This window comes from Monodon monoceros, unplaced genomic scaffold, assembly GCF_005190385.1.
Source record: "Monodon monoceros isolate NGI ecotype Baffin Bay Population unplaced genomic scaffold, NGI_Narwhal_1 Super_Scaffold_18, whole genome shotgun sequence".
Lineage (NCBI taxonomy): Eukaryota > Metazoa > Chordata > Mammalia > Artiodactyla > Monodontidae > Monodon > Monodon monoceros.
Window position 1 is genome coordinate 80,543,131 of NW_021703774.1, and position 144,179 is coordinate 80,687,309.

At 38.8% G+C, this 144,179-nt stretch overlaps 4 protein-coding genes and 1 non-coding gene across 11 annotated transcripts; 4 read left to right on the top strand and 1 right to left on the bottom strand.

Moving 5' to 3' along the window:
* The first annotated feature begins 19,461 nt into the window (after nt 1-19,461).
* On the top strand, nt 19,462-25,183 carry SIKE1 (suppressor of IKBKE 1). 2 transcript variants are annotated; one of them, XM_029230532.1, is made up of 5 exons: nt 19,462-19,712; nt 19,946-20,051; nt 20,986-21,128; nt 22,328-22,441; nt 24,324-25,183. In XM_029230532.1, the coding sequence occupies exons 1-5, from the start codon at nt 19,554-19,556 to the stop codon at nt 24,423-24,425; spliced, it is 624 nt and encodes a 207-aa protein (XP_029086365.1). In that variant the 5' UTR covers nt 19,462-19,553; the 3' UTR covers nt 24,426-25,183. The 2 variants fall into 2 exon arrangements, with proteins under 2 accessions (XP_029086365.1, XP_029086366.1); XM_029230533.1 differs by lacking the exon at nt 24,324-25,183 and adding an exon at nt 23,967-24,161 and having other exon boundaries at nt 19,486-19,712.
* Nucleotides 25,184-37,075: 11,892 nt separating this feature from the next.
* CSDE1 (cold shock domain containing E1) lies at nt 37,076-73,877 on the top strand. Of its 4 annotated transcripts, XM_029227386.1 has the most exons (20): nt 37,132-37,198; nt 43,917-44,332; nt 54,196-54,394; nt 55,406-55,515; nt 55,917-56,009; nt 56,631-56,728; nt 59,183-59,264; nt 59,597-59,725; nt 59,851-59,976; nt 60,603-60,815; nt 62,792-62,932; nt 63,018-63,182; nt 64,468-64,575; nt 65,186-65,361; nt 66,212-66,324; nt 67,327-67,446; nt 70,309-70,487; nt 71,337-71,500; nt 72,065-72,197; nt 72,567-73,877. In XM_029227386.1, the coding sequence occupies exons 3-20, from the start codon at nt 54,196-54,198 to the stop codon at nt 72,612-72,614; spliced, it is 2,397 nt and encodes a 798-aa protein (XP_029083219.1). In that variant the 5' UTR covers nt 37,132-37,198; nt 43,917-44,332; the 3' UTR covers nt 72,615-73,877. The 4 variants fall into 4 exon arrangements, with proteins under 4 accessions (XP_029083220.1, XP_029083219.1, XP_029083221.1 ...); XM_029227387.1 differs by lacking the exon at nt 55,917-56,009 and having other exon boundaries at nt 37,076-37,198; XM_029227388.1 differs by lacking the exons at nt 37,132-37,198; nt 43,917-44,332 and adding an exon at nt 52,231-52,445.
* Nucleotides 46,630-46,715, bottom strand: LOC114900133. Its single transcript, XR_003794752.1, has one exon. It is a non-coding gene; the product is annotated as a small nucleolar RNA SNORD35 (small nucleolar RNA).
* Nucleotides 73,409-84,100, top strand: NRAS (NRAS proto-oncogene, GTPase). Of its 2 annotated transcripts, XM_029227390.1 has the most exons (7): nt 73,409-74,131; nt 74,631-74,758; nt 76,797-76,975; nt 79,281-79,440; nt 80,006-80,129; nt 80,439-80,480; nt 80,588-84,100. In XM_029227390.1, exons 2-5 carry the CDS (start codon nt 74,648-74,650, stop codon nt 80,123-80,125), a joined length of 570 nt encoding a protein of 189 aa, XP_029083223.1. In that variant the 5' UTR covers nt 73,409-74,131; nt 74,631-74,647; the 3' UTR covers nt 80,126-80,129; nt 80,439-80,480; nt 80,588-84,100. The 2 variants fall into 2 exon arrangements, with proteins under 2 accessions (XP_029083223.1, XP_029083224.1); XM_029227391.1 differs by lacking the exon at nt 80,439-80,480 and having other exon boundaries at nt 74,023-74,131; nt 80,588-84,095.
* Nucleotides 84,101-97,309: 13,209 nt separating this feature from the next.
* Nucleotides 97,310-117,482, top strand: AMPD1 (adenosine monophosphate deaminase 1). 2 transcript variants are annotated; one of them, XM_029228982.1, is made up of 16 exons: nt 97,310-97,469; nt 98,749-98,760; nt 102,100-102,280; nt 103,603-103,768; nt 106,773-106,938; nt 109,481-109,700; nt 110,162-110,291; nt 111,322-111,516; nt 112,102-112,233; nt 113,001-113,164; nt 114,532-114,658; nt 114,842-115,005; nt 115,687-115,807; nt 116,469-116,642; nt 116,833-116,943; nt 117,303-117,482. In XM_029228982.1, the coding sequence occupies exons 1-16, from the start codon at nt 97,349-97,351 to the stop codon at nt 117,459-117,461; spliced, it is 2,343 nt and encodes a 780-aa protein (XP_029084815.1). In that variant the 5' UTR covers nt 97,310-97,348; the 3' UTR covers nt 117,462-117,482. The 2 variants fall into 2 exon arrangements, with proteins under 2 accessions (XP_029084815.1, XP_029084816.1); XM_029228983.1 differs by lacking the exon at nt 98,749-98,760 and having other exon boundaries at nt 117,303-117,476.
* Nucleotides 117,483-144,179: the final 26,697 nt, after the last annotated feature.

The window sequence follows — 144,179 nt, forward strand, 5'->3', positions numbered from 1 at the left end:
GGGTATTTTTAAAATTATCTATGGAGGAGGACAGTTGCTCTTCCTTGCTTTTTTTTAACTAAATCAAGTAATTCTTTGTTAGCAGCTCTTCTGAGTCCTGCCAGAATGAATTTGTATCATTTTGACAAGATGCAGAAGTGGTGCTAATAGTTATTAAAAGCATTAAAACATTAACCTTTAGCAACCTCATTTTTCACTTGCTAGCCTCGTTTAAGAATTTTATCAAACTGAAGTTAAACACTAAAAATTAGAGAGAACAACTAATCTATACTTTTCAGCCTAGAAAGAATAAATGTGACAGAAAGTAAAAGCATTAGAAGGAAGAGATAGCGTAAATTGTTGTTTTAGTGTTAATTAATATAATTTTAGTTATCTACGACTGGTGAAACTGAAGTGTCAGAGAGGGAATTGTTCAAGAAACAATTATCATTATAATTATCATTTACTCTTCAGAATTTCAAGATTACAGATTTGATAGTATCAGGACTCGGTTTATTAAACATTACATGAGAGACTTCCCTGGTGGCACAGTGGTTAAGAATCCGCCTGCCAATGCAGGAGACACGGGTTCAAGCCCTGGTCCGGGAAGATCCCACATGCCGCAGGGCAACTAAGCCCGTGCACCACAACTACTGAGCCCATGTGCCACAACTACTGAAGTCTGCGCCCCTGGAGACCGTGCTCCGCAACAAGAGAAGCCACTGCAATGAGAAGCCCATGCACCACAACGAAGAGCAGCCCCCACTGGCCGCAACTAGAGAAAGCCTGCGCGCAGCAACGAAGACGCAACACAGCCAAAAATAAATAAATACATTTATTAAAAAAATTTTTTAATTTAAAAATAATCATTACATGAGCACTCTAGATTAAAGAATTTTCAGGGAATTCCCTGATGGTCCAGTAGTTAGGACTCTGAGCTCTCACTGCTGAGGACACGGGTTCAATCCCTGCTCAGGGAACTAAGGTCCCACAAGCCGTGCAGCCAAAAAATAATAATAATAAAATAAAATAAAGAATTTTCAGATCAGAATATTTTAGCTCCTCTAATCACAAATTTAATTGAATTCAATTTACAGCACACCTCAATAGGAAGTTCTTAACAAATATTAACGACTGCCCCAAATCTCTTGTCACCTGACTATAAACTAAGCACTTCACTGGCTCCTAAGGCAGAGCAAAGATAAATAAAACATAATTCCTTTATAGGTAGGGAGTAGGACATGTATATAAGTAACTACTACACAGGGTAGAACATGATAAGTGCTAAGCAGACAAAGAACTGTGAGGACACAGCAGAGGAAGAAATAATTAGCATAGCCCACAATAAGCATTTGTAGATGAAATTTATCATTCTTTCTAGCCACCTGGTACCTGAAACTTTTCACTGTTTGAAAAAGTTCCTCTCCTTATGATTCTTGGTAAGGCAGAGCCCAGATTTCACTATGGAAGCTAAAAATGTGGCATCCTCCCTTGCAGCTAGAACATGACTTAGGCTCAATTGACCAGATATCACTGTCCCCCACACCAACTATTCCCAATAGCAAAGACTGCAAAGAACTCTCTGTGGGGGGCTTTCCTGGTGGCACAGTGGTTAAGAATCTGTCTGCCAATGTAGGGGGCACGGGTTTGAGCCCTGGGCCGGGAAGATCCCATATACCGCGGAGCAGCTAAGCCCGTGCGCCACAACTACTGAGCCTGCTCTCTAGAGCCCGCGAGCCACAACTACTGAGCCCGTGAGCCTAGAGCCTGTGCTCCACAACAAGAGAAGCCACCTCAATGAGAAACCCGCGCACCGCCACGAAGAGTAGCCCCTGCTCACCGCAACTAGAGAAAGCATGCGAGCAGCAACAAAGACCCCGCACAACCAGAGAGAAAGAGAGAGAAAGACAGAAAGAAAGAGAAAGAAAGAAAAGTACCTGGAGCAACTACAGTAGAGATATTTGAGAACTCTCTGCAGAGCAAACTGAAGCATCTAGTGATAAAGATGGTAGTTGTAATGTTCTCACTACACAAGTTCTTCAGCATGATTTTGAACATTGTTCCTGGTTGCACAACGGTGAACCTGATTTTCCAGTCTTCCTAGTGGATGTTTAGGCAACACAATATCCTTAAAATAAATGATTCTCCATTCAGATCGACCAGAATTTTATTCTATAGCTAGCATGTAAGAATGTTGGTGGACACAGCACTTAATAAATGGTAGCGTGCTTTTCTTGTGTCATATTTCTATCTGCTGACCCAGTCCAGGATGTTAAACAGGACCTTCTAGTATATGTAATGCAATGGTCCTCAAGTCCGCCTAACCATCAGAATCAAACTGAGGAGCTTTCAAATTCAAGCTAATGGAACTTGATCAGGAGAACCTGATGGCATCATTCATTCGTTCCACAATATTTATTGAATACTTACTATTTTTCAGGCACTCTGCAGGTGCTAGGGATCAATGATAGCAAGAACAAACATTATCTCAACTCTAGTGGAAATTACTGTCTTGTGGGGAAACAAAGTAATCTCATATGATGAGATTTCATCAGATGTTTCTCACTGATGAAACATCACTATAAATAAAATAAATGTGTGAAAGAACATAATTTTATGACAGTATATAATAAAAGAACCTAACCAAAACTGAGAGATTTCAGAAAGCTTCCCAGATGAAAGATTGAGTTGACATCTGGAGAATTAAAGGCATTTGATTTAGGCCTTGAAGGATCTCAGGCAAATATGCAAGAATGAAAGTGTCAGATCAGTGATTAGATTAGATGCCATATATCCTGGAACTTTGAGAGAGTTGGAGAACAAGAGACCTCTTTTTATTTTTTATTTTTTGATGGTCCTTTTTTGTTGTTATTATTGAGAAATATTGACATACAACATTTTCAGTTTTAGGTGTACAACATAATGATTTGATACATGTATATATTGTGAAATGATCACCAAACTAAGTCCAGTCAACACCCATTACCACACATAATTACAATTTTTTCCCTTGTGATTAGATCCCTCAAGATCTACTCTCCTAGCAACCTTCAAATATACAATAGAGTACTATTAACTACAGTTATCATGCTGTCATTACACCTGCAAGACTCATTTATTTTATTTGCTGGAAGTTTACCCTTTATCCACATTTACCCATTTCACTCATACCCCAGCAGTGTCTAAACTAGGATTCCAGGATCCCTAGAAATGCATGAAAACATCCTTACATCACTGAAGGATTTTTTGAGAAGTCAATTTCAAGAATCTCAAGAAGCCTTTTTCACGATTGATCTGTGTAAGAATGAGCTTATGTTCATAATAATAATTATCCTACTTTACAAAAGAAGTACATATTCCTAATCCAACCCAAATATTAGCACGATACTTTCCACTGGGTTATATTTCCAGAGCATCAAACAAGAGCATAAATGAAAATGCTAGTTTGGGAGAAATCTCCTTTAACAATAAATCAGCCCCACAGGGCTTCCTATCTTGCTTAGTAAGACTTAGCATTAGATATTGGATATTTTGGCCCGCATTAGGATATTCTGAATTCAGAACAGATGAATCAGTATAAATTAGTGAGGATTTTTCTTTTCAATATAAATAGAATACATATTTAATATATGTTATATATTTATGTATAGTATATATAAATGGAATATTTGGGAGACTCCCAAATTTTTTGAGATACAGTGACTGAAACCTATAGATAAATGATGTGCTTTATTCAATTAAGTATTAAAACCAAATTTGTCAAATCATATAATTAAATATTCCTGTTAGTTAATTCTCATCTTATAAATGTTTACTAGTTCCTACCTAATTTTATTAAAAAATAAGTGTATTCAGATATAGAGAACAAACTAGTGGTTACCAGTGGGGAGAGGGGGGAGGGGCAAGGTAGGTAGGGGTGAGAGAGTGGTAGGTAAACACTCCTGGGTGTAAGGTAGGCTACAAGGATGTATCGTTCAACACAGGGAATATAGCCAATATTTTGTAATAACTGTAAATGGAGTATAACCTTTAAACATTTTATAAAAAATTAAAAATTCATAAAAGTCATAAAAAAGTGTATTTATATTTATGGTGAAAAATCACAAACAGCCACTTCAGTTTTAGTGGGTGAGGTAGAATCCAGGGCCTAAGCATTTTAAAGCCTAGTTATTCAGAAGAGGGGGGCTTCCGGGAAGATGGAGGAAGAGTAAGATGCGAAGATCACCTTCCTCCCCACAGATACACCAGAAATACATCTACACGTGGAACAACTCCTACAGAACACCTACTGAATGCTGGCAGAAGACCTCAGACCTCCCAAAAGGCAAGAAACCCCCCACGTACCTGGATAGGGCAAAAGAAAAAAGAATAAAGAGAGACAAAAGGATAGGGACCTGCACCAGTGGGAGGGAGCTGTGAAGGAGGAAAGGTTTCCACACACTAGGAAGCTCCTTCGTGGGCGGAGACTGCGGGTGGTGCAGGGGGAAAGCTTCGGAGCCGCGGAGGAGAGCACAGCAACAGGGGTGTGGAGGGCAAAGCGGAGAGATTCCCGCACAGAGGATCAGGGCTACCTGAACTCACCAGGCCAAGAGGCTTGTCTGCTCACCCGCCGGGACGGGCGGGGCTGGGAGTTGAGGCTTGGGCTTCGGTCGGAGCGCTGGGGTTGGCGGCATGAGCACAGCCTGCAGGGGGTTAGTGCGCCACAGCTAGCCGGGAGGGAGTCAGGGGAAAAGTATGGACCTCGCAAAGAGGCAAGAGACTTTTTCTTCCCTCTTTGTTTCCTGGTGCGCGAGGAGAGGGGATTTAGAGCGCTGCTTAAAGGAGCTCCAGAGAAGGGCGCGAGCCGCGGCTAGAACCACAGACCCCAGAGACGGGCATGAGACGCTAAGGCTGCTGCTGCCGCCACCAAGAAGCCTGTGTCTGAGCACAGGTTACTATCCACACCCCCCTTCCGGGGAGCCTGTGCAGCCCACCACTGCCACGGTCCCGGGATCCAGGGACAACTCCCCTGGGAGAACGCGCAGCGCGCCTCAGGCTGGTGCAACGTCACGCCGGCCTCTGCCACCGCAGGCTCACCCCGCGCTCCGTGCCCCTCCCTCCCCCAACCTGAGTGAGCCAGAGCCTCCGCTCCGAATCAGCGGCTCCTTTCACCCCGTCCTGTCTGAGCGAAGAACAGAGACCCTCCGGCGACCTACACGCAGAGGCGGGGCCATATCCGAAGCTGAGCCCCTGGGAGCTGTGAAAACAAAGAAGAGAAAAGGAAATCTCTCCCAGCAGCCTCAGAAGCAGCAGATTAAAGCTCCACAATCAACTTGATGTACCCTGCGTCTGTGGAATACATGAATAGACAACGAATCATCCCAAATTGAGGAGGTGGACTTTTAGAGCAAGATTTATGATTTTTTCCCCTTTTCCTCTTTTTGTGAGTGTGTATGTGTATGCTTCTGTGTGAGATTTTGTTTGTATAGCTTTGCTTCCACCATTTGTCCTAGGATTCTATCCTTCCTTTCTTTAATTTTTTTCTTAATAATTATTTTTGATTTTAATAACTTTATTTTATTTTACTTTATCTTCTCTCTTCCTTTCTTCCTTTCTTTCTTTCTTTCTTGCCTTCCTTCCCTCCTTTAGACAACAAATCATCCCAAATTGAGGAGGTGGACGTTGAGAGCAAGATTTATGATTTTTTCCCCTTTTCCTCTTTTTGTGAGGGTGTATGTGTATGCTTCTGTGTGACATTTTGTTTGTATAGCTTTGCTTCCACCATTTGCCCTAGGGTTCTATCTGTCCTTTTTTTTTTCCTTAATAATTATTTATTTATTTTAATAACTTTATTATATTTTCTTAGTTTATTTTACTTTATCTTCTTTCTTTCTTTCTTTTTCTCCTTCCTTCCCTCCTTCCTTCCCTCCTCCCTCCCTCGCTCCCTCCCTCCTTTGTTTGTTTGTTTCTTTCTTTTTTCTACTTCGACTAATTCTTTCTTTCTACTTTTTCTCACTTTTATTCTGAGCCGTGTGGATGAAAGGCTCTTGGTGCTGCAGTCAGGAGTCAGTGCTGTGCCTCTGAGGTGGGAGAGCCAACTTCAGGACACTGGTCCACAAGAGACCTCCCAGCTCCACATAATATCAAACGGCGAAAATCTCCCAGACATCTCCATCTCAACACCAGCACCCAGCATTACTCAATGACCAGCAAGCTACAGTGCTGTACATCCTATGCCAAACAACTAGCAAGAGAGGAACACAGCCCCACCCATTAGCAGAGAGGCTGCCTAAAATCATAATAAGTCCACAGACACCTCAAAACACACCATGAGACGTGGACCTGCCCACCAGAAAGACAAGACCCAGCCTCATCCACCAGAACACAGGCACTAGTTCCCTCCACCAGGAAGCCTACACAACCCACTGAACCAACTTTAGCCACTGGGGACAGACACCAAAAACAACGGGAACTACGAACCTGCAGCCGGCAAAAAGGAGACCCCCAAACACAGTAAGATAAGCAAAATGAGAAGACAGAAAAACACACAGCAGATGAAGGAGAAAGATAAAAACCCACCACACCTAACAAATTAAGAGAAAATAGGCAGTCTACCTGAAAAAAAATTCAGAATAATGATAGTAAAGGGGATCCAAAATCTTGGAAATAGAATGGACAAAATGCAAGAAACATTTAACAAGGACCTAGAAGAACTAAAGATGAAATAAACAACGATGAACAACACAATAAATGAAATTAAAAATACTCTAGATGGGATCAGTAGCAGAAAAACTGAGACAGAAGAACGGATAAGTGACCTGGAAGATAAAATAGTGGAAATAACTACTGCAGAGCAGAATAAAGAAAAAAGAATGAAAAGAACTGAGGACAGTCTCAGAGACCTCTGGGACAACATTAAACGGACCAACATTCAAATTATAGGGGTTCCAGAAGAAGAAGAGAAAAAGAAAGGGACTGAGAAAATATTTGAAGAGATTATAGTTGAAAACTTACCTAATATGGGAAAGGAAATAGTTAATCAAGTCCAGGAAGCACAGAGAGTCCTACACAGGATAAATCCAAGGAGAAACACGCCAAGACACATATTAATCAAACTGTCAAAAATTAAATACAAAGAAAACATACTAAAAGCAGCAAGGGAAAAACAACAAATAACACACAAGGGAATCCCCATAAGGTTAACAGCTGATCTTTCAGCAGAAACTCTGCAAGCCAGAAGGGAGTGGCAGGACATATTTAAAGTGATGAAGTAGAAAAACCTGCAATCAAGATTTCTCTACCCAGCAAAGATCTCATTCAGATTTGATGGAGAAATTAAAACCTTTACAGACAAGCAAAGGCTGAGAGAGTTCAGCACCACCAAACCAGCTTTACCACAACTGCTAAAGGAACTTCTCTAGGCAAGAAACACAAGAGAAGGAAAAGACCTACAATAACGAACCCAAAACAATTAAGAAAATGGGAATAGGAACATACATATTGATAATTACCTTATATGTAAATGGACTAAATGCTCCCACCGAAAGACACAGATTGGCTGAATGGATACAAAAACAAGACCCATATATATGCTGTCTACAAGAGACCCACTTCAGACCTAGAGACACATACACACTGAAGGTAAGGGGATGGAGAAAGATATTTCATGCAAATGGAAACCAAAAGAAAGCTGGAGTAGCAATTCTCATATCAGACAAAATAGACTTTAAAATAAAGACTATTAGAAGAGACAAAGAAGGACACTACATAATGATCAAGGGATCGATCCAAGAAGAAGATATAACAATTGTAAATATTTATGCACCCAACATAGGAGGACCTCAATACATAAGGCAAATACTAACAGCCATAAAAGGGGAAATCGACAGTAACACATTCATAGTAGGGGACTTTAACACCCCACTTTAACCAATGGACAGATCATCCAAAATGAAAATAAATAAGGAAACACAAGCTTTAAATGATACATTAAACAAGATGGACTTAGTTGATATTTATAGGACATTCCATCCAAAACCAACAGAATACACATTTTTCTCAATTGCTAATGGAACATTCTCCAGGATAGATCATATCTTGGATCACAAGTCAAGCCTTGGTAAATTTAAGAAAATTGAAATTGTTTCAAGTATCTTTTCCAACCACAACGCCATGAGACTAGATATCAATTATAGGAAAAGATCTCTAAAAAATACAAACACATGGAGGCTAAACAATACAATACTTAATAATGACGTGATCACTGAAGAAATCAAAGAGGAAATAAAAAAATACCTAGAAACAAATGACAATGGAGACACAATGACTCAAAATCTATGGGATGCAGCAAAAACAGTTCTAAGAGGGAAGTTTACAGCAATACAATCCTACCTTAAGAAGCAGGAAACATCTCGAATAAACAACCTAACCTTGCACCTAAAGCAATTAGAGAAAGAAGAACAAAAAACCTCCAAAGTTAACAGAAGGAAATAAATCAGAAATATCAGATCAGAAATAAATGAAAAAGAAATGAAGGAAACAATAGCAAAGATCAATAAAACTAAAAGCTGGTTCTTTGAGAAGATAAACAAAATAGATAAACCATTAACCAGACTCATCAAGAAAAAAAGGGAGAAGACTCAAATCAATAGAATTAGAAATGAAAAAGGAGAAGTAACAACTGACACTGCAGAAATACAAAAGATCATGAGAGATTACTACAAGCAACTCTATGCCAATAAAATGGAAGAAATGGACAAATTCTTAGAAATGCACAACCTGCCAAGACTGAATCAGGAGAAATAGAAAATATGAACAGACCAATCACAAGCACTGAAATTGAAAGTGTGATTAAAAATCCCAGGACCAGATGGCTTCACAGGCGAATTCTATCAAACATTTAGAGAAGAGCTAACACCTATCCTTCTCAAACTCTTCCAAAATATAGCAGAGGGAGAAACACTCCCAAACTCATTCTACAAGGCCACCATCACCTTAATACCAAAACCAGACAAGGATGTCACAAAGAAAGAAAACTACAGGCCAATATCACTGATGAACATAGATGCAAAAATCCTCAACAAAATAGTAGCAAACAGAATCCAACAGCACATTAAAAGGATCATACACCATGATCAAGTGGGGTTTATTCCAGGAATGCAAGAATTCTTCAATATATGCAAATCAATCAATGTGATAAACCATATTAACAAATTGAAGGAGAAAAACCATATGATCAACTAAATAGATGCAGAGAAAGCTTTCGACAAAATTCAACATCCATTTATAATAAAAACCCTGCAGAAAGTAGGCATAGAGGGAACTTTCCTCAACATAATAAAGGCCACATATGACAAACCCACAGCCAACATCATCCTCAATGGTGAAAAAGAGAAAGCATTTCCACTAAGATCAGGAACAAGACAAGGTTGCCCACTCTCACCACTCTTATTCAACATAGCTTTGGAAGTGTTAGCCACAGCAATCAGAGAAGAAAAGGAAATAAAAGGAATCCAAATTGGAAAAGAAGTAAAGCTGTCACTGTTTGCAGATGACATGATACTATACATAGAGAATCCTAAAGATGCAACCAGAAAACTACTAGAGCTAATCAATGAATTTGGTAAGGTAGCAGGATACAAAATTAATGCACAGAAATCTCTGGTATTCCTATACACTAATGATGAAAAATCTGAAAGTGAAATCAAGAAAACACTCCCATTTACCATTGCAACAAAAAGAATAAAATATGTAGAAATAATCCTACCTAAGGAGACAAAAGACCTGTATGCAGAAAATTATAAGACACTGATGAAAGAAATTAAAGATGATACAAATAGATGGAGATATATAACATGTTCTTGGATTGGAAGAATCAACATTGTGAAAATGACTCTACTACCCAAAGCAATCTACAGATTCAATGCAATCGCTATTAAACTACCACTGGTATTTTTCACAGAACTAGAACAAAAAATTTCACAATTTGTATGGAAACACAAAAGACCCCAAATAGCCAAAGCAATCTTGAGAACGAAAAACAGAGCTGGAGGAATCAGGCTCCCTGACTTCAGACTATACTACAAAGCTACTGTAATCAAGACAGTATGGTACTGGCACAAAAACAGAAAGATAGATAGTGGAACAGGATAGAAAGCCCAGAGATAAACCCACGCACATATGGTCACCTTATCTTTGATAAAGGAGGCAGGAATGTACAGTGGAGAAAGGACAGCCTCTTCAATAAGTGGTGCTGGGAAAACTGGACAGCTACATGTAAAAGTATGAGATTAGATCACTCCCTAACACCATACACAAAAATAAGCTCAAAATGGATTAAAGACCTAAATGTAAGGCCAGCAACTATCAAACTCTTAGAGGAAAGCATAGGCAGAACACTCTATGACATAAATCACAGAAAGATCCTTTCTGACGCACCTCCCAGAGAAATGGAAATAAAAACAAAAATAAACAAATGGGACCTAATGAAACTGCAAAGCTTTTGCACAGCAAAGGAAACCATAAACAAGACCAAAAGACACCCTCAGAATGGGAGAAAATATTTGCAAATGAAGCAACTGACAAAGGATTAATTTCCAAAATTTATAAGCAGCTCACGCAGCTCAATAACAAAAAACCAAAAACCCAATCCAAAAATGGGCAGAAGACCTAAATAGACATTTCTCCAAAGAAGATATACAGACTGCCAACAAACACATGAAAGAATGCTCAACTTCATTAATCATTAGAGAAATGCAAATCAAAACTACCATGAGATATCATCTCACACCAGTCAGAATGGCCATCATCAAAAAATCTAGAAACAATAAATGCTGGAGAGGGTGTCGAGAAAAGGAAACACTCTTGCACTGCTGGTGGGAATGTGAATTGGTACAGCCACTATGGAGAACAGTATGGAGGTTCCTTAAAAAACTACAAATAGAACGACCATATGACCCAGCAATCCCACTACTGGGCATATACCCTGAGAAAACCATAATTCAAAAAGAGTCATGTACCAAAATGTTCGTTGCAGCTCTATTTACAATAGCCAGGAGATGGACACAACCTAAGTGCCCATCTTCGGATGAATGGATAAAGAAGATGTGGCACATATATACAATGGAATATTACTCAGCCTTAAAAAGAAATGAAATTGAGCTATTTTTAATGAGGTGGATAGAACTAGAGTCTGTCATACAGAGTGAAGTAAGTCAGAAAGAGAAAGACAAATACTGTATGCTAACACATATATATGGAATTTAAAGGGGAAAAAATGTCATGAAGAACCTATGGGTAAGACAGGAATAAAGCCACAGACCTACTAGAGAACGGACTTGAGGATATGGGGAGGGGGAAAGGTAAGCTGTGACAAAGCGAGAGAGAGGCATGGACATATATACACTACCAAACGTAAGGTAGATAGCTAGTGGGAAGCAGCCGCATAGCACAGGGAGATCAGCTGGGTGCTTTGTGACCACCTAGAGGGGTGGGATAGGGAGGGTGGGAGGGAGGGAGACGCAAGAGGGAAGAGATATGGGAACATATGTATATGTATAACTGATTCACTTTGTTATAAAGCAGAAACTAACACACCATTGTAAAGCAATTATACCCCAATAAAGATGTTAAAAAAAAATCTAGAAACAATAGATGCTGGAGAGGGTGTGGAGAAAAGGGAACCCTCTTGCACTGCTGGTGGGAATGTAAATTGATACAGCCACTGTGGAGAACAGTATGGAGGTTCCTTAAAAAACTACAAATAGAACGACCATATGACCCAGCAATCCCACTACTGGGCATATACCCTGAGAAAGCCATAATTCAAAAAGAGTCATGTACCAAAATGTTCATTGCAGCTCTATTTACAATAGCCAGGAGGTGGAAACAACCTAAGTGCCCATCTTCGGATGAATGGATAAAGAAGATGTGGCACATGTATACAATGGAATATTACTCAGCTATAGAAAGAAACGAAATTGAGCTATTTGTAATGAGGTGGATAGACCTAGAGTCTGTCATACAGAGTGAAGTAAGTCAGAAAGAGAAAGACAAATACCGTATGCTAACACATATATATGGAATTTAAGAAAAAAAAATGTCATGAAGAACCTAGGGGTAAGACAGGAATAAAGACACAGACCTACTAGAGAATGGACTTGAGGATATGGGGAGGGGGAAGGGTAAGCTGTGACAATGCGAGAGAGAGGCATGGACATATATACACTACCAAACGTAAGGTAGATAGCTAGTGGGAAGCAGCCGCATGGCACAGGGAGATCAGCTTGGTGCTTTGTGACCACCCGGAAGGGTGGGATAGGGAGGGAGGGACGGAGGGAGACTCAAGAGGGAGGAGATATGGGGATATATGTATATGTATAACTGATTCACTTTGTTATGAAGCAGAAACTAACACACCATTGTAAAGCAATTATACTCCAATAAAGATGTAAAAAAAATAAAAATTCACAAACAACTTAAAAACGGTAAGTAGGTTGATATTTTTTTCAAAATTCTTGTAGAGAATATACTAACACAAATGTATAAGGAAAGGGTTGTGCTCATCTTTAAGTGAGTGTGAGCAGTGACCATAGTTTTATTTGGCAAGCACTCTATTTAAACATTTTTTTAATCTGAATGATTTAGGTAGGGTTGTGGGGGAGGCATACCTCTCTTGAATTCTTCACCACAGAGCCTTCCAGTCCCTATTATTAGCACTTAGCTCAGTTAACTCATTTACTATTCCTGTATGGCCTCTCTTGGGCTTTGAGTTTACAACTCCTATAAAGGTATAGGAATAAGCCTAGGAAGTAATTGTTGAGAGTCAATTCTCCAAGGGTCTCTAACATGCACATCTTGCAACTAATGTACTTTTCCCCTTTATTCATAGTATCTTTTCAAAGGTGTTTGACTAGAAAACAATCTTTAAGGATAAGGTAGTGTCTCCCTCCAGACCAAAAGGGAGGCATTCTTACTATCCTTTGTAAAAGATTCATGTTCCCTAAGCTCCAGTTTCTCCTATATCAACCCACTACATGTGCAGGTGTCACCCTTCCCCCTTTACATCACTTTGTGGGAAGTGAAGATAGGGGAACCAACATGAAAGTCCTGATGCTCTGGCTACTGTTATCGCAGATAGTAATAAACTGCCCTTCACCTCTGATCCAGGAATTTTGAGCATGGTTCCCTCTATCTAGTCTTTTAGGTGGTTCTTTCCCCAGCCACGGGCAGTCTCCTAATATTCTTGTGCTAATCAGTACTTGGCTGAAGAATTTAGGATGACACTTTGCAGATCCAGGCCTGGGACTAGGGTAAGGCAAGAGAGGTGCCCAGGAACAAAATTTAAGGAGGCCTTCACTCTCAGCCTCAAGCAAAAACCTAAGAATAAGTACCTCCTTGATGTCTGTGGTCTGGACTTCTCTCTTGCCTCACCCTAGTCCCAGTCATGTCCACATCTCTAGAGTACTCTTTCATTTCTCTCTCTCTCTCTGCCCCTCTCTCAGGCTTTTTTTTTTTCTCTCCACTATTCTACCCTCAGAACTCTGGGATGTTGTGAAGAGTAAATGTTCTAATAACTAAATGTTTATTACATGCTTAAAACATAAAATGTGCTCAATAAATGTTTATTATTGTTGTGACTATTATTACAAAGATATTTTTTGTGCTTTTTGGTGGATATATTTGGGTTTTGTTGCTACTTACTTTCTAACAAAGATGTTCCATTAAATCAAATTCACCAAAGAATTCCTATAACACTTTTTAAAGGGAAAAGAAGATGTCTAACGATATCTGAAAAATGTTCACATTGTTTAGAAATTCAGCATTTATTAAAAGCATATACAAACTTATAAGTGGAAAAGCTGAAACTTTGGCATCAGTCCAGTGGAGGAAGTCAACTACATAATCACTACTACCTCATTTGGGAGTAACAAAGCTAAAGTTACAACCTGCCAGTACTCCCCACACATACACATACCACTCACAAGTAGAAAAAAAGAAAAGAAAAATAAAGCAAGCATGCCTACTTAATCCAACTTTCCAATATATCAAAAATTAAAGCCACTATCTTCTTTGGAATTGTGGTTTATATTGTGTATGAAATTTAAAAACCTAATGTATCACCAGCTTTGCTCCACTTGCTCTTTTAAGACACCTGTCTTCTAGCAAAATTCATTCATATTTATGGGTATCCTAAAGAATGTATTACATATGATAACAGACAGGACCAGTCAAAGACTATCTGGAATCCATGTTGTTTTGCCCCTCCTATCCCACTAAAAGCAGTAATCTCTACTAGGTTCTCTCTACTGCATGGTTCTGCCTCTATCAAGCACCACTGCCCCCTCAGTTGCATATCAGTCCATCCACCAAGTACCATCCCACATGCCCACTGCCTTCTTCTTCAGCTGGGCCTCATTACAGATTCCCAAAGACCTCACTCTCTTCCACTGCTAGTACTACAATTTGTCTCTAAGAAGTTGAACCACGCCACAGAAAATTGTAAAATCATGGAGACTGTGCCACCACAAACGTATAATTTCTAATTTTAGTCAGACCCCTAACACCACTCATTTATCTTTAAACATTGGTACCTCTCCTTCTATGAGAGATCGCAAATCTCCTATGATAGATTGCAAAAATGACACACATTCTTTCCCTTCCAGAAAGAAGTAGAGTCTGTTTCTCCATCCCTTGAATGTGGGCTGGCCACATGATTTGCTTTGACCAGTGAGACACTGTAGTATACATGAATAAGCAGAGGTGAAAAAAAAACTTGCACATTTGGGCTTGTAATGATCTTGCTATCCCATAACCACATGAACAAGCCATGGCTAGCCTACTAAAGGATGAGACACATGACCAATCACTCCAGCTGACAGCTGGCCTACCACCAGACATGTGAGTGAACATATCCAGGACCAGCTAGCCTCCTGCCAACCAACCAATCACAAACCAGAATCAGCCAAGCCTGACCCAGACCAGAAGGACTACCCAGAAGACTCATGAACAAAATAAATGATTATTGTTTTAAGCCACTAAGTTCTGGGGTAGTTTTTTATGCAGCAAGAAATAAATGATATACCCTCTGATTCACTTCAGTAATTACTTTATTCCAAACCCTTGCACCATTTAATAACCACCCCTACTACCATTCTCATCACCTGATTTTACCTCCTTCTTTAATGAGAAAAACGAACATACTTAACTCCCACCCTGCCCTAACACCACACTACAGTGTAGTGGTAAAGAGTACTGATTTTGAAGTCAGACTCCCAACTCTTACCTTGGCTCTGGAACACATAAGCAGTATGACCTAGAGAAAATTACATGTTCCTTCTCTGTTAAAGTAGGGGTAATGATAATACCTACCTCATAAGGTTGTTGTGAGAATTATGAATAAAGCCTTAAGATCATTTCACTGCACATAGTGAATGTTCTAGAAATATAAGTTACTATTATTTTTATTGTGATTAGCCAGTGATCCAGAACTTGATTGTTAACAGCTTTATTCACATATTTATTTATTCATATGCCATAAAATTCATGTATTTACAGTGTACATTTCAATGGTTTTTAGTATATTCACAGAGTACTGCAACCATCACCACAATCTAATTTTAGAGCACTCTCATCACCCCAAAACAAAGCTTGATTTTTGAGGCCTGAAAAACTAAGGTGGCTCTAATCCAAATCCTTAAGGAAGGGCCAAGAGTCCAACAGGGAAGACCAAATACTGATGACAGTCCAATGAGTAGGAGCAGAACTGTAAACAAGAAGTGAAGCCAAGAATCAGAGTCAGATAGAAATAGGGTTGGAGAGGAAACGAGGTTTAATACTTAGACACAAACAGCACCAGACTGTCTCCAGCTAACATTATCACGTATGCCAGACTGACTTAAAGGTGTAGCGTTAGGTGAAGCTTCTCACGCCCCACAGTCAGACCTACCCTGTGAAGGCTGACAAAGCCAGGATTGCCCCAGATTTCTGCCCTCTAAAAAGGTCTTAACATATCCTGGTAAGCTTTAGTCAAGGTTCCTTGGGTTACAAGTATAACCTTCAAATTCTCCCCAAGTTCTCCAGAATTGAGGTGATCACCTTTATCTTTAATGTCCAGCTAACATAGCCTAAGCCCCCATCCTATGTGACCTCAGGGAGTTCTGTCCACTCCCTAAGTATTTCTAAGATTCCTTGGGAAATGCTTACATGTTCCACAAATATATTATTGTTTCTTGCCATCTCTTACTTCAGTCTACTGCCCTGTGTTTCTCACAAGATCTCTTCATACTATCTCAAAATCATTTCAACATCCTACCAGGATTATCTCCCTAAAGCTTTGCCCCAAGTGTAGACTTAAGCACCTACCTAAAATCCCTAAGTACAGCTAACCTGAGGCTTTAGTATTTATAAATTTAACTGCTGGCTTAAATATAAAAGGGACTACAACACGGGAAAAGATGATCATTTAAAACAAAATTTTAATTATCATTGCCCTAGAATCTGCTGGCAATACTTTATCCCTGAGGGTTCTCTATCAGTGAGCTCTCTCCTTATCTTCCAGTTGGTCATGGTGTTGTAGAATGGCAGCTCTCCTCCCAAAATCAGGAGTCACTTTAGCATTATCTTTTCCTTTCCAAGCCATGGGCTTTCGCTCTTTTTCTCAGGCCCAGCCAGAGAAAAGGCTGGCCTCTAGGTAGGGGCCACATTTTCTCCTCAAGGATGACTGATAGTGGGAACAAGCACTGAATTCAGGAAAGATCTCCTATTTCCCACCATGCAAAGTATGATATGGACCCTGGCTCCAGGAAGCCAATCCATAATAGTTGACAGTGCAGTTTCCAAAGTCTGACTCACTCAGCCTTAACTAGGCGCATGTGTGGTTCACTATCCTATTTTGACACTGCCATGTATGATCCAGTCCAGTTCCTTTTCACACACTTTCCTCCAGGTTATAGTGAAAAGAATTTCAGACCTTCATGCTCCTCTTGTGGACTATCCTCCCAAGCTATTATAAGCAAATATTTATACCAAAAACATGCACACTCCTAAAGAAAAATAGTAATTATATTCTGTCACAGAGCAGCCTAAGACTGGAAATATGAAGAATACTATTAACTGTGGGCAGTCAGTTTTATTAAAAATGCAATATATATGCAAAAGATGCACATAATTCATTCAGACCCTGCCAGGAGTATATATAATATACAGTATATGGATCTTATTACCTTTCTAAAGTATTACATTTTCTGAATCTCAGAACACATCATGTCCCAAGGTTTTGAATAAGGAATGATGGACCTGTGTAATCAAAAGCTGACTTAGGGAAAGTGGTCAATATCTGGAAAGAAAAGTTTGAGCTAGATAGATAATACTAAAGGTCTCTGATGCATAAGACATTGTTTGCAGGAAATCTAACCTATATGGTAATTGTGAGGATTAAATAACTTTACTATAAAGTCGTTAGAACAGTGACAGACACAGAGTAAGCACTTAACATCAGTATTGCTGTCAATACTGATAGCAATTCTGGATACAATCCTTTCCGTAGACCAGGTGTTAGAGACGGTTATGGTACCATAGAACTAGTATACCTTCTAATGTAAACGTTGGCTTCCCAGGTTAGGAAAAAGGGGGGAGGACAGGATCTAGGCCTCCTGAGGCACAGCATAGAATGGTAATCGGAAAAAAATTCCACAGGATAGCATAATAAGAAGTAGAATTCAATAGAGTCGATTACATACCTTTGTGGCTTTCTAATGGACCTAAAATGTTGTCTTCCAGATTTCACTAGGAACAGATTGCATGAGTGTAACAAAAAGAGAATTAGAGAATTCCACTAGATTGTCTCTCCTATGGGCCACTGCCTGTTGTGTATACTTAGCACCTCTCCTTTGCATAATGTAAATGTTCTGTGGGACTGTGGTTCAAATCGTGTGGGAAAGTGGAGGAGAGCACTAATTGCTTGGAATTGTGGTTTTAGTAAAAGAATATGTTAAAACATTGTTTGCAAACTCTGCAATTGTGGGATAGGTGGGCCAGCAGTATTATCTATAGGAGGTGTGGTAGGCAGATTTTCTTCCAGAATCTGCTGGGAATACAAAGGTAAAAAGCCCAATTCTCCTCCTGCACCCCCTTCTCTGACCTCTCACTACTGCTGTGACACTCTAGCCCCTTTCACCATGTTCCTAATCATATCGTTACCTTCAATTACTTATAAGAGTATGAACTCTTTCTCCCATTAGAATGTAAACTCCCTATTCACTTTGTTATACAGCAAAAACTAACACTTCATTGTAAAGCAATTATACTCCAATAAAGATGTTTAAAAAAAAAAGAATATAAACTCCCTAAGGGCCAAGACCTGTGTCATCCTCTGCTGTATTCCCAGACACTAAACACTGCCTGAAACAAGACTCTCCAAAAGTATTTACAGTATTAAAGTAATTAATGAAAAAGAACAAAGTTTGACACACAAGCTTGACAAGGTAAACGCATAAACCAATATAACAGCACAAGTCATTGCTGTTCTGGTTAAATTTATTTTCAATTAATAATTGAATTAAAACAGAAAAAAAAAAAGTAAGCAGAAAATAATGACTCCATCTCACACGTATTAAGATGGCTATTAAAAAAACAACCAGAAAATAGCAAGTGTCTACAAGGATGTGAAGAAATCGGGACCCTTGTGCACTGTTGGTGAAAATGTAAAATGGCACAGCCACTGTGGAAAACAGTATGGTCATTCCTCAAAAATTTTAAAATAGAATTACCACATGCCCCAGCAATTCCACTTCTGGGTATACACTCGAAAAAATTGAAAAGAGGGATTCAAACAGATATTTATACATGTGTTCATAACAGCATTATTCACATCAGCCTAAAGGTGGAAGCAACCCAAGGGTCCATCAATAGATGAATGGATGAACAGAACGTTGTGTGAAACTTGAGGACATTATGCCAAGTGAAATAAGCCATCACATTATATGATTCCACTTGTATGGGGTTACTAAAGTAGTCAAATTCATAGAGACAGAAGGTAGAATAGTGGCTACCTAGGGCTGGGAGGGAGGCAGAATAGGGAAAGTCGAATGGGTGCAGAGTTTCAGTTTTGCAAGATGAAAAGAGTTTTGGAGATGAATGGTAGCGATGACTGCACAACAACCTGAAGTACTTACTACTATTGAATGGTTAAGATGATACATTTTATGCGTATTTTACCAATATTAAAAAAATTAAAAAAAAAAAAAAAAACGGTTACAATAACAATCCACATCAATCAAAACCAGTAGGGAAAGGAGAAACTCGGACTAGCCCAGCTTTAACACAACTCGACCACCAGGCTGCGGAAACAGGAAACCAACGGACGAGGCAAGGGCAGGCTTCCAGGGCTGTGCCCTGGGCGAGACTCCAGGAAAGCCGCCGGTTGAAGCGGGTCACCGGCCGCTTAGGCTGCCACTGCGCAAGCGCATATCGCGGCTACCACCGAGGCGCCTTTTAAACGTACCCGGAAGTGACGTCTGTAAAGCTGAGCCCGGCTCAGGGAGATCTGAACTCTTCGCGCAGTTGAGCGGTTCTGCGACTGTCGTCCTGGGGCCGCTATGAGCTGCACCATCGAGAAGATTCTGACAGACGCTAAGACTCTACTGGAGAGGCTGCGGGAGCACGATGCAGCCGCCGAGTCGCTAGTGGATCAATCAGCGGCGCTGCACCGGCGGGTGGCCGCTATGCGGGAGGCGGGGACAGCGCTTCCGGACCAGGTCAGGCAGAGGGTAGGGGTCCGTGCCCTCGGGTTCCGGGCACTTGAGGGGTGGAGGGTGAGGTAGAGTGGGCACTCGGCCTGGAATTTTGTCCTGGTCCAAGAGGGCGGTGGTGAGAACGTTCTGCGGGGTCGGGGCTGAGGATGCTGCCCTGAAGCTCTGCCTCCTGCCTATTAAGTTGCATCTGCGGCTGTTCTCTTTAATGCGCGATTAGTCTGTCTCTGTTTGTCCAGTATCAAGAGGATGCATCCGATATAAAGGACATGTCCAAATACAAACCTCACATTCTGCTGTCCCAAGAGAATACACAGATTAGAGACTTGCAGCAGGAAAACAGAGGTTGGTCAGGCCTTTTTGTGTAGTTATGATTTTTTCATATCCAGTAATATTTCATAAGTTCTTGCAAAACTGACAAACTGTTCACAAAAGCGCGCATTCTGTATGTATTTCCAAGTCAGAGAGGGGCATTGGTGGTTCAGTGGTAGAATTCTCGCCTCCCAAATCAGTACTTTTGATAGGAAAGTTAGCCTGTGCTCGCCCAGTGTCAGTAAAGTTTGTTACATTACCCTTTTCAAGGTCTTACTGATTTTTTATTTAAAGGCAGCTTATCAAAGAGGTGCTTAGTAGAGTTGAATTATTGCATGGCTTATTAGGTGTCCCAACATGGAGGCTTGCATAACAAGAGAATATCCTCAAGGACTTAAAATTTAATGTTTAAATATTAATTGAAATAAACATTAAAGCTAAGATTGAAGGTTTTTTTATGTTCCTTGTGCAAGGTGGAAGAGGTAAATCGTATCCTCGGGTGTATATTCTTGGGCTTGATGAATACATTATTAATGATAGTAGTATGAATAGTTATTTGTATATCAGTTTACAGAGGGCTTTCACGTGTATCATGCCATTGCATTCTCACATCTTCATTTTGAGGTAGACAAGCAAGGTTTTTATTATTACAAGGCAGATAAGAAATAGGCTCAGAGAGGTTAAATGATTTGCTTAAGAGTCGTAATCTAGTGACTCACAGAACTAAACTTAAACTCATGTCTTCTGAGGCCACATCCCGTGTTGTTTCTACCAGATTATGCTGCCACTGCCTAGAAAGATATTTTTCACATAGACCATAACTGTTGAGTTCTGTGGACTTAAACACTAATTTACAACTTTGGATTCATAATGTTACATGAAGTGTCATAAAATTCCAACTGTTTGAGTTTGGCTTTAGGACGTATCTCTCAGACATCACTGCCAAGTTATTTTATTTTTTTGATAGAGCTATGGGTTTCCTTGGAGGAACACCAGGATGCTTTGGAACTCATCATGAGCAAATACCGGAAACAGATGTTACAATTAATGGTTGCTAAAAAAGCAGTGGATGCTGAACCAGTCCTGAAAGCTCACCAGTCTCACTCTGCAGTAAGAAACTTTGATGAATACATTCTAAATGAATTGAAATCTTGAAATTGTTTTAGATTGTGTGTTTGCTTTTGAAGAAAAGTAAGCTTGTTTTCCTTTCATGTTTATCACATTTGCTGTAGGTTTTACTATAGCTTTGTAAAGATATGAATAGAAAGAAGGGGGTAAAGGGCTGCTCAGGGCCTTTTAGTTGAGTAAGACTAAAGTTCCTCCCCCCTTCACCAAGATCTCTTTTCAAGATGTTAATGAATGCTTAGTTAGCTCTTCCACCAAACAATGCCAGTTAGTGTTGAAGGTGCTCAGTAAATACTTGGGTAGTTATTATTGTACATTTCACTGGTCTGTAAGCTCCTTGGTTGTAAGGAGCATGAATTCATCTTTCATCCCTAACATAGTACTTGGCACATAGCAGGGGGTCAGTAAACTTTTATTAAACTGAACTACATAGCATCATACTATGTTGTTAGGAGAGAGAAGTATGGTTTAAAAAAAAAAGACATGGCATAGTTTCTATATTTTGGTTGCTTATGATTTAATTTGGGAGACTGAGTAATTGTTCTTAAGTTTGTAGAGTGCTTCAGAGTTGCCACTGTACATTCACAGGTACTATATCATTTAATCCTAGATTAATAGATTGACACCTCACTATTTACTGCAGTGGAATTTATGGAAGATATGTTTCATCTTAGATCCCACTTGAAGCATTTTAATGACTTCAGTTAACTAAAGTCATAGGGCACAGGGATATTTTAAATATGTGAATGGCTTACATCTGGACAAGATAATAATCTGTGGTCCAGAGGAGAAAACTTGATCCTTGAAGGAGACAGAGTTTAGCTTTTATGAAAAACTTGCTAAGAGATATGTCCAATGATAGAATAAGATACTTTGGAATATGGTAAGCTTCCTGCCAATAAAAGTATTCAAATTTAAGTTAAACAGCCATTTAGAGATAGTGTCCAGTATCCAATGGGTGGTTAGACTAGAACTGATCTTTTGAAAACAAATTATCTGTGAATATCACAAGATAACTTTATTATGGCTTTACCTCTGAGGACTTAGATTGTAGTGAAACTCCTTTGTAACCTCTGTACCACAGATTAAATGAACTTTTAACATCATAATGCACATGTTTTCATGAACTTCCTATCTGTAAAAAAGATGACTTTTTCACCTTTTTATTCTTAATATCCTCACAGGAAATTGAGAGTCAGATCGACAGAATCTGTGAAATGGGAGAAGTGATGAGGAAAGCAGTTCAAATGGATGATGATCAATTTTGTAAGATTCAGGAAAAACTAGCACAATTAGAGGTAAGATTGTTGGTACTTTAGGTTCACAATATTTTACGGAGATTTCAGACTCTGGAAGATATGCCATCACTGTATTATCACTGTTATGTACTGATGTTTCCTTTGTGGTCTGATTTAAAATTAAAATACATCCTCCATACCCTTTTCAAGAAAGGAAATGTAATCAGCAGCAAACAATGAAAATGCCAGCTGTGTATTAGCTAGAAATTGAGATATCATATTGAGAGGGTAGAGAGAGTGGAAGGGACAGATTACATGTGAGCTAAGGTGCCTCGTCTGCCATAAAAAGAGCTCAAATAGGCAATGTCTAAACTTGATGATCAGGAAATAGCAGTACCGGGCATATTATGTAGAATTATGGAAGTAAATACCAAAAGAAATAGATAAAAATACTAAAAATGGTTGCCTTTGGGAAACAAAGTCAAGGGACTGCAGTCTACTTTATAAGTCTTATAGTCTTGATTTTTTTTTAATTAATTTTTATTGGATAGTCTTGATTTTTTTTAAAAGCTATTTTCTGTAATATTTTGATTAAAAATGGGACTAATTTACAAAGAAAGGCCTGGGGTGTTAGTGTGCCCATAAAATTGTTAAGGAAAAGCTTTACAATAGATCGGCAGTCCCCAACTTTTTTGGCACCAGGGACTAGTTTCGTAGAAGACAATTTTTCCACAGACTGGGGGTGGGGATGGGGGGATGGTTCAGGCAGTAATGTGAGCGATAGGGAGTGGCAGATGAAGCTTCGCTTGCTCACCCGCCACTCACCTCCTGCTGTGCGGCCCGGTTCCTAACAGGCCGTGGACCAGAAGCCATCAGAGGCCCGGGGGTTGGGGACCCTTGCAATAGATGATTTGAATGTTTCTTATTACAAGATGCTGTCATGGGCCCTTTGAGAAATACTAGAGAGAAAAAGACAGGGTCCCTGCTCAGAGTCTAACGAAAGGAATAAGACTAGTAGTATTTTGGTATGAAATGGTATATAAATGCTAGGAGAGAGATACAGAGTATTGAGGGAAGCACTTTATATGGTACAAGGTTTAATGACCATGGGCTCTAACTCTCAGTGAAACCTGAAAATGCTGTGGCTTCCCAGAATTTCCTGCAGAGAGAATAAGGATGAAGAGTGCAAACTGCCCTACCTGGAAATCAAAGGGAGTGGCAAGGTCCCAATTAGGAGCTAGGAGTTAGGTAAAATGATAGAATGATCTTGTCTACGCCGTCCCTAATTTATCTCACTTATGGAAACAGCCTAAAGAAATGTGGGACAAATTTTACTTAATATTTTAAGTGGAAAAAACAGGGGCATTGGATTGAGACCCCAGCAATACCCCATCTAAGTTGTCTAAGTTTGGACAAGTTTTTGGACTTTTGTGGGCCAGTGTCCTCATCTCAAAGAGAACATGGATGTAGGCAACGGTACTTAGCCTACCTATTGTGAGATAATAGATGTAAGACACGCGTGTGATACCTGGCTGTGTGCCCAGTGATTCTTTTCCCCCTTTCCTTCCTTTCTCCAAAACCGTAGGACGTCTAGGAGAGAAGATTGAGCAGAGTGAAATTATTATTAGGAATTTGAAAGATAGAAGAAACAATACTAAAATTTGTGGGAACCATAAAAAGTTTGACAAGCAGTGAATTCCTCAAGTGGAGAGGGACCTTGTTTTTTTCTGTGTAGTCCTAACACGTGGCATGTGGAAATTACTCAGTAAATGTTTTTTAAATGAATAAATAAGTAGAATTTTAGGAAATTCTCAGTTCTTTTGTTTCCTTAAAACTTTTAAAATTAAAATAATATGCTTTCTGTTTCAGGCCCAAAACAATGTGTTCTGATGCAATTTGACAGTCAAAATACCTGAAATGAACATATACTTTTTTTTTCCAGCTTGAAAATAAGGAACTTCGAGAATTATTGTCCATCAGTAGTGAGTCTCTTCGGGTCAGGAAGGAAAACTCAATGGACACTGCTTCCCAAGCTATCAAATAATTCAACTTCTGAATGACGGCTAGAGATTGTTTATCGAGGAAGGAAGTTATTATCTCTCTATTCGAGTATTGTCCATTCAGTGTCTTCCCTCAGACTTGATTTAACGTTGATTAAATGTATCAAGTGGCAGTTTAGAATTCGCAGTCAAAAGTGGCTGTCCACGAAACAGTTTTGGGGTATGTTAGTGAAAATACTCACTAAAATACACTGAGTTTCACCATTCCTTTCTCTAAGAGACTACTTTTAATTTTCATTTCTGGGACCTCAATTTATATGAACTGTTTTCAGTTCATTTTTGTTCTTTCATATCTCTGAAACTTAGAGCATTTTATTATAAACCAGCAATTTTATTTTATATAGGATTGTAAATTGCAATTCTTAAAAAATTTAAAAAGATTAGCTTTTTCAATATATTTGGCATAAACCTGGATTTGTTTCCATTTGAGAAAAATAATTCAATTCCACAGAAGTAGATTGGCAGATTCTCTAATTTGTAATGTCATTCACCTTTTTTGATGTTTTAAGTCTCTCTGGTGCTAAGAGTTGACACTTTATGGCCTGGTGTCTTTACTCTTAATTTGAGAGAACCTATTGCTAGTCCCTGGGAAACATACTTGAAAATAAGTCAACTGTTTTTTTACTAGTGGTAGGATAATCATCGTATTGTTCAAAGAATGCTGAAAAATTTGTCCTGTGTGTGTTTACACACACATGTGCTCTTAGTTCAGATGCTAAAAGTAACTTTTATTTATTCTATTAGATGTTAGTAGTCAATTTTTCAATTTTGTCCTACTAGGAAATCTTCAGCTTGGGTAGTTTACCCAGTGTGAAGAAGATATAATTGGTTTATTCACATCATAGTTCTTAGGTACTACATTCTACAGTTTATATATAACTTTCATTTATAATTAAGAACCATCACTTACTTGGATGTCTTTCATTACTAGTACTAGTAGTTGGCTTTCTTTTTAGATCCATTTTTCACAGGAAGCAAAGTTTTATCACTTAATGAGAGTTTATTACATTCATAGAAGCTGTGTTGAGATTCAAATGCTAAGTGGTCAGCTAGGCCCACTCATCATTTCATTCCCCCATCTCAGTTTACTCACATTTCAAACTTATAAATTACTTCATGTAATACTATCAATTTAGGTTTGCCCAAAAATAATTGAAATAATGAATGCTAAACCTATCAATATTTCCCAGTAACCATAAGCACTATACTGCATGGGAGAGACACATCATTAGAAAGAGTTTTTTGTTAGTGCTTTGTGTGGTGTAACCTTTTTTTTGCACAGCCATAAAGAATTAACTCCAAATAAAACAACAGAATTTCTCCATGATATCCTAAGAGCATCTGATCCCAGTAATACCAAAGGACTTTGCCTAAAATGGTAGGCTGTAATGAATCGGTATATGTCATTTTTGAATTTGTCAAATTTCTATTCAGAATCCTGCGAACAATTTCCACCCGAAGTGTGGACGTTTTTATCTCATTTCCTAAGAGTATGTAAACTTTTAGTCTAGCCATTTGCCTTGCAGTATATGTCCTAAGTGCCACTCTGTGTTCCACAGTTCCATTCAGGAGGCAGGTACCCTATACCATTGGTCAGCTGCCATGGCCAGTTTTCAGTGAAAATGATAAGGTAATCAAATGGCCCATTAAACTATAACATGGTGTCCCTTTATCTACTTTATGTTCCTTTAGAGTTGTTTGTAAAGTTCTTTACATCTCAGATATCAGGATAAATCTAAATGTTAACTTTTCCCCCTGGTAAATCAAAAGCTTGAAGCATGAGCCTCAAGAATTCTTAGCACCCTATATAATGTGAATTCTAGCTGGTGTTAATACTATGAAAATAGTGTGTAGTTAGAAAATTGAAGGGGAGAAGGAATGTTCTTGACTTTGGTCTGAATGGGTATGAAAGTTTATTTTGCAGTGGATGATGGAACTTGACTGATGTGCAAAATTTTAGTACAAACTTTTCTAATAAAAATCTCATTTTGAGAATATCAGCTAATTTTACTCAGTAATGAGTCTAATTATAGGAAGTGCAAGAGTTTATTTTTCACTTATATAGCAACCTATCAGGTACACAGGGTTTTTCATAAATACTCTCTAATTATCACATTGTAGTTCAGATAACTATAAATAGTTGTTTCTGAAATGGTTTTAGAGGTTTCCTCATGGTTAGAAATCATAAGTTACATGATTACAGGTCAAAGTATAAAATTAAAACTCTTTGGAAGTATCTTGGAAAAATGCGTAAATATTATTGATACCTACCTTTATTACCTTATATTAATACCTTATGCATAATTTGATTCAAACATTGAAGATCTATTTCAGTGTTCCTCAAAATGTGGTTCACTGACCTACTACAATAGAAGTTTGGGGATGGAATCTAGGAATTTGTATTTTAATAATCATCCCAGATAACTTCTAAGGACACTAGTTTCAGACTGTCTAGTTTACTATGTTAGGCACTTGATTTGGAGTTATGAATTTTAAAAAGCAGGGGGGAGGCGTTGACAGTGTTTTTGAAGAAAAATCTGGTAGGAGAGGCAAACAATGTGATAAATCCAATATAAGGATGTATAGAGTACAGAGGAGGGACTATTTACAACTTGAGAATCCAATAGAGACAAAATGAGTAGAACTAGAAAGCTCAGTGCTTTCTAGTTATTATATAATCTCCATTTCAACTGTACCTCATTTTACAGATACTCAGGCACGAGGAGGTTGTTATTATTCCAAACTGAAACCAAGATTCAAACCCAGACTTAAACATATTCTTAACCATTAAGTTAAGATTCCTTTAAATGCCAAATACTATTCAGAGTTCAAGTGGTTCTTGAGAGGAAAATCTATTTTATTAATGGTGCAAAAGATACACCACAGCCCATATATTAGAAAATATCACGAATTTAATAAATGGAGTCTTAAGGAATGAGACATAATTGTCATCTGTTTTTTAGAGCGGTGTAGCTGAGAGTATGTGCGTGCAACTGAAAAGAGCAATGCTTAGGGCTTCCCTGGTGGCGCAGTGGTTGAGAGTCCGCCTGCCGATGCAGGGGACACAGGTTCGTGCCCCGGTCCGGGAAGATCCCACATGCCGCGGAGCGGCTGGGCTCGTGAGCCATGGCCGCTGAGCCTGCACATCCGGAGCCTGTGCTCCACAATGGAAGAGGCCACAACAGTGAGAGGCCCGCGTACCACAAAAAAAAAAAAAAAAAAGAACAATGCTTAATCAGTGCTTAACAATCCTTACTGTTGATACATACAGGAAAGGGTGCAGTTCTGTCTTTCAAATCTGTCTCCTTAGCGTGTTGTTTTTCAGCCTTCACGCAATTTTCTTGTTGCAAGAAGGTTGCTGCTCTGCCAGAAGTCATGTCCATGTTTGAAGGCAGAAAAAAAAGGGAAATGTCGTATGCCAGCTATATGTATTCTCTTTTATGAGGAAAAGCAACGCTTTCCCAGAAATCCAGACAGACTTCCCTTTGTCATTTGCCTGACCTGTTACATGGTCACTTCTAGCAGCAAAGGAGGCTGGGGACATAGCTGCCGCAAATAAAATCAGTATTCTATTAGCAAAGAGGAAACAGTATTGGTAAAGCAGCTAACAATGTCTGACACAAGTCCTCTTACACTGAATAGTTTTTAACAAGTGTAAGCATTAGCCAAAGGAGTGTGTTGGTGTTGAGTGGCCAAGGAATGGGCTGCAGAAGACATCTGACATTTCTTTTTAGTCTGCCCATTATCCTAACTCCTATACTATAGTTAGGGAACCCATCACCTAATGAGGCAGAGCCTTCCTCCCTCCTAAAAAATTTGAAAGTGTCAGATGTTTTCCCAGCCAATTTGCAGCCAGTGTAGATACCTCTGCCTTAAAAGTTAGTGATACAAAGAAGCAGGGAACTATGCTGAATTCTTTGAATAAAGGCAGTGACTACAACACTGGCTACTACATCCACCTCCACAGAATGAGAAGCAAGTGGCTGTACTGACAACATTCAGTATCCAGTGTCAGCAAAGTCAATGGTGTAAGCTGCAGTGTCTCCGCCCCAGTGGACACAGTGGGGTCTTCACTGAAGCAATTATCTGAAGTGATTATAGAGGTTGTATAGCCTCTAATTCTGGTTTTCTGGCTATCCAGAGATCCTGAGGATTACCTGAGGATTATTAGCTTTTAATAAAATCACTTTTTGTTAAAATTAACCTGAATTGACTATAATTAAGAACGCTGACTGATAAAATAAGCATAGTTTAAAAAGCAACAATGCAAATATAAATTTTGTCAACACATTATGCATAATTTTGCCCTTATGTTTTAATGTAATTTTTGACATAAAAAGATGTGACATGCAAATAAATTATCAAGCATAATAATTCATCACCTAATTTAAAAAACAGAACATTACCCATATGTTACATTTATTTATTTGTGCTCCTCTCCTGTCTCTACCCCTCTGCTCCCTCTTTTTAATAGTTTTATCACATGAGAAAAGACCTAAAATATGTGTATAACACTAAAGTGACATTTTTTAGTTTTGCTCCTTTTTGAGCTCTATGAAAGTGGTATTAGACTGTATAGTAGTCTATGGGGATTTGATTTTTTTCACTCTTCATTATGTTTCTAAGATTCATTGTGTTGTACATAGTTGTCATTCATTTTCATTGATGTACTAGATTTCATCATGTGACTACAGTATATTGTTAAGAGATACATACATATAAAATAATAAAATTATACATTTTTTTAAAAATCCTTGCTAATATCTGACTCCTAATTTTTAATTCTTCCTCCATCTACCTCAATGATATTAGACACGTTTCACTATAAGCAGTTGTATTTCGTATCCTGCAGTTATTTCACTTGCAGTTGTCTCATGGCAACTTTCAAAGTGAATTAAGGACTATTATCCACTAATATTCATAGTGGAAAGCTGATGATGCTGCTTCTTTTGTCACTCTCCAAGAATGCCTAAGAGAAAGTGGAACCTTCAGAGCTTCGATGAACTACAATTCACTCAACACTTCGTCTAGCCTCCTAGAAATGGATTTCTGTATGTTATTGATCCTAAGATTCATCTTTATTTCATACTTTAAAGTCTCTGAAATTGAGATATGTCTTATACATGTAGGGGTGGTCATCTAGTTGATTCTAAGCATAAGAAAATTGGTTTGCATTCCTGGTGGTGTGACTGGATAAAGTCAAGTTCTTGATATTTCAGTCAACAAACTAAGGACCATTTGAGAAAGGAATGGGGGTTTAGCTGTTTTCTGTGAACTTTCCATTAGCACTTACTGTAAAATCAGGAGTGCCAGCATAAGAATTTGGAGTATGGCTGTATTCATTTTCTATTGCTATGTAACAAATCACCACAAATTTAGCAGTTTAAAGCAACACCTATTTAATATCTTACAGTTCTGTAAGTCACAGGTCCATGCAGGGCTCAGCTGGGTTTTCTCAGGATCTCACAAGGCGGAAGTCAAGGTATCATCCGAGGCTAGCATCTCGTCTAAGGCTCTGGGCCCTCTCCCATACTCACGTGGTTGTTGGCAAAATTCATTTCCTTGCAGGTGTAGAACTCACAGGAGATCATCTCTGACTTCCCTTGCGTTCTACCTCTAGACTCCCTTTTAAGAGCTCATCTGGGGACTTCCCTGGTGGTCCAATGGTTAAGACTCTGTGCTCCCAATGCAGGGGTCACAGGTTCGATCCCTGGTCGGGGAGCTAGGATCCCACATGCTGCCGGTATGGCCAAGATAAAGTCTCCAGCCACTGAGGGGGAAGAAAAAGAAAAAGAGAGAGAGAGACAGAGAGAGAGAGAGAGAGAGAGAGAGAGAGAGAGCTCACCTGATTAGGTTAGGCCCACACAGAATAAGCTCCCTCTTGATTAACCCAACTGATTAGATATCTTAATTATATCTGCAATGATCCCTTTTGCCATTGACGAGATGTAAGTGATATCCTCTAAGATCTACAAGCCCAGCCCACGCTCAAAAGGAAGGAATTATACATGGCAAGTGTACCAGGTGATAGGAATCTTGGTGATCATCTTAAAATTCTGCCTACCACAGTGGCTTTTGGCAGCTTGGAATAAAATCCTGGAGACAACAATGAAACACTCAGGAAATTCTGCATTACCAGTATTCTTGGTGGCCCAAGAATACTTCTGTGTGGAAAAACCTGCACATCTATGAGACAAAAAAGAGATTTATTAGCAAGATCCACCAATGCGTGCTAAAATAAGTGGACTAAAGTTCAAACAGAAAAAGGATATTTGCATAGTCTCTGTATCAGTTTCCCAGAGTTGCCATAACAAATTACCACAAACTGGATGGCTTAAAACAACAGAAATCTATTCTCTCACAGTTCTGGAGGCTGGAGGTCTGAAATCATGGTGTTGGCAGGTCGGTTCTTTCTGGAGGCTCTGAGGAAGAATGTGTTCCATGCCCCTTTTCTAGCTTCTGACAATTCCTGGCATTCCTTGACTTCCATATGCATCATTGCAATCTCTGCCTTCTCAGTCTTCACATGGCGTTCTCCTTATATGTCTCTGTGTCCAAATTTACCTCTTCTAAGGACACTGATGGTTGGATTAGGGTTTACCCTAGTCCAGTATGACCTCATTTCAACTTGATTATATCTGCAAAGATCCTATTTTCAAATAAGGCCACATTCTGAGGTTCTGGGTAGACATGAATTTTGACAGGACACTGTTCAATCAAGTATGGTCTCAAAGTATCTCCACCACAATATTTAATTATTATAAAGGGAAAAACAGTAATTTTACCATGAAGAATCCTGGCAGACAACACTGACCAATTGATTAGGTAAACATCACTAATAATACTTTTCAACATCATATAAGCCCTGATACAATGCAATGACAAGGGTACATGACCTCTGTAACATTCTTCCAAATAATGCATAACCTCAATCTAATCAAGAGAAACATCAGACAAAACTGAATTAAGGGAGGTTTACAAAATAACTGACCAATATTTTCCAAAGTATCTAGGTCATGAAAGACAAGGAAAAGCTGAGGAACTGTCATAGGATAGAGGAAACTAAGGAGACATAGTATTAAATGTAGGATGGGATCCTGGATTTGATTCTAGGAGAGAAAATGGATATTAGAGAAAAAACTGGTGAAACCCGAATTAATTTTGTAGTTAATATTATTGGGTCAATGTTGATTTCCTACTTTTGAAAATTGTTCTATGGTGAGGTAAGATTAACATAATAGAAAACTGGGTGAAGGGTTTATGGGAACTTTCTGTGCTGTATTTCTAATTCTTTTGTAAGCCTAAAATTATCTCAGAACAAATATGCATTCCCCTGATTACTAATGAGGCTGAGCATAATTTCAAATGTTTATTTGCCTATACAGAGATTTTTTTAATATAGACATTCAAGTCTTTCCTCCATTTTCCTTTTCTTTGATTTTTTTCTTATCGATTGATATGTATTAATTTACTATACATTCATGATAATACATTGTCAGTTTTATATGTTGCAAATATATATTCTCCTAGTCTGTTGGTTTTTTATTTTTTTATGGTGCCTCTTGATGTATGGCATTTTCAAAATATGTTCAGGGACTTCCCTGGTGGCGCAGTGGTTAAGAATCCGCCTGCCAATGCAGGGGACAATGGTTCGAGCCCTGGTCTGGGAAGATCCCACATACCACGGAGCAACTAAGCCCATGCACCACAACTACTGAGCCTGCGCTCTAGAACCCGCGAGCCACAACTACTGAGCCTGCACACCTAGAGCCCGTGCTCTGCAACAAGAGAAGCCACTGCAATGAGAAGCCCACGCACTGCAACGAAGAGCAGCCCCCAATCGCCACAACTAGAGAAAGCCCGCACGCAGCAACAAAGACCCAACACAGCCATAAATAAATTTTATAAAAAATAAAAACATATTCAAATTTATTACTAAAAAGAAAGAGATTCAGAAGAGTTGGACTAGTAAAGAAGTTTTAGGAATACCTTAACTAATTTACTTTGCTTTTTTTTTTGCTTTATATACACACAAGTGTGACATAATTTTAAAAAACTAGGTCTAAATTAGTTTAAAAGGGCTCTTTTAATAAATATAAAATTCTAAGTAATAAAAGTATTATGTCATAGTGTGTTGCTTTTTTTTTTTTTGGCTGTGCCAGCACGGCTTGCAGAATCTTAGTTCCCCAACCAGTGATGGAACCCATGCCCCCTGCAATGGAAGCACGGACTCCTAACCACTGGACCGCCAAGGAACTCCCTATGTCACAGTGAAAATGGCAACATTTTCTTCTTGCTGGTACATAAATAATGATGTATCACACAGTCAATACTGTCTTAGATTTAATTAAATAAGTATAACTCATTCATTCAATGAACATTTATTAAGTACTTACTGTTATCTCAGTCACTATCCTAGGTTTAGAGGATACAATGATGAACCAGAGAACTGAAGCTTACATTATTGTTCAGGAAGTAGGGCAATGAAAAATTAAATTCATAAATGTGTTAATTTTGGATAAAAACACATATTATAAAGACAATAAAACAAGCTAATATTGTTAAGGAGAGCAATGGTAATAGTGGGTACTTTTACTTTAGAAAAGATCTTTGTGAGGTGGTAACATTTGGGCTGAAACCTGAGTGATAAGAAAGTGCCAAATATCTGATGATTTGGGGAAAGAGCATTCCAGGCAGAGGCAAGAGTAAAGGCAAGGATTCTGAAGTAGGAAAAACTTTGCAATGTTGGTGGCAGTGGATTGAAACACAGTGAACCAGGGGTTAGACTTAGCAGAGACTAGGTCATTTAGGGCCTTGTACTATAGATCATTGTAAAAGAGTTTGGACTTTATTCTAAATACAATTGGTTTTATTTTTAATTAAGCTTGAAATAGGCTTTGCTCCATGCTTCTCTCTGGCTGATTCCCAAAGCTAAAATGTTATGGTGATTACTTTTAGTGCAGCAGCTTAGCATGTCCACCTAATTCTTCCGTTCAGTGCAATGTTGACATTTTAAAGAGAAGCATTATAGGGCTTACCTGGCGGCGCAGTGGTTAAGAATCCACCTCCCATTGCAGGAGACATGGGTTCGAGCCCTGGTCCGGGAAGGTCCCACATGCCGCGGAGCAACTAAACCCGTGTGCCACAACTACTGAGCCTGTGTTCTAGAGCCCGCGAGCCACAACTACTGAGCCTGTGTGCCTAGAGCCCATGCTCTGCGACAAGAGAAGCCACCGCAATGAGAAGCCTGCATACCACAATGAAGAGTAGCCCCCCACTCGCCACAACTACAGAAAAGCCCGCGTGCAACAACGAAGACCCAATGCAGCCAAAAATAAATAAATTCATTTTTTTTAAAAAAGGGAAGCATTATATAAAGCTTCTGCCTTATTTTTATTTAAATTCTAATATTTTATTACATAATTGTTATGCTTACATATTCTCATTTAAACAATCATTTTAACTGTTTGGGGGCTTGCTAAGGAATAAAAAGTTTTGGATTGTGGGGTTCTAGGGTTAAATCTTATTTACATTCTTTTGGAAGTAATATTCTTTATGAGAGTTTTTGCTCTAACTTGTGTTTTCCTGTTCTGATATCTTGAATGTGGATTCCTTTACCATCCACTATTACCATAATTTTATAAAGGAAGTTCTCATTAACTTCCCTAGCTAGGAAAGACACAATGTCAGAATAAAAACGGTGCTTAAAGACTTCCCTGGCGGTCCAATGGTTAGTATTCCGTGCTTCCATTGCAGGGAGCACAGGTTCGATCCCTGGTCCAGGAACTAAGATCCTGCATGCCATATGGCATGGCCAAAAAAAAGAAAAAAACAAAACAGTCCTTAAATCTTGAATCAATTTAGCCTTACTTAAAAGAAGTCTCTACGTTGATCTAATTTTTCTCATTTCACAGACAACTGACAAAAATCTCATCCATTGCTGCTCAAGAAAACCTTATAAATGCATAAAGGATGCTTACTTTTTAAAAAATTTATTTTATTTATTTTGGCTGCGTTGGGTCTTCGTTGCTGTGCACGGGCTTTCTCTAGTTGCAGCAAGCGGGGGCTACTCTTCCTTGCGGTATGCAGGCTTCTCACTGCGGTGGCTTCTCTCATGGAGCACGCGCTCTAGGAGCGTGGGCTTCAGTAGTTGTGGCTCGCGGGCTCTAGAGCACAGGCTCAGCAGTTGTGGTGCACGGGCTTAGTTGCTCCGCGGCATGTGGGATCTTCCCGGCCGAGGGCTCAAATCCGTGTCCCCTGCATTGGCAGGCGGATTCTAACCACTGTGCCACAGGGAAGCCCAGAATGCTTGCTTTTGATTCTCAAATAGACTCCAGAGAAATGTGCTTATTGATAATGGTAGAGGAAAAAAAACCCACAACTATAGTCAATCTCATTGTCTATGTTTCTCGAAAGAAAAATTAGTATGATAAATAACCAAAAATATATGCAACTTTTAAACTCTGATTATTATTCCTTAATGGAGTAAATATATTCCCCAAATCCATGATTACCCTATTGTTATAGGAAATGGTTTCCCAAGTGACTTCACAAGCTTCTGCTTTAATTAACTTCAGTTTAAAAAATAAACATAAAAATATAACTACATTTTGGGGTATTTTTAATTTGACTTCAAAATTACTCTGAAAAAATATTATTGCCTTAAAATGTGATCTCCTAAGAATGAAACCTACCTCTACCTAAAAATGAAACCTATGAGTGGTAATTGTAGAAAGACAAAATCATTTAAACTAGTGAATTACTCCATCTTTTACTTTAATGCATTGGAAGCTAAAATGTATGCTTCTGGATTGATACACATTTGCATTTTGTGTTAAGTGTAATTTGATACTAATGGACCAAGGAGGAATTTAAAGGCAATTGAGACATAGAATGAGGATGATAAAACAGTTACATGGTTTAAGAAGGTCTTCAGAAGCTATGTATGATGGTAGAAATTGAGACCTTTATTCTTATTAATAGGACTTGTATTTATAGAATTTACTGAGACTATTATTTTTTACATTTCTCATTGCTGTGATATTTGAGAATGTGTGCTCTTAGACCTAATTCTACTTTTAGCCCAGCTTCACATGACCTTATTTCTAGTGCAAGAGCCAGGGCAGTTCCTCTGTAACACTAGATTAGAATATCCAAACGAGATCTATTGCTGGGGAGGAGAAATCTTAATTTAAGATTTGGACAGAGGAAACAAAACAGCTAGGTTGACATATTTACATTCCATACTTCCCAGCAGAACACTCCACTTTCTAACAACTTCTTACATTGTTGTTCAGTGCTATTCATTCAACAAGCTTTTGAGGGTTGTCTATGCCAGGCACTCAGGAAAGAGCGATGCAAAGATGAATGTCACAGGCAGGCCCTGTCCTAAAGAATCACTAGCTAGTATAAACTAATAATTACAATAGAGTGAGCTATGAAAGCGCTGGAAATGAAGCAAATATCTGTGCCTGGGAAAGCGTGGGAAGGCATCAAAAAGAAGAGGCAGCTTGGAGGTGGTATGGGATTAGACCAATAGCAACAGAGGTGGAAAGAAAAATCTTTGAACATCAGAAGATACTACCTCCTCTTATAATTCAAGATGATTTGCTCAGAAATGAGCTGTGCACCTTTCCTTCATTGCAGTTATTTCAATGTGTATGTTCAGATTTTGGTTTTGTGATTATTGAATGATGCTAGACTGAAAGTTCCTTGAGGACAGAACCATGACCGTTTGTCTTTACTATAGTATACACCCCAGTGACGACGCATACAAGATGCCAGACAAATAAGTGTTGAAGGGGAAAATAAAGTGGTGGGAGAGTTCTCAGGAGCGTTGACTGGTCATTTTTTATCCAATATTGTCAAGTGAGAGAGCCACAGAATCTGTGAAAGAGCATTCCTCTCACCAGAGGGGACTGCTCTATCGTTTGGCAAGGTATAATTCGTTGAACTTTTCTGGGGCCAGAATTAACCATTTTCCTCCTTCCCTCTTTCCCTGTGGGATGAGTCATCCATTTGCCCTGATTTCAACCTTTTGGTTACTGATTCACCCCTTTGATTACCTGATACACTATGTAGATCTTCTGTTAACTAAAAAGGTCAGTTGAAGGAGTTTGTTTTTTAATGATTAGGCTACCTTGCTCACTCTTGTCTGTCTGTTGCAAGCAACACAGTTTGTGGGAAACAAAGTTCTCACGTATGGCATTCAAATTACCTTGCTTAAAGCCTAACTCTATATTAAATAAAAGTCCAGTCTAAGGTAGCGGACAAGAGAAAGAAGGCTTGCACTGTGAATAAAGAGGAACTGGGGTTTGAGGAACTTCCGGATTATCGCTGAGAAAAGAGAAATCCTTTATATTACATTCCTGATATGCCCTCCTAATTGTTTGTCTTCAAGGTTTATCCTGGTCTCGGGGCCTAAAACATTCAGGTTTGCAAAGATCAGAGACGCCGAAAGTCACCCGCCACCCCGCCCCGTGCGTCCCAGCGGAGTCAGCAAACACAGAGATTGCTTCCGGCAGCTCACGGAGGAGGGGAACTAAGGGAACGTAGACACCACCTCGGTTGTGGTTAAGCGCAGCGAACTGGCCGGCGTCACTCAGCCCTCGTGCGCAGGCGTACTAAGGGTACGCTCCCCCCCTTCCTATGCACGCGCTCGAAGCCCGCAACTCTCGCGAGAGAAGCGAGATTTATTCCTACGTACCGGGCCGTGCTGCTTATGGCGGCGCTGGAGAGGGGGCGCTGAGCTGTTGGGGTGAGTACGACCTCAGGGTCCAACTGGGGGTAGCAAGAAGCCACGTTAAGGGCAGATGAGAGGACCAAGACAAACGGGAGAGACTTCTGAGGCAGGGTGGGCACTCCTAGAGCTTCGGGTAGAGACGATCTCACCCTGAGTCCCTGCCCCGGGCTTTTCCACCCGGCTCCCGTTCAACTGTTTAGGCCTCACATCAGGCTGCAGAGCAGAAGCGAAGAGTCTAGGCCAGGCGGTCGCGCGTTGTGGTGGTGGTGGTGACTAAAGTGGGGGGAGGGAGCGAAAATGGAGGCTCCGACCGCAGCCAAGATGGAGGCAGGGGTGCGGGGCTCGGGCGCGGAGGCTGCTGGGAGTTGTAGTCTGGCTGCTTCTTCCTCTGCGGCTTGGTGGGGGAAAGGAGAACTACAAGTCCCGGCGGGCGGGGCGAGGGAGTGGTGGCGCGGTCCTTTGTGTGAGACTGGAAGAGCTGGAGGCATAGGAGAGGGGCCTATTCTGACTCTGAACCCTGTGGTATCTTGGCCATCACCTGCTTGGATCTGACTACGAGTACCAGAGCGCAGTGCGGCAATGGCGCTTCCTTTGTGTATGGACTGAGACCCCGCTCCATCTAACTGCTTAGAGACACCTCCTTTTCTCGGCACATCTGGCACGGTAGTGCGGCCGAATTGTCATCCTTACTTCCATTCACCTAGAGCTGTTTATCTTGGGTCTCAACACCCAACCTTCCCGTCTAGTCCTCCCCTTCGGCTTCTTGAGGAAGAGAACCAGCCCCTAAACTTAGGCACATGGCTCTCACCCTTCTAATCGTGGTGTTAGGGCGAACTCGGTGAGAACTCAGTGGAGTTCTCCTTACTCCCCCTCTGGTTCTTATAGTGTAAGAGCCCGGCCCATATTGTGCAATGAAAGGCATGGCTTCGTCATTCTGTGTAGAATTAGTTTTTTAGAGCCCTGGTCGTAGACACTTTAGAGGTTCTTACCATCCGCTGTATCATAAGTAGGAACTCTTAGTGCTACGGTTCTTTTTGCTTTAAGGTTTTCCTTTAGAAACACCCAGTAGCTCCTCTCTTGCCTGACAAGTGAGGCAGGGAACCCTCTCTAAAAACAGCCTTCAATCCGCAAATACAAAAGCTGAACGTTGTTTGAGGTAATTTCCTTGTTTTGCACCTAAAATGAGCGCAAGAATGTGGTCCTCTTAAACAGTTGGTAGACAGGGTGGAGGAGGGAGGACGCCCAAAAGCACTGTGGTAGTTAAATCTTTAAATCCTTCCTGTGGGAGACTTAGCTTTTTATCAGGATGGTATGAACTGGCAGCTCTTGACCAGAGCTACCAATCTATAAAATGTAGGTACCAAATTATAGCCCGCTAATATAAGTTGTTCTGTATCAAAACGCTGAGTAATTTTCGAGTCTATAGAAGGAAGCATTTTCAATACTACGTTGAGGGGCAGTATAATACCTTTGTGCCCTTTTGGTACTAACCAATATTGGGTATTCTTGGTTTGGGTAAGGAGGGGGGTTATATACTTGAATAGGCATATGCCTGAGTCATAAAATCTTGATAAATTTTCAACCTTGTTTTTTTTTTTTTTCCTTTTAGCCATAGGCCCGAAATAAAAGAGATGGTAGTGGTTTGAGTGATTTTGCAGCTGCTCTGGATGTTTACCATCGAGATGAGTATTTATAGCAGCTGAGTTGAAAAGTAAAGCATTTGAGGCACAGAAGATAGGTTTTCTTTTTTTGTAAATAAGTTCTGACTTAACAAGTATGACCTTTAGAGTATGGTTGAAAATTCTGGTAAATTCCTGCAAATAAAAAATGAGAATGTGGAAGCTGACATGTAGTCCTGCTTTATCCTACTCCTGTTTTCCCTTCCTTCCATCTAAAGACACACAATGCAGGGCCATTACATCATTTTTAAAAATTTTTTCTTTTAAATTGTGGTAAAATATACATAACGGAATTTACCGTTTTAACCTTTTTTTTTTTTTAAGTGTACAGTTCAGTAGCATTAAGTTCATTCACATTGTTGTGAGGCCCATACTTTTGACAAAGTAGTTTAAACATGGAAATGCTGTGTGCGCAGATTTTTAAGGAGTTGAATTTGAGGACTGCATTACAAAATAAAAATCTTGAGATCTTGTTAAATAAATACGAGGCGTTGGTTTGCCTTCTTAGTTTAGTCTTTTCAAAAATCAAAGGGGGACTACTTTGAGATTTTTGACCCAGACTGTCTTATGGAGAGCTGTAACTTGTAGGATTTTTCATGATAAAGAATTACAGCTAGAAGAATTACAACTGTATTTTTTAAGATTTAATAGCTGGAATGTCTTCAGTGGTGAAATTGCTGTGGTGGGGGTGACTTGTTTTCTTGAATCCCATCATTTCTTGCTGTTAAATGCTTTCTGCCAAATCAAGATTTTTAAAAATTCCTTTGTCTTGGTATTAGAATGTTTTCTGCTTGCATGTGTGAGTACCTAGTTAAAAAAATAACTCAAAACTTTTTTCCAGTTCAAATATACTGTCAAGCCAGAGGAATTCTTAGAGATGTTTCTGTTGTGCTACATTTTTTATTAGGGGTATTAAACTGAATATTGTGTATTGGAAGATTATTTTTTGAGCATTATTTGTCCTTTTATGCTGAGGTATACTATTAATGTGTAGTTGAAAATAATTGATCGGGAGTTTATTCGCGTTGAACCTGTAGGCTATCCATTGGTTTGCAGCTGCAGCCAATATATAACCAGTTAGTTGTTTGCATTTCTGCTAAACATTGGATTTCCAGGGATGTTAAAAACATGTCAGTTACCTGTGGGAACTGATGACATTTGGATTTGGTTAAGTAAGATACTTAATTAAAATTAGTTTCACCTTTCTTTCAAGTTCATATGATTACTAGAAAATTTTAAATTACGTATGTGGCTTGCACAGTATTTCTGTTGGATGGTGCTGGTCTACACTATTCTTTGATTTTTGTGTCTGGAGCATTTCTTCAGCTTCTTTCCACAGTGGCATTTGTCCTATTTCAAAGTATTAGTATATGTAAAAGAAGTTAAGTGATGGGTGGGTGTATAATTTTAAATATCTAGTAACAGCACAATTGTTATTACTAAAGGAAACATATAGAAAAAGATGGTTGCAGCAATTTGATTTTCTTTTATTTCTGCTCAACGTGTTGATGACTTAAATTGTTTTAAGGTGGTTAATTATCTGAACTTTTATCATTTTCCTTAGATCCCAAAGTAAAACTGAATTAAAACCTGTTAGGCACTTCGGTTATACAGGTTAGAGAAAAATGTGATATACTTAAACTTGTCTTGGGTTAATTCATCAAGAAATACCAACTGGGGAGTTAAGGCAAGAATGAGTGTTAGTCATGTAAATCAACAGTAGAGAACCTTTTCAGTTCCATGCTGCCTATTTGGGTCTTTGCTCTTATTCTCAAAGAAAGTACTCTGAAGAAAGTGGGTTAGGTGGAGGGACTTTTATAGACTGGTTTAGCATTTCTTTAACATTCTTCCCAAGTGAATGCCGTACAGACTTTGAGTATAATTTGTCAAAATGATAAACTGGGTTATGTGGTAACATTTTAGATGGATTAATGTCATATAAATGTATTAGTTCAACGTGTATTAGTTTAGTGCCTGCTGTGTGCCCGGCTTCAGCTAAGCCTTTGCGATAAAGCAGCGAAGTGGAGGGGACAGTAAATAACAAAACAGGTGATGATAGTTTTAAGGCAGGTAAAATAGGGCATGACTGTTTGGATTATCAGATCAAGTAAAGGAAAATTAACTTCTAAAACAGCATGACATAATTGATAATTAACTAATGGTGGTAGTGTTCCCATACAGAGCAAAGGGAAAAGGAGTTGATTACTTAGTAATCAGGGAGACTCTCAGATCCACATTTAAATTGTTCCTTAGTTTTTTTTATTAGTACTCTGTATTTCATGTGACTTAAGAAGCGTCTAGCTTTGGGGGTGGGGGGGAGGTTGTAGGGGGTACACTTTGGTTCAGAGGATTAAAGCGAAAGAATTGGTCAGTACCACCCATGAATGTTAATAATCTTAGCATGAGTGGATAGCAAATTTATTAAAATGCCCAATGGGTATCTTTTAAAAGAAGAGGTTATTTCTTGATTGGATAATTAAGACTTTATACAGTTCACCAAACAAAATTTTTTAAAGTTGGTGGAACTGTCTACCAACTTGAATTGTGTCTTTTGCTGTTACAGATTAACTATCTTTTTGCTGTTATTAGTTTCTGCTGTGGTAAGTTTAGCAGTACCTGGTTAAGTGCTATCAGGGGTTGTGATAAAGAAATAAACTTGAATTTGTCTCTCAGAAATCTGAAATATAATTGAAGGAACAAGATACATAAACATGTAAGTAAAGTACAGAAATGATTTGGTACCAAAAAGCATGATGCCAGCAGTGGGAGTTACTGTAATAAATCTGTGCTGGAATGGTCAAGAAAGGCTTTTTTTGTCGCATTGAAGATGATAAAATGTATTCTTTGTGGAAAGACCCGTATACACAAAGACTAGAATTCAGGAATCTCCCAAGAGTTGCGTTTAAGAATTAGGGAGGAAAATGCACCTATCTAGAAGAACTGGAGAGCAGAAGAAGGTAAAGATGTAAAGGTAGAAGAGACACACCTTGAATGGTGGTGGTTAAACGCTGGCTGCAAGTCAGAAACATCTTGGGGGCAGGGTGGGAAGGAAAATACACCAATGCCTAGGACCTAACCCCAGTTAAATTAGAATCTCAAGGTGGGATCCAGGCTTTGATTTCCCCTCCCCCCAAGTCCCAGGTGGGTTGGATTTGCAGCCAGGCTTAAGAACTTCCCATTTACAGTGCTGGAAAAATCACTGAGGATTTTGGACAAGGAGATGAGACGAATGAGATGAAATTGGAATTTTAGGTAAATCAGTCTGGTAGTGTTATGTGGCAGAATATGGAAAGGGTTGACACTGGAAGTTAGCAGATGTGTCAGACCCCTGGACTAAAATATGATGTCATTTAGGGCAAAAGATGAATACACAAGGTATCTTGAAATATTGATAAGACTTGCAACATTGGGTGTGTAGGTGGAGAGGGAGGAATCAAAGATCATTACAGAAGTGGCCCTACGTCAGGCCAGTTCAGTTACTCTTTGAGTGGGGACTGGGCATGTGTATGTCTTAAAGCTTCCCAAATGATTTGAGAATCAATTGCTCTAAGAAGTATCTAGTCTGGGTAATAGAATGATCCAAATAAAATTGAAAGATTTGACAAATGTAACATTTGATATTTGAAGTTACTGTGTAAAGTCATGGAATGTTAGGTATACCCAAGAGCCACAGATCAGCTGTTACTGAGTTTTCATTTTGCATAGGAGAAACTGAAACTCAGGGAGATTAAATAATTTGTTTGTGACATTTTACTGGTAAGTATCAGTGTGATTAATATTGAGCTCTCCTACTCTTTTCACCAGGTCTGACCTCTCACCTTATAGTCATCATTTCTGATCTTAAAATATACTGTCCACCTCTCAGCATATCTAAAACCAAATCCACCTTTTCTTTTCCCCATATAAGTCATTTTAGTTAACAGCACCATTTTAGCTAACATTTGAGGCACTGCAAAATAATAATTTTTTACAGCTAATACAAAGCACAATTCTGTGATTTTATTTATACATATATTACACTTCTCTTCCCTTCTCATCTTAATTGTTTCTGTTCTATAGACATTCCTCATCTGTTCATGGCAACAGCTCTAATGAGATGTCTGTTTCCTTCACTAAGTGATCCTTCATAGGATTTCAAGATTTCATACCCTTTCATCAAGAACTAAGGCTCTCTGTTTCCTGTTATGTCAAGTTGAAACACTTCATAATCTGGCTCTACTGCATCTGTTACACCATATATCTCATTTCACTTTAACCCAGCCCTCTGTTCTATCCAGGCTAGCCTATTGATTCCTCTGAAACAACAAGCTACACTTGCTGTGACAGTCTCATGCAATAAAGCTCCCTTGATGTCAGGCATAGAAAATCCTATACATGGTCTCTGCTCTCAAGGGACTTAGGATTTAGTTGTATACTCTGGCTTGGTTTATGTGATATTTTATGCCTAGAATACTCAGCTGTTTTTCTCAAAAATCTGCCCATTTCTCCAAATTAAGCTGAAATAGTCTACCTCTTAACTAAAAGCCTTCTCTGACCATGTTGCTTTGATGCACAGACGGTGATGCATAAACAATAAATAGTATTTCTAGAATAGTATGTGATGTAGTAGACACCCGGATATTAGTTGAGCAAATTAATTTTGGACATTTTGTCCTATATTCTAGTTTTCCCTCCATGTATAAATAACTCTTCTCAACAAGGGTGTAAACTCCCTGATGGCAGGAAATTCTTCTATGTTTTCCACAGTACCTGACACAGTGCTAGGTAGTTACAAAACACTTATACTAAATAGAATATTATGTTATGTAACTTCGAATTTATTTGTGGGGGGGGTGTCAATAAGGACTGAATAATTTCGGGTTTTGAGTGTACAGTACCAAAGGAGGTATCCATTAGCACTTGGGAGATTGCTTAAATGACATTGAGTGTGTGTGCTTCCAAGTTTTCTGCCTTGCTTGATTCTAAGTTAATGAAATGAGTTTGTCCCTCTAGCTACCCTCTGTCCCTGATTCTTTTATGTAAGTTATACTTAATGTCTTCATTCTTATCTCTAGTATGAAGTGTAACAGAACAGACTTTACCACCTGAAACTGCTGCTTCAAGTTCAGATCAGGCAAGGAACAAACCTCGAAACAACCAACAAGACCAAAGAAGAGTACACTTAAGTTGAAGACACAACACTTGATCTGAAACAAGAAGTTTGTGCCTACTCAACAGCTTTGAAAGATCACTTCCCAACGCTGCTAGTAGTCTTTGTTTTCTTCAGTGCTGTACTGTGAGATTGCCTGGTGCAGCAGCAGTTGTATTCTTTATTAGCTTGATAGGTCATTTTCTCTTGCACGCGCGCTCTCTCTCTTTTCTTTTTTTTTTTTTTTTTTAACACTAGCAACTTTCATCCTTTGAAACGTGTGCTGAAAAAGAAGAATCAGCAAATACTACTGAAAGTGCAATATTTGATTATCACTGCGAGGTAGGTTTATCATTTCCTATTGGCAAGAATCAGTTTATAATTCTAGATTTCCTAATTATTTGGTTAAATTTAAAATCTTAATCTGTTTGCTTCTAAAGGTATTCTGAAAACAGTTTATATTATCAACTATTAGTCTGAAAATATCAACACTAGATTATTTTAACTTGTTGTCTTTTGTTAGATGACAATATTTATGCCCAAAACTGGGATTTTCCACCCCAAATTATATTTATTAATACATGCAGGTCTCTTGATTTATTGGTCTCTTAGAAAGAAAAACTCCCTCTGTACTATTAAGAAGTTAGGGTTTCAGTTAGGAGTGCCCTTTGTAGTCTTTGAGGTAACCTTGGGTAAAGAAAGCCTACAGAGAAGGGACATTTGAAGGTGAGTTGTACTTTGTTAAGAGGGAGAAGAGTTTTTGGTAGAGGTATAGAGGTAACGGAATGAGCAGATTTGGGGAGATCTGAAAGCACGTGGTATATGTTGAGTAGTCTGTTACGAACGGAGTAGAGAATACAGTTTTGTGGGTCAGAGAGAATAACTGGAAAGGGAGGCTTGCTGGAGGCAGGTTCTACAGGGCCCACTCTACTTGCCTTTATTTTTCAGGAAAGTTGTCAGCTGTTTATAAGCAAGGGCTTAATGGATTTTGTATTTCAAACCTGAGATAGTTTATTGCTTCAGATTTTAAAGTTACATATTCATAAATGTATCTTTGAAAGACAAATGGTGCTACTTTTAGGGAATAGGCTGAGGATGGGAAGGCCTGTTAGGAGCAATGGACAGAGTGGAAGGAAGATAAAAGCTAGGGTAAAGGCAGAGAAAGAGGTAGATACTAGGTGTTTTAATGGTAGAAGTAATAGGACTGGTGACTAGTTGAATGGGAAGTTGAGGCTGGAGGGAATTGATTTAGTCTATCCAGTTGTCCAAGTTAGAAATCGTTGTTCATAGGAATGGGGAAGTTCAGGTAGGAATTTGTGGAAATCTGTTTTATTAGTAATCTGAAGTTGAGAAAATATTCTAGTATGGAATGTTAAACAGTGGTTGTTTGGGGGAGGTAAGATTGTGAAGGGCAATTGTTCCTTTTTAATCTTTAGTTTCTAGAGTTTCTAAAATCAGCAGAAGTAAAGACTTGGAATTCAGAAAGGAGTCGTCACTTTATAGGTAATAAAGGAAGAAGTGCCAAAGAAGAGAATGTTGAAAGAAATAGGTAGTCCGGGTAGGAATGCCAAGGAAGAGAATTTCAAGAACTGGGTGGTAATCCTTTTGTAAAACGCTTCATTGATCAAATGAGGAGAATGAAAACAGACCACTCCTAGGTTGTTGTCTTATAAAAGCTTCATCACCATTTCAACAAGTAGTGGGCCTTTATCTCCAGTTTATTTAAAGGTTAAGGACCTGGCTGTGGTAATGACCTTACTGTGGACCAGAATTATTCCTTAATTTAAAACTACCATTAACACCAATTTACTTAAATTATCCATAAACAGACATATAATTACTCAGTATTAAGGATTTTTTTTGTTTTGTTTTTTAAGCATTGACTAATTTAATCCTCACATCCACAGTGGCATTGGTACTTTTGTTTTTAATTAATTTATTTATTTTTGCTGTATTGGGTCTTCGTTTCTGTGCGAGGGCTTTCTCTAGTTGTGGCAAGCAGGGGCCACTCTTCATCACAGTCTGCGGGCCTCTCACTGTCGCGGCCTCTCTTGTTGCGGAGCACAGGCTCCAGACGCGCAGGCTCAGTAGTTGTGGCTCACGGGCCTAGTTGCTCCGCGGCATGTGGGATCCTCCCATACCAGGGCTCGAACCCGTGTCCCCTGCATTAGCAGGCAGATTCTCAACCACTGTGCCACCAGGGAAGCCCAAGGTTATTGTATTACTTGCTTTTTTTGTTTGTTTCTTCCTACCTCCTCATCTGATTTTTTAAAAAATAATTTTAGACTGGTACCACTTGTGCTGGGTTAGATAAAATAATGGGGATTGAAATTGTACAGCTCTATCGTTACTATTCAGAAGGGTAAAAGATTAGATGGTACAGCTTTCATTGCATTGACATGAATTGTAGAGATGGATTTAAAGTAGAAGTGCTTTTTGTTTAGCCTAATCTTTGTATTCTGAGTATTAGTTTACTACAGGAACATCCCGCCCCGGGGTGGTGGAGGTGGGGGGAAGCAAAGCTGTAAGGAAACAAGACAGGGTGACTAGGGGAGGGCTATTGACAACCTGTCCTAGAGGATCCCAGTTTAGTCATTGAACTTCTCAGCAAGCCTAAGCTCAAAAGCCGCTCCCTGCTCCTTCTGGCATCAGCTGAGCCATTGGCATTATTGGCATTGCCCACAGTGGCATCGCAGACCATTGTGAGAGAAAGCCATCATCTGCTACGTGAACATTTTTAATGCGTAAATGCATGTGTAGCTGTCAAAAGTTGAGTTATATAAGGGCTTCCCTGGTGGCGCAGTGGTTGAGAGTCCGCCTGCCGATGCCGGGGACATGGGTTCGTGCCCCAGTCCGGGAAGATCCCACATGCCGCGGAGCGGCTGGGCCCGTGAGCCATGGCCACTGAGCCTGCGCGTCCGGAGCCTTTGCTCCGCAACGGGAGAGGCCACAACAGTGAGAGGCCCGCGTACCGCAAAAAGAAAAAAAAAAGTTGAGTTATATAGATTAATTCACATATTTATAAACAGATAAATAACAATTGGGGGGTTATTGACAGTAAAACGTGTTCTGATTGTACAGTTGTGAATTATTCCATTTAAAATGAGTGCAGCTAAGGAAACAAATTTGGTAATGCGGTAGAACCGCAGATTTTGTTTTTATTTTTACTTTAATTTTTATTGGAGCATAGTTGCTTTACAATGTTATGTTTCTTGCTGTACAGCAAAGTGAATCAGTCACACAAATACATATATCCACCCTTTTTTAGATTTCCTTTCCATTTATGTCACCACAGAGCATTGAGTAGAGTTCCCTGTGCCATACAGTAGGTAGGTACTCATTAGTTATTTATTTTATACATTGTAGTGTATATATGTCAGTCCCAGTCTTCCAATTCATCCCACCCTGCCCCTTCCCTCCTTGGTAACTATAAGTTTGTTCTCTACATCTGAGAACCACAGATTTTAAAAGAGCCTTTGTAAAAAACAGTAAAAGTAGTACATAATTAGGAATGAATAAAAATATTGAGGAGTGGGATTGGCCTTAAAAATATCAATGAATAAGACTTATAAGAAGTTTGTCATGTAAAGATAGACATGGATTGTTTTGATGAGTATTTTGATCAAAGACAGTTTAAGGTGACAAGAAGGAAAGCAAAGCTAGGAACATTAAAAGAAAACTAAAGCCTCAGGTGAATGAGAAGATAACGGTAACTTGGCTAGGGGTGTGGAGACCTATGATCAGGAACTGTAAATGTCTTGATTGATTTTCAAAGTCAGGTGTGCGAACTTTGGAGCCTGTTCTCCATCCCTAGCAAAAATCCAGGAGCAAACAAATAAAAAATAAGATCTTTCAATAAGGAGATTTGACAGAGTATCTCTTAATAACATAGTGGTCAGTATGGAATATAGATTGGATTATAAGCATTAAAAGGCTTTGACTAATGGACTGATTTTCAGAGGTCTCCATATGTGTGCTGCCCGATTCTCTTCTTGCTCTACTTTTTAAAAAGATTTAGTGGTAAGTAGTTATGTGTGTGCTCTGTACTAAGCACCATTCCAGGCTTTTTGTAGGAAGTAACCCTAACCGTCCCTACAACCCTGTGAGGTGGGTATTAAGGAAGGACATAGAATGCTTAAAAGACAGATTACAAAGGCTAATGATTTAAAATTATCCCTCTAAATTGGAATTCCAGGTTAACTAAGAAATTTAAAAGCATTAGATTAGTTTTTTCTTTAGTAACAGATGATCAGTTATACAAGTACTAAAAGGAGAAAATATGATTTTACTAATTTATTAAGGAGTAATAGAGTTTTTTTGTTGTTGTTGTTTTTAGTTATATAAAGTTACTCAAACTTTAGTCTACAGAATCAAGAAACATAATCACTCAGTGCTTTCTATATATTGGTCAGGGTACAGTGAGAATAGTAGTGAAATGTACTTCAGTGAATAATAATTTGAAACATATCCAGAAGACAGCAGTTAGTCTGAAAAACAGTTGCATTCCGAAAACTGAAAGGAGCAAAGGAAGTTAAGGGGAAGTATGTTTAGATTAAGAAAACAGTCATTTTCTAAAACTGTCATACAGTGAAATAGGTTGCCTTTTCTAAACTAATTCCTTTTCAGTGGGAGCCAAGCAGACTAGGTTAGGAAAAAGGGGGGGGGGAACAGCTCAGAGATGTTGCAAGAAGAAATTACAGAGCACAGAATTTTGATTTTTTTCCCCACCTCCCAAGGGAATTTGGAAATCACTTAGGCCATCATTTTACATCTGCAGAAACAATCCCAGAGAAGTTTTAAAAAGTATGAGAAGCAAGACTAAAAGCCAGTCTTTTGATTCTAGTTCTGTGTTCTTTAGGGAACTTTAGTTGATTTCTTGAATTAGAAGTGAAGTTTAAATTTGACCTGTGATTCTTTTCCATTTCTCCTTTTTAAAAAAAAAAATTATTGTTAATGATTTTTTAAAAATTTTTTGGGCCATGTTTGGGTCTTCATTGCTGCGTGTGAGCTTTCTCTAGTTACAGCGAGCGGCAAGCAAGGGGCTCCTCTTCATTGCAGTGCGCGGGCTTCTCGATGTGATGGCTTCTCATTGCGGAGCATGGGCTCTAGGCCCGAGAGCTCGGTAGTTGCGGCTCGCGGGCTTAGTTGCTCCGTGGCATGTGGGAATCTTCTCGGACTAGAGATCGAACCCGTGACCCCTGCATTGGCAGGCGGATTCTTAACCAGTGCGCCACCAGGGAAGTCCCGTTAATGACTTTCTGATTAAAAACAAATACATAGAAAAGAGTAGAAAGTCTAAACTTGGTGTTGGGGGTATTCGTCTGCTGTGTTCACTAGTATACATGTAGAACCTAGAACAGTGCTGATGCATTGTAGGCATTCGAGTTCTGGTTTAGCGTATAAAGCAATGGTTAAGAATGTGAGCCATGGAGTGAGTACTGAGTTCTGTTCCCATTTACCAGTTTTAGCTCTGTGCACTTAGAACACCATCTTAAGTGTTACATTGTCTGGGAGTATTGAAGTAGACTTTCCTGGTCTTTCCTTTTTAAAATACAGTTGAAATTATATTATAGAAATATTTTTGTCATTATATAAATGACTATGAAACTTTAGATTATTTCCGGGAATTTGTTATTAAAACATTTTAATGAACACATTTGTGCATAAAGCCTTGTCCACATTTCCCCATGATAAGTTTCCTGCAGTGGAATTATTAAAGAAAGCACCTCCACATTTTGGTACATGTGGTTAAACTGTTATTTCAGAAAGGTTGCACCAGTTTGCCACCATGAAAATATATTAGCATGTTGTTCTTAAACTACTTTCTCAATTTTTTAAATCTTTTATCTTCGATAGTCTGATAAATGAATAATTTGTTTTATCTAAATTTTTGCTTGCTAGAATTGAAGTTCATATGTTTTGTGTTTAATGAATGATCTTTTAAGACTTATTTGTCTTAATGTCTTTCCATAATTCAGCAAATGAGTGCTTACTATGTGCCAAGCACTGTCTAACACTAGGGATTTATCTTTGAACAAAAAGCCCCTGCTCTCATAGAGCTTATATTCTGGTAGTTTAATTCTTACTGATTTGCTTAAATTCTTTAATGATACACTCATATATTTACATTTGCGTTTGTTCTCTTTAGGTTTGAGTATAAAAGCTTATACTTTTTATGTAATCAAATATTGATCCTTTCCCTTGGCGTGTTTTTCTATTGACTTTAAACCTAGAAAGTCCCCCTTTACAAAAACTTTATAAATGCATACCTTTTTATTTAATATTTGTTAAGGCATTTAACACAGTTCATCTAGAATATATTTTTTGTATATTGTGAGATGAGCAACTAAATTGATTTTCCCCCTATTTAAAAAAAAGCCAAGTAACATTTACATACTGATCCACCACCACCCCCCTTTTTTGATGTTGTCTTTATGTTAATTTTTTATAAACAAGCATCTGTTGTTGAGCTGTCTACTTTTTCCATTGGATTTCTCTTTTTATGTAATTGTTCGGTGGTTTTGTTTGTTTTGTTTTTTAAGGAACATCACTTTTGTTTAATGGTGCTTCTTTAAAGTTTTGATGGTGCTGGTTTTAAAAAAAATTTAGGTGAACTACTAGGAATTCTTTTAAGGGTTAACATACTGTCTTATCTAAAGTTGCTTGAGTGATATATGGGTTTCCCTTTTTAAAAAGTAGCCCTCAAATTAGATAAAGGCTAGAGAAAAATACTTAAGTCAGGAAAGGTGCTAGGAGAAAGGAGAGGTTCTGGTTCAATTCTGTTTTGATGTGCACATCTAAAGGTGAGATGAGATGAGCAATATAGCCTAAATTCCAGTACGCTTGTTGGGGAATAGTTTAGTCTTAGAAATGATAGCTCTAATCCCTTCTCATTCTGGTTCATTTTCCCTTAGGGTGAGAAAAACGTGAGTCTTACCTCTTACCTTCAGCTAGGACTACTAGGACTGGAGACTTGAGAATGTGGTTTTTGCAGCTTCCTGGCCTATGTATTACAGATCGTATCATTCATTGCGTTCTTACTTGTATGGCGGTAAGAACTAGTCTAAACATGAAAAAAGCACAGCTTGAAAGTCATGGTCTAAGTCAGTGATGGTGGAATAGTGGTCTTCAAATTAATTTGATCATACTGTTTAACAAGAAGAGCATGTATGTCAAGAGCATGTATGTACGTGTATATATTTATAAATCGTGTGATTATACTGCTCCATTTGCATTGTGAAGCAGTGGTACAAATAGGACAAAGGTGAAATAAGCAATATTGTGAAAATAGTGTACCTGTTAACAGTGTAGAAACTTTTCAACCCCACTAGAAATATATATATCTGGATGCTTAGTTTATAAGTGTTTAATTTAAAAACTTTATACTATCATGAATTAATATCTGAGGGACAGTATGCATTTTATGTTTTATTGGTACTGGTATAAGTCTGTATCATAGTCTTGATCTTAATGTTTTGTCAGACTTGTCAGATCTCATTAGATGGTCATTTATTTCATAATGTGGAGGTACAAGAACTAATACTAGGATTAGAAGTGCTGGCTTCCAATTCTCTGCCTTTGCTTGCTTTATTAGCATTATCTTCTAAGATTCTTCTGTGGGAATCTTTTTCAACAGTTTGTCTATTTGTGAGGGCAGTTTAGTTAAACTAGATAGCTAAATATGTACACTTAATTGGAGAGATGTAAACTTTAACATGCTGAAAGTAAATGAACGAGGGCTTCATTGTCAATCTCTTGTGAGGTCCTCCACTCTTTCCTCAGAGTACTTAAGTAATGTATGACATGTGATACGACCTGACATATCAACTCAGCAAGGCCTCTTCTATAAATACATAATAACCATTTGTAAAAGCTAGTTTTTATCTCTGGCCAAATATATATATTCTAGTTCAGATATTTTCTTCCTACACCCCATTAGATTATCCTGTGTGTACCCTACTTGAGGGAGACAAGTGATTGAGAATATTGGATTCTGTGTAAAGTTGTGGGACATTGAGAAGAAGTTGGTCTCAGTTGTCTTGCTGTAGCAACCACCAGAGTCCTTATGGCATTTTTAAAATTGTAAATGTTATGGATTAGGGGTTAAGTAAGTGCTTTAAAAAATACATTTCAGTTTGACCGTTTAGTGTTAATGCTATAATTTATTTTGTTGATAGAAATCTGATTAAATGAATTATATTTTGCTAAAGTAACTTAGTGATAAATGTAAAGATATACAGGTTGACTGTCAAATGTGTGTTAAATTGTTATTGATCATAGTTGTAAACATTGTGCTATGTTATCACAGCTGTTTGAGATGGAGAACGTTTTTACTGTGTCATCAGATCCTCATCCCCCTCCTACAGCCCCTCCTTCACTTTCTTTACCTTTATCTTCATCTTCTACCTCATCTGGGACTAAAAAACAAAAGAGGACCCCCACGTATCAGAGATCTGTAAGTCAGGGAAGCAGTCATCCCAGCTTTTTTCTTTGTGTTAAGAGCATGACTCAGAAGGGCCACTCAGTTTGATTGAAATACCCTGCAAACTCACTTTCTAACTTCCCTAAGTATTTCCTTCACCTTGAATCTTGAAAGGTAAGTTTAGTAGTTTAGGCCTTGCTACTCAAAGTGCGTCCAAGAATCAGAAGTATTGGTATCACCTTGGGAGCTTGTTAGAAGTGGAGAATCTCAAACCCCTGCCGCTGAATCAGATTTTGTATTTTAACCAGATCACTGGGTAACTTCAGTTTGAGAAGCCCTAGTTTCGAGTCAGTATTGTAGAGGTAGACCTTCTTTGTTCAACTCCTCTGTCATTTGACTTTGGCAAGTCATTTAATCTCAATGTCTGTTTCGTCATTGGTAAAATTGGGACAATATTCCTCATGGGCTTTTGTAAAAATTAAATGAGTTAGTACACATCCGACACAAAAGAGTGTCTAGCATGAATGAATTAGAACTTAACCACCTGCAGATGTGATGGCTTTGATTTGCATGATTTGGCTATCTCACCCAGTGTTTACTTAAAACTTGAGTTTATCTTTTTAGAATTTCAGTCATCTTTTTTTCCTGATGAAAAATTTTTTTACTTGCCCAACGTCAAACTTAAATGAAAATGTTTATAAGTCAGATTTTCAATGAAAGGGTCTAAAACTAGGTATAAAGATGTGGATATGTTGCTATAGTAAATCAATTATAGACTAACCTTTCCTAGGGATTTTGCCCTATTTCATGCTTCACTTAAATAAAATGAAATATCCAATGTGATAGACAGTATCTGATGATTAAATAGGTCCCAGTGCATTGCATTTAAATAAATAGCCCTTCTGTTCACTAAAGAATGTTTTATTTTGCTTTATCTGACCATAGAAACAAATGACAGTATTTAGAGAGTTCAGTGTCTGAAACAGGTGAAAAGATTTCTTTAATTGTACCTGTGAAGTGATTGAAGATTTTTAGGATTGAAGAGCTTTTGTTGTCTTGGAGTTCTTAGAAAACTCTTGCTTTCTAACTCATTATTTTGAGTCATCTTCCATTAAAGGACCTGAGCATGCATGTATTTTCTAGTTTGAAATAAGTATTGCATGGAAAGTTTTATTGTTTTAATCTCTACTAACTTAAATAATTGCCTTCAAGATGCACGGCTTACCAAATAGCATCAGGGTTTCTATTTACGTTTCAAAATAAGTATTAATAAATTTAATGAAATGTCCTGGTAGTTTGGGTTTCCATCTCTTGAATAGTAGTTACCTTTGTTCTGATACTGTTGTTTTAGTAATTTAAAGTTAATGTAAAGGCAGCTTTTACTTATATAGTTACTTTATCTTAATATTTAAACTCCAGAAATTCTATTTGTTTGGTAAGTGAAAATCTACCATGAATTGGGGCAGTTCCCCCAAAATAATTTGAATTACTTCCTCTGAAATGTTTTATTAGCTAAATTAACATTTCAGTAATAAAAACACATAATCTTCCCTTTATTTGTTTTACCTTTATTTGCCTTTTTATGTTAAAAATTCAGTGATTCGGTTTTTTTTTAACATCTTTATTGGGGTATAATTACTTTACAATGGTGTGTTAGTTTCTGCTTTATAACAAAGTGAATGAGTTATACGAAAATTCAGTGATTTGTTAATCAGACTTATAGTAAGCTATGGAGGTAATATACAGATCTATATGTATTGAGTTCTTTCTCTTTTTAAAACAGATGAGCTTTGATCCAAATCTTCTCCACAACAATGGGCATAATGGGTACCCCAATGGTACTTCAGCAGCACTGCGTGAAACTGGGGTTATTGAAAAACTGCTAACCTCTTATGGATTTATTCAGTGTTCAGAACGTCAAGCTAGACTTTTCTTCCACTGTTCACAGTATAATGGCAACCTGCAGGACTTAAAAGTAGGAGGTAATCTGTTGGTTCTCCTTTTTATAAAACTAATCACAAATTTATCTTGCATATCAACTTACTCATGACAGTGTTATGCTTTTGGCCTTTTAATTGTACCAATTACTGAAGTTTGTTTTTATAAATTAGCAGAATCCTGATTTTTGTTGTGGTGGTAGTCTTTTTGAGGGATGAAAGAGTAATTGATTAAAGATATCTTTGAATATTTTTTAAATAGACACTTGGTATATTTAATTGTTATTCCCCCAATAATGACTGTTTGGCTATATATTAGATTTTAAGCCAGTGAAAATATTAAACTTTATAATGTTAGTTTTAATTATTTTGCCAGGTACTAGTTTGAGTAGTACCTGAAAGAAATAACTCTTACAATGTCACCACTTGGACTATGTGGAAATTCATTTTGGCTGACAACATAGAAATTACTTTCACATGTGAAAATGTGTGGCTTATTAAAGGACTGAAGTTACAAGGTCTCAGTGTGTGTTTTTTTAAAATATCTTTGAGAAAAAAGAACAATAGTTACATGAATATTTGGCATACCAAATACTCTAAACTGTACAAGAGTGTTATTTTGGTTAATCCTCATTTTACAGATGAAAAAACTCAGGGTATAGAGGGATTTTGGGGGTGAGGGGGGAAGCTTGCCAAATCTCATCATTACATTGCATCAGCTGTAGTATGTGTAGGTGCCATGAAAACTAAGATATGGCTAGCTTAGTCTAAAGCAGTAGTTCTGAAACATCAGTGTGTATCAGAATTACCTACAAGGCTTATTAAAATGCAGATTACTGTACGTGATGCCCAGAATTTGTTTTGGAGTGGGTCTGGAGTAGGGCCTGGGAATTTGCATTTCTGCTACACTCCAGGTGATGCTGCTGCTGATGCAGGGACCACACTTTAAGAATCACCAGTCTAAGGAAACTCAAATGCCTCATTAAGTTTAGCTTGAAAGTGAGATACCATTTGGCCAAAATTAGTCCACCAAACACAACACTCTCTTTGTTTTAGATGATGTTGAATTTGAAGTATCATCTGACCGGCGGACTGGGAAGCCCATTGCTGTTAAACTGGTGAAGATAAAACAAGAAATCCTCCCTGAAGAACGAATTAATGGACAAGTTAGTGACTTAGATGCTTTATGTTTTCTTAGGGCCCTGCATTTGCATATCTTTCACATTAGAAAAGGAAGATTCTCCCCATCTCCTCAGTTTGCACGCAAGAGAGCTATAGTATATAAAAGTTACTATTTTAAAATTATATCAGAAGCACTGGCATTTCTTGACCTGAAATAAAAATTTGGTCAAGACTCAATTTGGGTTTTTACACATAACCCTAAGTCTATACTTACAGTCAGCTTATGTACTGTAAGTTTGAAACTTGGCAGCATGACATCCTCTTGTGGATCATATTAAAATGTATCCCTTTGTATAGTATAGAGGATATTAAAATTCAGTTTATATTGCACAGTGCTGCTCCTGAAATGATTAGCAATGGAAATTTTTTTTTTTTTGACTGGTAGGTTGTGTGCGCTGTTCCTCACAACTTAGAGAGTAAATCTCCAGCTGCCCCGGGTCAGAGTCCAACAGGGAGTGTATGCTACGAACGTAATGGGGTAAACTTGTGTATTTTTCTTAAACCTTTGCCTGATCCACCATGTGATCTATAAGCGTACTTTAAAATTCAAAATAGAAAACGTAAGCTGCAGTTGATAAAAATCAGTTTAAAATTTGGTTTTGAAGAGGCTTCGAGTGCAGCATTATCAAAAAATCTAAAAAGAAAAAAATCCATAGGACTTCCAAGTGTCTTAGCTTGCCCAAGTGTGACCTTAGTTAGAACATTAAGGTAAAATGCTTCTTTTACTTGCTTTTTTTGGGGGTTGTGGGAGGGGATCTTTTTTCTGGTTCCTTTTAAGCACTAACTCAGCTTTTTTGTTTGGAATGCCTTATATAAAAATTGTTTTTTTTGAAATGTAACTACAGCCTCTGGGCAAATGCTTCCACGTGTGTAAGCTTTTTGAAGTTGGATTGCTGCTCAGCTGTGGACTCGCAGAAGTCATCAGCACCTTGGAGGGGAAGTGTGTTTATGTGAATAAACTATGTGCTTGTCAAAAGGCATTTAATTTTAAGAAATTTGGCTTTAAATGCCAGTTTAAGAAGTATTTAACAAAGTAAATCACAGTATACACTGAACATGCATCCTGCCAGTATAGTAATAATACCTTATTAATTCACAGGAAGTGTTTTATCTGACTTACACCCCTGAAGATGTTGAAGGGAATGTTCAGCTGGAAACTGGAGATAAAATAAACTTTGTAATTGATAACAATAAACAGTAAGTTCTTTTTTCCCACCTAAGTGGTTTGTTTTTTTGTTTTTGTTTTTTTTTTCCCTTTTACAATAAGAAATTTGAAGCAAGTCAAAAACCTAACTTGTAAATCTGGATAATTTTCATGATCTTTTAAATTTTTATTCATCAGCTAAGCATTTGAGCGTCAATTCTATGACAGGCACTATGCAGGGTGTCAGAGATAGGATAATTAAAACATGGTCAGAACTTTCAAGGAACTATTCTAGAGATCAGTGAAGGTTTTGCCATAGCAGCCGTGTGAGGTGCGCTTTAAGACGAAGTCACTAGGGAGATGAGAAAAACATTCTGGATAGAGGAAGTACCATGGGGGAAGAGGCCAAAAGTTGGAGTTGATTTAATTGACTGGATCATGGAAAGATGAAGTTTGAACTTTATTCATTTGTCACAGGTGTCTTTGAAGGATTTTAAATGGGGAAGTGTGATTGGTTTCTATTGTTGGAAGTGGTGGAGACGGTAGGCTTTTGGAGAGTAGGGATGCTATAGACTAGAGGCAGAGTTATGAAAATTAATATGAAAGATGAGGGTGTAGTATAGACAGGCCAGGGGTGTTTGGGTATAAAAGTCAAGTCACATTGAGAAGATAAAATCACCAAATTTTATAACTTTTTAGATAGGGGTGTGTATTAGAACTAAGGGAAAGGGAGTCCCAAATGCCATTTTTTTTGGCTTGGGCTACTGGGCAGATGATGATACCATTAACTGGACTAAGGAGGTACAGCAGAAGGTATTAAGAGTGGGAGAAGAATTGTGCTTATTTTGGCATTTTGAATTTGAGGTGTCTTTGGGGGAAGATATTAAATATGTAGTTGCATATATAGATCTGAACAAGCTAGTTATGGACAGGAGATAGAGCTGTTGAATTCATTGGCATAAGCAGTTAAGGAAAGTGTAGTTAAGAAAGCCCAGGGATGATTATTTTTATTTTGGAGTGGGAGAAACAGATACAAGTACAGAAGGAAGTTAAAAACAGGAGAAAGTGCTGGGAATGGACTTTGAATGGCAGTACAGAAAGAAAAGTCCCAAGAGTGTGCAGAATTATTAGCCTTGAACCTTACCTCTTGTAAGACTAGAAGGAATTGGATTGAGTTGTAGATTGATATTAGTAGTGCTAGTCTGAGGCCTCAATTTAATGTCAAGTTAGGAAGCTTGGGAATAGGGCTTGAGTTTGAGGTGGATGGGGAGCCAGTGAAAGGGCTTTATTTAATCTTAATAAGTTCTTGAATGTGCTAAGAACTTGTACTAAATATTTTATGTACAGTTGATAATCCTCAGAACAGCCTCATCTGGTAAGTTTCTTCATCTGTAAAATGAGGTATGTTCTCATAAAGTAACTTGCGTAAAGTCATACAGCTTTTAAATTGACGTTTGAATCCCAATCTGGCTCTAAATAAAGCCTTTTCATTGTAGTAAGTTGCAAGAGCAAATAGGATTTTTCCAGTGTCTTTGTTAGTCTGTTAAATTTTTGAAATAAAAAAAGCCCAATTGGGTGACAATTTGTCCATGAAGAATTAAGGGAAGTAATTAGTTGGTCTGCAGATCTTATAAACACCAACAAATACTGTTGCATCTTACACTGTGTGTGCCATCTTTAAAACGAAATCTGATTTACATTGTTGCTGCAGCAACATGTGATGTCTGTTTTCAGTGGAGGTGAACATCACTTTTTTTTTTTTTTAATTAAATTTATTTATTTATGGCTGTGTTGGGTCTTCGTTGCAATGGCGGGCTTCTCATTGCGGTGGCTTCTCGCTGCAGAGCACAGGCTCTAGGCTCGCGGGCTTCAGTAGTTGCAGCACACGGGCTTAGTTGCTCCGTGGCATGTGGGATCTTCCCGGACCAGGGCTCGAACCCCTGTCCCCTGCATTGGCAGGCGGATTCTTAACCACTGGGCCACCAGGGAAGTCCTGAACTTTTCTAAAGCATAGCAGATATCTCCTATAATCATTGCATTTACTCATGTTTCTTTTATGACTGTTTAATCAGAAATAATTGATGGGATAGCTAGTAAATTCAGTATTCATTGCAAACAGGACTATCTCTTATTTCTTTATCCCATGTACCTTTGTTTGCAGTACGTAATACCTACTTAGTGTTTGTTCACGTAATGGCCTTTCTAAAACTTCAGCATTCCCCCTCTGGTTGCAACCAATTTGTGGCCTTATTTCAGCAGTCTGAGAGAAACAATGCCATATATGTGTGCCCAATTTAAAAGGCTAGGGAGTTTGCGCAAAAGTCCTTTGCATGTGAAGCCATATGAAAAGGATTATGTATTATAAAACCTTATATTAATGATGATACAGAATTCCTGAGGCCTCAGAAAACTGGTTTGTTTCTCTAAACTCATTATGTCTAACCAAGCCAATGCATTTTTCACCCCTCTTTGGTCCCCACCGTCCCCACCCGATTCTTTTGTTCTAGTACTGGTGCTGTAAGTGCTCGTAATATTATGCTGTTGAAAAAGAAACAAGCTCGCTATCAGGGAGTAGTTTGTGCCATGAAGGTAAGTGTCGATCAGATTTGAGAAACTTTAGTTTTTTCTTTGACCGCTTTAAGTCTTTCAAACCCAAGCCTTTTGTTTTTCCTGTTTATATTTCCTTTAAAAATATTTAATTGTTAATGTCAGACGTAATCTCTTAAAATTCCTTGGTTACTAATTATGTTCTTTAAAATGGGCCATTTAATTGATATTAATATTAGACTTTACCAAGTAATATTGTTTCCACTGGAGTATAATTTTGTGAAAGGCTTATTGATTGTAAATTGTAATCATAAATATGTGCACTGAATAGTACATAATATTCCTGCTGTTTCTTCATATTTGTTTGGCTTTAGGATGCGTTTGGTTTTATTGAAAGAGGTGATATTGTAAAGGAGATATTCTTTCACTATAGTGAATTTAAGGGTGACTTAGAAACCTTGCAGCCTGGAGATGACGTGGAATTCACAATCAAGGACAGAAATGTAAGATAAGATAGTTGAATAACTTGATCTTTGGCCTTCTTTTAAGATAAGTAGTGAGTTAAAATTTTAGGAAACACTTAAAGTGACATGGTTCCCCTCGCCCTCTCCACTCCCTTCTGATTTAGGGTAAAGAAGTTGCAACAGATGTCAGACTATTGCCTCAAGGAACAGTCATTTTTGAAGATATCAGCATTGAACATTTTGAAGGAACTGTAACCAAAGTTATCCCAAAAGTACCCAGTAAAACCCAGGTAAATAGTGTTTTTTCAGAAGAGTCATCTTATACCTCATCAGTAATAGAATAATATGGTATGGTATACAGAAGTTTTATTACTTTCAATTAATGTAATTTTGTGACAGTGGAGCGGTTAAGTATTTTATGTGTGTAATTAAACTATATGAGAAACCATTGGTACATCCATGAATATGTTTTTCTTTCTTTTTTTTTAAACTGGGTGATATGGAGAAGGGGCAAAAAAAATACTGTTTAGATTGGTAAAAAAATTCATGTGTGCATGCGTGCATCCCAGTTTGGTTTTTTTTTCCTGTTGGTGGGTGGGAGTGGGGTGGGGTGAAGAGATGAGACCAGTGGTGTCATTGCTAAGGAAATGTAGAACATAAAAGACTGAAATTCTTTTCCTTAAATAAAATCTCTCAGTATCGGAGTGCAGGATCTTAACTGCAGTATCATGATTTTATGGTTGTGTCATGTGACCATAGAACACAAACCTTTCAAATTGGACTTACGTTATCAACACCTTTTTTCCTTTAGGGAGCTATCTGTTATAAAATGGGTTTGCTGTGTGTTCTTCTTGTTTGACTTAGAACTAGGAAGGGTGAGAAATCTCCAGCTAAAATAGTTTTTCCTTTTCATCAGAATGACCCATTGCCAGGACGCATCAAAGTTGATTTTGTGATTCCTAAAGAACTTCCCTTTGGAGACAAAGATACGAAATCCAAGGTGACCCTGCTGGAAGGCGACCACGTTAGGTTTAATATTTCAACAGACCGTCGTGACAAATTAGAACGAGCAACCAACATAGAAGTTCTGTCAAATACATTTCAGTTCACTAATGAAGCCAGAGAAATGGTAAGTGTTGGGTATTATTAGATACGTACCCAGTCTTGGAGGCAGCAGGGCAATGTTACAGTCAAGTTTGTAATACGGTATTGAAAATTCTTTGAGTTTTGACAGTATTGGGCAATTACCTTATTAAGGTGATTGAGAACACAGACACTTGAGTCAATCTGGGTTTGACACTTAGCTCTGCCAGTTACCTTGAAATAGATGAGAGAAAATTTTAGAATTAAAATCTGGAGAGGATGGACTTCCCTGGTGGTGCGGTGGTTGAGAGTCCGCCTGCCGATGCAGGGGACATGGGTTCGTGACCCGGTCCAGGAGAATCCCACATGCCGCAGAGCAGCTAGGCCTGTGAGCCATGGCCGCTGAGCCTGCACGTCCGGAGCCTGTGCTCCACAATGGGAGAGGCCACAACAGTGAGAGGCCCACGTACCGCAAAAAAAAAAAAAAATCTGGAGAGGATGATTTCTAAGGTCTTTTGAGAGTCAGTGATTCTCTGGCCCTTAAATAGGAAGACTGAGAAGATTTAAGTTCATCATTGTAGAAAGTAGATCTTTCCAGACTGTTCATAAAATGTTTAGTAAACAGTAGGTTAAACAAAGTAGGTTTTGTTTCTTTCATTTTTACAGCAGGACTTTGCAAATTCTTCTTAGTGAATATATGTCTGGAAATGATATACGCCAGAATTGTTGCTGAAACATATTTTACAAGTTCCGTTTTCGTGAATTAACTTTATCAGATGTAATTTACATTTGCTTCTGTTTGGAGTCATAACATCTACAATATATCTCAGTGTTGTCAGTAGAACTGGATACATTCATTGAAAATTTAAGTTTCTTGAAACTTTTTAACTGTTAGGAGAACTGATCTTGTTTGACCCTTGCAATATGCTTTAAACTTTAATGCATGTTTAGTTTCTTAGATCTATTTTGCTTTACACTATGGAGTACATTGTTGAATAGCTTGCTTACCATCAGGATATAGCAAGGATTAAATGTCAGAGTATTGTTTAGGCTATATTCACAACTGATTATAGAATAATCATCTCGGGCTTCCCTGGTGGCACAATGGTTGAGAGTCCGCCTGCCGATGCAGGGGACGCGGATTCGTGCCCCGGTCCGGGAAGATCCCACATGCCGCTGAGCGGCTGGGCCCGTGAGCCCTGGCCGCTGAGCCTGCACGTCCAGAGCCTGTGCTCCGCAACGGGAGAGGCCGCGACAGTGAGAGGCCCGCGTACCGCAAAAAAAAATAATAATCATCATCATCTCTGTAACATGTAAATATGTAAATCATTGGTGGGTTGATAATTGTATTTTAATAAGTATTTGAGTACTTGCCATGTGCCAGTTACTCTGGATATAATGCCTTACAGAGCTGATAATTTAGTATGAAGGAAAAAAACGTGAGGATAGAACTTCATTTATTTTATTTTTCAAACCTAAATCTTAAGTCCTCCTGTGCCTAAACTCAGAAATTTTTGAGGTAGAGATTAGAGAGTTGCCTTTAGTTGACTTCTGAGGTATTTGGCGTATTGTTCTGTAGATTTTAATTTCTGGAAGTTACAGTGTCATAAAGCTTGGGCATTATTTGGAATCCTGGTTTTTGCCACTTACTAGCTGTGTGCTTTGGGAAAATGGCTTAACCTCTTTCAACCTCAGTTTCCTCTTCTTGTAAAACAATATTTTTCACAGAATTGAAAATTAAATGGAATATGTTGTATGCATTTACTTCAAAAATGATAATTTTTCTAGTGCGTATTGGCCAAGAAGTAGCATCTGGGAAGTCTCAGGCAATTGCTTAGAGATTAATTTACTTTATTGAAATCAATGAGTTTGTATTTAAGTGGAAAAATTAAAATGTGGGTACAAAATTTGGCTGTTTAATACAGAGAATTCCTAATGAATTTAACTTGATGATACTTCCAAACTTGAATGTTGTTGTCTTGACAATCTGCACAGCCAGTGAAAGTATTGTTTTGGTTTCAGGGTGTAATTGCTGCCATGAGAGATGGTTTTGGTTTCATCAAATGTGTGGATCGTGATGCTCGTATGTTCTTCCACTTCAGTGAAATTCTGGATGGGAACCAGCTCCATATTGCAGATGAAGTAGAGTTTACTGTGGTTCCTGTGAGTAGTTTTTGAGAAAAGTATGGGAGGTTTTCTTGATCCTTCCTTTTTTGGTTTTAAAGTTACTTCTGTTTATCATTTGTAGGATATGCTCTCTGCCCAAAGAAATCATGCTATTAGGATTAAAAAACTTCCCAAGGGCACGGTTTCGTTCCACTCCCATTCAGATCATCGTTTTCTGGGCACCGTAGAAAAAGAAGCCACTTTTTCCAATCCTAAAACCACTAGCCCAAATAAAGGCAAAGAAAAGGTAAGTTTTAATCAAAATGATTTTTGCAGTTCTTTATTCCTCTTCTGCTTAAAGGCAACCACTGTCCACACGATAATGGAGTATTGTCTCTTTCAGAATCCCCTGTAATATTAACAGTGAACTAACCTAAAGCAGGGTTTTTAATCTCATCAGTATTAACATTTTAGGGGGCTACCCTGGTGGCACAGTGGTTGAGAGTCTGCCTGCCGATGCAGGGGACACAGGTTCGTGCCCCGGTCCGGGAGGATCCCACATGCCGCCGAGCGGCTGGGCCCGTGAGCCATGGCCGCTAAGCCTGTGCGTCCAGAGCCTGTGCTCTGCAACGGGAGAGGCCACAGCAGTGGGAGGCCCGCGTACCGCAAAAAAAAAAAAAAAAAATTAACATTTTGAGCTGGATAATTCTTTGAGTGGGAGGGGGTGGGGAGCTGTTCTTTGCATTTGGGGTTGTTTAGCAGCATCCCTGGCCCACTAGAGGTCAGTATCTCTCCTTCTTCCCATGTACAACAGCCAGACATGTCTCCAGAATCTGACAAATGTCCCCTGATCACCCCCAGTTTAGCATCACTCATCTAAAATGATAGTACTTGTCATCCAAGCAATTTAAAACTTTGAAATTTTGGTAGACTCAGTTCACACATTTGAACTCCATTTATTGAAAAATCCACTAAATCTGTAAATATGAAGCTATCCCTAAGATGATGTCTGCTCTTAAGTAAATAACAAGAATTGTATAGAAACAGGTGATTCAAACAATATTAAATACTGCTATAAAAGGTCAATGAGAGAGCTTTGGCAAAAATTCTAAACTGGCAGGATCTGGGATGGTTTCACTAAGGCATTGACATTTAATAGGTGGAGATAGATGAGGAAAGGATATTCCTCACTGAATAGAGGTACAGATGAGAAAAATTCAGGGTTTCTTTATAAAACACTAATTAGTTTGACAGGAAGATAGGGCTTCTTTTTTTGGCGGGGGGTGGTGATTGTTGATTGGCCGTGAACACTATAGAATAGGCATGTTGTCAGTAAGCGTTCCCTCCCCAACATTAAAATTAGGTTAAGACTTTAAGACCAAATTAGGCAGACTGAGTCAGCCCTGGGTTAAAAGGCAAGACCATCTATTATTCATACGAAAAATACATATTTTAGAGAACCCTAGATAGGAAATTTCTACAACTGTACCAGTGCTTTGGCTCAGGAGTCTGTAATAATTGCAGTTGTGCTTATATTGTTTTTTTGGTGGTGGTTCTTGATTCTTTTCATTGTTTTCTGACTATTTCTTTAGGAGGCTGAGGATGGTATTATTGCTTATGATGATTGTGGGGTGAAATTGACTATTGCTTTTCAAGCCAAGGATGTGGAAGGATCTAATTCTCCTCAGATAGGAGACAAGGCAAGATAATTCTGTTTATTTGAGAGAGGGGGGAGGGTTAAAGGTTATCATCTTCATCATAAACCCTGAAAAATGGTTTCTTTAAGTTTTATCAAGTTTTGCTAACATTCTTTTGTGCTTACAAGCTTAATATATGAACATCTTCCTATTTAAAAGCAGCTTATTCAATAAGAACAGGGTCTAGCAAGCTTTTTGTTAAAGCTTTTTGAGGAGTTAGTATTTAAGCATTAGATATGTCAAAAGCAATTACCTTATATAAAATTAATAATATTGGTAAGCAAGTTAAAAGAGTCACTGAAGCATTATCAAAATAAAACCACGCCAAAGGTTTTTATGTTGCTGTTCATTTTTGTCATACTTAATATGTCTGGTTTTCCAGTTGACGTCCTTTAGAGAAATTAAGAATCTATAAGGAATACACACTGGAGAGCAAAACTTGATCCTTGTGAAAAGTGGAATGAGAAGTAGAAGTGATAGTTCTGGTGAATATCTGTTCCATCAGAGTATTTATAAAAAGGATATTTAGAGTGGAAAGCAAGGTCTGGGGGAGTTGTCATTTCCACTTGGCGTGAAATGACATGATATTAATGAGCATCGTTATTTTTCACAGGTTGAATTTAGTATTAGTGACAAACAGAGGCCTGGACAGCAGATTGCAACTTGTGTGCGACTCTTAGGTCGTAATTCCAACTCCAAGAGGCTCTTGGGTTATGTGGCAACTTTGAAGGATAATTTTGGATTTATTGAAACAGCCAATCATGATAAGGAAATCTTTTTCCATTACAGGTGAGGAATGCCTTTTAGGAACTTAGAGCTTACAATCCATAATCCATTCTTTGGTTTTGGAGTCAAAAACATTAGTATTGGGTAGTTATGTATTTTTTAATCTCAGATTTCATTATTGGTGAAATTTTGGCAATATATAAAGTTAACTGTCTACCTCTATATAGAAAACAAGTGGTCAAAAGATACAGAAAGACGTGTACCTGCTTTGAACATTGGATAGGAGCCTTTCTGCTTCAGTAAAAGAATATAGTTTTGGGCTTCCCTGGTGGCGCAGTGGTTGAGAGTCCACCTGCCGATGCAGGGGACACGGGTTCATGCCCCGGTCCAGGAAGATCCCACATGCCGCAGAATGGCTGGGCCCGTGAGCCATGGCCGCTGAGCCTGCGCGTCCGGAGCCTGTGCTCTGCAACGCAAGAGGCCACAACAGTGAGAGGCCCGCGTACCGCAAAAAAAAAAAAAAAAAAAAAAAAGCTTTAAAAGATACAGTTCTATGTGTTGCTACCAGAGAGTTGTATATTTCATTTGGTGTTATAGTATAGTGGTTAAGAGCATGGGCTCTTAGAACCGTACAGTTCCAGTTTGAATCCAGGCTCTGCTACTTAGTACCTGTGTAAGTTTTATCGAATGAAAATAACCTCCTGTCATCTTAGTTTCATTATCTTGAAGCTGAGGATAATGGTACCTCTTCATAGGATGTTTCTGAAGATTACATGAGTCAGTGCTTAAAACAGTATCCAGCTTAAGTAAGCACACCATGAATATTATAATAGAAGAAATAAAGGGTACTTGCTACTGTTGATGTTTGTGGTAAATACTTTTTCAAATGTCATTTCCTTTCTCTCCCCTGCAGTGAGTTCTCTGGTGATGTTGATAGCCTGGAACTGGGGGACATGGTCGAGTACAGCTTGTCCAAAGGAAAAGGCAACAAAGTCAGTGCAGAAAAAGTGAACAAAACACACTCAGGTAATGAATTGTGACTTCTGATTATTAGGCCTATGTTTTGGGTAGGGAGGGTGAGGGGTAGGGTAGGAGAGGGAGAGAAAAGCCTACTGTTCTAGATCAGTGTTTCTTCAGGTATGATCCCCAGATCCAGCAGCATCACCTGGCTACTTGTTAGAAATACAAGTTGTCTGACCCCACCCGAGACCTACCAAAACTTTGGAGATGGGCAGTCTGTTTTAACAAATCCTTCAGGTGGTTCTGATGAACACTGAAGTTTGAGAACCATTGTTCTAGATTTTCTAGGTCATTTGCTTTGAGTTTATTATCAGTTCAATATCTCTTTTTAAAAATAACCCCAAGATAATAAATCTCCATGGGATTGGGGGAGGAGGCATTCCTCTAGAAGACGGTTTTGGAGAAGAATGAGTTTAAATGTGAAGAATAATGGCAACTTAAGGAAATCGTTGCTGTTTAGGGTCTTTGACTTTTAAAAGGCCTACAACTTACTTTTTTGGCTTTCGTGTAAACTCACCAAATAATACTTTTTCTTGGTGTTATTCTAGAGAAATGGGAGCTAAGAACATTCATTCAGTTTAATAAATGTTTTAGAAACTGGGGGTGCAGCAGTGAAGAAATATGACAGATTGGCAAAAAAGATCAGTGAAATATCGGATACAGTACGTTCAGAAAGATACTAAGATAAAATAAATTGGGGAAGTATATAAGTATTGGAGTTAGCAATACTTGTAGAGACCAAGGAAGGCCTCACTAAAAAGGTGATATTTGGTCATGTGGAAAAGGTGAGAGAGCAAGACATGTTTAAATATGTATACTTATTAAGTCTTTAAACATCTTTATTTTAATAGTAGTTTAGAAGTATTGCATTTCAGGACTGGCAGACAACCAGCCAACCCTCTGTTAATGTTTGTTCTGTTAATGTTCGCTTTTTTTTTTGGTCCTATGCAATAGAGTTTAAATAAAATTGTTGAGGTCTCGAGAGGTATACATGCTTTTGTTTTGTAGTGAATGGCATTACTGAGGAAGCTGATCCCACCATCTACTCTGGTAAAGTCATTCGCCCCTTGAGGAGTGTCGATCCAACACAGACTGAGTACCAAGGAATGATTGAGATCATGGACGAAGGTAAGAGCATCGCTATCAGATTGTTTTGAAATTTGCCTTACCTTCAGATGAGTGCGTCGAAGATTTTAAAATATGGTAGGGTGGCAGTTATTTTCAAATTCCTTAAAAACTGAATCAAGGAAAAGTGATTTTATTCCCACAGTACTTGGTTTTTATTTTTTATATCCCTTGGAAATGAGATCAGCCTGGGTTTATGTTGTGAACAAATGACTGCTGTGGAGCATATGGCTGATATGTGAGCTACTAACTCTGAGTTATATTGAAATAGACTGAGAACAAAATCTCACACTAAAAATATGCATTTAATGTTTGATAATCAGACATTCAAGTTGGCTGGGTTTAGTACAACTTTGCAGTTTTCCTCTGTTATTCACTGGTTATTTACATCAGATTAACACAGTTTCCTAGTAACTGTTCAATTCTATAAACATTTTTGCCTCCTGTAAAAGTTTACTGTATCTGTTACTTAATAGCCAGGGTTCCATGGGGATCCTACTACTTTTCTCTAGGTCAAGGGCCCCTACATTTTCATTTCCTGCCTTTTTCTCCCCATCTTTGACAACTCCCTGAGTCCTGGTGTCATCCCTTACCCCAAACAATTAACGCCAGAAAGACCAACTTTGTGCATAAAGTAAGTTTGCAGTAGAAATGTTAGTAGGGAACACTGGATGATTAATACAGCAGAATTACCATAATGATGGGGTTGATGAGAGGATTTGAAATTCTAACCAAAGACGATAGCTTGGCTCACAAAGGGAATAAATCTTGTGTCATCTAGGAGTCATAGGAGAACATAAAGTGGGGAAGAGAAGGTCATTTGAGAGAAGGAAATGAGCCTTGATGAACATGTTCCTTTACTACATGAGGTTCTTAGAAATTTCTGTTTTTAATAGAATCAGTACCCTAATACACACATCTCCAAATATGAATTGACTTTGTAGGAAGTCAGTCTTAAACTAATGCCATGGTGACACCATATCCTTAAAAGGGCCACGAGGGTATGGGCAACTAACTTAAACTCGTGAGGTAATATCAAAGTGCCCCATTTCCTCCTCTGTATCATGCACCCTTTTATTTACTTTTGCATTCCCACCCCCAATCCACTTAATTCTTCAACACTGGCTATTTGATAGTCTAAAAGCAAGGTTTTGTGGAAAAGGAAACTTTCCTGAAATCTCTAAGCCTAGAGTTTTCTGCGACTAGAAAGGTCACTTTTCCCCACTTGGTGGTGAGAATAGCTCTTTTATTTAGGAATACAGCTAACCCAATATAAGACCATGGGTTTTAGAGCCAGACAGACCTAGATCTGAATACCAGCTCTTCCACTTCTAGCTGTACAACCTAAGTCAAATTAATTAAATCTTTACTAGCTTAGTTTCTTTGGGGTTTTTTTTTTTTTGGTTTTTTTTTTTTTTTTTAATTTATCTTATTTTTGGCTGCTTTGGGTCTTCGTTGCTGCACGCGGGCTTTCTCTAGAGGAGGCAAGCGGGGGCTACTCTTCGGTGCACGAGCTTCTCATAGTGGTGGCTTCTCTTTGAGGAGCATGGGCTCTAGGCACGTGGGCTTCAGTAGTTGCGGCTCACGGGCTCTAGAGCGCAGGCTCAGTAGTTGTGGCACATGGGCTTAGTTGTTCCATGGCATGTGGAATCTTCCCGGACCAGGGCTTGAACTCGTGTCCCCTACATTGGCAGGCAGATTCTTAACCACTGCGCCACCAGGGAAGCCCCAGTTTCTTCATTTTTAAAATGAGGATAATATCTTCAACCTCAGAATATTCTATAAAGATTAAATATGCATTAGTATAAGTGTTTAATAAATAGTGGTTACTGCTAGTACCACTAACTCAGTCTAGCTGTCTTTAGTATTTCTGCATGACTTGATCTATTGGAAATCTCTCCTCAAAGTTTTTAGTTCCCGTAAGTTTGAGAAGAAAATCTTCACTTACCCCCTGTAATCATCAAGAGAACGGTTAAAAGCATTCCCAGTTTTGAAGCTTCGTCTTCCATCTAATGTTTTTCCCCTCTTTTCCACCTTCGTTGATTCAGTGAATTCACCATCCAGGGGAACTGATAGGCATCTGGATGGACTCTTTGGCCTGGTTTTTATCCATAGCCTGCACTGATCTCCAGCCAACTTTTTACTCTGGGGCAGAGCTCAGCAAATAAGATAGCTTGTTTTTATAAATAAAGTTTGGTTGAAACACAACCAAGACTGTTTACATACTGTCTTTGATTTCTTTCTCACTGCAACAGCAAAGTTGAGTCATCATGACAGAGACAGGATCCTACAAGACTAAAATATTTACTGTCTGGCCCTTTAAGAAAAAGTGTGATGGGCCCTGATCTAGAAGAAAGGTAACTGTAGGTTTGAGGGAGCCACAATCAGAACAAAGAAAGGAGGTGGAATGCCAAGAAATGATTTATCTATTTTGCGTTTTTGCCTGTGCCTGGCTTGTTTAATGCCCAGTCGGGTATGGATCAGAAATGTGTTTGACTGGCTCATATTGTGAACTTGGGAAGAAGATAATCCAGTGGATCATGTTAGCAACCCATAGAGCTTTTTAAAAGCTCAAAGGTAATGAGATTGTGAGTGCTAGTGTTTTGTTTTTTTTTTTCCCCATAAATGTGGTTTAAAACTGTTCATTAGCTAGTAAGGTGATAATGAGTTACAAGTTCTCATTTGTTTTTGTGGTAGTATTTAGCATTCAGGATTTTATTGGAGCTTTAAAGTAGAATTTCTTAGGTATAAAAAAAGTCTTCCTAGTGAATATATTTTTAGCAAATTAAAAATTCATTAGGACCATCAGCAGGGGGCTGTCATGAAATATTAGCTTTTAGACTTTGTACCTGTTTCTCCTTACAGGGGATATGAAAGGTGAGGTCTATCCATTTGGCATAGTTGGGATGGCCAACAAAGGGGATTGCCTACAGAAAGGGGAGAGCGTCAAGTTCCAGTTGTGTGTCTTGGGCCAAAATGCACAGACTATGGCCTACAACATCACACCCCTGCGTAGGGCCACAGTGGAGTGTGTGAAAGATCAGGTAAGTGGTTATATCTCTTGATCTGAATTTGATCCTTTTATGAGTTGGTAACCAAAACCTTGAAAATTTTTCAGCCCAGGGGGAACCATCAACATTCATTTGGTTTTTATTTCCACTTTACCCCCCTTTTCAGTGATTTGAAGTAGCTTATTAAAAACACAGAGAAAACCACATGGAAAGAAAAAACGGCAATAGTAGCAAAAGGAAAGTAAGAATAGTATTAATAGCTAACACAATGGGGAAAATAAGTTTGGAGTGAGATTTCCAGAATAGAAAGACTATAGTTTTTCATACTTGAGCTCAGAACTTCTTTTACAGGCCACACAAAGAAAGAAACCATGTGTAGAAGTGTTCATAAAATAAGCTTCGGGCAAACAAAACTATTCCTGGTACTCAAATCTCAAGGAAATCTCTCTGAGTCCTCAGAGAGGACATTTTTTGGTATCAGTACAGTGACTAACATTTTGTATGGCTGTTTCTAATAATGCCATAACCCAGCTTAATAATTTTGGAAGGTATCAAAACAATGCATATGTTCAAGTAACAGCTTCCTAATGATTTTGCTTAATTCAGAAGCGTAGTTCATACAATATATGTAGGCACAAGGTAACCTTTCTTTGTTTCTCAGGCTATGATAGAGTGGATGGCAGTGGTTTCAAAGATACATTTCTTCCCTGACAAGTTTTGCAGACCCATATGCTGTTGTTATAGCCCAGGCAGCGAGCATCAGCACTGACGCCACATTTTATAAACCCTACTAGCTAGGGGCAAATTGTGCTTCATTCAAAGTGAGTTTCTTTTCCCTGCTGTGTGGTATGTCTTCTTTATGCTGTCTTTTTAAAATTTCAGTTTGGCTTCATTAACTATGAAGTAGGAGATAGCAAGAAGCTCTTTTTCCATGTGAAAGAAGTTCAGGATGGCATTGAGCTACAGGCAGGAGATGAGGTGGAATTCTCAGTGATTTTTAATCAGCGCACTGGCAAGTGCAGTGCTTGTAATGTTTGGCGAGTCTGGTGAGTTCTTTGTTGTTGTTGATTAGTAACCTCCCTGGACTGTCTCTTTCGTAATCTCTGCTTTATCATATTTTTTCACTTTTCCATCACTGCTTTTTTTTTAATCCTCTTCTGCCACTTTCTGGTTATTTCTTCATTGTCTAAATTTTGTAGTTTAGCATTTCTGGCACTATGTTTTTGTTTTGTTTTAATAACAAAATAGCATGAGAGGAGCTGGGAGTCTCTGGAAATATTTCTTCATATTTTCCTTTTCTAATGTTTTTCCATACCTGCTACATTGTTTTATGTGTCTGTGGAACTGGTTTTCTGGTTGCAGACCAGTCTAGGGATGACCCTCACCCAAATGATTCTTCCAGCTCCTAAGCAGTAATAAACATTGAGTTCAGAATAAAAACATAAACTTGTCTGCCCTGTCTTGCTAGTTAGTTAGTTGGCTAGGTGAGGCAAGAGTCTCCCCTCATTAAAACTGAGTCATTTGGGTAGTTAGGTAGAAGACACACTCCTCTGCATGTACTTTTCTTCCCACCAAGTGTTGCTTCTTCTCACCTATTGACTTTGTTACAGCGAGGGCCCCAAGGCTGTTGCAGCTCCACGACCTGATAGGTTGGTCAATCGCTTGAAGAACATCACCCTGGATGATGCCAGTGCTCCTCGCCTAATGGTTCTTCGTCAGCCAAGGGGACCAGATAACTCAATGGTATGAGGGCATACAAGGTTTTGGGCGGATGGGGGCAACTGATAGACTAGCATACTACTTGAGAACCTATTTTAGCAGAACTCAAAGAGCTTACTTTTACCAAGGTGCTTCAGTATTGCTGTCATAACTAGTTAGCATCCCTGCACATTGGTTCAGCCCCTAACGTAATGGTTGCTTACAGTAAGAGGAACATTTCTTGGTGTTCCTGATACTTTGAACATAGTTTAGGAAGGCTTACTATAGATTTCCTCCTCTGCAAAAGAATTGGTGGTGATTGAGAGTAATGCTTTGGTAGTCCCTTTTGGAATTGTGAATGTACAATGATTGTCATACACCCAGGTCATTAACTGCAATTTTATTTCCTCACAGGGATTTGGTGCCGAAAGAAAGATCCGTCAAGCTGGTGTCATTGACTAACCACATCCACAAAGCACATCATTAATCCACTATGATCAAGTTGGGGGGATTCTGGTGAAGGGTTCTGAATATCTCCCTCTTCATCCCTCCCAAAATCTGGAATACTTATTCTATTGAGCTGTTACACCAGTTTTAACACCTTCCTCGTGTTATGTTTAAAAAAATAAATAAATTTAAGAAAACCATTTTAAAATTATGCACAGTTGCAGCCTGGACAACTTAAGGTGGCGCCTTATAGAATCAATTTTAGGAGCTTTATTTGGTGCATTTAACGCAACTGGTAATTGCAAAATCCACTTCTGCCTGTGTAAGTGAAAAATATAGACTGTTACCTTGTTGGCCCTATGAAATTCTGCACTTGATACTTAGTATATATACTCTACCTTCATTACTTTTGGCAAGATGTTCTGCCTTAGCACTCAGTTGCATTCTTTTTCCTTTTCTTTTCTGTTCATTATGCTTTAATTCTGAGGACCATATGATGGTAGAATATATTAAAAATTACAAAAATTTGTATAGGCAAACCAGTTCTTTAAGTTGATGGCCAAATGTTAAAATGTTATTTTTCATATCATTTATAATCTTATCCCAGTCCACGTAATGAAGTTTGGTTAGATTTCAGTGAAAATTATCTTCCAGGGTAGTTCCCCCCACCCCCCCGATGGGGGTTGTAACTTTACCACAATTAGTATATATGGTGCAGAATTTCATGCAAATGAGGTGTGCCAGCAGTGTGATAATTTAAACGTATTTAAAAACAAAAGGATGAATGCACAAACTTGCTGCTTAGATCACTGCAGCTTCTAGGACCCAGTTTCTTTTACTGATTTCAAAACAAAACAAAAACAAACAAAAAATAATAAAAAAGTTGTGCCTGAAATGAATCTTGTTTTTTTTATAAGTAGCCGCCTGGTTCCTGTGTCCTGTAAAAAGTACAGGCACTTGACCCTTGGTGTAGCTTCTGTTCGGCTTTATATCATGGGAAAGGATTGGTCTGGTTTCTTGGCCCTCATCTTGAATTGGCCACGTACGGGGTCCCTGGCCAGTGGACTGAAGGCTTTGTCTAAGATGACAAGGGTCAGCTCAGGGGATGTGGGGGAGGGTGTTTTATCTTCCCCGTTGTCGTTTGAGGTTTTGATCTTCTCTGGGTAAAGAGGCCATTTATCTTTGTAAACACGTTAACACTTTTGCTTTCTCCAGTTTTCTGTTAATGGCGAAAGAATGGAAGCGAATAAAGTTTTACTGATTTTTGAGACACTAGCACCTAGCGCTTTCATTATTAAAACGTCCTGTATGGGAGGGGCGGGTCTGGGTGCGGCCTGCCGCGTGACTCCTGGGTCGGAGGCCCACGTGGCCGGGGCGGGGACTCCGGCGCCTGGGGCGCCGACTGATTGCGTAGCGGGCGGGGCCGGAAGTGCCGCTCCCTGGTGGGGGCTGTTCATGGCGGTTCCGGGGTCTCCAACATTTTTCCCGGTTGTGGTCCAAATCTGTCCGAAGCGGAGGCAGTGGAGCTTGAGGTAAGGGTCTGGCGTGTGTAGCGTTCGACTTTGGAGCATGCTGACGACTCCTTGTTGCCAGGAATCGAGCGGAATCTACGAGCTGGAGACAAAGGCCCTGGGCCGGGGGTCCTTCGTTTTGAGCCCTACGGGGGAGTTCTTTGGAGACAGGCGGGATAGAGAGAAGGGGAGACGGTCTGGATTCCGCCCCCCCAGAGCTCAGAAGATTTAAGGGAGTAGGAAGGGGGGTTTTCTTTACCTTAGGCTGAGGGCGGGGCCCAAGGGCTATTGAAAAATAGACGAGGGTGGGGGTAGCTAGAAGACTAGTCCAGAATTCTGAGATCCACAGTAACCTGCAAGTATTTTTGCACTCCTGAATCACTTTGAGAACCAAGTGGCGATGAACGTGTACGGAACCAATACATTTCAGACTCTGGTTTTAGTTACTGTTGATTACAGAAAGCTCTGAAGTACTGTAGATATGGTTCGACAGTTAACCCTAATTGCTGCTTTCCCACAGGTTCTTGCTGGTGTGAAATGACTGAGTACAAACTGGTGGTGGTTGGAGCAGGTGGTGTTGGGAAAAGCGCACTGACAATCCAGCTGATCCAGAACCACTTTGTAGATGAATATGATCCCACCATAGAGGTGAGGCCCAGAGGCAGTCCGCTGACCATACCTCTCTCTTTCGGTTTACTCTTAACCCATTCCCTTTCCCATACCTTTCACCTATTCCTTAGCTAAAGGAATAATCAGGAGAGAAAATAAAAGTTATTTGGGGCACTGTGTTCAGTAATACAATAAGTAAAGCTTTACCTGTTTTTGGAGAAGAGTTCACTTTTATTAGCTACTGATGATTTTCTAAAAAGTTTACAGTTTTTAACAGTTTTGAAAACGGTTACAAACTCAGTGTTGGACTCATTTAGTTTCTCCACATATGACAGCTCCGTTAAAAAGAAACACAGGTCATAGAATACCTGAATGATAGCAGGATGGAGATAAAGGATTCAGAGATCTGAGTGTTTCTTAGCCACTTGAAGCAGCTGAGACTGTGGGTTGGGGAAGAAAGAGCATGAGATTTTGAGTCACTGTGCCTAGGAATACAGTCCCTGTTTGCAGTTAGCTATATGATAGTGAGCAAATCACTTTTCTCATCTATTAAATTACCATAAACCTGTCTTGCCTGACACCCAGGGGATGTTGTGAAAAATCAAAATACGTTAAATTTTTGTGGATGCTAACGCACTGTGTAATTATATAAAGTTTCTGTTGTTTTTGTGGGAGTTCACGTTATAGATGGGCTTCAGTAAATGTCATCTAAAGTCCTTTAAGTAAAGAGTTTGTAATCTTATTCAGTTTAGAAATGTCTAACTCTAGAGATTATTTTAATCCACATCCTGGTCTTCGTACCACCCAGCCATTGAGTGTTTAATGCAAGCTAACTCTAATATAGCCATTATTAAAAATTAGTCATTAGTCCTTGGCAAAGTTTTATTTTAGGCTTACCAGCTTTAGTATTAATGGTTAGAACATTTTTCAGAGTTTTGTTTTATTTGTTTGCGAGGTAATTTACATAAGGTATATAAATCTTACATCTATAGCTCAGTGGCTTTAAATTTGTGTACACTTACGTAACCGCCGCATAGATAAAAATATAGACTATTTCCAGTGCCCAAGAGAGTTCTCTCATGCCCCTTTCTAGTCAGTAAACCCCCCTATCCTGCCAGGAAATGACCACTTCTCTGACTTCTATTATCATAAATTAGTTTGACTAAAACCTATCTTTATCATTTTAATTTTGCTTATTTCCTCAGAACACTCATACATTTGACCCTATTTCATGCTTTAAGGAAATTTGGACAATGTGAATTCTATGTTAATTTGAAAGTATATTACAGTCCCGCAATGGCGTGAGTTACAGAGGCGCTGTTCGATGCAAATGGGCTGGCAAACTATGTTGCATACTGTTTCTGGAGCCAGATCTTTACTAAGTGTGATGAGGTTATTTTCTTTGAACTGAATTCCCAGAACATAAATATTAAAATACAAGTAAAATTTTTGCCTTAGAGTCAAATTGAAATTTTTTTTTTTAATATGATCTATGCATGTCTATCTTTCCAAGGAATTAATGTAACTATACCACGTTTGGAACCTTTAGGAATTTGATTCAGGAATATTCCCCAGAGATACAGTCTGTCATGATGAGAAAAATATTTTGATATTATAACCTTGTCTGAAATAAAAGGTATTTGTGTATTTAATCATAAACACAAAAGATAGTGCATCCTGGACCAAGTTATAATTGGTGGAGGTATGTTTAGAATTGTAAATGGACAATAAACAACTCAAAGAAGAAGTACAGTTCATACTTCAGTGAACGTAATCTCTAGTCTAAGTGCGGTAGAACTGTCTTTTCAATTACCATGTTTTCTTCATCTTTTCCAGGAACAGAGTGACCACATTTTCCTTTCTATAGGCATATAGCATTTGGGGCTTTTTTCCTAGGGTGACATTAAGTACTTTCTGTTTGTGATTATATATCAGCAGTTTGAGGGACAAACCAAAGAGACAGAATTGGACTTGGTTAGGAGCTTATTTAACCTTAGCAATAGCATTGCATTCCCTGTGATTTTTAATAAAAATGGAATCTCCCTCTCTCCCTGCCCCCCTCCCCTCCACACCCCAGGATTCTTACCGAAAACAGGTGGTTATAGATGGTGAAACCTGTCTGTTGGACATACTGGATACAGCTGGACAAGAGGAGTACAGTGCCATGAGAGACCAATACATGAGGACAGGCGAAGGCTTCCTTTGTGTATTTGCCATCAATAATAGCAAATCATTTGCAGATATTAACCTCTACAGGTACTAGGAGCATTGTTTTTTCTGAAAGGATGATCTTTAAGTGTGTTCTGAAGTTTTGGGGTGAGAATGAGGATACCACACTAGGGAAGATGCAATTTTTTCATTATGAAAAGAATTGCTTTTAGGTTGTGACATTGAGAATCTGGGGTTATTACTGAAAGTTAATACTGGAGTTTATTTTATATAAGCTAGTATGTCTAGAATGCCTGATAATACATAAATGAAGCTTGCTTGCTAATGGGAGTGATTCAGAACTAGAGGTATTATGAGAGACCACAGAGAGGAAAACACCTCTGAGAAACATTCTTCAGTAAGTAATAGAGAAGATAGCGGGAAGAAACAAATGGGGGGAGGGGGGTTAGATAAAGATGAAAGCAAGGCAAAGGGGGGTTAGATAAAGATGATCTTTCTCCACAGAACCTTAAAGTTTCAAAGCTCAGTTGGACCATAAAAATTCTAATACAACATTCTTATTTTACAGAAACAAAGTTCAGAAGGTGGTTTGTTAGGTTTTCATAGTCATGATTATTATTCATAGCAGAGCCAGGACCAAAAACCCAGGGCTCCTTTTTCTTAGCTCTGTGTTCTTTAGGCAGAATAATATAATGGCTAAGAATACAGACTCTGCCTGGGTTGAAACTTGGCTCCATCATCTCTTAGCCATGGAACTTTGGGGCAAACTACTAAATCGCTGGGCCTCAGTTTCCTTATCTATAATGTGGAGATGGTAGTACCTACCAAGAGTTGCTCTGAAAATTAAACGAGTTAATAAATATGTGAATCACTCAGAGCAGTGTTTAGCACAGAGTAAATGCTACACAAGCGTTCTGCCTGTAGCCTGAGTCTTGGTGTATGCTCCATCCATATGACGATGTCGACTCTCAGAAACAAACTAGTCTAAAACTGGTTTTCTTCCCCTAAACCTGCTCTACTTTCCATTTTCTCTCTGCAGTTAATAGCAGCACTTAATAAAATGCTTAGCACTTGGCAAGCACCAAAAAACTATTTGCTGAATTTCTAGAAATCGTTTTTCTCCTTAGGTTGTCTTATATTATCCCTTCACATAGGTTACTGCCATCACACCAAAGCTCAGTTCTGCAGCTAGCCAGTGAAATGCATTTCAAGTACATGACTTTGTATGTAATCCCAGGGTAGAGTCTAGAGCAGTGCTGTGCAGTATGGTAGCCACAAACCATATGTGGTTTAAATTTAAATTCGTTAAAATTGGGCTTCCCTGGTGGTGCAGTGGTTGAGAGTCTGCCTCCCAGTGCAGGGGACATGGGTTCAAGCCCTGATCCGGGAAGATCCCACAGGCCGTGGAGCAGCTAAACCTGTGCGCCACAACTACTGAGCCTGTGTGCCACAACTACTGAAGCCCGTGCACCCAGAGCCTGTGCTCCACAACAAGAGAAGCCACTGCAATGAGAAGCCTGCACAGCACAACAAAGGGTAGCCCCTGCTTGCCACAGCAACAAAGACCCAACACAGCCAAAAATAAATTTATTTTTAAAAAAATAAATAAATTTATTTTAAAATAAATAAATTCATTAAAATTAAACAACTTAAAAATCAGTTCGTGGGCCCCATTAGCAACTGACTTTTCAGGTGTTCAGTAGCTTCACATGACTAGCATATATAGTTGGACAGTGCAGCTAGAGAACATTTCCATCATCATAATAAGTCCTATTGGACAGGGTTGATCAAGAGAATCTGGAACAGTAGTTTCCAAACTGCTGTGTGGTATGTCTTACTTGTCATTGAAGAGAGAACTGTCAGTTGGGAGTTCCAAATCCTTTAGTCCCCTGTTAATAAGAGCAGTTCTGGTGTTTCCTATTTTATATCTTGGACTTCCAGCTATAATTTGTTTGAAGAAAATGTTTGGACACCACGCATCTAGAGAAGTGGATAGACTGTCTTTCATTAAATACTGTCACTCTCAAGAGAGCTTCAAAAAGTTATTTGGAAGCAGTAAGATTTACTTTTTATACTTCAGACCTTAACCTGGAGTGTGATTTCGAGTTGCTATTTAACTCCAGAGCCAAGCTTTTTGGAGACTCAAGGAGCCTAACAGGGACATGTGTCAAGGTAGAAGGTGAACTGGTACTTGGCTTCCCTGCGGCTGCTGCATCGAGTCTACACCAGTCTTCTTAGTATGCAAGGCCTTTTATAAGTAGAAAAAAAGTGAAACTCAGTATAGAAGCTAATAGGGCTAGGTGAAATTTGCTAGATTTTCTTTTTTTCCCTAGCTGTTTATTCCTTCCTAAACGTTTATTCTTCTGTTATGATAACATATTCCCTTTTTTAGGGAACAGATTAAGCGTGTAAAAGACTCAGATGATGTACCTATGGTGCTAGTAGGAAACAAGTGTGATTTGCCAACAAGGACAGTTGACACAAAACAAGCCCATGAACTGGCCAAGAGTTATGGGATTCCATTCATTGAAACCTCAGCCAAGACCAGACAGGTATAGTACAGCTTTTAGCATCTGGCAAGGGTTTATTTAAGGCAGAAAAGTTTGATTGATTGACTCTTCACTAGAGACGTGATCCACATTCTTTGCTGTTTTGGATTTTTTTAATACTGTTCTATTTTTTTAATCTTCAGTTTAAACCCAAAATGAATTTATTAATATTCAAGTGTGGTTTCTTTTTTACTCATGCAAGTTAACATGCACAAATATTTCTAAAATGAAGACCCTTGATTAAAGATACTTAAAACATTAGTCCTTCATCCATCAACACCAGCTACTATTTAAGGCATAGGCCCTCCTGAATGGAATCTTTAGATCTGGTAGTTCTGTATGTCCCATGTTATCCATTTTCCTTTACTTAAATGTTTTCTTTGCAGAAAGTGCTATTGTATATCATCCTGCTAATGTGACTCAATAGGAATGCTGAATCAGCCTATTTTATCAGCTAATAATTTAATAATTGCAATTTTAAATCCACATAAAGAAGTACAAATGAGAGAGAACTTACAACTTGGGTTGTGTCTGTTAAGCTGTCTTTATCATTTTCTCTCTTTTATAGGGTGTTGAAGATGCCTTTTACACACTGGTAAGAGAAATACGTCAGTACCGAATGAAAAAACTCAACAGCAGTGATGATGGGACTCAAGGTTGTATGGGATTGCCATGTGTAGTGATGTAACAAGGTGAGCATGTGGTCTCTTGCCATAATTATAAACATTATTTAGGCAATTTGGAGGAGTGTTGCTATTATCTTTTCTGTGTTGCTATTTAACAGAGTTTCTGCTCACTTACAACTGTAAAATAAAGAACTTTCCTTATGGCACCCTTTCTGAGAGTACCACAGCCTAAACTGTTAAAACATTTAATTATTTTACAGACTGTTAAATTTTCAATAATATTAGAAATTAGAAGACATTGTTTATGAAATGTATTACCAGGAGCTTGAAGGATCACTACATGATGATGACATGGTGTGTATTCTTTTCTCATAGATACTTTTAAAGTTCTAGCATCAGAAAAGAGCCACCGTCAAGGTAGGACGGGTTTGGAAACGAATGTATTATCATTTATGTTGATTTTGTAACCTTGTCTTTCTAATACTCTCTATGTACCATTTATACAGTTTCCATCTTTATTTCAGCTGCACTGACACCTTGGTCCTGACTTCCCTGGAGGAGAAGTATTGCTGTTGCTATCTTCAGTCTCACAAAGAAGCTCCTGCGATTTCCCCAACTCTCAGTAGATCAGTATAATATTCTCTATTTGAGAAGTTCTCAGAGTAACTACCTCCTCACTTGGTTGTCTGACCAGAGAAATGAACCTCTTGTTACTCCCAGTATTTCTCCACCCTGGGTTCTCCCCGAGCACACACAAACCAACCTCCACCACCCCAGGTTTTTCATCTGAAAAGCAATTAATGCTCTGAAACAGAGAACCAAACTGTAGAAACATGAAATTCTGTAGAAAACAATGTCTTGAGCTCTGAAGTAGCAACTGCTGGTGATTTTTATTTTCCTTTTTACTGTTGAACTTGGAACTATGTTGGTTTTTGGAGAAATGTCATAAATTACTGTTTTGCTGAGAATATAGTTAATGTTGCTGTTTGGTTTGTTTGTAATGTTATCAGCTATATTCTATAAACTGGCATCTGCTCTGTATTCAGAAATACAAAAGTGAATACTGACTTTTTTGAGTCTATCCTCGTCTTCTCGACTTTCTTGTAATTAAATCTGACTTTCACAATGAAGTGCCTTTTTCCTGGAAGTGGTTTGTAGACTTCCTTTACAATACTTCGGTGGAATAGATGTCTTAGAAACTGTTATACATGAAAATGATTGTGTGAGATATGTCTGTGACCCGTCTAGCTTTGAGGGAAAGATATACCAATATGATAGCAGATGCCATTTCTTACATGTATAAAGTTAATTTTCTAGAGACCTGTTTTGGGGCTCTCCCAAGAGAAGGGTGAGACTATAAATGATTAGGAATAATTTTGCTTACTTTTTACCTAGTCTCCACTTTTTTTTTGTTTTGGTAGTTTACTACCTGCAAAATGTATATAATTTGTTTCTTCTAGCTTACTGATAATCTAATGTTCAATGAACTTCCATTCATATTTAAATTTGGGTCATAGCACAAAGTCTATATTTGCAGGTGTTCAAAATTATAAAATTAGATGCAGGTTTATTTAATAGCTGTGATCAATGATTCTCAAGCCTCAAATATGTTAATAGACAAATTTTCACTGCATATCATGGTAAATATTCATGTATATAATTGCCCTCGGTCCCCTTCTCACCCCATCCCCTGTCCTTCACCCCATAGCAGTGGCTTGATTATTTCAGTTGAGTAAAGCGTGGTGCTAATAGACCAGGGTCACAGTTTCAAAACTTCAGTGAGCCAGTTAGCATCACAGAGAGAGAAATTCTTCCACATTTGCTCATTGCACCATTAATTCCAGCTTAGTAGTTTTGCCAGATGCATGTGGTTAGTCCTGCAAGGAGAGAAGAGGTCAGTTAGCACAAATTCTTAACCATGACTGGAAAAACTTGTTATCCTGAGAAGGGTCAGCTTAGAAGTCTTTATAAATAAAGGATCTAGACTCTGTTTTTAGCTACATGGAAACCAAATTAAGCCAATATTTTTTCTCATGTTTTTGAGAATGAGGATACCTCAGATCAAAATTTTTAAATTTTCCTTTATTCATAATGTTCTTTGAGGGTTTAAAACGGGATGTTGATTAATTAGTCTGGGCATACCAGATAAGCTGATGAGTTTGTTCTTGTTCTGAACAAGAAGTAGCCTTTGGATTGGAATTGCTGTTTGAGAAGGGAATAGAGAATATAAGTAATAGTTATGAGGATTTGGAGGCTTGGCTTTTCCATTTGCAGATAATATCCTGATAATTCTAATGAGTAATAGACTTGGATAACTTTTGATGAAAGAATACTTCCAAAACGACCACTTCCTGTTCTCGTCTTCTAATGTGTAAATACTTACTGAGGTCCTCTTCTAATATGAATTTTCATTTATTAAGCAAATTTCACATTGCCTTGAAATGAATTCGGAAGAGAAGAAAAAACATAATGTACCCAGAGAATGAAAAACCCAGAGAGTTGTGCTCCTTCGTGTTAATTCTGAGAGCTTTCACAGTCCACGCCGGTAAACAGAAACTCTCTGCCACTTTGCTTCTGCTCCCCTTGGAGCATTGCTCTCATTTTCTTGAGGATAGATGGAGACTTGTCACCTCAGTTGTCATTGTCTTCCTCTTCTTCTTTTGTCTATGTGACTGACTGTGTGATTCTTATGAATGTCAAATTGGGGGTAAAAAATAACTCATTTTAGACTCTTGTGCCCATTACCCTTGTATGTTTGTATCTTTTAGTTTTCTCAAGTATGTTCTAAGCACAGAAGTATCTAAATGGGGCCAAAATTCAGACTTGAAAATGTTCTTTTAATAGCTTCTTAAAGAGCCACACTTTGGTATGAATTTTGGCACAGTAGAGTGACAAACTGACAGTTAAAACGCTGAATAACTTCAGTTAGTGTGGTATCAGATAGTTTTTAGAATATGTTTGTGATTGCTGAAAACAATTACAGTTTACCTCAAAATCTGGAAGTCTCTTTCCCCAAGTTAAGTGCCTGGCCAGCTGTCATAAATTACATATTACTTTATGTCTGTTTGTTTCTTAAAGGTTGTACATTCAAGATTGTGAAAATAAGGTGTTCTGTGTGAAGGCTGCCATGCCTGTGTGTAAATGAATCTGTTGAGTGCTGTATTTGCTCCAACAGCTTACTATAGAATGCTACTTGGTCATATCGTACTTATTACAGTTTTCACTTCAGGAGTGTAATAGGTAAAATTATCCTCAATCTGTATTGTAGTGGGCCCCATGTTTAGTCTTTCATCATCCTTTAAACTGCTGTGAATTTTTTGTCTTGACTTGAAAGCAAGGATAGAGAAACACTTTAAAGAGATAGTCTGGTTTTTTTCCATTCCGGAATTTGTGAGCATAGTCATGTTTTGCTTTACATTTACAGTCATGAACTCTTAAGCTGGCAGCTACAACCAAGAACCAAAAAAGGGTGCATTCTGCTTCTTGTAATTCATCTCTGCTAATAAATTATAAGAAGCAAGGATAATTAAATTAGAGAAAGTATTTAATTTGGGTGGTTTCTATAAACAAGAGACTATAATTCTTGTACATTATTTTCATCTTTGCTGTTTCTTTAAGAAACCTAATGTGCCACGAAATTATTTTAAGGTGTTTCTTATAAGAATTGTTTTTAAAGTGTTCTTGTTATCAGAGTAATTGTAGATATATTTCAAAATATAACTGGTAATTTTTAAAGGCCTGAGTACTGACCTAAGAAGCAATTGTATGAATTCTCTGGAGGCAAGGGAGGATCTCAGTGGAAGTTGTATGACTTTTATATTTCTGTGCCATTAAATATAGGTAAAAAATGTCAATTGTGCAGTTCTGCTGTTTCAACAGGAACTATTGGCCTCCTTGGCCCTAAATGAAAGGGCTGATATTTTAAGTTGACTATTTTATTGTAAATTAATCCATTCTAATTTTTAAAACTTTGGTTGAATATTTTTCTTGTTAAATGTTTGAAAAATAAAAACTGGAAGTTCTTTGCTTAGTCATAATTGCTTTTACCACTGATTGCCTTTATTGAAAGTTAATATTTAATTCAGACGTTTGGATGTGACATTTGGACAATATTGGAAGATCTGAGTTCCTCATTTTGTCTCAGTATAAAATATGTCAGAGCCTGCTTTATTATGTCGGGGTGATTCAAACCTGTATGGCAGATTCTCACACATTAACATGAAGTGCTAAAAACTACCATTGGATCTTTTGGTCTATTTTTGTACTGCTCTACAGTCTACCAATCTTGGTGTAGGTTTGAGAGCGTTAAGTCTAGGAGCCAGAGAACATGGGCTCCAACTATAATTTTACTACTCTAGCCAATAGTTTCCTCATTTTGCAAAATAGGGAAGTTGAAATAGGATATCTCAGATTTCCCAGTCCTAATTAAGGAGATATAAAAGAATGATTTCAAACCTAGGCTTTTTCTTTTTTTATTTTTATAATTATTTATTTATTTTTGGCTGCATTGGGTCTTCGTTGCTGCGTGCGGGCCTTTCTCTAGTTGCAGCGAGCAGGGGCTACTCTTCGTTGTGGTGCGCGGGATTCTCATTGCGGTGGCTTCTCTTGCAGAGCACGGCCTCTAGGCGCGCGGGCTTCAGTAGTTGTGGCTCACGGGCTCTAGAGCGCAGGCTCAGTAGTTGTGGCGCACGGGCTTAGTTGCTCCGCAGCGAGTGGTATCTTCCCGGACCAGGGCTAGAACCCTTGTCCCCCTGCATTGGCAGGCGGATTCTTAACCACTGCGCCACCAGGGAAGCCCAAACCTAGGCTTTTTCAGTCAACACTGGAATAGTGTGCTTATGAGGACCTTGATTCATTCTACCAAAGACATCAATTTTTTTTTCACTTTTTTCTTAAAAAAGGCAGAAATGTGGATCATTAGTATTTGACTGAATTAAGCTTAAGGAAACCAAATTTAAGCAACAGGATACTGTTTCTAGCTACTAGGATGAGTGTAAATATTTTAGATTGTAAAATGTACATGAAAAACAGAATTATGGACTGGTGTATCTAAAACAGATTTCCTCCTAAGTTGGTCACCTATGCCTCACGTCAGATCTTTTGTTCTTCTAATATTTGACACCCTGATAACTGAGAAAGAGGAAAGGAGGAAAGGATATTATCTTACTGATGATAGCTGCTGTTCCGCTTGGCAAGATGAAGCTATAGAAAGACAAACAATGGAAAAGTAGCTAAGGAAACTTGTTTATTTGGAATATGAGGGGACCTCCTATGCATCTCTGTGCTATTAAGGTTTCTGTTCTCAGAACAAGCAATTCTCAAGGTCATTAAGAGGCCAACAGAATCGCATGAGTTGTTTGATATCCATAAATACATGTAAAGGGGCCAAGAGTTCGTGCTAGTGATCATTTTGCAAAACCACTTAGGACACATTTCAGATTATGTCCAGCTCCATGACTTGAGAGCACAGAGAAGCAGTGTCCAGTATCCAAAGGGGAAGGGTATGGTTTGTAATGCTTTCAGTATAACCCTGGGCAATGAAATGTGGTCCTATACCTTAATAAAAGAAAACTGGAACCCTAGGAACATCTGAAATACAGATAATAAATACCCTTTGCAGTGCCAAAAGGAACATCAAAGGTTCAGATTCAGGAACTGGGAGTAAACCTAGTGAATTAATCATTCTTATCTGGAGACATTGTATTCATGACTGACTTTGTGCTTGCACCAAAATAGTCTGCTTATTAACCTATAGTGGGGAGGGGGGAGATGTTCTTTGTCAACTTAATGTTTAATCTCTTCTTAAAACTAGTGTAAATACAGATTGCCATCAATTTGGAGGCACCGTATAAAGAGAACAAGGCGTAGTGCCTGCAATATTGGGGGTTAAAGTGATATTAAATGTTTCTAAAGATAGAGGCAGCTACCTGCCTAACCTGGGAGTATGTGGTTGGAACTGAGCAGTTGCCTACTAGAGCCTTCAGATGCAGTAGGCTGAAATATTATCCAGGCTAGGAAAAGCAATCTTCTAGAATGGCTACTGTGGAAATAATAAAATTGGCACTATTGACACTTGCTGGAGGAGCTTGAGATGTGTGAATTTTGTATGATATTTGTCTGAAGGAAAACTGCACACTATTTTAAAACATCTTGGTGTAAATCAATTCTCCACATGGACAATTGAGACCCAACATTAAAAAAAAATGTTTTTATTCATTGGAATGAAGTTTAAAGACATCTTGAAAATTAGATCAAGAAACCTCATAAGTTTATGCTTGTTTTGCCTGTGAATTTGAGGAGTTTGACATACGATATTAAAGCCTAGCAAGGCACATGAACTGAAGTTACCAAGGCCTGTTGCCCCATCGTTCTATAGCTGGTGTGACATTTCCTCTCAGAGAAACACATTTGGATTCCACTAGGAGGCATAGCCACATGCCCTAACAGAATGTTTTTGTTTCGTTGGCTCAGTACGTTTTCCTTATGACTTTCCTTCCTAACCCACGTAGCAGGTTTTTATTGAACCTACTATGTGCCTAAATGCTGTGCTGCTCTGGGCATACAGCAGTGAGCCACATAGGCTGGCTCCTCATTCGTCTTTTATATTGCATTGAGGAGAGATCTCGAAAACAAAAATTTCTTAGTTGCAATTTGGTGATTGTTTCAAAGGAGAAGGATATTGTTTACTGAGGCATAACTTGCTTATCCTCACTCTTCCAGTTGTCGCCCTCATGACACTGCCCAGGGTCACCTCCTACCCAATTTTTCTGTGAATAACCAAGGCTACCCAAGATGCACAGAGCCTGTCTCATGCCTCATTGCCACTTGGGTCTCTCCTTTTCAAGTCAAGGCTCTCATAAAAGGAAACTGTATATTGCTTCACAATTTCAAAGTGCTCTTACATAAATCTCGTTTAACCCTCCACAAAAGCCATGTAAAAGAGGAATGGTCTACATTTTACTGATGTGAATCCTGTAAAATTAGATGGGTTTATTCCAGGTTTGAACCTAGGTCTTCTGACTTCAGATACTGTGCTCTTTTTGGTTCACTAGTGCAATTGACCCTTGAACAACATGGGTTTGAAGTGGGCAGGTACACTTTTAAGCAGATTTTTTTTCAACAGTAAATACTACAGTACTACACTCTAAGGTTGGTTGAATCCAGGGATACAGAGGAATCGCGGATACTGAGGGCTGATTGTAAGTTATAGACGGGTTGTCGACTTCATGGAGAGTAGGCGCCCCTAAGGCCTGCATTGTTCAAGGGTCAACTGTAGCTTTCAAACCATGCTGCTCAAAGCCCTTGGAGTATGGTAAAGGAGATTTCCGGGAAAGCCTGAGTGATCAGGGCTCTGCTCGTGTTCCCTTGTCCTTCAACCCAGGCTCCACTTTCATCTGTTTGGGGGTGGGGTTATTTTGGCATATTATCCAGATATTTCATTTTTATAATCTTAAATATCAAGAATGACAATTTTTAATTCAACTACCTGAAGTTTTGTATGAATTGACCTTGTGTTTCAAGTAGTCAATTTTATTAATTTTATAAGAGTAGTAACAGAACCTGGTTTTTAAAAAATAGAAAAAAATTGGAAACCACACATAGAATTACTTAACATTTACACAAAGTTAATCACTTTAAACTTCTGTTGTTGTTCTGTCATCTTTTGTGGTGATTTTTATGCACAGAGTCACATGCTGTGTGTGTGTGTGTGTGTGTAAGATTGAATCATCTAGTGTTCTGTACCTTACTCATTTCACTTAATAACATAAATTGCACACCTTTTCTAAGCCAGCATATTTACAACAACATCTTTCTTTTGAAAACTATATAGTACTGTAATTTATATAACCTTTTCTCTGCTGACAAACACATGGGCTGTTTTTTATTTGATGGTTGATTGTTTTGTCATATCAAATATCATTATATTCAACATATATTTGCCAGTATATGCATAGAGCAAATTCCCACAAAATAGTTGGGTTTACACTTGATGCATTTTTAATTTTTTTTAATTTTTAATTTTTTTTTTTACTTGACTGTGCCGGGGCTTAGTTGCAGCATGCTTGTGGTATGTGGGATATTTTTTTTTTTTTTTTTAGTTGCAGTATGCGAGATCTAGTTCCCTGAACTTGGGAGTGCAGAGTCTCAACCACTGGACCACCAGGGAAGTCCCCAATCCATTTTTTATTTTAATGCATATGGCCTTAATTGTCTTCCAGATACTGTTTTATCAAGAGATTCCTTCCAACAGTGCATGAGAAGATGTTTTATCCCAGACCCTAGGCAGCCCTGGGATATATCAAAATTTCAAACTCTTACCAGATTAATAGGTAAACTGTGATATTTTTGTCTACTGTCCAACTTGCATATCTTTAACTATAAGCACTTTCATTTGTTTTTCATTTTAGGCTTCCACTCAAGATGTAGTTTGAAGATTCCATAAGTAAAAGTTTAAACACCCCTTGACTTCGATCTACTCCTACAACCATCTGTCAAGCTGGGAATCACTATACTGCATCCTCATGTCTAGTCCAGAACTCTAGGCACAATCACGGTCATTGCACAGCTAAGCAAGAGGGAGGCCGTAAATGACACCATGGTTAAGAGCCCCGACACAGGAGCCATAATTCCTGGGCTTAAATCCCATCTCTACCACTTAAACAACTGTGAGACCTTGGGCAAGTCAGTCTCTGTACCTGAATTTCTTCAACTGTAAAATGGAGGTAATAATAGTTCCTCAAAAGACTGTTGTGAAAATTAAATGAATTAATATATGTTAAACAACAACAACAACCTTGGAACAGTGTTGAGCACTGTTATTATTGCACAGACCCCACGGCATGCCTCCCTCTCTCTCCTGACAGAATGCAGTGTACTTTTGATGTTTAGATTGCTTTGTTAAAAGCAAATTGCTGAATTTTAGTTCCATGCAAGAGGCAGGAAACAAAGTCAGTTTGTCTCACGGAAAAGGATGAGTCTTACGAAGTTGACTTCTTTATTTTTAGGCATGTATGGGAAATTATGGCTGACAGGGAAATGAAACTAAATACAGTAAAATACCATAAGATTTCAGAATTTGATTATATTCCAAACTAAAACTCATTCCTTAGGTTTAAGGTAACTTTTATATACCTCTAGCAGGGTGACAAAAATAGTCCATAGTTGCTGCTGGCAAAAGGACTGTATTCCAAACCAGAGGTTGTAATGAACTCAGAACTGCTGCCACTGAAGCAATGTTACAAAGGGTTACGCTCATCCTGAAAGTTTACTACTGGTAGCCCCGAGCCCCATAGAACGCTTTGGCATCTAAACCATGAGTGACTGTGAGGGCATGGAGGAGGGTGGGGTGAAGAGCAGGTTGGAAAGGGCTGGGCCCTCCCAGCAGGTTTCACAGCAGGGACAGAAACCTGCTATAGTAGAATAGAAGAAGGGCTTTCTGGACAAAAAAGCCAGGCAGCAGTGATTGCCTGTGCACAGCTCATTCCTGTTAAGTGTCTGTCATCTCCTTCCTGTAGAGCCTCAGGTTACAGGTATCTCTAACTTGATAAAATACAATAAATCTCCGCTTTAAAAAATAGTTTGTAGGGCTTCCCTGGTGGCACAGTGGTTGAGAGTCCGCCTGCCGATGCAGGGGACACGGGTTCGTGCCCCGGCCTGGGAAGATCCCATATGCCATGGAGCAGCTGGGCCCGTGAGCCATGGCCGCTGAGCCTGTGCGTCCAGAGCCTGTGCTCCGCAACGGGAGAGGCCACAACAGTGAGAGGCCCGCGAACCGCACAAAAAAAAAAAAAAAAAAATAGTTTGTAAATTTGTTATTTGGAACTCTGAATGTTTTCCATTGGAATAATGTTCTAAATGATGGGAAGCATCTGGGTAAGCTCCAACCAATGTAGTCCATAATTTGGATGAAATATTCACATTAACAATTTTTAAAAGACATAGAAAATAATGGTTTTAGAAAATAATGATTTTCTTTTGCCAAAAACTAAAGCAAAAATAGAATTAAATGAGACTAGTTTATATACTGATGCTTGAAGAAAAACCTAGTCTAATTACAGAAAAAGAATGAGTAGATAGACTTGTCCCACTTATAGACTTGTCCCATTTAACTTCTGGACATTTTTCCTTAAGGGCTGTAGATGATAATAGGACCAGAATATGTTTTGTTTTGCTTTAAGTTCAGTTTTTTAATGACAAAAATAATACTTGTTCATGGTAGAAAATGCAAACAAGAAAAAAGAGAAAAGTAAAATATTGCCATCATTCCACTGCCCAGACAGAACGCTGGTATAAGTTGTCCAGGCTGTTTTCAACGTCTATATTGATACATAAATTAAATGCCTTTCTTTTTTTTTTAATGAAAACAAGATTATACTATGTATACATCCTTGTAAAATGCTTTTTCACTTAATAAAAATCTTTGAATGTTTTCCAGGTTAATATATATTCATCTACTCATCATGTTAATGACTGAATGGTATTTTATATTATGGTTGTACCGTACTTTAATCAATCTTCTATTGCAGTTGTTCCTACTTTTAAAAAAATATTTATTTGGCTGTTTTGGGTCTTTGTTGCAGCGTGCGGGCTCTTCATTGCGGCACTCGGGCTTCTCTAGCTGTGGCGTGCAGGCTGCAGAGCTCGTGGGCTCAGTAGTTGCAGCGCTCAGGCTTAGTTGCCCCGCTACATGTGGGATTTTAGTTCCCCGACGAGGGATCAAACCCACGTCCCCTGCATTGGAAGGTGGATTCTTAACCACTGGACCACGAGGGAAGTCCCTGTTCCTACTTTTTGACTCTTATAAGTTTGGCTACAATTAACATTATTGAAACATATCTTTGAGCACTTGTATAATTTTCTTAAGATAAAGTCATAAATATTAAATTGTTTTATCAATGGATAAGCATATTTTTAAAGGTTTTTGATAAATATTTTGCCAAATTTCCTTCCAGAAAGGCTAAAATCTTACACTTTCACCAACCACATGAGTGTCTGTTTCCCCATATATTAAACATTGAGTATTATCAAGAAACTGGTTCTTTTTTATAATCAAATTCACTTCAAAATGTGTGGGAAAACAAAAATAAACTGTAAATTAAAAAAAAATGGAGTGTTACAATATATGCAGTTTTAGAAACTCTTCATAGTATAATCAATCATATTTTCTTACCTGTATCAGGTGGAATTCCCCAAAAGATGGCAGTTTCTTAAGATCTTTTCATTTTTAATTTGATGGTAAAGCCTTGAAATTTGTCCTGCACTTTTCCCCACTACTTACACCTACCAACATTTGTCTGGACATTTCTACCTGCTAACAACTTTATAATCCTTAATTTACTTACTCGGTGAATCAGGAATATTAAAACTTATACAGGCCTTGACTACCCCAAACACTACCCCCACATCTCAGAGTGTCTCTGTCTGCATTCTTCTCCCCTCCTCCACTCCAGACTCAGCGATAAAGCACCTCTCCTCTCTTCCAGGTTCTTCCTCCACCTGGGTCTTGCTTCTACCTCCTTGCATGTCCTCCAAGACTGGAAACTTGTTCTGACCCGTAGTTTCCACTCTCTTTATATGTTTACTTTCCTCCATCTACTTGTTTCTGCCCCTAGAATTCTATAAATCTGCTCCTTTGACCCTAGTTCCCTCTAGTTATCATTCTATTTTTTCTCCTTCCACTGTCTGCCAACATCATTAGGAAAGAGGAGTCTCCACCTTCCTCAGTTCCCATCCACTTTTCAACTCACAACCATCAAGCCTCCTCTACTCTCATGGCTCCTCTAAAGCTTCTCAAACAGGGGCTTCCCTGGCAGTCCAGTGGTTAAGACTCCATGCTTCCATTGCAGGGGGTGTGGGTTCAATCCCTGGTCAGGGAACTAAGATGCCACGTGGTGTGGCAAAAATAAATCAATAAATACAGAGGTGGGAGAAGAGGCCCTTGAACAGCTTCCAGTTTCCACACCTTTTCATCTGCAACCTTGAAGCCATGCTCAGTACCCCCCTCACCATCCCACAGTCAATGATTGATCATGATGAGGGTATAGAGTTGGATCAATTCTGCTCAGTCCTGAATTCCTATAATGGCAGTCTTTTTGGGGAGCTCCCCATTGACCTGGCCAAGACTTTTTCAGATTACAATCTGAGGCTCTTCAGTCCCAACCATACTGAACTAATTGCAGTTCCACAGGTGGGTCATGAATTCTTGAAAAGAGTGCATTTATGAAAAAGGGTTTGGACTGTAAAATGGGTGGGTGTATGAAAAATGTTTGAGGGGGCATCAGTGGGGTAAGACCATGAAGTAGCGAGGATGATCCCATAGGTTCGAGGAACTTTGTTTTCTCTGTAGTGCTCTATAGTGATAGGGAAATTTATTCAAGAAGTTCGGCCATTTGTATGGATAAAGTCTTTCATGATCCAGTAGAGACTTGTGTGAGGTATCTAAAAATCTATACTACTAATCTAAACAGTTCTGAGAAGTGATCTACTCCTGTCCTCCATTATAGGATTGACTGAAAACCATCTCTCGTCACTAGAAATAACCTTGTCTTGTTTTCTTCATAACACCCATTACTACCTAAAATTATTGTGTATTGCCCATTAGAATATAAGCAGAGGCCTTGTCTCTCTTGTTCACTAAATGGCATTGCTCAGGACAGTGTCTGGTTAGGTTTTCAAAAGTTGAGGCCACACAACTAGTAAGAGGAAGAAACGGAATTAGAACCGAGGTCTAGTTCACCTTAACCATGTAAACTTGGTCTTCTTAAGTGCCCAAGAAATATTTGTTGAAACAATGAATGAAGAGTCAGTGAATGTTTTTGAACTGAGAATATAAAGATCAAAGTTGTGTTTCAAGAAGATTTAGCCTGGCAGTATTTTGCAATATGGATTGGTGACAGGGAAAATAATTAGAATCTATTGCAATCATCTGAATTTGAAATAACTCATGACTTACCAGTTAGAATTACATTGGTTGCTAGTAGCTAAAAAACCCAGACTAATCAGTGGATAAAACAAATTTATTTTCTCATATATTAAGAAGTCTGGAGGTGGGCAGTCCAGCGCTACTGTGGTGGCTTCAGGATACCATCAGGAACCCAGACCCTTTCTTTCTGCTCAGGCATTCTTCACATGTGGCTTTTGTCCTGCTTGTCACTTGTGTTACAATTGTTGATTTGCACTCAACCTACCCAGATATTTTCTTATTCCAGGCAGGAATAAGAAGAAGGGCAAAAGGCAAAACATATGCCAGCTGAGTTGGCCTCTTTTAAAAGAGCTTTTCCAGACATCCCGCCCAGCAATTCTGCTTCTATCCCATTGGGCAGACTGTGTCACATGGCCACTCTCACTGCAAAGAGGTCTAGCAAATATAGTTTTTTGGCTGAGCACATCGGTTAACATTTGTCAACATTAGTTAACTTTTGTTAATAAGAAAAAAGAGAAAATGATTTTTGAATAGACAACTAGGGTATCTGTCACAAATAGAATGGGAAAAGTGGAGGGTAACATATAAAGGTTAAGAGTCATTTGAAGGAGAAGCTGATTTGTGGGGGGGAAATGTTTGGTTTGTATATATCAATTTGTAGATACCATTGGGAAATCCAGATGGAAATGTCACAAAAAAGAGTTCAAAAGGAACAAAAAATATTTTGGTTGAGTAACAACTTTGTAATGTGTTTCTAAGATTGTTGATTGAAAGGAGAGGATGGCCATAAAGCTAAGCCGTAAAATGTTCTCTTTTTGCAGACAAAGAGGCTTGTCCCAACTTTCAGTAGAAAATAGTAGTTAAAAGATCGTTCAGTCCATGCCCACAATTCTGTTCCAAATCTGAGGTTCCACACTGATGCTACCCTCTTTAATATATGCTGTTACAGTTCATAAATTCTGCTGAGTCTAGCTAAGTACTTTATTTACCTAACAGTAATTATCACAGACAGGTGTACCTTGGAGCTATTGCAGGTTTGGTTCCAGACCACCACAAGATAGTGAGTATCACATAAAGCAAGTCACACAACCTTTTTTGTTTCCCAGTGCATATAAAAGTTAAGTTTACATTATCCTGTGGTCTATTAAGTGTGCAGTAGCATTAGATCTAAATAACAATGTACATGTCTTAATTTTAAAATACTTTATTGTTAAAAAATGCTAACCATCATCTGAGCCTTCAGAGAGTCTTAATCTTCTTGCTGGTGGAGGGTCTTGCCTCGATGTTGATGGCTGCTGACGGATCAGGGTGGTGGCTGCTGAAAGCTGGGATGGCTGTGGCAATTTCTTAAAATAAGACAACAGTGAAGTTTCTGCCTCAATTGACTCTTCTTTTCCTGAACGATTTCTCTGTAGCATGCACCGCTGTTGATAGCATTTTACCCACAGTAGGACTTCTTTCAAAATTGGAGTCAATCCTCTCAAACCCTGCCACTGATTTATCAACTAACTTTATGTAATATTCTAAATCCTTTGCTGTCCTTTCAACCACCTTCACAAAATTTTCACCAGCAGTAGATTCCAGCTCAAGAAATCACTTTCTGGGAATTCCCCGGTGGTCCAGTGGTTAGAACTCGGCACTTTCACTGCCAGGGCCCAGGTTTGATCCCTGGTCAGGAAACTAAGATTCCGCAAGCTGTGTGGAGTGGCCAAAAAAAGAAAGAAAGAAAATAGAAACCACCTTCTTTGCTCATCCATAAGAAGAAACTCATCCATTCAAGTTGTATCATGAGATTATTCAGTCACATCTTTAGGCTGCACTTCTAATTCTAGTTCTCTTGCTATTTCCACCACATCTGCAGTTACTTCCTCCACTGAAGTCTTGAACCCCTCAAAGTCATCCATGAGAGTTGGAATCAACTTCTTCTAACTCCTGTTAATGTTGATATTTTGACCTCTTCCAATGAATCATGAGTGTTCTTAATGGCATCTAGAATGGTGAATACTTTCCAGAAGGTTTTCAATTTACTTCGCCCAGATCCATCAGAGGAATCACTATCTATGGCAACTGTAGCCTTAAGAAATTTATTTCTTAAAGAATAAGACTTGAAAGTCAAAATTACTCCTTGATCCTTGGGCTGCAGAATGGATATTGTATTAGCAGGCATGAAAATGACATAAATCTTCTTGTACATCTCTATCAGACCTCTTGGGTGACCAGGTGCTTTGTCAATTGAGCAATAATATTTTGAAAAGAATTTTTCTTTTCTGAGTGGTAGGTCTCAATAGAGGGCTTAAAATATTCAGTAAATCATGTTGAAACAGATGTGCTGTCATCCAAGCTTTGTTTTTCCATTTATAGAGCACAGGCAGAGTAGATTTAGCTTAATTCTTAAGGGCCTTAGGATTTTTAGAATGCTAAATGAGCATTGGTTTCAACTTCAAGTCACCAGCTGAATTAACCCCTAAGAAGAGAGTCAGCCTGTCCTTTGAATCTTTGAAGCCAGGCATTGACTTCTCCTCTCTAGCTATGAAAGTCCTAGATGGCACCTTCTTCCAATGTAAGGATGCTTCATCTACATTGAAAATCCATTGTTTAGTGGAGCCACCTTCATTCATTACTTACATACATCATCTAGATAACTTGCTGCAGCTTCTTCATCAGCACTTGCTGCTTCACCTTGCGCTTTTACATTATGGAGATGGCTTCTTTCCTTAACCCTCATGAACCAGCCTCTGCTAGCTTCAGACTTTTCTTCTGCAGCTTCCTCATCAGTCTCAGCCTCTGTAGAATTGAAGAGAGTTAGGGCCTTGCTCTGGATTAGGCTTTGGCTTGAAGGAATGTTGTGGCTGTTTTGATCTTCTCTCCAAACCACTGAAACTTTCTCCATATCATCAATGAAACTGATTTTCTTTCTTATCAATCATTCGTGTGTTCACTGGAGAAGCACCTTTAATTTCCTTCAAGAACGTTTCCTTTGTATTCACAGTTTGGCTGTTTGGTGCAAGAGGCCTGGCTTTTGGCCTATCTTGGCTTTCAACATGCCTTCTTCACGATGCTTAATCATTGCTAGTTTTTGATTTAAAGTGAAAGACATGAGACTCTTCCTTTCACTCGGACACTTTGAGGCCATTGTAGGATTATTCAATGGCCTAATTTCAATATAACTGTGTCTCAGAGAATAGGGTGGCCCAAGGAGAAGCGGGGAGACAGGAACCAGTCAGTGGAGGAGTTAGAACACATACAACATTTATCGATTAAGTTCACTGTTCTGTATGGGCATGCGTTCGTGGTGCCCCAAAACAATTATAATGGTAACATCAAAGATCACAGATCACAAATCACCATAACAAATATAATAATAATGAAAAAGTTTGAAATATTGTGAGAATTACCAAAATGTGACAGAGACACAGTGTAAGCAAATGCTGTTGGAAAAATGGTGACAGTAGACTTGCTCCTTGCAGGGTTGCCACGAACCTTCAATTTGTAAAAAACATAATATCTGCAAAGTGTGTTAAAGTTAAGCACAATAAAATTGAGGTCTTCCTGTATTTTGCCGTAACCAGGACTCTGTGTTATTGTGGAAGGAGCATGAGATTTTGGTCCAGAGAGACTTGGCTTTGCATTAACCATCAGAATGACTTTGGGCAAGGCACGTCTCTCCCCAGAGCCCCAGTTTTCTAATTTGGGAAGCAAGGGTAAGGTGCTCCTTGCCTTATAGAATTGTAAGCAAGATCAAATAGATAATATTTGGAAAGTGCTTTGTGTACTATAAAATGTTATGCATGAGAAATATATTCTTTTTGTAACAATATATAGAGTAAGGGTCCCTGAGCACTCTAGATGGCAGTTGTGCTTCCACAAGATTTGAAGTAAATTTATGACTTAATTCATTAAATAAATTCTGTCAGGTGAATTTATGCCAAGTCAGGAATATTTCTTAAGGGGTGTGTGTGTGTGTGTGTGTGTGTGTGTGTGTGTGTGTTGAGAGTTTGATGAATGTACCAGCATATTCTCCGACCACAGAAAGCTGTTCTCAGGACTGAAATCCTGAGGACCTTGACTTTCCAGAAGCGTGGACAATTTCATTGTGTTTCACTAGGGTGGAAAATGGTCATCAGTGGTCCAGTCATACAAGAAAACTACACTTGAAGAGAATCCAATCCATAGGAAGATTTAGAAAGTATTGAAATGCAATTTCTGGCCTACCACAGATATCTTGTCTAAAATCCCAGGGTAAACACTGAAGGCTTCACCTGTTTTTCACAGTCAATGCCTAAAGCTATAAATAGGTCTAAAGCTCATCTGTCTCCTTTTAGCAGAGAAGGGTCAAATTACATGGGCAAAGCAAAATAATAAAATGAGTATCAGCGTGTTTTATACTGTCAGTCAGTCATCCCCACAGTCTCCTGTCTCTTCCTTTCTACTGTGCTATCCTAGAATCAAGGATCCCAGCACAATGCCTCTGTTGAAACTTCCAGGTAGGTGTGCAAAAGTGTTTGTAGACTTCACTTCTTTTAATATGCAATCAATCCTTTAACTATCATGTCAGCTCGGGAATCCTTTATTTAAGGTTCATAGTATTTTTAACTAATACATTTCAGGAAAAGACAAGACAAGGTTTCCAAGGGGATTTTGGTTCTTAGTTTTAGGAGGGAGGTAATTTTCTAAAACTGTATCATGTAGTAGCATCCTTGATGATCCCAGTAGAAAACGGTGTAAGATATTTATTATCTACTCTGCTAGTCTAAACAAAACCTGTGCTGCCACACTTGGGAGAAGGGTCCTATAAAATGTCTTTAGCTACACCATTAGCTGAAAATCATGAGAATAATGGCAACATTAATATTAATCTGTGTATTCTGATGGTTCACAATCCAGGTTTGTACACAGAGTAATTTTCAAAATAATAATTTGTCTTTTTCATTATAAAAGTAATACATTTCATGTGAAATAAAAAGAGACATTTCACTGAAAAATAAGAGTAATAAACACTCAGAGAAACTGAGAAATTTAGAAAAGTAGTTATAAAAAAAAAAACCCACAGTCCTCATCATCCAAAGATAACTTTTAACCTGTTAGTGTTTTTCTTTCAAACTATTTTCTTTGAAAATTTAAAGAATTTTTTTTAAAAAACCACAGTTGAGATTATATTATACATGTGACTTTGTATCCTGCCCTTTTTCTGGCTTCACATTATAACTTAATCAGTTACCATGGCACTCCAAACTCTTCCTAAACATCATTTTAAATGCTGTATAATATTCCAATTTTCTTAAGCAATCCCTTACGTTCCTTATGATTTTTTTAAGTATAAATGTGCTCTGACAATAATATTTGTACCTAAAGCTTTTTCCATGTTTAAGGATTATTTCAGAATAGATTCTCAGAAATGGCTGTTTGGTAGGTGTTAATTGTTTACCAAATAATCTGTTTTCGCTTACCTGCAATCAGCATTGTATGAGAGTTTCCATCCCTCTTGATCAGGTTTTTAAAAATCACATTTTACAAAGAGTACCTTTTTAAAATTATAAACATAAATTTAAAGAGACAAACTAGAAAGGAAAAGAAAACGAAGAGCTATATAATAACTATATTCCCAGGGTTTTCTATTGGCAGCAAATTGTAGAAAAATGGAAGAATGAGCTTTAATAACACATCCCACCACACCCCTTTCTTATACCAATCTACCTATTTCTATTCCAAAGCATTGATTAGTAGCCACATATATTTTATCTTGTTCTATTTTATTTCATACAGCTGAAGAAAAACGTGAGTATTTTGGGCTATTTTTCCTGCCACTTGCCAAAGTATCAATTTCTAAAAGATACTATTCTTTAATTCAGAAGCATGTGTATTTTTCAGCAGTGTTTATTAATGATACCATTAAAAGCCAACAAAGATTTATAATGACCATAGATCTCCCATAGCATAGCAAATGCACTCATGAATTTTCCTGCCTCCAAAAATCCCTTTTTTAAAGAAACCTCAGAGGACATTCATTTGATATTCTGACATAAAATAATCTTCTCCTTTAGACATTAGTTAAGGGGATCTACTGAGTCCTGCCATAGTAAACCCTCCTCCAATGCAAAAAATTCCATGGTGAATTTTTGTGACCAGATAAAGTGAAACCCATTTTCGATAAAATTGTAACTTTTTATGTATGTTCCCCTCCAACTCAAATCAGACTTGTCCTTTGACGGACTGATAGTACTCATGGTGCCTCTGAGTTCCTCTATGAGATGCCATGTGGCAGATGAAAGATCTACAACCTGTCTTTCCTACACATTAATAAAGCACTGCTGAGAAATAAGCATGTTTTTCTGGGTCTGTTGGGTGAAGAAGCAAGCATGATATTTCTTTTCTCAAGAGTTTTGCACTTCCCATGTTAATAATAATAATCCCCAACTTCTGCATAGTACTGTGTAGTTTTTAAAGTATTTCTTGTTCAATCTTTACAACAGTTCTCTGAAGTTGACATTATTATTATTAATATTCCTCTTTTATGATGATGAACACTGAGGCTCCTAGTGATAATATGGCTTTACCAAGGCCACCCAGCTGTCACAGACACTTTTTCTCACTCCTAGTCCAGTGTTCTTTCTGCTTCACCACTCTACTTCTTGTTTCTATTCTCTTATCTATTCTCTGTCTAAATGTGGATGTCCTAACCTCAAGACATTGCCACTCAGATGCTCCATTATCTCAAACATGCTCAAAAAAGAACTCAGCAATTATCTATACAAACCTCAGGGAGTCATCTGTACTTTACTCCATGAATAAGGTTGTCACCAAATCTTATCTACTCACCTTTTGAAATGTCAGTTTCACTCTTTCCTCTCCCTAATCACCACCACTCCCTGAAGTATTTTTGAAAGGCAAAGCTCTTGAATTAGGAATCAAATTTCAGCTGTAGTTACATGAAGCCAAAACAACTGGTTGATTCAGTGGAAGGAAATATCAACCATATAATTTTTTGTGATAATGTAAGCTACTTCTTGAGAGTAGAGTTTCTACTTTTCAACTGTCTACAGTGACTTAGGGAGGTACAACCTAGAAAAAACAATGTTTAAAAACATGAAACAAATAGATATGTGCAGTCCCACATAATGGATGCTTCTTTTGGAAGAGCCAGATCTCAAGCAAGTAGGATTTGGTTCCTGGGACTCCATTTCCATACTTTCCTTCCTGAGACCTCCAAGAGCATTGCCACAGACCCATCATGACAAACCAGTTGCATAGTCATCTTCATTCTCCTCCTCCTCATCATCAGAGCCCACTGGCCTAGTTCCGTTTGCTCCCCATGGTACATGAAGCCTCTTCTAATTTCTGCTTGTCATTCATCCTTTAGGTGCATGTGCTTGCCTGTGATGTTCAGGGAGGAATGATACTATTTCTGGGGAACAGTTGGCTGTGGGGTGGGGAGGCATTCTCAGGTCATCAAATGTATCTACTTAGTGTTTTGTTCCTTCCTTCATGGATCTTGGTGCTTGCCAAAAAACTAGGGATAGCATCCAAAGATGCTTGTCAGTTTCAGGAAGTGCTTGAGCTCAATGAGACAAATAGATGCATGAAGTTCAGCCAACATATTGGGCTTCTCTGTTACTCTGCTGTGACAAGCCAGGTTTGAAAACTGGCTGACCTGACTGTTAGCGTTGGTGAAGTTATGAGTCAATTACTCTCATTTCCAATGTATGCTTCAGCCTATACTAAGCCATACCGTTTATCGTTTCCTTAATAACCCAAACCTAACCCCAAATACCAAATATCAGTCTGAGCAATGCTACCAAATTATGTCATTCAGTTTAATCTGGTGTTTTATTTTCCTTTAAAAAATTGCTCTAAAAAAGCATTTTCACATACATTATCTCACTTGATGTCACAACAGCCTTGTGAGTGAGGTTTGTAGGTATTAGTATTCCCACTTTATACATAAGGAAACTGAAACAGGAGAAGGTGAAGGAGTTGGTAAGTACAGAACAGTACTTGAATACAGTACACTTACCTAAATTGTAATTGAAAATGTGTCATTTTGGAGACTTGTATAGACATTGAAGGGGCAGCAGGAGCACGGGGATCTATGTTTCTGCATGCAGTTTGCTTTGTCATTACATGAAGAATGTTTCTGTCTTCTGCTGTTGCTCCAAATATCCAGCTGTTTGCCATTCTCATTATTTGCTACCTGCTCTTTTCTGGAAATACCAAGAGACTTTTAGAAGTATTGGAGGTTATAACTACTCAGATGGAAACAGCTGGGTGTCTGGAAAACACAATAGAACTTAACAGAAAAGCAGATACTTGATGGCCATCACCACCCTATATGATAAAACTGGTTGTCTTGTATCCTAAGGATCTTGGGGTTGTTCATTGCCAGGCTAAAGGTCATCCTTCCACCCATTTTAAGAATGGAAAAATTAAGGCAAGTAAAAGTAAAATGGGCTGTCCAAAGGTCACTCGTTATGGAAGGTCACATATCCACAAGAAATGGGACTCCCAACACTAGGCAGTAAATATTAGCGATTCCCCTCCCCCCCCAACACCAGCACATCACCAAGTCATCAGGATTTGAAAAAAATGAGGTTGTGATGTGTGACAGAAACACAATATCTGTCTTATGAGGAAGAAAGGCCCTAAAGTACACATTTATTTCTCAGAACTGTTTAGATCACTTATTCTGTTCAGGAAGAAGAACACCAAGGACCAACAACCCTATCCACATCTTTAAAACGGTCAGAAAAATTCCACCAACCTGATAGGAAGGACTATGCTGCATGGTTACTATGAAATCAAACTTAGCCCCGCCAGAAACAGGTGATCTTGGGTTAAGTGCTAGTCCTGCAAGAGCCCAATCCCATCTTTAGGAGCCTCTAAAGTGTGCTGTAAGAATCTGACCCGTGATTCTGAGAATGGATTTCCAAGCTACCCACACAGAAACCCACTAAAGAGAGAATAGGCATGAAGCTCCATCATGTTTCCGGCACACTGGGCGGAGAGCAGGGGAGCCATGTACCCAGGGCAGTCCTTAGCACTGTGCCTTATGTGTAGCAGAAACTCTCGGATGACTTCTGAGAAAGTGCTTGAACACTAACACGTGAAAACGCCTTTTAGGTATTGATGATGCAACACGGAGCTTTGCTGAAAAAGTGTTTGCCTCTGAAGTCAAAGATGAGGGAGGCCATCATGAGATCTCCCCTTTTGACGTGGATGAGATCTGCCCAATTTTGCACCATGAGATGCGCAAACACCTATTCCAGCTGGAGGCTCTGTCCACCCCCACAGGAGGCAGGAGGTAAGTGGTGTAAGTGGAATGTTTATTACGTTGGGACACAAGGAAGGGGAAATGTCAGGGCAGATGGTTCACTCTGAATGGTGATTCAACTTGGAGGAAAAACTCTGTCAGAGTTAAACCCACACCCCCCCAAACACACACAGTGAATACACTAGGGCGAAACGACGAGGACCAAAAAAGAAGAAAACAGTGGCCTTCCTACCTTCATCCAATCTGCCTTTAGTTGAAGCATTCCTGTTCACCCAAGCAAGAGGACATGCTCTACCACGTGATTGTTCCAAACCAAAGTGGGCTGATGGCTGCTGAGCTCACGCTCAATTTCCACACTATATAGAAACGGGAACTCAAGGGCCTCCTCTTTGGACTCTGTACTTGGTCAACCTTAGTGTCGTGCTGCCTGATAGGAATCCTGCCCTTCAGCCAGTCTGACCTCCTCCAGGCCCCAGGGATAGATACAGCTCTCCGTTTCTGCCCTCAGGCGCTGCCCATCCCATGCCTGTGATGTGTAACTACTGCCTTCCCTGAACAGATCCCTCTCCACAAAGTCCGTTTATTTTCCCTTCTTTGAACTACTCTAGTACTCACTACCTGTCACTATGTGCCACAGTTTAGTTCTCAAACCTGTTATTGACCACTTACTTGGACCCCCCCTCCTCAAAACACTCCCCTCCCCCAACCAGCTTCATGGGGAGGTCATTCTGCAGTCCTTCCCTTGGTTTTATTTCTTTAAGGAAATAACAACAATCCACCTTCTTTGGCATCCCCCATAGGACCTAACATAGGGCATGGGTCAAAGTAGAAACGGAATAAATACATGTTGATTTGAGGAAGTAATGTTGATTAAGCAACTTACAAGTTCCAGGTAGTGTGCTAAACATTTTATAAACATTAAATCTCACAGAAATCCTGAATGGTAGACATTATTACACCACTTTTTTAGAGAGAGAGACAGAAGCTCACAGAATTTAAGGGACATGCACCAAATGACACAGGTACTAACTGACATAGCCTGTGCTTACTGCAGCACCCAGACTTCCTGTTCTGCTGGGAGTGGGCCTCCTGTGCAGGACAGTGTCATGCTGAGAGTCTTCTAGTACATTCCCTAAGACCCACTCTTCCAAGGTATACGAGGACAACGAAGGGAACACTGTAACATGATACCCCTTTCCATAAGGTTGGATCCTGTTTCTGACACCCAGCCCACATTTAATTTTCACTCTTTTTCCTCACAATGAAATTGTATAGTGGAACATCAACTTATCACAATGAAACTCGCAATGAAGATAAAGTTAACTCTTTTTATTTTTCAATTTCAAACCGAGAAAAAAGCGTTCCTTTGGACAGAAGACCATTAGTTTGTCCGTTCCACAAAGTGAAACATCTTCCACCAAATTGTCCCACATTGATGAATACATTTCTTCGTCTCCCACCTACGAGACCGTGCCTGATTTTCAGAGAGTGCAGATCACAGGCGATTATTCCTCTGGGGTGAGTTGCTTCTTGCCCCTCACATGTAGCTGCTAGAAAGATACTCAGCTTGATTGTTTCAGCTTCTTTCCTTCCTCCCCTTCCTTTTGAAGAAGGTGTTAGCTCACCTGTCCTTTGCTATACTTCATTATCACATTTCAATACCAATATGCTGCAACTTTAAAAAAAAATTATTGAAGTATGATTGATATACAATGTTGTGTTAACTTCTACTGTACAGCAAAGTGATTCAGTTTTACATATATATATATTCTTTTTTTTATTCTTTTCCATTATGGTTTATCACAGGATACTGAATATAGTTCCCTGTGCTATACAGTAGGACCTTGTTGTTTACGATATGCTATGACATATTTCTGTTTTGCTTTTATCGTCTCACATAATTTCTCCTCCTTTATCTCATTTGCTTGCACATGCGAATATGCAGTAGAATGTGATGTGTGTGTTACAGAATACAGTGGACAGATTCTGGCAAAAGAACCAAAGAGAGTAGCAACTGAACTAGTCTCACTGAGGGCATCATAAAGCAGGAAAGGGAGCCTCAGGGAGGCCCGGGGGGCAGAGTGGGGAGGGGCTCTTGGGGAGAGATGGACCCAGAGCAGACCTAGAATGGAGAGAAGGGCTGCAGGTAGCATTAACCAATCAAAGAAAACAGATCAGGAGAAAGAGAGAGAAAAGAGGAAAGAAGAATGGAGAGAAAAGAAGATGAGAGAGGACTTCGCTGGCAGCGCAGTGATTAAGAGTCTGCCTGCCGATGCAGGGGACATGGGTTCGATCCCTGGTCCGGGAAGATCCCACATGCCCTGGAGCAACTAAACCCGTGCACCACAACTACTGAGCCTGCGCTCTAGAGCCTGCAAGCCACAACTACTGAGCCCACGTGCCACAACAACTGAGGCCCGTGTGCCTAGAGCCTGTGCTCCGCAACAAAGAGAAGCTACTGCAATGAGAAGCCCGTGCACCGCAACGAAGAGTCGCCCCTGCTTGCCACAACTAGAGAAAGCCCGTGCGCAGCAACGAAGACCCAACGCAGCCAAAAGCAAATAAATAAATAAATTTATTTTTTAAAAAAAGAAGAAGAAGAAGATGAGAGAGAGGTCAGAACATTCTAACGCAGCTGCTGCTTTTCGACCAACTGTCCTTTCCAATTTCATAGCAGATGCTCACACAGTAGATTATCGCTTGGAACAGATTCTGGTGTGCCACAGGGATAGTAAACTCAAGTTGCAAACAACTTGACCTGCTTGTCCTATCCAGAACAGTTGGTCAATAAATAAATCTCTGCCACACGGACTTGCAAAATCAGCATCATATTGGTGAAACTGCTGTTTAGCCATTGGTCTGTGCCCAAATATAGTTTTAATGACCGGTCCTAAACCCTCTTCTCATGTAACTGACCCACTTAGGGTCAGTCCCAAGATATTTAAAAATGACAAAGCAATGAAATGGACACTATTCTTGTTTATTCGTTTTCTGCATGGTAACATGTGTGCTCTACAAATGGCAGGGATTTTAGATGCTAAATAACTGAAACGAAATGTTTAATAGCAATGTGGAAAACGAAGTTTGGAGAAGGCCAGAGTTCAAGAAAACCACAAATATTAAGTGACAAACTTGATCCCTATGTGCTTGGTGGAAATGAAAACAGGAATAAAAAGAAAGAAGATGAGAGGAAGGACAAGGCTCACAGAAGTCAGGGATTAGCTTCTCCTCCTATAAAAGCTGGAGGACACCTGAAACCTTGGTCTGGAGTCTTTTTCTTTCTTTCTTTCTTTTTTCTTTTTTTTAACATCTTTATTGGAGTATAATTGCTTTGAAGAACCAAGTATGTGGCTACACCGGGTAGCTGAAGGTGGCTGAGCTGCTGAGCTACACTCCACCTAGTTGTGGCCTGTAACTGAATCAGTCTTTGCCTTTATAACTGAACAGAGAGGTAAAGGGGGAATTAGGCCTAAGTTCCCAAGGCCATTCATCCCAGATAAACAACAAATTCATTGTAATCAGTCCTTATTGAGCACATACTCTGTGCCAGGCACTGTGTGCTAAGTGCTGAGGACGAGAAGGCGGATAAGATCCAGCTCTTGTCCTCAAGGAGCTTTAGATGGCTGGCCCATTAGGTAGCAAAGGAACAAGCATGCTATTGGAAGCAGACCCCCAGACCTAGCACCTGTGCCAGACTCTCTTGGTCAAGGTCAGCAAGTCATTAAAAAGAGTTCAACTGTTTAGGATTAATATCTGGACTTCAAACCATTGGGAACAAGCTTACATTGGTCCCAGAAAGTCTTTGGGTTCTGATGATGAGCATGCAATGATTTAGAGTTATAACTGTGGGCATGTCAAGCCCAGCCAGGAGTTGGGGATGGGGTCAGGGAAATAGACCAGTTTTAGGAAATTTCCAGCAGTTCTAAGAAAATTTTACTCTATAATCTCTGTTTTTAGTCCCAGATAAAATTCTGTTCAAAACCACCCCAAAGAATGGCTTCTCACAGGATGATATTCTGATCCGTCTCTAGCTACAGAAAGCAGTGCATGGGTGACAGGGTTTGAGGGAAGTGTGACACTTTATTCCTTCCCCAATTTTTCCCACACTGACCAGCAGGTGATCTGAGTTCTCAAATTACATCAACATTGTCTTTCAGTTGAGATGTTGTCTTCGGAAGCCCATACTTAAAATGTTCTTTTGTTACCTGGAGAAAGTATTGTCCATGTTAGAATGGGTCCTTTTAATCATATTTGTTAGATAATCACTGCTATCTAGCAAAAACCAAAAACAAATATGGGACTGTAAGGAAAGACTCATAGGACAGACACGTTTTGCCAAGAATGGAAGAGCGATTAAAACTTCAGGGCCTGCTCCTTGAGGGAGACCCAGGGCCCACGTTGAGTGAGAAGTAGGAGCGGCTCAGCAGGGGCTGTGACACCCAGGAGAGCTGGGAGGTGCCAATGACAAGCTTTACCCACTTCTCCAGTTTTCACAGGAGCTACTCTGAAATTTTCTTGGTAGGTTACAGTTGAAGATTTCGAAATGGTTTGCAAAGGTCTTTATCGGGCATTGTGTATACGGGAGAAATATATGCAGAAGTCGTTCCAGAGGTTTCCAAAAACCCCTTCCCAGTACTTGAGGAACATTGAGGGTGAGGCTTGGGTAGCAAATGAGAGCTTCTATCCAGGTAAGTAATTTTCTTATATAATGTCTGGAATATAGCTTTAGGTTTAACTACTAACTGTTAAAAGTGCCCCATGATTATAAGTAACCCAGTTTTAAGATATCATAGTCATCTTTGGCTCCATTCTCTCTCCCGCCCAAGTGCCCAATCACTTGATTCAGTCTGTACAATATCTCTCAGAACCTCCCCTCTTCACCATTCCTCAAGCTCTAATTTAGGTGCATATTTCTCTTTGTCCAGATCATTGCAATAGCTTCCTAACTACTCTGTTAAATTCTAATCTCACTTCCTTTCAGTTCATCCTCACTTTGGTACCAGTTCTTATAAAACAGATCTGAGCACATACTTCTCCTGACAAAAACCTTTAACTACGCCCCCTACAAAGTTAAGTCCAGTCTTGAGCCTGGCATTCAAGGCCTACCACCATCTAGCCTTCTAACTATGTTTTATTTATCTGTTATTTATTTATTTTTGGACTTGCACACTCAATCTATTTATAAACTTACCTCCTTTACTCCACCTTTGAACTCTTTGTCCTGGTTGGAAGCATATCCTGTTGTCCATTTAGTTCAGCACATTCCTGCCCCTGTACTGTTGCCATGCCATTCCCTGTGCTGCATTGCCCTTCCTTTCACTTTTTACTATATGTCCAAATGTCCAGATCCGGTCTCATCCTTCAAGGTGCAGCCCAACCATTATCATTTCCTTCCTTCCTCTGACCTCTGTATAAAAGTAAACTACAGGTTTTGACTTTCCATAGCACTTTATTTACATATCTCATTTTTACTTTCTTTCTTACATAGTACATATTTTAAAACAATCAGATTTTAATAATTTCTATTGTATAACTGTATCATAATTTATTTAATCAATTCCTATATTTAGGCGTTTAGATTTCTGACTTTTAAAAGTTTCTCTCCAGGGCTTCCCTGGTGGCGCAGTGGTTGAGAGTCCGCCTGCCGATGCAGGGGACACGGGTTCATGCCCCGGTCCGGGAAGATCCCACATGCCGCAGAGTGGCTGGGCCCGTGAGCCATGGCCACTGGGCCTACGCGTTCGGAGCCTGTGCTCCGCAATGGGAGAGGCCACGGCAGTGAGAGGCCTGCGTACCGCAAAAAAAAAAAAGTTTATTTCCAACAAGGTTACAATAAACATCTTTATTAAGACATCTTTGTACAATTGCTCTATATCTTTAGGATTAGACTCTAGAATTGAAATTCAAGGGAGGCAGCTAGTTAAGGTTTTTGAACTATCAAATTGTTATGTTGTTAAAAATTTCCAGTTCTAGAGCTTCTTTTCTTTAATTCCTTTTAATATTAAAATCATAGTAAACATGTTCCAGTTTGGTAACTCATAACATTGGTTTGTTCATCTTCTATAGTATTGACACTTAGGATGACTTGCCTTTGTTTCTCCTAAATTATACTTGATCTCTCTAGTATATTTAAGAGTAGGGACTCGAAAGTTTATATTTGACATAGCAATGTACTGTCTCACTTCTTTCGTGTTCCTTATCTCAGTTTTGGATAGAAAATGTGCCAACATTTTCTTTTTTCTTTTTTTTTTTTTTTTTGGTCATCAAAATTTATACAGCAGTTCTTTATATATATATATGTTTCTTAGTAAATTTATTTATTTATTTATTTATTTTTGGCTGCGTTGGGTCTTCACTGCCACACGTGGGCTTTCTCTAGCTGCGGCGAGCGAAGGCTCCTCTTCCTTGCGGTGCACGGGCTTCTCACTGTGGTGGCTTCGCTTTGTTGCGGAGCACGGGCTCTAGGCACGTGGGCTTCAGTAGTTGTGGTACGCGGGCTCAGTAGTTGTGGCTCGCGGGCTCTAGGGCACAGGCTCAGCAGTTGCAGTGCCCGGGCTTAGTTGCTCCGCGGCATGTGGGATCCTCCCGGACCAGGGCTTGAACCCATGTTCCCTCTATCGGCAGGCGGATTCTTAACCACTACGCCACCAGGGAAGCCCTATACAGCAGATTCTTATTAGTTAACCATTTAATACATATTAGTGTATATATGTCAATCCCAATCTCCCAATTCATCACACCACCCCCCTAAAACCTAAAACTGCTCCAAAAAATTGTCTATTAAAAAATAACCACTCTAAATTAAGACTGATAGAGAAGCTTGGTTTAAATAAGGAAAAGGCCCAAACTCTACATTTTAACGGTAGTTTTACTTTTATTTCTACGCAGTTATCTCAAATGTTAATAAAATGCTCTTAACAGGAAGACTTTAACAACTTTAATAAATAATGAAAATGGTTTGTAAGTCGTATTGCAATTATATAAACAGCAATTCTAAAAACTTGAAAATCATTCTTACACTAGATAAAATGTTATAGTTATTTTATACTGCTAATTTAGTCACCTTTGGGAAATAATGTAAAAATAAACTTTAGCTTAGCTCTGGATAATTACAACTTATGACATACAGAATTCCATACAAATGAGATCTTACAGTATTTAACTTTGGTTATTTTTATGTGGTCATTCATTCTATGTGCTGATATATTATTGTGTGTTTTATTGAAAAAGTCTTTACCCCTCCCATGAAGAAGAGAGAAGACCCCTTCCGAACAGATAACCTCCCGGAAAACCTCGGTTATCACCTCAAAATGAAGGACGGTGTGGTTTACATCTATCCTAATGAAGAAGCAGCCAGCAAAGAGGAGCCTAAGCCACTTCCTTACCCAAATCTGGACACCTTCTTAGATGATATGAATTTTTTACTTGCTTTAATTGCTCGAGGACCCGTGTAAGTGTTAAGACCTAAACTACTGCTACTATTACTACTACTGACAGTAAGACTACGTATTAATTAATTGCTTACAAGGTTCAAACACTATGTTAAAACCTTCATGTGCATTGTTTCTTTTTCTCCTCACAATCGTTCTATGAGGTGGGTATTTTTATAACTCCCGATTTACACGCTGAGACTTTGACGAGTTAAGTGATTTGCCCAAAGTCACACAGGTGGCTGAGACAGGCTTTGAGCCCCAATCCTCCCTCATTATTATTTATGTACAATTTTGATGAAAAGATTAAGTCCTTGGAGCCCAATACTTTTCAAGTTAGATTAATGCAGAGTAAGCCAGTTCCATTTGGAAACAAACATAATAGTTTTCTACAGGTTATAAGGGTCCTGATGGTTTTGAAATTGTGACTGTTTTCCTTAGATGTCTGGAATTTTTTACAATCATGATTTAATTTTCACAGTAAGACCTATACCCACCGGCGCCTGAAGTTCCTCTCCTCCAAGTTCCAGGTCCATCAGATGCTCAATGAGATGGATGAGTTGAAGGAGCTGAAGAGCAACCCCCACCGGGATTTTTACAACTGCAGGAAGGTAAACATATTCGGTGCTCAGGGGTCATTCCTGGACAAAAACATTAATCCACTTATTTCTTGAACAGAACAAGAAAGATACTGTTTATCTGATTCATGTAAGATTTCTGCAGGTTCAGTAGAACTTCATGAAAGGAGATAGATGATGTCTAAAAGATTAAAATGCCTTTTCTACTGTTTTCTGCATATAAAGGTTTATCACAGTATTGCCATAAAAAATTACAGTTATCATCAACAACAAAAGTAATAAAAATGAATAGAACCTCAAAAACCACTATCCTAGGATTTGAAAGGTCTTCACTCTAGTCCTCTTTCTTCTACTTCCTGACTGTAAGACATTGGGGGGGAAGTGATTAAATATTTCTGAGTTTCAGTTTCCTCATTTGTAAAACTGGGAAATATATCTGCTCAATCTAGCTCATAAGAGGATTGTGAATAGCAAATGGAAAACTAATCAACTAGAAACACTTCCAAGATGTGTTCTGACCACTTAAATGATTGCAAGGAAGTGGGAGTAGGAAATATATGAGCAGAGGTTTGGGACCAATCCCTGGCTCAGCCACCTGTATAACCTTGGGCAAATTACTTAATCTATCAAAACTTCCGCTTATAAAATTGTACTCATAAAAATACCTAACTCATAAGTGCCATCACTGTGCCATGGCTTCATCATTTCAACCTTTCTCCCTTTGGGGCTGAAAGCTGTAGCAGCTGCTTCACTTCCAGCTGTGTCTCATGGGTGGAGAATTGTCCCCAAGACTTTTGTGTGGATCAAATGTAGGAAGTAAATTTGACACACAGATATCCAGGAGAAGCAGGCAATATTACTGTATCCAGCCTAACCTTTCACATCCTCACAAGGGCACAAAAAGGTGCTATGGGTTCATTCTTTGCTTGGCCACCTCCACAAGCTGCCAGGTCACACCCCTATCATATACTCCTTTCTCCCATCACAGTGGGATTGGCAGGCACCACAGAGAAGCATAACTCAAGCTGATTGTTGGTTTTTCTTTGTCTGAATGTACACACAGGTTGATACCCATATCCATGCAGCTGCTTGCATGAACCAGAAACATCTACTGCGCTTTATTAAGAAATCTTACCAAGTTGATGCTGACAGAGTGGTCTATAGCACCAAGGAGAAAAATCTGACCCTAAAGGAACTTTTTGCTAAATTAAGAATGCATCCCTACGACCTGACTGTTGATTCTCTGGATGTTCATGCTGTAGGTTGAAAAGATAATGTCAGTTTCATCTAATACTCAGAACCCCACACGCCTTTCCCCTACAAACTCTCCCTTCTCAGAGCCCGCTAAACTACGTGGGCTTACCATGCTAACTGAAAGAACCCATGGACAATTTTGAGGTTCTGTCATTGTCAGCTGTATTGGATTCCATTCTTGGAGCCCAAGCCCTTCTCCTGTTTTGTTTTCTGTTTTTTTTAATAAATTTGTTTTATTTATTTTATTCTTGGCTGTGTTGGGTCTTCATTGCTGTGCATGGGCTTTCTCTAGTTGTGGTGAGCTAGGGCTACTCTTCATTGTGGTGCGCATGCTTCTCATTGTGGTGGCTTCTCTTGTTGTGGAGACGGGCTCTAGGCACGGGCTTTAGTAGTTGCAGTACGTGGGCTCAGTAGTTGTGGCTCGTGGGTTCTAGAGCACAGGCTCAGTAGTTGTGGCGCACTGGCTTAGCTGCTCTGCGCCAAGCCCTTCTCCTGTTACCAGGCCACTGTTCCTTGTGGCCATTCCCTAACTCTCTGTGTTCAGGCAGCTCTGATAAAGATATACTTGTGCTCCTGTTTCCTGATGCAGGGACGTCAGACTTTCCAGCGTTTTGATAAGTTCAATGACAAATACAATCCTGTAGGAGCAAGTGAGCTACGGGACATCTACCTGAAGACAGACAATTACATCAATGGGGAATATTTTGCCACTATCATCAAGGTGAGGAGAAATCAACCAGATCTATGGTACCTGGCCTGGTTCTTGAGGAGGGGGAAGAAGAGAGGGAGGGAAGGAAGGAGAAAAGAGGGAAGGAAGGAAGGAGGGAAGAAGAAAGGGAGGGAGGGAAGAAGGAGAGAGCGAAAAAAGGAAAGAGAAAAGAGGGAAGGAAGGAGGGAAAGAAGGGAGGGAGGGAGGGAGGGAGGAAGGGTGCTATCCCTGGGGTCAGGCAATACACAAATGAATGTGATAATTTCTTCTGAAACATTCACTGTAATGATTTTCAAAGACCTTGATTCCTAGGACAGAGACCCTAAGGGTGTGGATTTGGGATTAAGGACCTGGCTCTTCCAGGCTTTTGGAGTTGTAAGTTCAGGAAGAATTAGGATCAGAATCCATCCTGATCTTCATGACACCTGAACATTAGGAGGCAGGAATGACAGGTGCAGTTGGGAGATGCGTGTTTTGGGAGATAGGAGGCATATGAAAAGCTGAATTTCTTTTGCAGCAGTGCCTTGGGATTTCATCATCTTTAGTCTGACTCTTTTTCTCTCTAGACTCCATTACATCCTATCAGTCTTTTAGCCCGACTAGCTCCCCCTCACCTCTCAGGCTCCTTACATCTTAACCTTGATAGTTTTCCTCTGACTGCCTTTCACATTTCCTCTGTTCTTCTTAGTACCCATCTCCTCTCCCTAGACCCCACAGGTTTAGACCCCTGAGGGACCCGTGGGAATTCCTGGCTTTGGACTCCTCTCTTGGCTTTGCAGGAGGTAGGTGCAGACTTGGTGGACGCCAAGTACCAGCACACTGAGCCCCGCCTGTCTATCTACGGCCGCAGTCCTGATGAGTGGAGCAAACTCTCCACCTGGTTCGTCCGAAACCACATCTACTGCCCCAACATGACATGGATGATCCAGGTCCCCAGGATCTAGTATGTACCCACCCACTGGAAACCCCGAAGCCTGCCTTCCTCCCACCTGCCTCACCTCCTCCACGCCAACAAGGAATGTGCAGCACATCTGGACAGAAATAAGCTTTGTTAAACAGCACTCAGTACTGGGGCCCAGGTGCCTGGTTTTGTCCCTTCTGGGTTTAGCACTCTTGATGACAGACAGGAGTTAGGAAGATCATTTCAGTTCAGTTTTCTAACCAGGTTTTTTGGTTTTGTTTTGTAAAACAGGGGACTTTATGCAGATCACAAAATAACTTCTTGAGAATGATTAAGACTTAGGATAAGAACTATATACATTTTACTATACATTTTCTTTCTCTTGGTCTTCCTCTCTGTGTCCAGTTCACTCTTTCCCATGCGCATCTGTACTGGGGTGTACCTTTCTTGTATCAGAACCTCTACCACTGTCTGTCAATTGTCTCATCTACAAGTGCTCAAGTTCTCCATAATTAATGAGTATTTATCAATGGTATTATCACCTGCTAATTACTCATTGCCCTCAGGGATGTTCATATCATTGATCTTTTATCTAACTTAAGTGTTTATATATTGTCTAGCCACCTACCTCCATGCTGTGTGTGCCCTGTGACAACGCAAGAGTTTTATCCTGTCTCTTTAGCCAAAAAAAAAAGTAGCTTTTTGACTGGAGTAAAACATCCTGTCTAATATCATTAAGGAAGAGATATTAAAGCATTAGAGTGTGGTGGTTAGAAGCATGGGCCCTGGCTCTGGACTGGCTATGCTTGAATCCTGGCTCTACCACTTACTAGCTGTGTGACCTTGGCAAGTTGCGTGACCTCTCTGTGCCTTAGTTTCATCATCTTTAAAATGGGGTCATAATGGTACCTAATTTATTGTGTTTTATGAGGATTAAATTAGCTAATACTTCTGGCCACTTAAAAGAGTGGATGGCATATATTGAGTGCTATATAAGAATTTGTTAGATTGCCCCCTGGCCACAGCATATCATAGGTGTTCTTGATAACTGTTTCATGCTCACGATACCACACACGTAAAAATCATTGAACCTTTCATGACAGAGTTCCCATACTCTTCATTTTCTATCTGGACTTAGCTGTGAACGTTTAGTTTTCTTACCACAGAGGATTTGTAGAAGATACAGGGGCATGTGGTCCAGCAAGAAATTTATACCTCCTATGCCAAACCCAAACTGAATCCTTCTTTATGGGTAACCAAGAAGAATGTACTAGAGTGGACCTAGGATGGAGACACTAGGTCTTCTCCTGAACATGGCATTTAGTCCTTTGCTTGCCTTTGGTCCTTTGCTTTGAACTATCAGTCCAAAAAATCTTTTCCTCCTAAATTCTCTTCATTCCTGCCTCTAGTGATGTGTTCCGATCTAAGAATTTCCTTCCACACTTCGGAAAGATGCTGGAGAATATTTTCATGCCAGTGTTTGAGGCCACCATCAACCCCCAGGCTCACCCAGACCTCAGTGTCTTCCTCAAGCATGTAAGCATGGCCCTGAAAGCCTTCCTACGGCTGCACATGAACCAGCCCGCCTACCTAACCATGATTAATTCTTGATGCTTATCTCTGACATTTGGTCCTTGCCTTTGGAAGCTGAAAGTTTGTCTGAGGGCCGGGACCCTGCCTTCAGACTGAACCCATTCTGTGGCTCACTCTTCCTGACAGATTACTGGCTTCGACAGTGTGGATGATGAGTCCAAACACAGCGGCCACATGTTCTCCTCCAAGAGCCCTAAGCCCCAGGAGTGGACCATGGAAAAGAATCCATCTTACACTTACTATGCCTACTATATGTACGCAAACATCACGGTGCTCAACAGCCTGAGAAAGTAAGTAGATGAGAACTGGAGCTAGAAGGAGAATCTATTTAGCACGCCTCTTTCCTCATACATTGGCACCCTAGGTGGTTGAGGGCCTACGCTGCTGGGATGCTGCCAGCTGGCCCAGAGCAGAAATTTCTTTCCCTTGGCTTTTTCTTTGGTTTCTTTATTTATTTAGGGGCAGGAATGGACAGTTTGGAGCCTTCAGTAACTTTCACAGTTCCTTTTCTTTGGAAGTTTAGGAATTTACACTAATCACTGTGCAATTTACTATAAAATTCCATACATTTTACCTTTCTTGATATATCTGGGTAAGGAATAGATAGAGGACTATCATAATGGGGTTTTCTGGAAATGTTTCCCCGCTAAAGTGTGAGTAGGAGAAACAACGACATGGTGATATTGGTAATCGTTGGGTGGAAACTGAAGATGTTTCTGTTTAGGTAATCAAAACTTTCTTCCATACCCTCATATCCTATGTTGTCTCTTTTTTCGAAAAGTCTGTGTTTGGGAAGAATTAAGATTATGATTTGGAATTGTCAGTTTTGCTGAATACTTTGGATACCCCACTCCCTTTCAGAGTGTTCTGGTGTTTCCTACCAGATTTTCTTATAAATCACTCTATGCCCAGCATTGTTGCCAGGTCCCAGTCAGTCACCTGTGATTGCTATAGTAGCTCCGTTTCCCTAGGGAACGAGGCATGAATACGTTTCTGTTCCGACCTCACTGTGGGGAAGCTGGAGCTCTCACCCATCTCATGACAGCATTCATGACAGCGGATAATATCTCTCATGGCCTGAATTTAAAAAAGGTGAGTTGGAAGCTCTCTTCTCAATATTAACTTTTATATTGGAGCTAGAGGAACAGCATTTTTTTCCCTTATCATTCTGTCACAAGTCATTATCAACACTGGAATCAAATTAAAGTAGAGCAAAAAAGATTTTTGAGATTATTCAGTGCATCTCATTTTACAGAGGCCCGGAGAAGTAAAGGAAGTTGCTCAAGATTACCTAGATAGTTGGTGAGGGAGGAGTTAATGCAGATCGCCTGACTTGCATTTTAGAACTCTGACAAGGGATAAATCAGAGGCAGCTTGGCTTACCTGAAACTGGTTTTCACCAGATTTCATGTTATAGCATGTTTTAAAATGCCTCTGGTGTGAGTCAGAACTTTTGTAGAGAAAAAAAATGTTTCAAGGTGAAGTCTTTTGCCTAAGATGGGCCATCTAACTTAGACAATTAAAACACAAACAACTGGGTTTGACGCAATGCTTCTGAAAATTGATCCCAAATAAATTTCTTCTAAATAGTATTTACATTTAAAAGCTATTATTCTTCTTTACAAGGGGATTTAAAGAATAGGTGATAATTTTGTTGAAAGGTAAAACTTGAGGTAACCAGAAAGTTTCAACTTTTCTAGTTTGTATCCCTCTTTCAACATGAAAAAAATTTTTTTTCACTCTTCCTTTACAGAGTCCTGTGTTACAGTATTTGTTTTTCTTAGCCCAGATTCCCATCGCTATGTCGCCATTAAGTAACAACAGCTTATTTCTAGAATATGCCAAAAATCCGTTTTTAGATTTCCTCCAGAAAGGGCTAATGATCTCACTGTCTACAGATGACCCGATGCAATTCCACTTCACCAAGGTACACATATGGAATTTTGAGTAATACAAGTATATTTTTGCTGAAATGTTGTTTACCACCCAGAATTTTAAAGTCAAATCAAGATATTTCATTATTCTTTTTGTGCAGGATGTGGGTTATTTCTTTTAATGCATTCCTTTTTCTTCCTTTCTTCTTTTTTTTTTGGCCCCATTTAAATAAATAACCCAAGGAGCCCCTAATGGAAGAATATGCCATTGCTGCACAAGTCTTCAAGCTGAGTACCTGTGATATGTGTGAAGTGGCAAGAAACAGTGTTCTGCAATGTGGAATTTCTCATGAGGTAGACCTGCCCTTGACTGGCTCTCCTTCTGAGTTTAGAATTTGGCAACTTGAATATTGAAAAATTAGTTGGGGAAACATGTTGAAAAATTATTTCACAAATCATGTGCAATTTCTATGGACAGGGACTAGAAAAAATTATTCTGTCTCTCTGGCCATGCTTTTTGGGCAAGGGAAATAAAATATAATTGATTTCTCAGCAGACCGTGCACATTGAGGTGCTGGATGAGTGCTTTTAATGGTTTATTGTTTTCCTCTTGCATAGCTAACATAAGGAAGGAATCTTGGTGGAGGATGCAATTATTGTCTATATCAGGGTAAAAAGAGACAACAATCATTCTGTTTCCTTTTCTCTTATAGGAGAAAGCAAAGTTTCTGGGCGACAATTACCTTGAAGAAGGTCCTACTGGAAATGATATCCGAAAGACAAATGTGGCCCAAATCCGCATGGCCTATCGCTACGAAACCTGGTGTTATGAACTTAATTTAATTGCTGAAGGCATTAAATCAGGAGAATAAAACAAATAAACCAAATAATAATATGGGTGAGATTTTCATTGTAGAGTGTGAATAACAATAGTTACCAGTTATTGAATCCCTACTACAAGCCAAAGATTGTATTAGATATTGTTCCATTGACATTATTTCATTTAATGTTTTGCACAACTTTATAGGTATTACTACCTCCATTTTGGGGAAGATGAGTAAACTGAGGTTGGTGAAGTTAATAACCTGCACAATTGTACAACACAGGGAATATAGCCAATTTTTTATAATAACTGTAAATGGAATATAACCTTTAAAAATTATGAATCACTATGCTGTACACCTGTAACATATAGTAGTGTACATCAACTATACCTTAATTAAAAAAAGAAATGACCTTTGATAAAAAAAATAAGCTGCACAAGGATGCACCTAGTGAGAGGTAGCAATGGGGACCTGGGTTTTTCTGACTCTTGAGTGTCCATGACTTCCAGGCAAAACGGTTATTAAGGCAGGGCAAAAATACAAGGAAATGATGGGACTTCCCTTGTGATCCAGTGGTTAAGACTCTGCACTCCCAATGCAGGGGGCCCAGGTGCAATCTCTGGTCAAGGAAGTAGATCCTGCATGCCACAATTAAAATATCCTGTTTGCCGCAACTAAGACCCGGCGCAGCCAAATAAATAAATAAATATTTAAAAAAACAAAAACAAGCAAATGATTTGATATAGGGAGAATGTAGGCTTTTGGTTTATAGAATGAAACTTGCTATAGGCACTTAGACTTCTGAAAAGTCCTTTTGACAGGATACATCTGAAGGGTGGCTTTCTTAGACAAAAACAGAACAGGTGTACCCCAAGATAGAAAATCTGTAATTATGAGTTATTATACTTATGGAGAATTTATCTTATGAAAGGATTCTTAGTTTTAAGGATATAATTGACAGTAAAGTTATAGTCAGCTGTAGTGGTACGTTTTAAACGATTTCACTTACCAAAATAAGATACACGTGTAACTTTTTAGAAACATTCCTGTTACTCAAGGTCAGGTGGAATTCAATCCAATTAGCCAGACCATACTTCTATACATATACAGTTGTGTTGCCATCTAGTGGTTGGGCTGATACTTCATTTCACTTATTCAATAAACAATTACTGATCAAACATCTAAAGTACCAGGTACTATTATAGGCAGCAAAGATATAAAGAATAAGATTTCACTTCTACTCTCAAGTTATTCACAGCAAGAAGTTATAGCATGAGTGGATACAAAAGTGAAAAAGAGCATTTTGTGAAACATCTCAGAAAGTAATGACGTTTCAAATGGAAAAAAAAATTAAAAGCAAATTCCTGCATGCTTCCACATTCTGTACAGGTAGCCATAAGCATAGGCGTGATCCCAACAGCATGTTTGTACTAGCCCTGGTGTTAGAATGCTCTCCCTGGTTTCTGAAGTTGAAGTTCTGTTTGCTGAGTATTTGTAAGTCCCTTGGAAAACCTGATTTTATTTTACCTTGGCGTCTTTGTCATCAAAATAATATAAGTTGCCAAATTAAACTTTCTATTCTCAGATTTTAAAAGGCATGAACTACCATTATGTATATCTCCATCTTACCCATGAGAGGGCAGTAGAATACATACATGTTAATTCATTTATTACATCCATGCAGATTTGGTTTCCAATTTGGTACTTGGAATTCGGTCTGCTCGTTTTGTTATATAATCTCCTGGAATTCACAATTTGAACTTTGAAATAAATTTGAAATTCCAAAGCCACACTATTCTAGCCCCAAATTTTATCTTAAACAATTGTTTGGGAAGTTTTCTAAATACATAAGGGATTTTTTGGTGGTGAGCAGGAGGAGTCCATAAAGATCAGTGTTCAAAATTTACTACAAATTTATTTCCTCATTGAGACATGATTAAAAATATGTCTTGTCAAAAAAATATGTCTTGTCATTCCTCTTTCCCCCCCCCATCACAGAAGAGACTTCCTGTTTCATTGTCCACGGCTCATGGTTTCACAGTGGTTTGGGACGTGCAGCTTTTATTGCTTTGGCTACGTTGGCTTGTGACAGTCATCTGTGATGTGTAACCAAACACTGCTCTTTCTGGCCGTCTTCTATTTTGGTACCTCTATGCGAACAGATATGGGGAGTTTGATCACCAAATCCAAGAGGTTCTGGTGGGGGTGGGGTGAGGTAGGGTGGAGTCGGGCGGGCAGAGGCAGGGTGGGGTGGTTAGCAAGTGCCTGGGAAACAGGCTCAAATCATCCTTGACTCGCAGCCTTAGTGAAACTGGGCTGCTGCTCGCAGTAGGCACTGCGCCATGCACATACCTGAGTATGAGTGTGTTGCAGGCGTAGCGCTTAAGCATGTGTGTCACAACAGGGCGTGGGAGCCGACCTCAGGCACTGGGAGTATCAAAGGCAACCCTGCTCTGGGATTTCAAGCCTCAGGTGTCCGGAGCGTCATTTGCATCTGTGTATGTTTCAAGTAGGCGCTGTACTGCAATTGCTGGAGAAATGTTTGTTTCCTCCTTGAGCTCAGCCCGAGAAATGGTGCTGCTCTTTCACTGGAGACACCAGGCCTACTGAGCCCGGTGGCAGGAGACAATTCTATGGTTTCTTTGAGTGAGGTGCCATTTGCATTCCTTGATTAGGCTTTCTCTCGCGGGTGGTTGTGAGGAGTCAACCTTCGTGTAAAGTTCTGGCCCTTCGCCGCGGGGCCTGTCGGACAGCAGGCACGGCGACGGCGAAGGAGCTTTGGCTAGAGGTCCTCGGCTGGACGACAGTGGCGCCGGTAGCCTGCCTCCTGGGGCCGCACCCTTTCGGCGCCCAAGGTCCTGGGCAAGATTCTGGCCCCTACGCCGAACTCCAGAGGGGGCGGTTCCCCTCTGGACGGTCCCCGGGCGGTGCCGGGGGCGGGCCCGACCGTGAGGGGTGGGAACAGGAACCAATAAGAACAGGACTTTGCCGGGGCGGGGCCTGCGGCCGGGCCTGTGGGGGCGGGACGGAGCCCACCCAGAGTGGGAGCGAGCCGACTGGGCGCTTCTGCGCGGAGGACGAGAGCCTCGGAGCACAGCCGCGGAGGCGGCGTCGAGGACGAGAGCAAGTAGGGGTAGGGAGACCCGGGCGGGGTGCGAGGCAGGGGCTTCGGACCCTCGCGGCGGAGGGTGTCGCAGAGCGGGGCCACGGAGCGTCGGGCGCCGTCCGGCCGCAGCGCGGCAGCGGGCTGGTGGAGGTGTCGGCGCCGCCCACGCTCTCTCGGCACCTCCACGGCCTGGAGGGACGCCCGAGCGTGCAGCCCGGCGCCCAGCGGACGCCGCGCGTTGGGAGCCCGCTCGTCGGCCTCGGAGGTTGTGGCGGAGCCTGGCTGAGGGTCTCCTCGCCGCTCCCCTCGGGGCGTGGGGACCGTCGTCCAGGTGGCGCTCGGGGACGCTCGACAGTCCTGGGGTAGAGGCAGGGAGCGCCCCGCATCCAGGAAGAAACATGGGGCTCTCTCCAGGATTAGCCACGGCGCTTGAACGTCGCCAGGCTGAGACGACGGACTTTACATTTTTGCTTTTTTGTGCTTTGATTCTTAACAGAATCTGACGAGCACAGTAGTGAAAGTTGTCAAATAGGATTTTGATTTAAAAATCTGGCATTGGAACATCTAAGAGTTCTAACTAGTATGGCAGAAGGTGATCAGAATATGAGTCAGGGGCTGGAGCCTCGGCCAGGACCCACATACCAGATGTGACGCCTCGGTCAAGTAGACTTTTCTGGGCCTACGTTTCCTTAGCTGTAAAATCGAGATGCTCATGCATGCCTGGGGGTATTCTGAGGGTCAAATGAGATGCGTGAGAGTATTCCATAAGTGTTAGGTATTGCATATTCTGTAAAACAACTACTAAGTGCCAGGCACATAGTAGGCACGTTGTAAACCTTTACCCTAAAGCTAGTGATTCACCTACAGTGTTTTAGATCAAGTCCTACATCTTCGTTTACTGTGTAAATAAATTGCTTAAGCTCATTTTCCACAAATCACCATTGTTGGAAGTGTGGTCCGTTTTTAACTGATTAATGAATTTTTCTAGAATAGCATATATTATCGATACACTGTTACTGATCGTTTACCAAGAAGTTTGGTAGCAATCAATCTATGTCTTTGCTTTAGATAAATAGTTGTAGTTTAAGTTACCTGGTAAAGTAAGCTGGGAGTATTGTTTCAAATCAGACTTGTATTTGCTTTTGTAAGATTTAAGTCCTCCAAAACAAAATTAATATGTAGCCGCATTTTGGGGGTACAGCCTTTATTAGACAATGTGCATTTTTTTCTGTGGGTGTGTGTGTGAGGTGTTGTGGTGCGAGAGCAGAAATGAAAAAAGAGTAGTAGTTTGCAACCAGCAGACTTTGACTAGGGATATTTATAGGCGTGTTCTGAAGTCGTTTCCCAGGCAGAAACCAGGAAATGTAGTAATTGTGTCTCTTGGCTTTTCATTAGTTTTTTTTGTGTTGAGTGTGGCAATAGATTTTTAAAATAATGCAAATATAAAGGAAGAATGCTAATTTTTCTGATGCGACAATAAGCACTTTTCTAAAGCTGAAAATTACGTTTTAAATGATCTGTAGTAAGTCGTACATTATAGACAAGAATTTTAGACCACTGGATACCAAGATCAAATTAAATGGAGGAGTAGAGAGAAAGTTTCTAGTGAATGTAATTTTTGTGTTGCTTTAACAGTTTTACATGTTTCAACAGTTCAGTGCAAGATGGATGCTTTGAAACACCAGTTTCAAACATGTACTCCATATATAAATTTTGCTGTGATTTATAATTTTTTGATCTTGGAGGACTGAAGCCTTATATTCACGTTATTTATTGAGCACCTAATACATTCCAAGGCACAGTTTTAGCACTTATATTATATTCATGTATGGGCAGGATATAATTCCTTCCATCTAGGAGATTACACTTTACCAAGTGGGCTAACAAGCTGTTTTTAAAACTGATGTTAACAATAACATCAACCAGCATTTATTGGGACCTTCTTTGGGCCAGGCAGTGCTCTAAATTCTTTACATGCATTATCTTATTTAATCCTTACAACAGCATCTTGAGGGGTGTTATTATTATGATCTCCTCATTGAGAAACAAAAAGGTTGAATAACTTTCCCATATCAAACAGCCTAGGTGCCAGAACTAGGTAGGACTCAAACCAGACACTTGGGCTCCAGAAATCCTGATCTTAACCTCTTCATTATATTGAGTGTAAAATTCTGTGAGTGAGATACAAATGAAATCCAACAAGCATTTAAAAGAAAGTTCTGTAAAGAACTTCTTCAAAAAGAAGGAAAGAAAGAGAGAGAGAAAGAAACTGGTATTGCAAGGAGTAGATGAAGGCATATCCAAGCTACAATTTAATTATACTTTATATATAGGAGAATTTTTTTTTCCTGGTGAATGATGTGGGATTCTTTTTGTTTCTAAGTCCTCAGTCACTCAGTTACTACAATTACGGCATTATCTTAGTACTATAAGAGGTGATTATATTTTAATAAGAAGTTTAAAATGTTTGTTCTCAGACCATAAGTTAAAGTTAGATTCAAGAAAAGAAAGTGTTTCCCTGCCTTCAAGATGCTTATAACTAGACATGTAAATAAATCCCTACAATTTCAGTGTGATAAGAGTTATAGCAGAGATATAGAGTTAATGGGACCATTGATGAGGGAAGATAATTCTGTATATGGTAGGGAGGAGGATTAGTGAGAAACCATATTTGAATTTGGCTTTAAAGGATGAATAGGAGTTTGCTGAGTTGGGGAAGGGAACAGAAGATATGGATGAAAACCAGGAATATTATGTGAAAGTATATGGTATGTTTGAGGAATGTGTTGTATTCCACATTGTCACTAAAAGTCAGAGTGTATAGAGATCAGGGGTTGGGCTAAAGAAGGTGGTGCCTGGAAATAAGCTGAAAAAAATAAAATTGCAGAGCTTGGTTGCCAATCACGCTAGGATTGCTGAAGTTTCTAGAAATAAGGTAAGTGTCGGATTTCAGTGCCTATCATTTGAAATAATGAAGATTTGCCCAGTTTGGCATAATCTTTCACTTTAGAATATGGTGTTAAAGGTAGTTTTAATACTTTGAAGTACAGGATATACTATAAAACAACATACAGATTTATGCAAGTAAAAAGTTATGACTCAGAGAAAGAGAAGAAAGAAGTCTGTGGTGCCATTTGGTGAAGAGCCTGTTTATCATGCTGAGGACTTTGGACTTGATTCTAAAGACAGTGGAGAGCCAGGGAAGGACTTTAAGTAATTAGGAAAGATAACATGGTGGTGGTATGGTATAGCAGCTGGATTGGATGGAGAGGCAAAAGGTAGAGAGATAAGTTAGAAGGCTGTTGCTATTGAAATAGCCCAGATAAGAGTGGATAAGGGCCTGGGGTAGGAAAATAGTAATAGAGATGAAGAGGAGAGGACAGATGGTATTACAAGGCTTAAAAAGTGATTGGCTTTGAAGGTGAACAGAAAAGTAAAAAAGTTTCTCAGCTTGGGAAACTGTGGATAGAGGAACTTGATTTAATTTTTAATGTGACGGGAAGATAATTGTTTCAGTTTTGAACATGGTGAGTTGGAAGTGTCTATGGAGCATTCAGATAGAGGTGTCAAGAGAGGATCCAGAGCCCAGAAGAGAGGCTGAGATTGGGGATTCAGATTTCGGAGTTAGCCAGTAAGTGGAAATTGAAGCCATAAGAGCAGATGAAATTGTTTGGGGGGAAGACAAGGAATTAGAAGAGAAGAGGGCCAAGGATAAATTATTTGCTTTGTATGAATAGAAGGGATTCATTTATACTAATTTTCTTATTAATTGTGATTATAAAGAAATTAAATGGGTTTTAATTGAAGATTAAACAGCTTTTACATTCAAATGAATCCTGTTCTTTTAAAATTTCACTGGGAGTCACTCATTTATTCCCAAAGTGTATTGCCCAAACTATTACTGGAGTACCTCTTTGTAAAAAAAAAAAAAATACTTTATAGCAAATTCACAGCCAATCAAGAAAGTAGATCTTCTGGCTTTATTATAGGATTCTTTTTCCTCCTCTGTACTTTCTAGTTCCATGCTTATAATAGATGGGCCCCAACTTAAGATGGTTCCGCTTCTGATTTTTCGACTTTACGATGGTGCAAAATTGGTATGTACTCAGTAGAAACTGTACTTCGAATTTTGAATTTTGATCTTTTCCTGGGCTAGCAGTATGCGGTGTGATGCTCTCTCCTAATGCTGGGCAGAGGCAAGGAGTCAACCTCCCAGCCAGCCACATGATTATTGATACAAGGATAAACAGCTGATACACTTATAACCATTCCGTACCCATAGGACCATTCTGTTTTTCATTTTCAGTACAGTATTCAATAAATTACATGAGATAGTCAACACTTTATTTTACAATGGGCTTTTATCAGATCTTCCTCAACTTACCATGGGGTTACATTCTGAAAAACCCATAATAAGGTGAAAATATCATAAGTTGAAAATGCATTTAGTACATCTGACCTACCAAACATTGTAGCTTAGCCTAGCCTATCTTAAATGTGCTCAGAACACTTATATTAGCCCACAGTTAGGCAAAATCATCTAACACAAATTCTATTTTATAATACAGTGTATTATCTCATATAATTTATTGAATACTGTACTGTATATGGAAAACAGAATGGTTGTGTGTACAGAATGGCTGTAAGTGTATCGCATTTTCACCCTCATGATCCTGTGGCTTACTGGGAGCTGCGGCTCTCTGCCGCTGCCCAACATCGTGAGTATCATACTGCATATCACTAGCCCAGGAAAAGATGAAAATTCAAAATACAGTTTCTACTGAATGCATATTACTTTGGTACCATCGTAAAGTCAGAAAATTTTAACTGGAGCCATCATAAGTTGGGGACTGTCTGTAGAGCCTGTTTACCTTGAATCAAAGGTAAGAAAGCATATGACTCTCCCCTCACTTGGTTGTTAGCTCTTAGAAGTCAGAGACAGTGCTTAAAAAAAAAAGAAAAAGCCTCCCATATATTTAGATTATCAGTAAATGGTTGATTCATCTTGATAACCAACTTATTCAGTCTTGGCTTCAAATGGCTTAGCCATTTCCAAAATTCATCTTCAAAGGGTGAAGGCTTGTCACCACTGAGGAGATTCAAAAGAAGGTGTTACGGCTTTGAAGGCATTTTCAAACAAGCAGTTTCAAAAATATTTTCCTAATTTGTAGTATCATTAAAATAAGTGTATGATCTTCTAAGGCAGGGAGTGGAAAACTTTTTCTCTGAAGGGCTAGATAGTAAATATTTTAGACTTTGTGAGCCATACAGTCTGTCATAACTACCCAATTCTGCCAAAAAAGAGCCATAGACAATACTTAAATGAATGAGTATGGACTGAGGTCCAATTAAAGTTTATTTATGGACATTGAACTTTGGATTTCATAGCATTTTCACATGTCAAAAAATGTAGTTATTTGATTATTTTTTCAACCATTTAAAAATGTAAAATTCTCAGAGGCCAGAAACAGATGTTGGGTCACATTTGACCCACAGGTAGACCATAGTCTGCTGACCCTGTTCTAAGGGGTGTTCTTTGAAGTACTTGGATTTGTTTAGTTTTTATAAAATGGTTCTTCAAAGTTATACCTCCTGCTTCCAAATTCTAGTACATTTATTAAAACATCTGAAAATTTTTCATTCATACTCTATTTCTCATATAGAGTAATTAGAACACATTCCCTTCATTAGTTTGGAGTGCGAGATACAGAGAAGTAGATTAACTTGTACAGTGTCAGAATCAAAACTATGTTTGAAATGGGCTTCCCTGGTGGCGCAGTGGTTGAGAGTCCGCCTGCCGATGCAGGGGACACGGGTTCGTGCCCTGGTCTGGGAGGATCCCACATGCCGCGGAGCGGCTGGGCCCGTGAGCCATGGCCGCTGAGCCTGCGCGTCCGGAGCCTGTGCTCTGCAGCGGGAGAGGCCACAACAGTGAGAGGCCCGCGTACCGCAAAAAAAAAAAAAAAAAAAAGTTTGAAAATATTTTTCAACATTCAGTATTCCTTACTGAACCAGTTAAACAGCAATCTTTCTGCCTCAGCGAAAGTGCGAACCTTGAAAGCTAGGTGGAATAAAAGACCAAAACTGGAAGGAGTGTCCTGCATTGGTTCCCAGAGGGTTGGGCAGGATGGAATCTTTTATCTTTTTCCTCTTTGAATTGTGTGAATAATTTTTATCCTAAGGAAAAGGAAACATGAAGTTTTTCTTCACTTCAGGGGCATTATAGGGGGTTATAAGATTGAAGGATTAAATAATGGTGAGATAAGAGGAAGAAATTTAAAGGACTTAACTTTTTCACATCTAGCCATCCCAGATGTTTCTCTTGCACCTTATATGTTTGAGGAGGAAATTTATGATACTTTTTTGCTTATAAATCTTAGATTCCTGGTTAGCAGCCTGAAAACATAATTTTAACATTCAGTTCAGGCAGTATTAATCCATTTATATTAGTTATAAGTAATATTTAATGCTCTATTTCTTTAAGTTAGATTTCTGACTTTCATGGTTTTCATAACAGATAAATGTTTACAACAGGGGGCATGGAGGACAGTTATTAGTTTTTCTTTGGAGTTTAAATTCATAGAAGTGGCATATTCGTGGATTTTTTTCTGTGTGGTGGTTAATATATAGGACAGATGGAGGTGTGTGTGAGATTTGTTCTTGGTGCTACTTAAAGGATATGTGCTTTTTTTCTTTCTCTCTTTTTTCCATTCAAGTTAAAAAAACAAAAAACTCTGGCTGTCTAGGATGTTTTTGAGTTGGTTACTTAGCAATATGAAGCATAATTTTGTATTTAAATATTTATCTGTATTCTTTGATACTCTGATTAAATAAGAGTCTGTTAAGGCTGATGATGTTAGGGCCTGCTGGGAGGAAATGACGCAGACTGCTTTACAACAGTATTTACTGCAAAATCACCTTTTCCCTGTTTCCTACTTAAACTGTAAGGGGTAACATGGAACAAAAGAGCAGCATTATGTGAATTAGAGTGATGGTCAGTTTGGTGATGACTGTAATGCAATGGTTATTGCACAGTTAATTTATATTAACATAATTCAAGGTTGAGCAGAATGGTTGGTAAAAATGGTGAGACGCTATCTAACTAGGTTTTATTTTTTAACTTTAAATGCATTCTTCAAGTGTGATGTTTTTAAGAGTTCAGTGATAATTGTTATTTAAAAAGAAACTAGATCAATATACCCTTTAAATGTACTGTTTAATTATTAGGAGAAGAGAGCATGTAGTAAAAAAAATACAGAGGCATGTTCAATAGCTGCATCTAGAAGTACAAAAATGTTGAGGAAATGGTGACTTGAGAAAAAGTGTAAGACTTCAATGAAGATTATTTTTAAAATGGGTTTATCAAATGTGCAAAACCTGACTAAAGTGACATATATTTGTATTAATGTTGCAAATGAAAGTTAAAATCTTTAAAATTGAAAAGATTCTTGGAAACAGCATACTGGACTTTAAGATAAGCCTTTTAAAATATTTTCAAAGAGGACTTCCCTGGTGGTGCAGTGATTAAGAATCCACCTGCCAATGCAGGGGACACGGGTTCAATCTCCGGTCTGGGAAGATCCCACATGCCGCGGAGCAACTAAGCCCGTGTGCCACAACTACTGAGCCTGTGCTCAAGAGCCCACGAGCCGCAACTACTGAAGCCCGTGCACCTAGAGCCCAGGCTCTGCAACAAGAGAAGCCACTGCAATGAGAAGCGCGCGCACCGCAACGAAGAGTAGCCCCCGCTCGCTGCAACTAGAGAAAGCTCGCACGCAGCAACGAAGACCCAAAGCAGCCAAAAATAAATAAAATTTAAATATATATATATTTTTTTCAAAGAAGGAAAAGAATATAAAATTATCTCAATTTCCCTTTTATTTAAGGACCATTCCTGAGAAAGATGCATTATTGTTTTATTTTGTTGCATATCAGTGGCATAAGAGAAAAATGGCTACATATTTCTTGAAAAAAGTATTTGTCTAGAATGCATGGGTGTTATGTTTATGATGTTTGGTGATTAGTAAGTGGAAAATTGAAAATTGCGCCTCTTCGTGTTGACATACCTCTATTCTGTATCATTATGGGACATTTCAACAATGCTTATAAGGTGGCTACCGTTTGATGCAGACTTCACAGTCCAAATTGTTGGGATCACTGACTTAAGTTTGTCACATATGGTAGCAAGGTAATTAATAAGGAAGATTTTCTTGTGTTGTTTAAATTTAGCTCCAACTGTATGGTCATATTTATAGAAAAGGAATTGTTGATCCTTGTAAGTTAAACTGGGAAAAAATTTTGGAGTAATTGTAAGTAGTGGAATAGATATGATTAGATAACATAGAGGAGTTATTTTAAACATTGTTTGAAGCTACTGATAATAGTGCTTTTTTCCCCCCAAAGGTCCACACTTATGTTTTATTGAGTATTTCCTCAAAGCACCCTTCCAACACTCAAGCAGAGGTAGGGAGGGAGGGAGAGTGACAGAGACAGAGAGACGGACACAGACAGAGACAGAGAGACAGACAGAGACAGAGATGGACATACAGACAGTAGTCAAAACAGCACAACTTACAATGCAGGCATCCTCCTGCTCTCTTCTGAATGTCCAGGGCAGCCAGACTACTGGTCTCCTTGAAGCTTTCCCTCCAGCGGAAGCAGTAGGCTGGGCATGAATGAGCACACTGCCCAGCAGGTCATTGCTGGGCTCTCTTTCTGTCCCATTTGTTCTAAGGGCTAAGAGTGCTCTTTGGAATCACTGTTTTACATATACAAAAAGCTTTGGTAAGTGCTGAAAACCCTCTGAATCTCTTGGGTGTATTGAAAAATATTGAAAGTTATTAATTATTATAAAGGAGACTTGCTGAGTAGCCAAGTTTTAAAAATGTTTTGTTCAGAGCTAGTCATACCCATTTACTATGTTACAGCAGAGTTTGATAAGTGTTAAGAGGTAAGGAGCTAAGCAGATTGTGCGAATCTAGAATTTTTCCAGTTGAAAAACATTCTCGTTTGGCAGGTGTTTTCCAGTATTTTTGAATAGCAAAATTTGCATATTTAACTGATATTTTTGGCAACCTAGTGAGCTAAATTTGAAGTTGTATGTCTAAGGGTTCCAAAACATTGTTATGGCAAGTAATACTTGGACTCTTTTACTCTTTCAAACATGTTGCTACATCTGGAAGAGAGCATTATCATTAAAGAAAATTTGAACAAAATAAAATGTAGAGATATTGTAAAATCTCATTTCTCTGTCTCCAAACTTTCAATTATTATTTTCCTGAGGGGAAGTTTAAAACATTAAAGAAAAACATTTAGCTAAAAGATCCATTTGCCCTGCATCAATAACTGCGTTCAATATGGATTCCAAGAAGAAAATGAATTCTTACAGCTTAGTTCTTAATTTACTCTGAAGTGATTATGAACGATATTGCTAACCATCATTTTGTATTAAGACCAAAGAATTTCCATTACTAAGTAGAATGCGTATGGTACTATTTTTACCATTCACAGCAACTTATTGTCTCATCTAGGGTTTTCAACCCTGACCCAATATAAAGCAAAAGAGTGCAAGACTCTATAGTGAACCTAATAAGTACGTAACATTGTCCTTGTGTGTTCCAGACTGGAATTAATTTATGAACAGGAAAGGTCACTCATTGCATTACACTGACTCTTTTCTAATTTTAATATTTATATTATGTATTAATTTTAGAATTTTAAATGTATTTAAATAATGACCAAATATTTGATGTTAACTTTATGTTTTACTTTATCATATGTAGTAAGGTTAATTACTGTTTTGTGAAACTTCTGTTTCATTTGTGTGTGTGTGTGTGTGTGTGTGTACTGTGAATCACATGTATTTCTTACCGTGGGTTTTGGTCAGAAGGGTTTAGGAAGCATTGGCCTACAGTGCAAGAGAAAGAGGATTTGATTCGATAGGCGAATCTTTTCTCCCACTAAGCAGGCTCAAGACTCTTAGGGATTGTGTGTGTGTGTGTGTGTGTGTGTGTGTGTGTGTGTGTGTGTGTGTGTGTATTCTAAAAAACCATACCAACCTATACTACTGCTGCTACTGCTCTTAAATGATCCCTCTTTGAGTCTCCATTCGTCCTGCAAACAATTATGATTGCTCACTCTGTCTCTTTCCCTATTAACATTATGTGTGCCTACTTTCCTTGTGTTTATTGCTTCCCTCGAACCCAGTTTCTCCCCACAAACATGCCTTTCCTTTACCCAGTGCCCTAGACTTCAGTTTTGCTCTCCTCATATCACTAGGTTCCTTTGCTCCACTGATCTCTGTTGTGCACAAGAAGCAAGGCATTCCGCCTGCTGGAGATAATTACTAGTTTTCCTATCTTTGGCTCCAGTTTACTTTGTTCACTCTTGTGCCCAGCTTTAGGAGACAGATGAAGAATCACGTAGGTAGGCCAGACCCTCTATGAATCATGTTTCCAACTTCAATTGAGTGTACTTCCATTAATCTATTAATTACCCAGCTCATTGTTGAGCAGCTCTTAAAAATTTTGTCCTCAAGTAGATGGGCTTTTTCTCTAAATCTTAATAAGGCTATTGTAATTTTCAAAGATTAAGGTTACATGGTATGAGCAAGCTTAACTGATTTGGTCTGGGTCTTAAGCATACACAAATCTTCTCATCTTTTTTCCAGTTCCATAAGAACTGTCATACTTCTCAGACTCCTAACACCTCTTCCTTCCATGGGACCTAACTTTCCCCTCCCTCTTCCACGTATTTATTATATCCTTCATTATTTTTTTGCTGCAGTTTTAAAATATACAAAGGTTTTTTTCCCAACCTTAAAGCATTGTATTTAAAATTGATTCTCCTTTTTGATATTCTTCTTATTATTGACTTTAAAATAAATGTATTCATACTTGATCCATTTTGTCACTTATTTTCTCCCTAAGCTTTAGCTGTTATCTGCCATCACTGTCCTTTTTTTTTTTTAAATTATTATTATTATTTTTTTGGCCGCACCTTGTGGCACGTGGGATCTTAGTTCCCCGACCGGGGATTGAACCCATACCCCCTGCAATGGAAGCGAGGAGTCCTGCCTAACCATTGGACCACCCGGGAAGTCCCTGTCCTCACTGTCTTTTGACACTATTTATTTAATGCCCTGTTACCAAATACAAGGACCCTTTCTCGGTCCTTATTCTCCTTACCTCTTTCTTTTCTTCTTAGGACATTTTCCTTCCATGATTATTTGTGATCCACATTATCCTGGTTCTGTTACCTCTCAATAGTCTTTTTTCCACTCTGATTCTCCCTTTTCTTTCCATCTGTAGTTCCTAATCATGATTAATGTTCTCAAAAGTTTAATCCCTAATTCTTTGCCTTTTAAAAACTTTCTGCTTATGTATGTATATGTGTGTAACTATGTATTCTTGCTTTTTTCTCCATGATGTCTCTTTTAAACCTTTACTCCCCTTAAACCTTTGGCTTTTCTATCTCTCACTTTACTCTCAGCAAATAATTGCTTATATTATTTCAAAGAGAAAATAGAAGCCATTAGAGGGCAAGTTAATCAACATACAGACCCCAAGCCTACAAAGGTACCTGAGTCTGTGTCTTTCTTTCCTCATTACCTTCTGTTCCAGTGGAAGAGCTGTCCCTCTTTCTGTCAAATGCTAATCCCTCCAGTTCCATTTGAAGGCAACGCCTTCTCTCCCACGTGGCATTTGCTGTCTACCATTGTTTCTTCTGTCTCCTCTACTGACTCTTTTCCATCAGTGTTTAAAACAAGCTTAGTTCTTTTCTATCTTAAAAAAAAAAAAAGCTTTCCTGGGCCACATGTTCCTGTCCAGCTACTACTCTGATGTCCACTTGCCTACCTGGATAAACTCCTTGAAAGTGTTGTCTGCAGTTGCTGCTTCCATTTGTTCTTTCTCATCCACTTCTCAATTCACTATGCTCTTCCTTCCTTCCACTGAATCTGCTCTTGCCCAGGTCCTAATGACCAATAGACACTCAAGTCTTTACTTTATTTGACTTTTGACAGTGCACTGTTGACCATTCTTTTCTGTTTGAAAGGTTCTCTTCCATTGGCTCCCATGATTCCACATACTCCTGGTATTTTCTCCTTTCTTTTAACTACTTTCATGACTTAAATGACCATCTATGATAGAAGAAGACTGACCCAGAATGTCCTAGAACTGACCTGTTTTAGATTAGTAATGTTTTCGGAGTTTATAAAGCTTATCCCTGACAGAGCATGGTGATCTATAAAAGTCAATTTAAAAATGAAATATGTTTATTTAGTAATACTGTAAAGGATTTGTGATATGGTTTGGTAAGAAATAAATTTTATTTTAAAAAACTTAACTACTGTTCTTTCTGTTTTAATTCCCACAATACGTTATATGAAGTGGGTGCTTAGAAAGTATTGGATGAATCCTTTAAAAAGTAAGTTATATTTTATGAAACAAGTGCTATAAAAGTAATTTATGTTTATTTTTTAAAATTAGGTAAGCCAAAAGAAAACAGCCATAGTTCTAATACCCAGAGATAAGATCATCACTGTTAACATTTTGGTGTTATATACATATTCACTTTTTTATTCATATAGTGTTTTTTTTTTTTTTGGCTTTGCTGTGTGGCTTACGGAATCTTAGTTCCCCAACCAGGGATTCAACCCACGCCTGAGGCAGTGAAAGCGTGGAGTCTAACCACTGGATCGCCAAGGAATTCCCTCATATAGATTTTAAAATTAACTTATACTATACAGTGCTTTATAACATTCTTCATTTACTATGAACATGTATGACTTCATAATGTTCCATTGTATGGATTTACCATAATACATTTAAGTCCCCTATTGGAAATTTAAGTTATTTTAAATTTTACAGTATTCTAAATCTACTCTTTTGTGTATATGTGTGTGTGTGTGTGTGTGTGTGTGTGTGTGTGTGTATCTTTGTGAATTTGTTCATTTATTTCTTTAGGATAAATTATTGGAAGTGATGTTTCTGCATCATCATATATGTTTCTTAAAAAGCATTTATTAGGGCCTTATTTAATATAGAAAGATATGAAGAATGCAATTTATTTTTTTAACATCTTTATCAGAGATGTTAACATCTTTATAATTGCTTTACAATGGTGTGTTAGTTTCTGCTGTATAACAAAGTGAATCAGCTATACATAAACATATATCCCCATATCTCCTCCCTCTTGCGTCTCCCTACCACCCTCCCTATCCCACCCCTCTAGGTGGACACAAAGCACCTAGCTGATCTCCCTGTGCTATGTGGCTGCTTCCCACTAGCTATTTCACATTTGATAGAGTATATATGTCCATGCCACTCTCTTACCTTGTCCCAGCTTCCCCTTCCCCTTGTCCTCAAGTCCATTCTCTGCGTCTGCATCTTTATTCCTGTCTTGCCCCTACGTTCTTCAGAACCTTTTTTTTTTTTTAGTTTCCATATATATGTGTTAGCATACGGTATTTGTTTTTCTCTTTCTGACTTACTTCACTCTGTATGACAGTCTCTAGGTCCATCCACCTCACTACAAATAACTCAATTTCGTTTCTTTTTATGGCTGAGTAATATTCCATTGTATATATGTGCCACATCTTCTTTATCCATTCATCTGTTGATGGACATTTAGGTTGCTTCCATGTCCTGGCTATTGTAAATATTGCTGCAGTGAGCATTGTGGTACATGACTCTTTTTGAATTATGGTTTTCTCAGGGTATATGCCCAGTAGTGGGATTGCTGGGTCGTATAGCAGTTCTATTTGTAGTTTTTTAAGGAACCTCCATACTGTTTCCATAGTGGCTGTATCAATTTACATTCGCACCAACAGTGCAAGAGGGTTCCCTTTTCTCGATACCCTCTCCAGCATTTATTGTTTGTAGATTTTTTGATGATGGCCATTCTGACCGGTGTGAGGTGGTACCTCATTGTAGTTTTGATTTGCATTTCTCTAATGATTAGTGATGTTGAGCATCCTTTCATGTGTTTGTTGGCAATCTGTATATCTTCTTTGGAGAAATGTCTATTTAGGTCTTCTGCCCATTTTTGGATTGGGTTGTTTGTTTTTTTGATATTGAGCTGCATGAGCTGCCTGTATATTTTGGAGATTAATCCTTTGTCAGTTGCTTCGTTTGCAAATACTTTCTCCCATGAAGATTGCAATTTAAAAGACCCGTTATTTGACCGTTCAGATAGATCGTGTTTTAACATTAAAAACAACAACAGCAGATACATAAGGTCAAGCATTGTAAGAAGTTATAAAATGAAGAGTAAAAAACTTGCTCCCCTACTCCCAAGTCCTTCTCACTGGTCACACTGTAGACAATTTCTTCCATATCCACCATAATTCAGTAAGCAGGGCTTATAAGATTCAGTCTTGTAATAACAAAAAATATGGTCTGATTGTATAAAAAGTACCAACGTGAAGATAATGAAACTTTTATTGACACAACTGACCATATACTGAACTGAAAATGTCCAAATGATCATAAGATGATCACTTCCTAACCACCTTCTTTCTCTGCTTTGAGGAAGACAAGAGATCTATCCCACCCCCACCCCCCCATTTCAGAAAAGGGGACTACAGAGGGTAGGAGTCAGTTGTGTAATATCCAAACTCACATTATTGCAAGGTATGTGTGTGGGTGTGTGGGTGTAAATATATGTGTATCCTTTTTTAAAAGTCTATAGAAAAGGAACCATAATTGAGAACTATTTTCCCCACTTTTATTTTGGACATCTTTCCATATCTGCACACAAGTCTCTACCTTATTCTTTTAATACATGCATAGTATTCAATCAGGATGTCCTATGTAATTGAGCAGTTTATGTATTACACATAGACATCCAGGTGAGGGGCTGAAATTCAGCCCAAGGTCCACTTGTCAATACTCTATGCCTGTCTGCCCCTTCCCACAAGGATCCTCTTCTCACCCTGCTCTGCCTCTGACAACCCACACCAGGCCACCCATCAGGCTGGCTACGCCCTCATCCTTCTCCAACACTAACATCTCACAGAGGCTGCCCCTCTGTGGAGTTGCCCTCTTTACCCTGTGTGGGTCCTGACAGTCCACATTTGCAGCCCTCCTACATGGATGCTTTCCTTACTCCTGCTCTGGTGCTTTGATAACCTGCCCTGCTGTTGTTCCTTAGCATCAGGAATGGATGTCTACCTCACTCTGTTCCACCCAATGGCTTTCAGCTGAATTGTTCAGGAAGAGAGGGGAAGAGCTGGTAGTAATTTTTTTATCTTAGTAATAACTTTGTGTCTGTATGATATTGTTGGGCCTGAGGGTTAGTATATTGCAGAACTAATACTTTTATGTGTTTTAAATGGTAATTTGAGGGATAGGAGATATGTTTAATATCTGTGTGAATGCAGTTTTACTTTTTGTCGCTTTTATATTGTAAAGTGAGATAAGATACCCAGTGGATGTATAATTTGGGGATGTGATTTGAAAACTTGAGAAATCTGTCTTCTGGCTTTTTTAAAAGCTTTAGTATAAAATGGGAAGTCACACTGTACAATGGATATGAATGTATGTTTTTAGGAGAACCTGTTATGTCTCAGTTTTAAACCTTGAAAAGTACATCTTATACAGCATTAAAAAGAAAAGCAGGGTACAATTACATATACACTATAATTGCACCTATATAAAAATATCTTATGAGAGACTTCCCTGGTGACGCAGGGGTTAAGAATCCGCCTGCCAATGCAGGGGACATGGGTTCAAGCCCTGGTCCGGGAAGATCCCACATGCCGCGGAGCATCTAAGCCCGTGTGCCACAACTACTGAGCCTGCGCTCTAGAGTCCGCGAGCCACAACTACTGAGCCCACGTGCCGCAACTACTGAAGCCTGCATGCCTAGAGCCCGTGCTTCGCCAAAGCCACTGCAGTGAGAAGCCCGTGCACCGCAACAAAGAGTAGCCCCCGCTCGCCGCAACTAAAGAAAGCCCGCGCACAGCAAAGAAGACCCAATGCAGCCAAAAATAAATACATAAAATAAATAAGTTAAAAAAATATATATATCTTATGAAATAAACAGGAAGGAGATATACCAAAATATACCAGTGATTATGCTGGATGTGGTAGGCTTATAGATATTTTCCCCGTTTTCTATATTTTCAAAATTTCTGAAAAGTAGCAGTATTACCGTATGACTTCTAAAATCCCTTTTTGAAAAATTGCTTCTTTTTAGTTTCTTCTTAGTTTTTGGAAATTTGTTTCAACCTTTGTATACTCAAGGAAGTAAGAATTTTGCTGCTTTTATTTTCCAATGTCTTGCTAAGAACTTAGCCAAGCTTGAGTTTGTGATTTAAAAACTAGGTTATTTTAAGGTTATTTGACGTATTTACAAAGCTGAAAAGTTCTGATTTGGGACAGTTATTTCTTATATTAGAGCGGTTTTTTTTAAAGGATAAATAGATCAAAAAGATTAAGATAAAACTTCATTTAGAAGATATACAGATGGCCAACAAGCCCACAAAAAGATGCTTAATATCACTAATCATCAGGGAAATGCAGATCAAAACCACAATAAGATATCACCTCGTATCTGTTAGCATGGCTGTTATCAAAAAGATAAGTAACAGGTGCTGGCGAAGATGTGGAAAAAAGGGAACCCTTGTGCAATGTTGGTAATAATGTAAATTGGTGCAGCCACTATGGAAAATAGTATGGAGGTTCCTCAAAAAATTAAAAATAAAACCACCATAGGATGTAGCAATTCCACTTCTGGGTATTACCTGAAGAAAATGAAAACACTAATTCGAAAAGATATCTGCACCCCCATGTTCATTGCAGCATTGTTTGCAATAGCCAATATATGGAAACAACCAAAGTATTCATTGATAGATGAATGAATGAAGAAGATGTGGTATATATATACAATGGAATATTAGTCATAAAAAAGAATGAAATTCTGCCATTTGCAACATGGATAGACCTTGAGGCATTGTGCTAAGTGAAATAAGTCAAACAGAGAAAGACAAATAGTACATGATCTCACTTATATGTGGAAACTAACAAACAAACAAATAAGCAAGACCCAAGTTCATAGATACAGAGAACAGATTGGTGGTTACGAGAGGGGGATGGTGGGGATGGTGGGCAAAATGGGTGAAGGGGTCAAAAGGTACATACAAACTTCTAGGTATAAAACAAATAAGTGATGGGGAGGTAATGTACAGCATGGCAACTATAGTTAATAATACTGTATTGCATATTTGAAAGTTGCCAAGAGTAGATCTGAAAAGTCCTCATCACAAGAAAAAAATTTTTTAATTTTGTAACTATGTATGTTGATGAATGTTAACTAGACTTATTGTGGTGATCTTTTCACACTGATAGAAAATAGCAAATCATTGTGTTGTGCATCTGAAACTAATGCAATGTTACATGTCAATTGTACCTCAATAGAAGAAGATAAACCTCATTTAAGTATGCAGATAGGTATTAACACTGCATTAATGTAGTGAGATTCTAAAGTTTCATGTTATTAAAGTTATTTTTATATGTAATTTTCCACACTGTTTCATTTTGTAAAACTTCCTCTTCTACTGAAACATTTATTTGACTGTGGTACCTAAGCAGTCTTTAAAATTTAGCTCTGAGCCAGCTCTTTTTTCCCCCCAGTCAGGAGCTAGTCCTAGTCCCTTCTCCCTCCTAATTCAGGATACATGTTAAAGCACTCTGAGTGGTTATCTTTGTGGTTATAATCCCTTGGCTTGAGGTGGGCAGGAAGTATCTCCCGCTTTTCCCTTAGGAGGCAGAGAAACATAGACCACCTAGTTTCTTTAAGGAAATCCTCTCTGTTGTCCCTTGTAATCCTTACAATTAAAGAATTGAAATTCTTCTCACATCATCTTGACAAGGGTAGTGAACCAGGTTTTGGCCACCCCACTTTATAAGCCTTGTCCTTCTCTTTAGAGTAGGGAAGTGTTTGACTCCTTTTGTTTTGATTTTGGCCTTTGAGCCCCCTGCAGAAACTCAGAGAGGACAGGAAAAGTTGCATTTGACATCCTGTTATATTAGCTGATGTTATTGTTATGTCTACCCACAAAAACAAGTAATATATAGTGGTTAAATGCACAAGCTTTGGAGTAAAGCGGAACTAAGTTTGTGTTACCGTGGCTAACCTACGTAACCAGTTCAGTCTCAGCATCCTCATCCACAAAATGGAGGTAATACTGACTATCAGAGCTGTGAAAATTAAATGTAATAATCTAGGTAGGTACTAAACACAGTGGTTGGCACATGTAAGCACTTAATAAATTAATAATTATTGACATTTAAATATCACATTTCTATACAAACATATCTCTTCTGTACCTCCTGGATTTTTCGTTTACATTTTACTTGCTGAAAATATTCAAATAGTGGTAATTAGGTTCTACTCTCAGATCAGAAACATGTAAGAACTGAATTAGACTGAGAGGACTGCCTTGAACATCAGCCATGCAATTAGATAACATTAAATACTTGCCTGTTAAATTATAGCCTTATTTATGGGAGAGGAACAGGGGTGTGGATAATGAACCATATCATTAGATTATTTAGAAAATAAATATTTTTAAATATTATAAATAATTTTATTTTTAAATAAAATTATTTAGAAAAATTTTTAAGCTTTGAGCTTATATATTTTCCAGTTTTTCGAAGTATCTTTATAAATTTATTTTTCTTGGGTAAATTTAGTTGAATATCTTTAAAACACTGGTATTGGTAAAACCTTATAGGCTAACTGCATTATGTAGTTTTTTATTCAGTTTAATTGTTATTTTTCAGTTCAAGGATGTGATTTAATCCATGTACTAATTAGCATATATGTTATAACAGTGGTTCTACTACAAGAAAATTCGTTTTTCTATGAATCCTGGAAGCTGGTTTGGGAGGTTCTTTTCCAACCTTATTTAAGGCCTATTTCCTCAGTGGCCCTTGCAACCTTTTAGGACCAGTACATTTCTGGATATGGCATAATTTGCAGTAACCATACCTAGGTTGTCTCTAAGCTAGATTACTAACTGGAACACTAGATTAAGGTCCAGCTGCAACAGAAGTATAGTTACTGTTGTGATTTCTAGCCTCCTTGATGTTTAGACTGAGGAAGTTTTCCCAAATCACATTCTTCTTTTCTTCTGCCTGTAGTGCATATCTCTCCTTCTGTAGGCTTCCTTTACTTTTCCCTGTCATTCAGGAAAGCCTAAGGACCATCCAGATGTAAATGACCTCTGTGGGCATGTACTTTTACACTTTTCAAAAAATATCAGTAGTTCTTGGTGACTATAGTTAATAGTTAACAATATTGTTGTAGGAGAGTAGATCTTAAATGCTCTCACTAAAAAAAAAAAAAATGGTTGTGTGAGGTGACAAATATATTAACCAACCTTATTGTGCTGATCATTTCACAGGGGGTGTGTGTGTATATATATATATATTAATATATGTATGTATCAAATCATCATTTTGTATACCTTAAACTTACACAGTGTTATATGTCAATTATATCTCAATAAAGCTGAGGGGGAAATAGTTATTGCTTCTTCTGACTAGTTATCTTAAGTCTCAAAGGGAAGAGTTGTTTACATTTTCTATTCATAGGATTTTGGGCCACCTGGTTATTTTAGCAGACCCCTGAATATCCTCAGGTTCCTTTGTAAAATGGTGAACATTAAAGTTAATGCAGTTGGAATATCTTACTCTATACTTATGGTCTGCTGGGGGTGCACAAGACGATTTATTAGGATGTGAAAAGAGCATTAGAGTTATTTATATTTGTTTTCACCTCAAAAAGTAATAAGTTAAAAAAAAAGAAAAAAGGTAATAAGTTAGGTTTTGTCAAATATTTAATATACAGATTGACACTGGTGCCTCCACTCTTACCAGATTTCATCTAAGGCATTAATCCCAAGGGGAAGGTGTTCATTCCCCAGCAAAAAAGAGTTGGCAGTGACATCCTCACTGGTCTTTTAGCTATTGTTCTCTTTTAGTTATTGCAACACATAATAGTCATATGTGTCCAGTTTATATATGTCCAAGTAGGTGGATTTAGAAATTATGTTTTAAATGATAGAATCATTACAGTCCTTGAAAATAAGATGAGCATAGGCATGAAAATATTTTGTATCTCACAGTAGTTCTCTACTTTGTTACGGAGAAGTAGTTTTAAAAGTTGCCAATCTTAAAATGTCACACAATTTTCCTTTACTGTAAGAAACGTTCCAGAATTGTTGGTTTTCTGGGATAAGTGGTTATTGGCAAAAAAAAATTAAATATAATTAAATATAATTGTTCCTTAAAGGTAAAAGCTAATAATGAGAGAGAAATCAGTTGTTTTTCTAAAGAAACTCATGATTTGGAGAGGGAATTTGATAACTGGGAATGTTTCCATTGCTATTTGTTATTGCCCAAAACAAAGTATGCGTGTCATCTATAAAACTCTCCTATCTGCACACTTAGCACTCTGGGAAACAATTTTCTAGTCTGTTTTAAGATCTTTCAAAGTAGTTTCAGGGGATTTTTAATCAGTTTGTTTAAAATGTGAATAGTGTAATACTGTCCAATTCGTTTGCGAGTATAGTTGACAGACATTGGAGAAGATGGAGGTATACTAATCAAATTTCAACAAAAACTCTTGCTTAATTGGTGAATGGAATTTACCAGTGAGTATTTTGATTCAGTCAATGAAGCTCTTCTTTCATTGGCTCTATCTATTGTGTAAGTTATCTTCAGTTACTATGGCCCTTGATATTAGTCAGCTCAGGCTGCCATAACAAAGTACCACAGACTGAGCGGCTTAAACAACAGAAATTTACTTTCTCACACTTTTGGAGGCTAGAGGTCTGAGATTAAGGTTTAGCACGGTTGGTTTCTTCTGAGGCCTCTCTCCTTGGCTTTATAGGTGGCTGTCTTTTCCCTGTGTCTAAACACAGTCTTCCCTCTTATCTGTCTGTGTCCACATTTCCTTTACTTATAAAGGCAACAGTCATATTGGATTAAGGCCCACCCTAGTGACTTCATTTTAACCTAATTACCTTTTTAAAGCCTCCTTCTCCAAATAGTCGTATTCTGAGGTACTAGGGGTTAGGATGTCAGCATATGAATTTGGACATAATTCAGCTGATAGCACCCTTAGAACCAAGTATTGAAATAAACTGAATTTAGAACTAGATCTTTGAATTACTGTTTCAAGGAAAAAACATCATGTTTAATCACATTGCTTTTACTTAAAATATTTGTAATTAATCATATTTTAGTGAGAATGAAATGGTCATTTTACCCTCCTCTTACATATTTAATTTTTAAGGAAAGTAATAAAATGATTTTTAAAATATCTCTTAACTTTTTTATTTTTGCATGCTTTATAATATGCATGATGTTACTATAGTTGTATGTTTATAACTTATAAATATACATAAATCATTCTTTTATGTTCATAGGAGTTTAGAACCAAAATTTGAAGACCCCTGACTTAGATATTGCCCCCTTTTAAAATGTCTTTCTATCATGAAGGTAATATGTTACATGATATTAATAATAACAGGGGTTTTAGAGTTCAAATTATACTTTCCCCACTTATGATAACATATATGACCTTAAAAAGTTATCTAATCTTGCTAAGCCTCAGTTTCCTCTTCTAGGAAATAAAGATGTCTTCCTCTGAGAATTGTTGTAAAGGTTAAATGAGATTATGCATGTAGTGCCTGGCAAATAAGAAATGTACAAAAAAGTCATTGTGGTGCTTATAATTATTTAAGTAAGTTGTTTTGGTATTACTCATTTATCTTTAAAGTATTCTAAGATGTTTTCCTATTCTACAAATGGAGCAACTTCACATCATTAGAGGCCCTTAAAGTAATAGGCATTGCTAATTTTCATAAACCTTTCCTTATTATGTATTCTTATAGTCAGGATTTAGTCATTCATTCAACGAGTATTTACTGAAGGGTTACTATCTGGTGTATAGTCTTCTAGGTGGTGGGGATACAGTAGTGAAAAAGCTTACGTTCCAATAGGGGAGACAAACAATAAGTAAACAAATAAATAATAGAATTTCAGGTAAACGATAAACCCTATGGAGAAAATATAGCGTGGTGAAGGCATAGAGAAATATGTGAGGAAAGAAGCCTTATTTGAGATAAGATGAACAGGGAAGGTGAAAACTGAGTACAAATCGAAAAATGAGAGAGGGAGAAATGATGGTGTCATGGATTAATGTGGTAGCAGTGAAGATGGTAAATGGTTGGAGTTAGAGATGTGTTTGAAAGTGGAGCCAATAAGAATTACCATTTGTCCTAGTAAGTTTGGGCTACTGTAACAAAAATACCATAGAGTGGGTGGCTTGAACAACAAAAATTTAATTCTCACAATTCTGGAGTTTGGGAAATCCAAGATCAAGGTGCTGTCCAATCCAGTTCCTGGTGAGGGTCCTCTTCCTGGTTTTTAGATGGCCGTCTTCTCATTGTAACCTCCCAGAATGGAGAGAGATCATCTTTATCGTATCTCTTTTTATAAGACACTAATCTTATTCGTGAGGGCTTCACCCTCATAACCTAATTACCTCCCAAAGTCTCACCTTCAGATACCGTCACATTGGCAGTTAGGGCCTTCAACATATGAATTTCGGGGGAACATAGACATTCAGTCCATAACACCATTGGGTTAGTTACAAGGATAACTCCTAAGGTCACACAGCTGTGGCAAATAAAACCTCCAGTAGTACCCAGTAGAATCAGTGGGCAGCAAGGAAGAGGACTTGTAGTCATTTGGAAGTTTTTTTGAACAATGTGGGTAACCAACTATATAATAAAATCACAAAGTTAGTATTATTCTAAGTCTTTGGCTTGTGCCTCAAAATTCTGAATATAATCTGCATTAAATCAACTATCATTTTTTATTCTTTCATTTTAGAAAAACCTCAAAAATTTCTGTGATGGATGTCTCAACAGAGTTGGTAGAATTGTTAAAATTCAATTTTTTTTTGAAGAATTGTCTTTCTTACTTTGCAATTAGGCACAATAACTGCTTGAGATGTTTATGTTGTCTATTCATAGTAATATTAGGGTTTAAGTTTCTTTGCTATTTTGGGAATCATTTTTAGTTACCTATAAGGCTGTTTCCTCTGATAGGAGTGAGATAAAAGGCTGATATCCTGTATGTGCTTGCTTTGAAGATTTGTTATTCAAGGAACAGTCAGCAAAATGGTAAAAGTTTTGAAAGGCAGAAGCCAGTCTGACATTTACTTTTTTCCCCTCTGTTTCTTTGTTCCTTTATCATTTGCTTTAAAATAGTTTTAGCTAAATTTAATGATGTATTTTAGGCAAGATTTCTTCCAGTGGCTTTTATTAAAAATTTATCTCAAGGCTTTACAAATTAAATGCTATATTAATATTTTAATTAAATATACTTAATAGAAATTTCAAAAAGCAAATACCATGAGCAGTTCAAATTCCTACCCATCTTCCTGAGTAGATATTATTATGTTCAATTTTTCTCTGACGCATGTCTTAGCATCTTCTGCTATAACAAGTACAGGAGTGACATTCTGAGATTTAGGTTCACTTTAGGTCTTTTAAGACAGCATTGCAGAAGCATTTACTCCTCTTGGCTATTAATGCTATCTCTCTTTTCATTTTCATCCCTGAGTTTCCTTTTTTTTCT

Excerpts from the sequence above, each read along its gene's own strand:
- SIKE1 (XM_029230532.1), top strand. The coding sequence starts at position 19,554 with ATGAGCTGCACCATCGAGAAGATTCTGACAGACGCTAAGACTCTACTG. Across the intron at positions 20,052-20,985 it reads CTTGCAGCAGGAAAACAGAG|AGCTATGGGTTTCCTTGGAG; the intron begins GTTGGTCAGGCC and ends TTTTTTTGATAG. Across the intron at positions 22,442-24,323 it reads AAAAACTAGCACAATTAGAG|CTTGAAAATAAGGAACTTCG; the intron begins GTAAGATTGTTG and ends TTTTTTTTCCAG.
- CSDE1 (XM_029227388.1), top strand. The coding sequence starts at position 52,287 with ATGTTATCACAGCTGTTTGAGATGGAGAACGTTTTTACTGTGTCATCA. Across the intron at positions 67,447-70,308 it reads GATTGAGATCATGGACGAAG|GGGATATGAAAGGTGAGGTC; the intron begins GTAAGAGCATCG and ends TTCTCCTTACAG. Across the intron at positions 72,198-72,566 it reads GGGGACCAGATAACTCAATG|GGATTTGGTGCCGAAAGAAA; the intron begins GTATGAGGGCAT and ends ATTTCCTCACAG.
- NRAS (XM_029227390.1), top strand. The coding sequence starts at position 74,648 with ATGACTGAGTACAAACTGGTGGTGGTTGGAGCAGGTGGTGTTGGGAAA. Across the intron at positions 74,759-76,796 it reads AATATGATCCCACCATAGAG|GATTCTTACCGAAAACAGGT; the intron begins GTGAGGCCCAGA and ends TCCACACCCCAG. Across the intron at positions 79,441-80,005 it reads CCTCAGCCAAGACCAGACAG|GGTGTTGAAGATGCCTTTTA; the intron begins GTATAGTACAGC and ends TCTCTTTTATAG.
- AMPD1 (XM_029228982.1), top strand. The coding sequence starts at position 97,349 with ATGAGTATCAGCGTGTTTTATACTGTCAGTCAGTCATCCCCACAGTCT. Across the intron at positions 114,659-114,841 it reads TCAGTGTCTTCCTCAAGCAT|ATTACTGGCTTCGACAGTGT; the intron begins GTAAGCATGGCC and ends TCTTCCTGACAG. Across the intron at positions 115,808-116,468 it reads ATGGCCTGAATTTAAAAAAG|AGTCCTGTGTTACAGTATTT; the intron begins GTGAGTTGGAAG and ends CTTCCTTTACAG.